Here is a 144,179-nt window from a genome sequence, read left to right as displayed (position 1 = left end):
ATTCTCTTCAGTGGTAAAGTCTCCCTGATTATCTCCTAGGATATAACTCCCACCTTGCTTTCACACGTCCTGAGAGTGCATGATTTTAGTGCAGAAGTGGTTGAAAGGTCATTGTTTGACAAAGATCCACCTCCAGAATAATGATTGCAGGTCAATTACCTTCACACGGTCGTTTCGCTGCTGAATTCTGGCGAAACATGATTGGAAAACTCTCTGGGTCATCATTTGAAACACATTTGGAATTACAATTCAATTCATCCTTAACGATTCCAGTTTGCATTCACACTTCATGAATACTGACTTTGAAACACGATTCTAGTGATGCGTCATTACAATCTGAATCGCGTTTCGAATTAAGCACTCTCTGTATACATGTGAAAGCTAGGCCAGTTAAGTTCAATGAGGGAATCCGAAATTAGAACTTCACCTGTTGCAGCACCATTTCAATGCCGATAAATTTGCATGTGCTGTTTGTGCTTTTCACATGAGTGATCTTTATCATGCTTCATTAACTTCTGGTTTGAAAGGTACATTGAGAAATTTATCAGAGATTCCAATCGGAATTTTCCTGGGTGAATAACCAAGAGTTCAACAGGTAGAACTGGTCCAAAAGGGGTGTCATCTGTCTCGTTTCATTTGCCAACATCAAGAACACCACTACCGCCGAATGCACTACTGAAAGACCCGGTAGCTGGGATTTACCACACGATGGAATGGTTGGCGCGACTCACGATATATTCTGGAATCCCCGTAACGAACTATGTACAGCTTTATCACTGCTCTGTGCAAGTACACATACAGCCACAGAATCTTGACTGGGGTCGAATGTTACCAATTAGCAAACACTTCGATGGACATATTTGCTGACAGGCGATTCTATTCTAGCAGGCCTATGCTTGTCATGGTTTTCTAATGTACCTCGTTGATCCAATTTATTCAAATGGATCAACCTTCTTTCCCCACACTACCGGGATTCAAAATCAGGTTCAAACATTGGAATCTTATTAAACCCTTTTATGTTTCGTCCAGGTCTAAAACAATACATAAATTACTTTGGTAGCTGTAACATTCACTGAACAAATTGTGCTCCCTGTTGTTGTTAAATGCATGATTATATCCAGGGCTTGGCATTTACGGTACTAAAGATTCATGTCGAGCCACCAAATTTTCAAAAATTTTGTTTTTGGTGGCCCAATCAGGCAATTAGAATTCAAAACGAATGTTTATATTTCCCCTCAATTCAGGACACGACATTAATTTTTTTCAGACACCAAAATTTCAGATTAAAAAAAACAAAACAATGCTGAGCCCTGGTACAGTATATCATGTGTGGGGGGAAAAAACAAAACTGACTTGAATGTCATACATCTCTGAAGAACCATAATCAAGATAATTAACTGCAGGACTAATTTAGTCAAGTGTAACCTCCTTGGACAACCACAGCAGACTAAAAACAGGATCAAGTCAAGTCAAGTCAAGTAGACCTATCCGTAGCATGAAATTTAAAAATTCGGCAGATCCCAAAATAGATGATATGCACACAATGTCGATGTAGGAAGCCTACATTTAGTGTGATTGGCTCTATTAAAAGCTCAGAGAACATCTGGAAGCCATATCCAAAGTCATGAAGACCATGAACCCTGAGCGTCATGTTTTTTTCTCTCTTTTTATAATGTCTAAATCTTCAATTTCACGGATCATCAAGCCCATGTATCTAAATAACTTGTAACAAAAGTGTATGAAAAATACTAGTTACTTGATGATTGGTTGTGCATGTAGTATTTTCTTCATAACTATTTGTGTGTGTGTGTGTGTGTGTGTGTGTGTGTGGTATATTTAAGAAACAAAAAAAAAACTTGCAAAGAAGGAAAAAATGTATGAAAAAAAAAAGAAGAGAAAAAGTATACATATAATTGTGATTTGCGTCTTGTCTTATTAGTTGCTCTGTCAAACGATGGAGCTATACCCGTGTCATAGCTCCTCCATGCCTCACCTTTGTGGCTTGAAATGATCCCACCCACCCCACCCCCCACACTTTTCAGAGCAGTGTACCCCATAGTGCAGGCAATACTGTTCATTTAAAGGGGTGGTATAGTCTTGGTGGAGATGGGAATTCAGGTTACTACTGTTTGTGAGATCATTAGAAACCACTTTATGAAACATACGATTCTAACAGCAATTACATTTTATTTGATGGATATCAGTTTTGATTTGGCCAAGATATCCAAAAACAAAGTGGCCCTAATAAAAGGTGGACCCACCTTTAAGTAGGACCTCATTGTTTAACTGTGTTTTTTGATATCTCGGCCATTTCATAACTGACTTTTATCATATAAAATCTTAATTGCTGTTAGAATCGTATGCTCTTTAATATTTCATAAAGTGGTTTCTAATGATCTCACAAAAAGTTAAAACCTACATTCCCATATCAGCCAGAACTAGAAGTATACATCCCTTTAATAAACTAGCAGGGGAAAAAAATGGGGGGGGGGGGGGGGGGGGTGTGAGGGCAAACAAAAATGAATGCCCCAGGAAGTGACCTGCTATTCAGGAGCATTTTGCCATCCTGGTATGCAAAAACACTTTTATGGTTGCCATTGTGGGATCAACATAAATAAACATGTCTCTGCGGAGAGGAAATGGTTTTTGGCAAACAGTCCCCAATACTGGAGGCATTCATACCATAACCATAAAGCAACAAACAGATAAAAGAGAAAAAAAGGAAGTTATTGTTCAGTGAAGTGCATGGTTCTAAATTTGTGACAAAAAGTTAGAAGGGGACAAATATTGGTTCTGGCATGATGTTACAGTTGAGTGACATGCATATCTTGGTATGGAAGAGCATAACTTTATACATTCTTCATGTCTGTTGAAAATTATTGGTGCATCCAGACATAGAGGAAGGGCTCTTATCGTCGGGTGCCCGTGCATTGGCCGCTAACGCAATACAAATTGTATTGCGTTAGCGGCCAATGCACGGGCACCCGACGTTATGTCATATTTTTTTAGATTAAATTGCTACCAGTAGTCATCTTGTCAGTCTTTGTGTTCAATAATCACCTCTTGATCTGTTTCATATTGTTGTACAAGTATAATTATGTTGTTGTCCATTATGCTGTATGCTGTTTATCTCTTTCTTTCTCACACATACACACACACACATACACACATTCTCTCTCCTTCTCTGCAAGTTGCCATATTCCTTCAGCAATCTCTTCATAATGTCAAGCATACACAACACACACACACACACCCTCATGCTCACGTATCTGCACGTGTGCATGCTTAAGTTTTATGGCTCTTTCAAGATGAACATGTACTAGCTCTCACCAAGATTACTGAACGGTCTCTTTCAGATGACTGTATATTGAAGAATAAAATTAATGTATGTTGGGCTTTCCTGTCAATGGCAAGGTTTTATCAAGGCTTTCTAATCTATGCAATCTCCCCTTTTATTTTTAAATTGTTTCATGAAGATTTTAAGATTGCAAATTTGCCCATCATATAACCGTGGATATCAGACATAGGCACACACACGCACGCACACACACACACACACACACACACACACGCACACACACACACACACTGTCACAGCATGCACTGAGGGGATTGTACATTATTTCCACACTTCCAGGATTCATGTCATCTCCCAACCATTTTCTCGATATCATTTCACTCTTCACAAAACACCAACATCCCCTGCCTTTTTAACACCATGAGAAAAACAAAGGGTGCATGGAGTTTACCAGTTCTGAATAAAAAGAAATAAACACAAATTCACAGTGCTTTGTCCCTTTCCATGCATGGATTTATTAAATAACAGTATCAGTACAAATACTTGTACACAGATTGTGAGTAAGATGACGTCTTTTTGGTGAAAACAGAATCACAACATGTGTTTTCTCAGCAGTATAACGCTAGATTCTTTAGTTAGGCAGACATTGTGAAGAAAAAAAAAATAATCAAAAAGCTGCTATAATTAACATACATCATAGAAGCTGTAGTTGGATGAAGCATATAGTAGCAGCCCTGATACTCAGTCCTATCTCAGTTCTAGAACAAACAGGTCTGGACACTGCAAGGAATGGTACAGTTAAGAAAGCCTATCATTTGGCAATTTAAAAAAAAGAAAGAAATGCAAACAAATACCAGATAATTTCTGTAATCTGTTACTGTAAAACGAGGAATTTTCGTGTGCATTTTAATTTCGCGAATTTCGCGAGCGCCAAGATTCGCGAAATTAAAATGCGCGCGAAAGTTCTTGTCTACACTATATGCATTGAATGCCAGTAGCAGTTCGCGAAAATTTCATACCGCAAAAAAGGCCGTCGGCTCCAATTCGCGAAAAATTCATGCCGCGAATATATCATGTTTTACAGTATCAAATGCATGGATTTGTTTGTATGAAATATATGTCATAAAATGTTAAAATAGTAAACAATAAAATAACAGAAACAGATTGAACATATACAAAACGTGTATCTTAAAAAACGAATAAACACTATTTCTAGCTCGACTTTTAGGTTGTCGGTAAACTAAGAATAACTTGTTCAGATAGCTAATGGGCGCTCGCTAACATAGTAGGTTGAACGCAAGTCTGTGTGTCATCAGCATAGCCTATGATTGCAAGTGTGTGTAACAGGAGATGCAAACATACTTCACAACAGATGAGTAAGATTTAAGCATCAATATTTCACAGAATTTTTCAATCAGTACCAAATTTATGGAACACTTTGATAACAATCAAATACATCTCAAGTTCACCTCTGACAATGTGAAAAAATGGAACCATAAAAAAAAAAAAAAAGAATCACGATGCTCAGATTCTCATCCATGACGCAATATTTCTAGACTTCAGCAAGGCTCTTAAAGGAGAATTCACCCACAAGAAAGAGTTTCGAACGAACGAGGAGTAACATGAGCAACAGCCAAGTCAAGTTTTGAATAGACTACAATGAGTAGACACAAACATTTGAAAGTCAGTAACTCGTCATAGCATGGCCCTGGTGAAGCACCCAGTGAAACCTATCTCAATCCTCTTTTAAATTGCAGTGCTGCTTCAATTGTCATATTCCAGTTTTTCCTAACAAACAATTTTTTTTTTCCACCAGTGACTGCTAATAACAGACATTGTTTTCTAATGTCTGACACAGGAAGTCCCATTTTTTTTTCTCCCCCCCCCCTTTTTTTTAAATTTGTGGTAGCCCCAGTAAAAAGGGAACAATGAATACTTTTCAACAGCAACAATAGTTATTTTGCAAATGTGATTAAAATCTGGTATCTGATGGTATGAAATTACTGTAGATATATTGGCATTCAACTGGTCATTGCTATCACGCAACTGTCACTTTGTGCGTTCAATTCTCTCAGTCTTTTTTTTTTTTGGGGGGGGGGGATTCTCCTTTAAGAGTGAACTTTCGAATACAAGAAAAGGAGCAGCCTAGCTACAAAAAGATATATCGCTCTCATACTCCACTCCGTACAAAGCTCTGGTTCACAGTCCTTCACACACATACACTCGACTTGACATACAATATATAGCATGGCTTGCAAATGATCAGCCAAGTAAAGCTGAACAAAAAAGGAAAATAGATTTTCTTTTCCAACGGGCAATGCTAACAGCTAGAAATGACATTTGTTTGTTGTCCCAATAATTTGTTGGTTTTTTTTTTGTTGCATACATAAACATTTTTTTCACAAACTATTCTCATGTCAATTTAAATGTTTGCTCTGTTGATTACACTACAGACCATAAAAAATATCTTCATATATTTCAATAAAAGCATAACATTTTTTGTTGCATCTATATTACTGTTTACTAATCATATGCTAAATGATTACAGTTATACACACTGGATGGTGTTACATAATATATATTTACAGTGCATGTACCTTGGCCACCAAGGGCTGCTATATAGATGTCAACATCTCTTGCTGCATACCACATCGAGCAAGACAAATTGTCAATCCAAACTCACCGTCTCGCTCAGAGCAAGACGAGGAAGTCGACAACAAGTGAGAACAATGTCAACTGTTGAGATTTTCAACCTCAACCAAAAAACAAGTGTTCTGAATGAAACTCGCTGTATAAGATATAGTAAAAAATAAATATCACATATTCATACGGGCCCTGATAACTGTACAGGAACATTTTGTACACGTACCATCAATCTCCCTATAAGACTTGGTATGGCAAATGAGGGATAACCAAATTTATAGTTACTAAAAAAGGCACATCTACGAGTACACAAAACTCTGTGAGAATCTCTCATACTAACTACCATGTGAAATGATGGTTTTTGACTAGGTATCCTTCTCGGATGACTACAAACTTCATCTGAGTTCCTCTCCATCTAAGTCTACTTGGGCCTTTCAGTCAAATCAGCAATTGGTTCTTTTCCAATCATTACCTGGAAGCTTTGTAACAACTCTATATTCAGATTTTCTAGTTTCCCACCATACACAACAATGAAGGTATGGTGCAGGAGTTTACATTCAGCATGGAGCATAGTAATTTATCATCATATGCAAGAAATAAAACATAACAAAACACAGAGAAATATCTTTATAAATGAGTAACATTGTGAATGCATACACCTTGTCACTGGTCCATTCCCATGGTACTACAAAATGTAAATGGAACATTATCTCATAGACAGAATATGAAATACACAAAGTATCTTTCATTTGTTCATACTTTGTCTTCAGCTCCATGAAAAGAATAAAAACAAAACAGAAAAAACAAAATGAAACTAAATTAATACATTATGTGATTACATGTTGTGTTAAGTTGCAAGGCTCAGTAATTATACGCATTGGCATTTTATATGTACCCCGTACTGATACAAGTCAAAAGCACCATCACCCATTGGGGTTAGCAAGCAGCATTACAAACCATCCTGCCCTTCGTACAGGTTTGCCATCTTGGCCTTTTTTAATTCAATTTACAACTAGAGAAAGAGAGAGAGAGAGAGAGAGAGGCTGCATTTTTCACGAGTTGTATGCTAAATACTTTGCACTAGACCTCTGCAACTTGCCCTCCGCATTAACCACGCGTCGTTTCACCTGTTATGTAATCTCCTGCACCGGTATTAATATATGGAGGCTCATGAAGGAAGTATTCACACCGAGGCACTGTGCATAACTAATTAACTGACCAATAACTGACCAAACAGAAAAGAAAGAAAAACATGAAAACGACCCTCTTCTTCAAAGACGCAGAAGAATTGTCATCTGCAAATCACACCACTGACTGTTGCCCTTTTGAGATTTTCGCATCCTAAGTGAAGGTGCTATTTGGATAAAGCGAGCTGCTTGCGAGTTTGGCATTTGACGAACCTTCACTCACCATACTTGTACTACATGACTGTGTATGCCAAAATGCTGAGTTTGTCCCTCTCTATTTTCAATCAGTGATATTCCCCCCCCCCCCCCCAATAATTGACAAAATTTTTTCTCAAAGTACTATCTGCGTCCTTGCAATTTGCTGTGCTGACGTGAAGCGATATCAATGTTTTCTCTAACGGATGCCTCTAAACCTTGGCTGCATCTCCATCAACAAGTGAGTTTATCAGCTCAGAGTTATACTTCACGATAAATGCATAAAGAATGCAATGATGTAAGCGGGCAACGAAAAGCAAAATGATAACAAAAACAAAACGGAGCAAAGAATGATCCAGCATGATCATTTTTGTCATATTATCTTAATGTATTACAGAGTAAATTATTTCTCACCCCCTTTGCAACATGCATGGGTGAGGACAGTATTTTATAGATTGAAGAAACATATCACGAGGTACTGGATAGAAACATGCATGCACAGAAACCTGGTTGAAATACGACTCCTTTCCTCCGGACATTGACTAGAGGATCTACAGAACCATGTGATACAAATACAATGTCATCAGCTTACAACAACTTCTCTAAACCTGTTTTGTGTCACACAATAGCAGAAGGGGTTGACTCCATAAGAACTGTATTCTGGCAATAATGTCCTTCTGGTTTTTAACTGGTAGCTCACAGCACCAGCTGTTTGTTATTATGAGTGATGTACCAGAGTTGTCTTAATTTTACAAATCTAATCCATGTAACAGATGATGATCTTTGAAACCAAACTGGGCACACATAACTTTACAAGTGACACTACGTGTTAACTACAGTTTGCATTTAAAAGGTGTATAAGGTACAATCTTGCAGAGTTAAGTCAGTTTAAATGTTATGGTAGGGCACCTTTACATGTAAGCACAATTCACTCATGAAACCTTTCCATCCTGTTTATGGACGGCCAATATAACCCCTTACAGGAACCTTGAGAAAGTGCTCCACTCAAAGACCTTATAACACATCTTTACGATCTACATTACCAAGTCAAGTCTCCCTTTAGTTATGAATAAATCAAGCTTTCTTTTCGTGTTAAATCACATTGACAAGTTCAGCTAGCAAAGTCTCAAGTCTGCATACAACCATATCCCAAGACACCATTTGTGCATCATCAAAGAAGGGGCAGTTGAAGTCCAACATTCATCAGTATCTGCTTCTTGTTTTTAGTATAAAGTGTGTTCCCTTTCATGGACTGTTAGTACAATGCAACCTTGTTACCTGCTCCCAAGCACTGTGTAAGCATGCCATGCCTAGTGCATGGAGTCCAAACCAAAAGAAAAATTTCACTGTCACATTCAAATGCACATATGTCAAGCTACCAGTTGCAAATGATTATTTAAGAAAAGGGGGGGGGGGGACATCATCAATTCACAGAAAACGACTGGATTGTAATGGAAATAAGAGAGCAGGATGTGAGGGTAACAGGAAGGAAAAATAGGTTTCTACATTATTCTACTCTAAATCACACAGGGACTCCAGACATGACCTAATTTTTATTTCATTAAGGAAGTCGGCCACATTTGCAAAAACACCATGGGGGGTCTCAAACAAGGAAAATTGGTTCTGTCATTGTTGCTCGTGAATGATGACATCATATGAGATAATGCTGCCATAACTTCCAATTTATGGTCAAAAGTGTCAATTTCTTTACTTTCTTAGTGTTTGAACAATACCCTATGTAGTCAAAAGCAAGTCACAGAAAATTTCAATTGTAACAGCTATGTACATCCACTGACAATCTCAGCTTTACACTGGACACATACACTGTAATGTTGTGGGGCTGAGTGCTATTTTTTGATAGAACCTCAAGGTATAGGGAAGGTTTTCCAATAACAATAAGGCTTTCATTCTTAATTTTCTTTTGCAATGACTTGGCAGAGTTCTTGCCAACATTCTCAGTCACAGTGTTGTATTGTTGCTACAGAAAACAGATCTATACAAAATCTGCATCGGTCAAAATTCATCACTCTTTAGCACGTAATCTCTTGACTCAGATACTGCAGTACCATTGCAAACTTGGGATCATCCATTGAGAAACAAAGTGGTTATAACTTCAATCACTTCACAGATGACACACACTCTGCTGCTTCTAAAATGGTGATACCAGTATTTGCACGCAAACTGCTGGAAGAAACAAATAATTCCTTGCAATAGCTCAGAACACGTAAGTATCCTTTTCTTCTGAGGCACATTATTTGTTCACTTACAACAGAGTTAACTTTCTTCTTTTTTTTTCATGAAGCCGGGGGTATCATGTAAACTGTTATGGAATGTGAAACAACGGAAATAAAAAGAAAATTGACACTCATGGAGGAAGTTAAATGTTAGTAATGTTACCCATTCTTTGATGATCAATGATTGATGAGTACAAATATCATCCTATCCCCCTCCCCCGCCCTGCTAAAAAGTTCATTCGGCCTTGTTGGAAACTTATGCTTGAGCGTCCCTTTCAGCTACATGCACCCATAAATCTCAACTCATAGAGCACTGAGCTTACCAAAAAGGGTGCCAAGCTTTTAGTCTATTGTCGAGTATATGTTGTTAGCTAACACGTTCTGACCAGTAAACTACCATACATTTGCCTTGGTGGATGTCATAATCAATAGCAGCATCTACTGCAATGTCTACTTTCATAGGTTTTGAAAGTGATTTTCTAGGAGAGAGTACAGGGAAAAGAAGAGATTGCTTTAAACTAACAAGAAAATGTAAACCATTATTCAAATGGTCAACATGAAGTACTGTTATAGCAGTGAGGAATGCCAATCACACAATATCCATTGGCAAGGCTGACACCACTGTGATTTTTTTCTTCTTTTCTTTTCTTACGAACTTCTCTCAATTCAATGCGATTTGCATAAACATTTTAAATGAACGGAGCATAGTGAGATCATCATTATAGTACAGTCTGTCACAGGAAAAAAACAAAACAAAACACATACTCTCATGTCCCTGCAGTCATGCTAACACACAAACATGCACACACACACGCCGGCACAAACACCCCCAAAAACACACCACACACAATATCATATAACAGGCTTTCTTTCCCTTCTGCAGACCCTCTTCCTGCATGTGCACATACCAGGATTGTTCCCCTTCCAGGCGTGACCCTCACGGGCCAACACCACGCAAAGAGATCATCTCGGTATGATCATTTCTTCATGATACCTGAAAACAATTTTCTGTCTGGGTATTACTTGCCCTCAACCAGCCGTAAGTCAGCTGTGAAAGACACTCGTATCTATGGCCTACGAGGAAGGTTAAAAGCATACACTGAAAGATACCCTTCTTCCACTTAGACTCACCAACATTCAAAAAAATAAAATCACAAGTTACATAATAATTTGGATAAAAATATAAAAATATGGATATTTTCATGTTTACAATTAAAAGTATATCATTTAGATGAAATATATATAATGTCAATGGTTACATTGATATCCGTAGCTTTACAGATTGTCTTTCACAGCTGATGATGTGTTCCACAAAGTACAAACACAGCATCTCCCTGCTTGGTTGGCATGCACATTCCAACATATCTTGGCATGTGCACGCATTCCTGGTCCTCAATGCAGATCCAGATGACAGAGTAAAACATATGGCAGCATTATGGCAAAACAAGTTTTCATCCTCTCCACACGTTCTCGCTCTCTCTCGCTCTCATTCTCTGGCGTTCCATAAGTCACTTCGCTTTGTGCCTACCGCCACAGCAGCCGCACTTTGTGCCGAGCCAGTGGCAGCACTTGAGAGGAGGGTAGCACCACAGGCAGGGCACCAAGAAGGAGAGGGCCCCAAGCCCCAACCATCGCTGGCAGAAGATGCCGTCGCTGGTGTCACAAGAACATGGGGAAGGGAAGTCCCCATCAGAGTTTGACATACAGTGATATAACATACACTGCGCCACACAGAGACAAGTGCAGCGGTTAATACAGTACGAGACATCGTCGGGCGCCTCCGGACAGTCCCCTCTCCGGTTTGATTCCACATCAAAGTATTGACTACAGTGCAGACACTGCGCCTGCTCCCGGTATTTGTTCATTTTCTGCGCCAGCTTCTTGGGGGGCGAGGGGGGTGGCTGCTGGGTCACCACCTTGGCTAAGGCGTGTGGCTTCTTCAAGTCGTCCCCATCGCGGCTGGGTGGTATGGTAGGGTAGCTGTAATCATGAATACTTTGTGGCTTTTTGACAATCTTTACATAAGAGTCTTTGAATTGGTCCTGCGATAAGTCCTTCTTGATCGGATGCCACTCCGTGGCCGTTTTCACCCATGAACCTTCATGTGGGTATTTCACGCTGTGCATGGGTCTTCGATCGTCCCTTTTCCGCGAGACATAATGGACCATGTGCAAATGGCCCTGATTGTTATGGGGATATGTATAGGTGTTTCCGGTATACAGTAGTCTCTATTCGCTGGTTGAGTTAGAATGTCTTTGAGAAGTTTGCCTCCTCCATCTTTGGGTCCAACACAAGTGCTCGGTGTGTTCTGGTAGTCATGGTGAACACAATCCCCTGACAAGAGAGGGTCCACACAACGCTGAAGAAATAAGATGAGAAAAAATGATAAAGTTTTAACTCAGTACATCAAAGTATTCAATCTTGAAACATTAGTGAAAAGGCAAGGCTATTACTCAAGTATGTTAAAATATTCAATCTCACAGGCTCATTTTGAAGTAATTTTGCATTCAAAGAATTGGTAGTTTACATACCACCTGTAATAAAGATAATCCTCGCAGCAATGTAGCCTTGTGATGAGAGCTCTACAGGTGGATGGCTATCACTCCAACATTCACAAACACTGTATATCACTCCAATATACATTTACATAGTGGAAATGACATAATAGCTTTATCATTGATGGGAAAACTGTTCATCTGCTCAAAATATGTTCTTTAAACACAATATTTGTGATGCATGTACGCAACTGTTTTAACTCATGCATATCCTCAGTGAATGTTTTCTTATTGCTTATATCATGTATTTTTTTCTGCATCATTTCACTCAATGTGAATTAGAGTTAAATGTGCAGATTGGGTCAACCTGGACCGACTTTTGTCTGCTGAGTGAAAGTGCACCATACTCTTTCTCACCACAACTTGGAGAGTGACTCATTTTGAGCGCAACATACGTGCAGAAATGTCTACGTGGGCAATCTTGAGATACTTACAAAACCGTCTTCGTCGAGCTCGCTGTCATCAGGCCCATAGGATGATTCACTGGAAGAACCTGGAGTAGATGGTAGAGAGAGAGAGAAATGTGCAGAGATGTTTACTGAGGCTGACCCTAGAGGATAGGCTTGTCAGGGCCAGGTGATGTGCCACAAGGCAGACTTGATGAGGTGCAACAGTGCACAAACATGAATTGCAACCTTTCCTCCTCATTACAGTCAGCAAAATCTCGACATTGAACCACAAGTCGGAAGGAAAGGAAGCATTGCATTACGAACACGGTGTACGTCACTGTCTTCTGGCATGGATTTACACTTCAAATGCATAACGACTATCCCCATAGTACAATATACAATAGCGTATGATAACAAAGTACATTCATTCTTTTTCACCGGCCATGGGGGAGTGGTTAGAAGAGTTCTCTTAGTGCAGTTCAATCATCATCTTTCTTTCTTTTTTCTATTCTATTCTAACTGATAGGCTGACATCCTTCTCCAAATTTCAGAACAGAATAGAAGTACTAATTTTAAAAGTGGGATAAATTCAGAACAATGATGAATATGAACCAAGTGACTATGATGACACTTTACTTGCCATAATTATTCACTGAACAAGACAACAACAACCAAAAAAAAAAATCTGAATACAAACTTTACACAAAGTGCCTGCATCATGTACGTACTGTACAGGCCATTCACAAACACAGGGGTGTTTCACCCTGAAGGACCTGTTGCAATGCGAATGCATGTTGACTTGTCATGTTTCCATGTCACTGATAAGATTAACGAAAGGCATTGCCAGTTATGCTCAGTTTAGGGGAAGGTGCATTCCAATCACTTTTGTTAGTCATATTGGTACTTAAGCAGTGATTGACAGATGATGTCATCAACAGAATCATGGTTTGGAAGATTAGGGTTTGGTATTTATTTTTGTTTTTGTTTTTTGTGGGCATATCCAAGTCACCTGAAGAAAAATCGAAAAACCATCTCCAAACATTTTACGGACCATAAATGGCAGTAAGTCAAATCAATGCACAAGACTGGTATTTCTACTGAGTGTATTTGTTTGAATGTGCCTGTGTGCACATGTGAATCAGGGAAACAGAGCAAAAGTGCAGTCACTACAAAAAGTGGATGAAATATTTGATGCGTGTGTATTATGGCAAAGGAGGTATTAATCAATGATAGGCTTATCATTCTAAACCCATCAAATGTTTTGTTTGCTATCATGCATCACAGTTTAGCAATGCCACACACCACAACCACACACTCAACCAATGATGTAAGTTCTAATGGTTGCCTCGCCCAAAGTTACATATTGACTATTTGTATGCAACTGGCATTCAGAGTGAATTATAAAGCATGCATTACACGTTTGAATAATTCACACATCAACATGAAAAGGATAATCATGATATAATTAGGCCTACATGTGTAGTGTGTGTACACAGGGGAGACAAATACTGTATAAAATAAAAATAATCTATTTGCTAAACTTGCTCTTGAAAGCAAAGAGAGGCCAGAAAATAATCAAGCTGCTTGACTAAGTAACTATGTAATTACAGACTAACATGACATATCTATAGTGCTCAGTTTTCTTTGAGTCAAACCTGAACTGCATGTGCAAGGATACAGACATTTACCTGGTAAAGAGATTACAAGAAGGGGGGGGGGGGGGGGAGGTACTGCATTCAGTGTAGGTGATGCACAGTGAGGAATGTTGACACCATTCTCATATGTAGTCTAATAAAGACTCAGAGCTCATGTTGACAAGCAGGATGATTTATAGCACCTACTGGAAGAAGATAAAACAGCATCACCTTTGTTGGCCCCCTACTATTCATAACTTCCTGCATTGATTCCCCCCCCCCCCCCAAAAAAAAAAAATATATATATATATATATAATAAATATATATATATACACATATGCATATATACGTACATACATATGTGTGTGTGTGTGTGTGTGTGACTGTTCTCTGCAGAATACTATCAAATGCATGGATAAGAATAGTACATTTTACCTTACTTGACCTTGAACCTCTATGTGCAAATATTGCAAGCTATAGGGCCTAATTCAATGATGTAAATTTTAGAACCCATGCCATTTCTGAAAGCCACAAAGTATAATCAATACATTAATTCTATGTATATGCTTACACACTGTACCTCACAATTCATGTATGTATTGGGAAATACCACCCCCCCCCCCCACCCCCAATATCCTCTCTCACCCATACATATGTGACACACATAAAATACACACATTTTTTACACTTTAAATCACACTGTCTGATATGTGAACTATATACATCACAATGTCTTTGTTTCTGTAAGTACATGAGTTTAAGTTCTTTATTCCAAATAAACTTGTATTTAAGGGGCTATGAATAAGGAGTACCTTTTCAAAATCTTTTTTTCCCTACAAAGCACAACATATGTACAGTGTATGTGTCATGCAAACAAGTCACAGAGACATTTCCATAACCTTCATAATATGTTATATACCGCCAAACTCACATTAAATCAACTTTGTTTTTGCCAAGTGTATCAGCCTAAAAACATGAAGGTATATAAATGTAGAGTATAAGAAACTGGAATTACAGACAATAACTCATCCTGTGCACAGTATTTTTGTTAAATCAGCTGAAATGGGAAATATCAAAATGGAACAAAAAGAAAATAGTCAACACTTAAACACGAGGAAGAACCTTCAATGCTTTTTGGCATAGTGACCATTAACAGTACATTGCACTTCAGGGCATTAAAAAAATGGCAGCTGCAGTTCATACCTATCATACTCTAGAGAGCGGCTACAAATATCACACTGAACAAGAACACTAGCTTTTCTTCTTCAAGACTGTATAGCTGATGCAAGGTACAATGTACACCCACATTAAATTAAATACAAGATTCTGTCTCACTGCATGACTAATGCGGTGATGGGAGATATATGAAAGCTTCCGTGGAATAAAGTATTTTGATTCCAGTAGCCATTTTGTTAGCTTTGGCTAATATCCAGTGATCTACCAGCGCTCCGGGGGAAAAACTTCCGAACCACTGCAGCCACTACAATTAACTTATGGGGAGATTAACAGAATTAGTACAGGCAGGCTTGGCCTGAAATCCTGCCATCCAGTCACTGCAGGACCCCGCAGCTCGTGAATTACTCGTCACTTCGCATGCAGTTTGCTCGCCACATTACTGCCGTAATTTTACGAGCAGTCTAATGAGACTTTGCATGGCATGCACAATCCCCCTCTCCCTCCGTGTGCCCGTCATTTCTGGATTATGAATTCTCACAGAGCACACAGTGCAGTCACAGCTTAATGCAAGCATATCCACCCTCATTGTTGTAACATCATGCATGTAAAAGTGACTCTGATTCCGATTCACATAAGAGAATTTCACTTCACTCCATAGACCACTGAACTGAAAATGGCAGAAGAATCTGCCAGAGCTTTATTTCTCATATGTTGATAGGTAAAAAGAGGGGGAAAAAAAAACAACAACAACTTCAAAATACCTTTCATTTGTTACGTACATTGTATGTAGATAGGCTATGCTGTAATATGGATGTTGAGCTTTATGTGGTTCTAGCTGATGAATGGGAGTGGTCATGAATGGCTGGCTCACTGCAAGCCTCAATAACAACACAAAATTTCCACAGATCTCTCGATTCCCAAATATCATGCATTTGGTAGCACACAAAATGGAGAGCTCTGGTCTGAATATTGTACGACTGCACAAAGGAAACGGGGCCATTCATGACACAGAGGATTTCACTGTGCATTATCACGCAGTGAGGTTACAGTTCTTCTCAACCTGGAGACAAAACATTTTTCCCCTCGGGGTGGGAGGAAGAGTGGGATTGGTTTAAATACAAAAAAAAAAGGAAAAAAAGGATATAGGCAAAAAGCAGGGAAGGGTCCCTGCAAATGACTGCATTACATCAAGCACATTTATATAATGGAGTGACAGAAAACAGTTAATATCATGCCCTTTTACATCTGCAACCTACAATTATATCCCCCCCCCCCACAAACCATATGAATTTGAAAACTTTTCTGCACATATTTCCAAGCAAACTTGTATTTTAGACCAAGATGTCAGTCAAATATAAAACCTTTGTTGGTCTGGTTTTTGTTTTTGTTTTTTTGTTTTGTTTTGTTTTGTTTTTTTTTTGTGTTTTTTTTTTGGGGGGGGGGGGCCCACATGGCAGGACACAGCACAAAATAAATATGCAAGCAACATTTAAGAAGAGAATTTGTGTGAAGACCAAATAGGAAGTACTTATGACTTTCCAAAACCATGAAATGGTAATATTCACTACACTTAAACCTCTTTCCATTTGTGAATATTCCAGAAGAGTTTTCATCAGTTCATGATTTTTTCCATTCAGCACACGAATCATATAACTCTGAATGCTTGTAAAATAACTTCCAAGCCATGAATCAAAAAATTTGTCTTTCCCAGAAATAAGAATACAATACTGAATGACATTGAAATTTTCTGTAAGTATCATGTTTGTTTCTTATCATCACATCAGGAGGGATTTAGTCATATTTGTCAAGAGATGTGATTCTGGTGTCAACAGCAACCAAAGACTAGACAGTGTAGATTAAAAAGAACTACTCCCTGAAAGTACCGCATTACTTCCAAGCTAATCATGAAAAAGCACAATAATATACGAAGACAAACCACAAAAAAAAAAAAAGGTAAAAGCCCGGTGTGTACTTTATCAATTGACAGGAAATAAGATGCTATTCAGAAGTAGCAATCCCAGTCACAACTGCTGAGGCATTTGTATCCTAGAATTCTTGTACGGTCTGTCAAAGTGACACTGTCAGGCAGTGAAACTTTTTAGTGAACCAGACTACAGGTTACACAGACGGGATACAAATAAATGTAATCGTTCAAGACTGAATTGCATACTTGTATGTGAACCGAACCAAATCAAACTGTATCTTGTGGTTATAAAGTGTTAGTTGTCTCACACACCCTACAGTCTTTGAATGAGACTAATCAGTCAGCAGGCATGTACAAACTACATCGTAGGCCTGTACTTTAGTACAGTCTGTACACGTACAAGAAGTGAACACAGGTCTGCAGTGTAACACGGGTGTACTCTGCATGTGCCCCTTGCACTCTTGTTGCCGGCTGGCTGAGCGGGCAGGCACGTTTTATCAGCCTCAGTGCATCACCATTACCCAATAACCGATGATCACATTTCCGCTGCGGACTCCTGCGTGATGAAGCAGTGGTGTGACTAAGCTTTGTTACTGTGGTGAGACATGTGGTTGTGTGCGTTACGATACATGGTGCCCATTTTTCCACTGGTGAACTACAAGACAATTCTGACTAACTAAACTCTACCACTCCATGCAGACCCCTGTACAAATTTAAAGGGGATTTAGAACACGCACACGAGTCATACAGGCTATACAACATGCCAAATCTGTCTTTACATACCGTAGTGTGTGCTCCTAAAATCAATTTACTCAATAATGGTCATCTCACAATAGCACAACACAGTCTTGTTTTAACATTAAGTTAGAATAATTCAGTTACACAGAACTTTGAAAGCATAATTTCTGAGAGAAATTGTCACTTTATCTGTAGGCATATATTACCCTCAAGAACAAAAATTACAAAAAATGAAGGAGGAAAACTGCTCATTCTGGAAATGCAACTGAGGAGTAAGTAACCTTGTTGAACTAAACACTGCACAAATTGACTGAAAGAGAGGAATATTTACCGGTGAGACTTACTTTTATGGTTTATTTCTTAGTAAACCATAAAGTGAACTGTTCTATTAAATTCACTTTCTAGTCTGCTAGACATGGTGTTCAGTGGTTTTAATCTTCCACAAGCATGTAAATTCCAACTATACATTATCTTCATACTGAGCTCTGGTAATGGCCAATTTAAATTTTACATTGCAAATGCCCATAAAACATGACACAAATTCAATGCCACTAAATGCTACTTATGTAGGAGTATACATGTTAATCAGTACATAGGCCCTATATACTGCATCTCGCAACATGTTCTAAAGCATAAAAGTACAGTAACAGGCTAAGAGCGCTTTTGCACCATAGTCATTGCTCTATTCTCATGTTTGCTTTGTTTTGAGGTAATCTCTCTAATCTTTCAGATGAATTTACGTTGGTATAGTTCAAATACATCTCCTGCCAGGAAAACATCTTTAACATTTCACTTGTCCAACAAAGAATTCAGTCACCTTGGGCAAGTCAGCATGTGGCTTTGTAGCAGTCTGAGAAATAGAAGGGGAAAAAGACGAAAAAAGACAGAACGGAAGAAAGAGAAGAGAGAGAGAGAGAAAAAAAAAAGGGAAAGAAATGAGGAAACTGCAAGTCAACTTCCCATGCCAACAAAGCAACTCTGGCCCCACTGGCAAACTTTGGAGCGAAAATCAGAGATGTGGAAGCCGTCGACGACCTCTCTCCTGACCTGTAACCTCACTTGGCCACATGCATCCTGTTTCAGAGCTTTATTGGACTTGTTTTCTCATCGGATTGGGGAAAATGCAGACAGAAGTCGCTGAGAGAGAATGCAGGCAGCCAGAGTTCTGACATCTGAGGTATGCACCTGAGCAAAAGCACACAGGGGGCTGGTAGTTTATTTGCCCTAACTGGAAGGAGATTTCCATTCACTGGTATGCGTTCTAGCTAATGTGTCAAACGCACACTGGAATACTCTCAAATGCCCGTATGGACTGCAATGCATTTGGTTTCTCAAAAAAACAGACACCAAAACAAAGAAATGTATCGGCAGGACTACACTGAAAACATGCCTCACATACCATTAATGTTGCTCAGTAAAGCACATGTGCACAGGCATTTATCCAACACCACCTACAGAATTTCACTGAACTCCAGAAAGTACGCATCGATATAACTCTGTGAATAAGTGAACTTCAGAAAGACATTCAATGTCACAATGAAATCATAATTCATGTGATTAAAAATTTATGACTCCTGCCCATAATTTTTGCAAGACTACAGTAGAACTGTGTGCCTTTATATGCTGTCTTAGTTTATTCAGACTGGGGATTATGCCATGATGCCGTCTAATGCTTCCTCTCTTTTCAAAGCAGGCCTAAATGAAACAGCCCTGACTAAAGCTGGACAGCTCAGTAAACATAGCCTTGTATACAATGTGCACATCTCTTCTACACTGTAGCTCTTTCTCTCTCTCAGTAATTCCTGTTCAAGATTCAACACTTCTGTGCCAAAAGTACCAGTGGCCACAGTATGATAGTCAGCTCAGAGCATTAATACAATGAGATGAGACACTCCTAGGCAGTGCGATTAAGGAGGTACTGCTAGTTCAGTACCTCTTTTTGGTACGACCCTTAGTTTCACCCTCCTACTGCCAACATGCCACCTTGACCTGTATGACTGAGGAAAGTACTGGCCACATCAGCAGCCCGAGAAAAGCTTGCACAAACCTCTAACTTCTGCAAAATAATGATATATTATCCATGCGCTACTATTCATTCCCCCCCCCCCAAAAAAAGGGGGGATTTCTTCAGGAAATACATTGTAAGAGGGCTAATTGGGTATCGCAGTAATTCCATCTCTGGAGAACATATTTTTTGGTGGCTTTGGTATGGAGGACAGATTGTCAATTGTAAAAGTCAAAAATTGATGCAGAGGTCAAAGGGTTTGATGGCAGAGACAAGTCTGCAGCAAACACTTACAGATGAACCTTTTTTAACATCATGATTTATGCAAAATGTATCATCTTTTGGGAGAGAATGTACCATGACAAAAATACTTTTGTCATATTTGGACTACCCAAGAATTATTTGATCATTGAATCATGCATGAGCATTGAGAACTGATGACACCTGAAATTGATACAAAAAACATAGTTCTCTTTTTTTTTAAATGTTCAATAGATAATGGCAATTTGTATATATACACACACATACACACACAAAAAAAAAGATTATGAACTTATTAAATAAAACAGAACAAAAACAAATAGCTGCAGTCACAGAAAAAAAATATATATATGAGTAGTACACATGTATGTACTGACCAGAGGGTATTTGGGTATTGCAGTAATTCCACTGAACTACAATGTATTTGGGTCTCGCTAAGGGATGACCCACAATTATACAGAGCATCTACGTGTACAAGTTGTAGCCCTATAAGTCTGCAAAGTTCAATAATTCTAAAACTGAGCCACCACACAGGAAACACAGTGTCTTTTACATACAGTCAAAGACAGTGCTGTAAATTTAAAACTTAGTATTTATAGACATCAATAAATGGAAAAGAGTCACACAAGTAAACAAACAAATAAAAAGCAATGATGCCCATCATTACACAGGCATGCATTCTCACGTGCACATTAATATACAACATTAAATCATAATGACATTGATCCCTTGAGACTGTATGAACAAGTTTTTATGTCACACATGTTGACCTGGAGTAAACTGATCAAAAAAGAAATTCCATTCTTTTTGTCTCCCTCTTGATACAGTCGTGTTCATGATCACAGCAGTGTTGTAGCTCCACAATTTTCCATCGCGCATCATAAAAATTGAAATTGTCTCAAGTCCACTGAGTAGTTCATGTTACCTGCACCAAAATGCCAAGATATAGGACCTAGATACATTGTCTGTAGGATTCACCAAAAAAATCTGCTACACCACAGATAGTAATCATTTTCCACTATTATCAACTGCTTATGAACTATAAAACACATCAAACAAACTGTGAGGCTGCGACATAGTCATTGTACGGTGTGTAAATATTGGATACAATGTGATACTGTATGTCATGATACAGATATTGCCATATTTGCCATTTCCCCACTTATAAAATCCAAGAATAGACACATGTAGGCCCTAAAGATAAGAAAGAAAGATATTCCCTTACATGTACATACACTGCATACAGGTCATATTTTCTTTGATTTAATGACTTTTTTACTAACTAAAATGTGGTTGAGTAAAACCTGAAGTGAGAAACATAAAATGGTTTCCAAAACTTGTATTTTTTATTGCCTATTTTCGTACATAGCATAAAAAGTAATATGATTAAGCATACATGGCTGCTTAAGCACATATTTCTGAAATTTTTTTCGGAACTTGTTTGATAATGTGTGCAGCCCAAAAGAAAAATGGTTTTTACCGGTATGTGAAAAGACGGTCAGATGTTTTCAAGGAGCTTTGGAAGAAGAAAAAATAAAGGGCATTGAACGCTGTATGTGTCTCGCGATACGTACAGAGTGCTATTCAGTTTTTTCTTATTTGAGGGCTTCTATGCCTCAGTGTGTGTGTATCCGCAGCTTGCATTCTGTATACACTGCATTGGAGGCTGGAAGTACAATTTGTATGCACACTCTGTATGTACATGCGTGTGTGTGTGTGTGTGTGTGTGTGTGTGTATGCTAATGGCATACAATATGAAGGCCCTGCTGATATGCCCCCTCTGTGATTGCTGCATCTCCAGCAAAAAGTATTCGGCATGCACACGTGTAATATGAATGGAACTTATGAAGTAGGGGAAGTGCAGTGCTGAGCTGCGGCAGTAGAGAATAACAATGCTGCCTATACTTCGCACTCTGTTTTTCCTATTCTGTCATGGAATGACCTTCTGTACTTCCTATCAGTTCTGCACTCTTTCACTCTGAATCTACATTGCTAATCACAGGTATATGATATCTGTGTACAAGTGAGCACATATTTATTTCAGCACAAAATTGATTTCAGAGACATTGTGTTTTCAAACACAATGAATCAAAAAAACATCATAGTTTTTAAATACGATGTTCTGTGCAGAGTACCACATATAAATGTATGTACTAATCATGCTTTTTAGTAAACAGAAACTGCACAGTTTGTATGATTGAAAACAGAAGAGATTGACAGGTTGATATGACTTACTATAGGTCCTACTTGTTTAGTGACATTTACAAACAAGTGAGTGAGTACAGTGTCACTCCTTGAAAATTTCAGCGTAAATTGCTATGTACTGGATCTTCCAGTTATTCAATGTAATCCATATTTGAACACCAATGTTATACTATGAATTATGATGATACATTTCTGAGCTGCCAAATGGGTATTAGTATTCTACATTCAATCTGTAGGCCCTATCAAGTGAGGAATACATTTACTGCATCCCAGCTTTTGATAACAGTTAAACACAAATGATACAGGTTTCAATGAAGCTGCTAAGAAACTGAAATGCAGGCCCTGCATCTGCATACCACTTTGACAGATAATAGGCAAGTTTCAGTTGTGAAGAATACCCCCTCCCCACACCCATGTTTCTACAAAAAAGAAAAAAAAAAGACACACTGATACAAGTTGTAACAATATGCTCCACTTCAAGAACAGCCTCTGAACTATGAAGCAATGTAAACTGTCATGCAAGATACACAGGAATGCATGTTAATTGCATTGATGTGCTGTTACTAGTCTTTGTTTTACATTACTACATTTAAATGATAAACTCTCTGAATCATACAGAGCACAAAAAAGTTTTGCTATTCAGTGTTCAGTTGTATGAAACACTCCTGCATGACATTTTAAATTTCTCCAGAAACTGCTGACCTGGTGTTCCTATTTTGGCTCTGTGCTGTGGGAAGATATTATTAGCAGATGCCTGTTTGTATCAAAAGACTTCAGGGAGCTTGTATCTAACGAGATCCAATCATCTACACAAGACCTTTAAACAGTTAACAGGCTTCAGCTACCAAACAAAAAGAGCAGACAGACAACTCTTAAAAGCTAAACCCTCACAATAAAACCTTTCATGGCTGCTCATAAAGCTTCCTCCATTGGGGAGTGAGCATTGTTTGGGGGGATCCACTGACAAAAGCTATAGCTTCCATTTTTTTTCCCACTGCTCCATAGAAGAATGTCTCTCAGGTTCACTGGAGCCGAACGCCTAATCATGGTTTTCCTGAGTTTACAAAAGGCTGTCGGAACAAAAACACTGACCACAAGAGTTGGAGGCAGAGGGGGATTTTCTGCTGTAGAAAGGGAGCCAGCCAAATTTCTATTGTTCACAGTGAACCTGCAGTGAGCTGGTCTGCCTGGATTCGCTGGTGGTTGCCTATTTCATAATGTACAAAGCCTTGCTTTACTGCTCAACCCACACCACTTCCTGTTCTTTGTTTTGCTTGAAGTGTGATAGACTTCTGTTGTTGTTTTCTATAAGCCCAGTACACTTGGCAGGGATAGCAAAGAAAGAAAACAAGTTTTAAGAATGGAAATATTGCAAAGCTTCGTATTTCTTTCATGATAATGTGAAAGAAATAATTGGTAAAAAAAAGTTTACAGGGAAACATTTCTGAAAAAAAAAAATAGATGAAATAAGTACAAAAACAACCAGCATCAAGACAATATTTTGTACAACTATCATTGAGAGAATAATTTTGAGATAAAAAAACACATGGAAGCCATCACAGCATTCCATATGATACTAATAAAGATTTCCCAATGATTGAAATGTAAAAATTTATTAGTCATCATAAGTTTCAATTTGCCACTCTATCTCACCTGAATAAATCAAGTCGAAATAAGCATTTATGAGACCATGGAATTGCTTGGAAGATGTCATTGTCTGTAAAAGTATGAATGACTTGGAACACCCCTTACTTGAAACTGTTATTTGAGGGATAAGAATGGGGTGCTTTCCACCCATACCCATACCCAGAACAGGGCGGGGCATGTTCACAAGGTGTACATATACAAAAATGGTATATTTCCAGTGTACGGATACAATTGTACACCAAGGGTTTTCGTATTATAACGAGGTACAGTATATTTTGTTGGAAACTGATGACCTTGATATACAATTTTGTATAACAGGATTCCCCTGAAGATTGAAGAACAAATCCTGACTAAATCTGCATGAAGGAGTATACTATTTTGAATTTCAACTTCACAGTTGTACTTGTAGTTGGGTTTTTTTTTTTTCAGATTAACTGATGCCAAACCATTAACTCTCAGTTTCCATTAAATCTCAGTTTTTCTTTCTTCTGAAGATCACAGAGACAACAACAAACGACAAGAACAAAGAACATACCTTGAAATAACACATGCAAGACGATATCATACTCCCAAGTTAAGGCATACACTGTAGGCCTACATCCTTTCAATCTTATTTTTTCACTAAAGAAGGCAAAGTCAAAAGTATTGTATTCATTAAAAAACCATTGTTTTTTGAAGGTAGGCTGTTTAAAATCATTTTAGTTTGTACACAAATGACTTACAAACTGGATGAAAAAAATGTAATATGCAGTTTTTGTCAAGATGCAGTTTCTAAAGTTAAGATAAAAGTGACCTGATTCTTTGCAAGCGTACAATATTTTTAATCCAATAAATTGAACATTTCTTCATTTTTTCATGGGGCCATGCATTTATCCCTCAGGAAGTGCAACTATTCATTGATCTAAACAGTTTGAACAACTTCAAAAAAAAAAAATAAACATAATCCATTTCAGGACACAAATTCTTCTCTTTGATGGTTATGAAGGCAGTAGGTTTTTTATGAAAAGGGCAGGGCAGTGTCAGTGGTACGACATTGCCATTGCAGGCTTGGCTATGCAGCTTAATGACATGATCTATTGGTCAGGACGGTGCAGAGAAACACAGGAAATGCTTTGGGAAGAGGACGACGGTACGCCTCAGCCTGGCCTCACAGTAGGAAGTGACAATTGGCAGGGGGAAAGTTAATCCCCAAATGACTAGCTGACATCATTGAACAGTGCCCCATACGAAACAACACTACATGTAATACGTACATTAGTTCCCTTCAGCTGCACATATTCTGTTTGCCTCAATGAAGAGTATTTCTTGACATTAGCCCATTTCACTATCAGCTTTTATATTAAAACAGCATGAACCCCCCCCCCCAAAAAAAAAAAAAAAAAATGGCATAAAAACATTGACCGCACAGAAAAAGCATTTAGAAAAAAAAACACAATATTTTCCAGAAAAAAATGCCTTATTTTTTTTTTAATGCAGTATTTTTAAAAAAATCAGACTTTGCCATCAAACCAAGTCAAGCATTTCACCAAGAGTCTCAAGAAAACTGTGATCGAGTGGCATCATATAAATGCGTACTCCAAAAATTAAATGAACACAAGAAATAAATCACAGTTTGGTTGATATCTGTTTGCTTGTACTGCATACAATGTATATACACTCCCTCTTCCATCATTCAAAACAATTAATGCATACCGGTAGCTACACTGCTGCTCAGGACACTACACTGTAACCATAATCGCTTACCATGGTATTGGTAATGAAGATTGAAAGTGAACATATTTTTCTGGTATCATAATTAAATGAACACAGACATGCATTGGATTCTTTGAGTTGCTGTAATGAAAATGTCCATCTTATTCTTTGAAAAACCACCCAGACAAATGTACAGGAAAATTTTGCATTGAAAATATTCTGCCAGGTCTCCATTGTGGTGTATTATCAAAAAGTCCTCTGGGCAAAAAGAAGACATTGATCTGGGCTATTGTACACGTACGTAACTGTACAAATCAACTTGTATCATAAAACACACATTCTACGAATAATACTTGTTCATTTAAGTTTGAAACGTCAATAACACAGATATATATTCTGCATCATTTATGGCATATTTTTTACATTACGACTACGGCATTCAAGTTTGTACCTATATTACGCCCATCTTTTCAATACCATGTGTTTGGCACCCTATCAATTGTAAGATACAATGTAAGTGGGTCTCCAAATTGATATGGCCTTATTGATCCTTGGTACAGTGATGCTATAAACAAATTCAAGAATGGAAAATCACCATTTTTGCCAAAGGTGCCATGACGTTCTGCTTGTACAATTTCAGTAGAAGCTACGCTTAGCATTGCATAACTCTTGGCAAGCAGGGCATACAGTGTACATTCGTAGATGAGCCCACGCTAATTTGATTAACATCATCGCTATTTTCATTTCTAGCCACATGACATGTTCATTTTACTGTCTAGTCATATACTGTCTGATTAGCCAGTCATATTTCCACTACCTTTATCAGCCATTGGTTAGTAGGCTGTATACTATAGAATTCAATCCCTGCACCGACACACCCACTCCAAAAAATTCTTTGAGAATAGACTGGTTCCATAACAAATTTGAATAATTGGACTTCTCTGGCCTCAATGCCCTTTCAAAGTTATGTCAAGTATTTGTTTTCACAAACAACTACATTCCTATAGAGCAGGCAAAAAACACAGATTGCATGCATAAACTATTGCTATGGAAGACATGTAGGGGCACTTAAATGATATTACAGTTGTCTGGGGTTCCTCTATCAGAGGGGAAAAAAAAAAAAGAGAAAATGCATCTCAGAACCATTAACATTGCGAAAAACTGACCACTGTACATGTTGGTGCAAATTTGCATTTGGAAACTTTGCAATTGAGAGGGAATACATGTATGTGGCAATACACTGTGACTTCTGCTATTCTTCATCACAGGTACAAGTAAATGTAACTATCTATATTCATGGAGCTTCTCTATCATAGACATTCCCTGATGTTTGTCTCACAGACAAGCTTCCTGTGTTATTTTGCAAGTGTCTGACCTCAGTTCAATGGCAGGACGGACTTGCGCTAATCACTGACTACACTATGGCTTTTTCCTGGGACAATTGAGTAATTTGGTGCACACAGAAGAATTAGCATGATTAATGCCATTCTGCGGACTGTACGGAGCTGCAAAATGAGTAGCATCCTTCTCTGCGATAGAAGGCATTAATTGACACTTCCTTCCAGGCAGATTAGGTCAGAGGATGTGTAAGAGCTTGACATGTTTGCTGCACAGACAATCCCCACCAGAAGCTCCTTGAAACATTAAAATCCCCATTTTTACACAGGTCCCTTTAGTGCACAGAAGTCAGAGAGTATACATGTACTATAGGCCAAAATATAACTCTGAAAACTGCCACTGGTTTGACTAGTCTATAGAATACAGCACAAAAAGGTATTAGGGAGATGCAAAATGGCATTATTCAAGCAACACTTACAAATGTAGGCAGTGCACAAAGTGCACAACTCAGACTTGCAAATATCATCTTTATCATGTGATCAAATGGGCTATTTGCAGATGCCTACATGTACACACACAAACACATGACTGACATGCAATGGTAACGATATCACTTTTCTTTTAATTTTACAAAGTTCTTGCTTCTTACCTTCTTGTAATTCTGAAACTGCTCTTGAAAATCCTTTTTCGAAAGCCCTTGCATCTGCAGGGCCGTAGAAGGTCAGACCACACTTTTTCTCATCTGGGGTTCTCCAATGATGGAAGAGATGACTACCTTTATAATATTGGACACCTTTCCTAAGATTGAATTCTAGCACCCTCTGTATGCCACAAAACAAAACAAAGAAAGAATCACAAATTAATCATGTATGCATGATAAGCATAGTACATGTACAAGATACCAAGAGTACATGTAAAGGGGGGGGGGGGGAGGAACGATTACACATTGTCTTAAAACCACCTTATATCACTGCATAATATGTTTAAAGAGATGATAATCACAGTTATACATGTATTAGACACTTTACAGAGCATAGCAGGAGTAAAAAACAAAGTACATAAGTTTGTATACTTAACCGACAATGTACATCAAGTGTATAGCCTAGTGCTAGACAGTAAATGTTCTACGGTATCACTTTTGCTGATAAAATGCCCATTTGTATTTTCTTCATTCTAATATCCTCCTTTTTCAGTACCGTACTTAGTATTTTTGTGTACAAAATGCAGAGAAGCAAGCAACACAAAAAATAAACTTATACAACAACAACAATAACATTTTGCACAGCTTTTGAAATAACACATATTTGTTAGTCACAAAAGTAAACTGTCAAATGCTAAAAAGTATGTTAATTGTGTAGCCATTTTTGTATGTTATTCACAAAAGTACAAATGAAATATCCAGCAACACACTTAATTCAATGACACTGAAAATGAAATATAATGTATGGCAAGAGGCTTGAGTTTTCAAAGAAAATCAAATCATGATTCTGTAAATGCAATGTACATGTACAGTGTACATACAGTAAGTGTACAATGTAACTCTTGTAGAAAGGACTACATGCAAAAAGATTACACTTGCATATACTTTTTTTAAGGGCAATGTACAAGTATACCCTGACATATGATAATTTTGTGATTACAACCCATTATGCAGAGTTCCAAGCATTCGTTTCCAATTCATAAAGCAAACAGACACCTACATGTACATTGTACTCACATCCCAATGATCACCCACATACGATGTAGTCTCTATAAGCCAGTTCACGGTTAGCAATGGTCTGAAATGACCTCTAAACTACACTTTTCAAAACATGGATTTTAATCTCTCGGTTTGAAGAGCTGTTGAAAAACACCAAGCAGACAGTGGTTATTTACATGTACTGTACAGCTGTCCAGTGTAAATGCTGCATGAACGGCTTTTTAAATTTGATTGAAAAGAATACACATTCACCTGTACTATGCTCCTACATTGTATCTCATACAGTTTTCATGAAGACATGTACATGCACTGTGTCCCATTTTTCAAATACATTGTACTTCAGTAACAAGTCAATTTCAACAGGTCTTCAGTGCCTAATATGCACATGCTCAGACTGTAGCTGGGAATGTAGCTCCTCACCACTGTCCCCAGAGCACTATGCACTTTCCAGTACATTCTATCATAAATGGACTTACAGAAACACAAACTTTACCACTCATCTGGATTAAGCACTTTCAGTAATGAAGATATCAGTTGAAAATCAGGAAATGCACACAACTACTGTAAAACGAGAAATTTTCGTGTGCATTTTAATTTCGCGAATTTCGCGAGCGCCAAAATTCGCGAAATTAAAATGCACGCGAAAGTTTTTGTCTACACTACATGCATTGAACGCCAGTGGCAATTCGCGAAAATTTCATGCCGCGAAAAAGGCTGTCAGCTCCAATTCGCGAAAATTTCATGCCGCGAATATTTCATGTTTTACAGTACTTTGCTTTAATAGTACTGGGGTACAATAACATATAAATGAAAAAAAATAATAATAATAAACAAGATACAGTGTATGTCATATCTCCTGAGATCCCCAGACTATGACTCAATTGCTGCAGGATAATCACTTAAAATCAAACAGATACGAATACTGTTGGATCAACAGAAGATAAAATTGTTACAATCATTATACAGTCACCGTCAAATCAAACTATACACACAAACATGTATAAAAGTGCACATTTGTTCACATGCATGCGTGCACGCACAGAGATTCATTATCGTATTACTCCTCCTGAGACCTACACTACACTCTCCTCCCCAAGCAACAACAGAGGACAACTTGGTTTTACAAATTAATATACAGGGTCTAGTACTCAGTATTCATACAGTTTGTAGCATCTCCTAAAGAACCATTATTCCTGTAAGCATTTATGTGTGTTTATAGGTGTGTGTGTGTACATACATGTTGGTGTGCATGTGCGCATGATGGTAGAGCTAATGAGCTATGTACTCCATACATGCTATGCACAAACATACACGCTGTGCACACAAAAACACATCACTAAAACTACTTCCTACTTTCTTTCAAGTACAATGATACAATGATACAATGATACAACAGTCTCCTACTCATCATTCTTCAAAAGAAAAAAGAAATGTACACACAAATATCGTACAGTGTATCAACAATGCATAGAAAACTTAAATCATACACATAAACTGTAGGCCTGTATACACATACAATGTACATGTAAATGATAATATAGTGAAGTCATGCGAGAAGACAGCTCCTGTAGCCCCTCCCCATGATTCATGTGGGGAGAGGGGGGGGGGGGACAAAAAACAAGTCTGCAATCTTTTTTTTTGTTGTTGCAGAATCCAGAATTATAAAAATTGCAAATAATGACTAAAAATTTGTAAAATGAACATTGCAAAAAGAAACAGGCATTTGTATACAGTGTGTATTAGTATAATTCAAAAGTGTGTTGACAAATAAGTGCCAAGACTTACTGCACCACTAGGAAATACTCTAAAAATCTCTCTTGGGAAAACTTGATAAATCAAAAATTGAAACAATACTTGAAATGTCTACAATGACCTCTGAAGCAGTCTTTCAAAGCATGAATTAATCTTTTTATTAGAAGAGCAATTAAAAACAGCTACAAGTACAGTTGTAGGCAGAAACTGGGTGAAAAGAATGCACATTCACCTGCACATTTTGTACATGTACAGTATAAACTACATACACATATATACATGTATGAATATTATAATTAACCTAGTTGCTGTGAAGAATTATCCAATTTTCAAAATATCTCAGTTACAAGTCAATTTCAAGAGGTCTGCAGTGAACTTTACCTGCATACAGTAATGCTCAGATTGTGCATGTACCCATGAAATTAATCACTTCATTCTCACTTCCAACCCCTGTAGTGATTGCATTATTTGAAAACCCTGCCAATTGAACTTGTCCATGGTCTTGAAAATCAAACATCTGTAAACATGCTATTGATAAACATTTACATGTATGCAGAGTGCATTTAAGAATAATTTACAAGTTTTCGAGTCTTCCACATTTTGCAACTGAAGAAAAACAATAATTTTCCTGAGTGGTTTCAATGTTTGAGAACTCCTCAAACCAATATTGCCTGTCTATCCAGTGTATATTTCTTCATTCCCGCCTAAAATTAAGTAATAAGTATTTGGGAGTACAGTACGATATAAACGACTTTGAAATGTCTCTGTTTGAAAAATTAGGGGAAATGCAACATTATCCCTACGGATGTAGCAATATCATACTCTACATAACTGAAAAGGTTTTCATTGAAACACTGATTCAAGGGTTTTAGACTCAGAGATTCAATCCATGAACATTGTACATGTACTTATCATTGTAGCTCTCACTCACTCACACATACCATACAAACTGTACGTCTCTGCTTTATACATGCGTGTGAGCTGCGATCTGCTCTTCATAAATAACCTCCTTGCTTGGCTGTGAATAAACATCTTACACTGTAGTCAAGACTTCTACTTTGCTACTGCCATAACTTGGTCAAGGCTGGCAATATCACTGGCTGTACAGTATTACCACAAGTAACACCAAGCATGCCCATTATGTGTCGAAGCCTGTGAGCCACTGCAAGCACTGATTACCCACAAGGCTGTGCACTTAATCAGATATATCCCTAAGGCTTATTATGTGGTAATGGCCAATTCAATTACGACTACACTAGAATAGTTCCGTTGAATGCTAAGCATTTAAAGGTACAGTAGAGTTTTGTTGCACATGTGCCTTGATATAGATTCACAATCTCTAGAACCTCTAACCCTTTTCCTGCTGCATTGGCAACTGTGTGAAATATGTTATTTCAGGCAGTTTTGGCCAAAAGCCATTAGTAGAAATGTTACTATTTCTCTAAGCTACACATCATGCATCTCCTGCCACCTTCTAGGTCATGTCAACTAAATATTTTTTTGTTCTACAAAACAGATGAACATTCTCATTTTGGTGAGAGACATACACATGTACATGTAGATGTACCGTACAAAGATTCAAACCCATTATTTTGATCTTCCCACATCAGAATGTCCAACTTTCTTTACCAAGCCCAAAACTGTTAGAATTACACCATTGTAGTGGGCCAGAAAAATTCTTGCTTTGAAGGCATCAGCAGCATGCTTCAACCAAAACTGTTGTAGTTTGTGAGGTAAATGTCTTGGTCTTGATAGTCATTATGTGTTTAAAAGTGACCACACAATAAAAGTACTGCTGATGATTGGATGCCATTCATCAAATTTCCATATAGATATTCTACAAGCTTTCTATGTGATGTTGTTTGAACTATGATAATCAGACTTAAAAATGCTGATCCCTATTGATTCCATACTAGCTTGGTACATAATTAGCAGTAACTTAACCATGGCTGATATCACTTGAAAATTACAGGCAAGTCCCTTGCACAGTGCATGGTTCACATCATTCATGAAGAGTTTGCACAGCACTAAGACATTTGAAAGAGAGAAAGACACACACACACACACACACACACACACACACACATCCACATCCTGTAAATTTGATTAACTCCCTTAGATCAAAGTGCATTTCCTGCCTACAGCCATTAATAACCTACAAATAAACACAACTGGATGTACTTTATTTGTTCTTGCACTCAATGATAGACCTTTGATCCCTGTTTGTACACTGCATTTCTGTGCGGAAATGTAAACTGCTTGTGTAATTGACTGCTAAGTGATTTTGAGAGCATGTAGTGCAAGCAAATATCAGGGCAGTCTTAAAAACGACAATGACCCACATTGTGCTCATGTTCTAGAAATATAACATGTACATCCTCAACAGGAAGTTTTTGTCTGGGGAGAGAGAGAAATGTCATGAATCTACTTTCATTGCACAACTTTAACAATACAGAAGAGAATGTGGCAAAAAAAGAAGAGAGATGACAAGAAATACATTAAATGTCTTATCTTAAGGCAACAAGCAATGTTTTTATTATTAAAAATATATAAACATTCTCAATCACTAATTTTAAGAATATATGCCAATCCCCCCCCCCCCCCCCCCCCCCCCCCCCCCCCCCACCGAATGTTTCTTTCCTACACTTACAAATACGTGTAAATGTCTCTTTGGATCTTCACAAGAATAAAACTTCATTTTTATTTCAAAGCTTGAAGTACTGTACTTCAAAACTAACACTCAATGTTAACTGCATGATCTGTCCGCAAGAACTCACCGTCTTGTCTTCCATTGTTGTCCCCACAACAACATGTTCCACTCTTCCATCCTCCTTTGTAAGTTTGTATATTCCCACAATGGAGACCCCTCCACCGCCAACTGGCACCCACCCGCCATCTTCCCGCGTCATCACCTGAGCGCGGACTTTCGTCAGGCAGGAGTTTCTGCATGAACAAAACATTTGAAAAGTGTCACAACATGTCACATAGGAAAATGATTTCAGTTTTTAAAAACTGAATTTATTTTCTTTGGTTAATCAATACACACTGCATTTTTAGTAGCGTAGTCTGTTTCAATTACTTTTTTCAAACATTTGATGAAAAAAAAAAGTTCAAAGTATGACTGTCCTCTAAAGTGAGGAAGTATACCAGGTACATTTTGCCATTATAGTTGTCTGGGATGCATTCCCAACTTGATACAGTTGTAGAATGTACATTTCAACCTAATGTCCTACATGATATGCACACAAGTACACACTAGCATAATGCCAAAATCTAACTACAGAACATTGTTATTACACAACCTGTACTTTTGTATTGGTTCAATTACAAGAACACTAATATTACATCGTCTGTATTGTACAACGTATTTGTCATTACTGACAATTAAAACAAACAAGAGCTGCTTGAATTCATTGTAGACAATTCATTTCTGGGCAAATGGTTTTCAGGCCAGCCAACTAATGTCATTGCATTCATGCACTTGACTAGTAATTACATTTACATCATCAGAGTTATGATTGCTGCTACATTGTAATATAAATCATATCAATTATTATCATTGCCCATATCAATACTGTGAAATAAGCACAAATATCAGCACGCCAACAAAATTAGGAATTGTTAAAGGACAAGTTCACCTTCATAAACATAAGGATTGAGAGAATGTAGCAATATTAGTAGAACACATCATTGAAAGTTTGAGGAAAATCGGACAATCCGTTCAAAAGTTATGAATTTTTGAAGTTTTTGTGCAGTAACCGCTGGATGAGAAGACTACTGCAGTGTGTGAATAACTTAGATGTCACATGCGTACAACAATATAAGGAAAATATAAAGAGAATTTCACAAAATTTCATCTTATGAAAAAAGTTCACATTCCCCCGACTCGTTACCGACAAATGTTATGGGTAATATTATTCCCCCTGCCTTTAGAAAGAGCCAAGTCAAGTGCTCTTTTATTATGTGAAAAAAGTGAAAATATGTTGAATTTTCTTTATATTTTCTTTATACATTTTACTGTTGTACGCATATGACTCACAAGCTGTATAGTAGTCTCCTCATCCAGCGGTTCCAACACAAAAATTTTAAAAATTCATAACTTTTGCATCGATTGTCCAATTTTCCTCAAACTTTCACTGATGTGTTCTACTAACATATGTTGCATTCTCTCAATCCTTATGTTTATGAAGGTGAACTTGTCCTTTAATGATATTACCCACAGAGAAAGCTGAACCATGATACAATGTACATATTGTATATGATGCAATTACACTATTAATTAGAATGGGTACACCTTGGAGCTTGACCTATACTACTACTGTCTGTAAAAGAATACTATCCTGACAGTTCCCCAGTTGATTTCTATGGTCATCTCTTTAACTGTTAGCATACTGGGTAAGAACAACGCATTCTGAGCTCCATTTACTGGTGCGTTAGGTATTTTCCCCCTGTACTGTGCTTGCCAGAGGTAACAAGAGTTTCCTGTCAGGCAAATGTCACAATAATTGCAAACTTATTTCTAGTTTCAAAGTTTCAGCTGTGACTATACATACGCTGTGTATACTACTACTACTACTACTAATAATAATAATAATAATAATAATAATGATAATAATAATTAATAATAATAATAATAATATGCAACACTACATTTACGAGACTGTCCAAATGAAGCAGACACATGTATACTAAACAGATTATACATGTACAGCTGTTGTAGGCAATAGTATACAAATAATGACTGCTATGAGGGGCACAGTTAAAATTATGGGCCCAAGGTGATGTCAAAACCATAACTATGCCCGAAGCGAAGCTGAGGGCATAGTTATGGTTTTCACATCACCGAGGGCCTACATAATTTTAATTGTGCCCCGAATGTGAAGCTGTCATTATTTGTTTTATATACCGAAAATATAGATTCTTCTTATCTGATAAGCACTCGTAATCAACGCTGATCGACAGCGCAGTGGTCGTATCGTTGGTGCATACACGTGTACATATGAGCGTTCTATGTGTATGGGGTTGCGACTGTCTCCAAACCTATTTACAGGGCACAGTTGATTCTATGCCCCGGGCACAGTAAATCATGACGTCATTTTGATCAAAAATGGGGCACAGCTATTTTCATGACTCCACTTTTAACCAATCAGATGAGAGGAATCTATATATGAGGTACCGGTATATAACATTTAATAGGCTATTAAATGTACATCAGTCATTAATAAATCAATGTTACACACTGGCACTGGTCCGACTGTCCCTGACCAGTAAAAATCATTGTCGGACCAGTAACTTCTTCAGAAATGGACCAGTAAAAAATGGAAAAACTGGGTACTAGTTACTGGTCCAACAGACAGGTACAGCTATAGGACAAGTAGACAAATGGATTAGTGTGCAGCCCTAAATAAGTAATAATAACAATAATAATAATAATTCTAAGACATTACCTGAATTACTGTAGTATGCAGGCATGCAACTGTTCAATTTGCTTAAACATTAATTTGCTTTACATATTACACACATGTTTTACATGTGTGAAATTGTACAACTATATGCTAATGTACATGTAGTAGATCAGGCATGCATGAATAGCAAATTTTGGAGATGAAAAATCTATGCACCTGTACACATTCTTTTTTGTTGTTGTTGTTGTTGCAAAGATTCCACTCAGAAAATATTTCATGATTCGTGCCCTGTCTCATAGTACATAACACAGATTCACATGGTCATCCCATTGGATTATCATGTTGACACACATGAAAATAAAGCACAACCATGAAATTAATTTAATTAATTGGATTGTCATCACAGCGAGTATCTTCTTCTCCTTTTTCTTCTTCATAACCTGCTTGCTGGTAGGCTGTATACTCGTGCAGTTCATTAAGTGTGTGTCACTTCACTACAGTGGCATCTGCTTCACCAAAACCAGCAGGAAAACTTCTATGACACTACACACTCTGACCTGCTTATCAAATATCAATGTTCTGTCTCATTACCCAGCAAGCGCAAGGGTAGCAAGCACAATCAGTGAAGCAGTGCATCACTGAATCAGATGCTGATCAGATGCACATGTAGACATTTGAAGATGCTTCCATGTCATGCACACTGCTGTATAGGGAGTAATCACTTACCAGGAGTTCCACTATTATCACTCAAAATACACTCTCATATCATTCCACAAATGCCCCACAGTCGCAAACACTCTCATCCAATCCCTACAAATAAAAATTGCATACTTTAATACACACAAACACACATACACACACATTTTCAATTCCTCTGCATGAGCTGAAATATAATATCAGTATTAATCCTTTGCTTGAATACGGTGTAAGTAGTTACACTTGCAGAAGTTGAAAACAGGTCTCTGCAAAACAGACATCAATTCTTAAATACAAGAATTATGTTAACCATACAGGTGTTATACAAAGATGTCTCAAAAACTTCAGTTCAGTATTTCAACAATCCAAGCACTGCTAATGGAGGTGTTCAAAGTCACAGCATCAAACCTTCACATACACACAACAAAAAATATGTATACCTGTAGCTTGCACCACATCTAGTATGTACAGTTCTACACGCAAAAGGTGATCATAATTGTTAGTAGTGATATCTAAAATACCTTTGATCTACAAGCATGATACCAAGAGTATCTACACAGTATGTAAACAGAGAGATACTGTACCCAAAGCCTCAATGTACAAAACTATACATCTTTTAGTGATTTTATTTATGCTGTTATGTTTAGCAATATTTTCTTTACCAATGCTCAAATTATGCATCTAAATCAAACAAAAAGTTAAAATATATTTGATTTACAAAAAGTAAACTATATCATTAATTGTTATTAGTGATTTAAAATCCGAAGACTCCACTGATGTGCACACAACTGTCTGCAACATTCAGTTCTAAACAATATTCACAGGTACCAAAACATTTTGTAAGACCATTGCAGCTTACACTAAGATAACCCAAACAAAACAGGTGATATTTCTGGTACATTACAACGCGTTTTAGCAGAAATATACACACATGTACGTACATTTATAAAATAACACACACTCATGAACATATCTATCAATCTAAAACAGTAAGCAGCATATGATGTAAATCATGGTGTACATTTTGCATATAAACAGAAATTTTTTCCATGACTATTTCAGAATCAGTTCCATTTGCTCTCAGATTCGTCATTATGACAGACTTGAATCTGGCTAAGTGTGACTGACATTTAATAATACAGATACCCTGCCCTCGATTTCCTTCACAAATTCACAGCATATGAACATGCAACCTGCAGTATAATCATGCATTACAGAGCTTACTCAACACCTACAATTCAACTTGTTTGTACAAATGTATGTACTGAAAATTTTAAAGTAAGAGTCATTTAGGACATTGCAAAGAGAGTAATCAAATGTTAGACAGAAGATAGAAACTTCTTTTTTTTGTCCATGACAGAAAAAATCACAGTACAATTGAAATGCAAATGTACAGTCAGTTCATACAGTGTATTTATCAACAACAAAACTTTACGGGCCAATTACTGCCATGATATTATACATGCCCTATCACAAGAATGGTAGGATGAAGCAAAATATTCAGAGGCTTCAGATTAAAAAAAAAAAAAAAAATCACACACAACAAAACAAAACTTTACAATATGTAGGCCTACAATTGTGTACAGTTTGTACATTGTATGGTCCAATGTGATCTGAAACTTCAGAGGTAAATTTCCGTTTGTTTGTTTGTTTTTTATATAACTACACCTGTTACTGGTATAGATTCTATTTGTAGTAAGGCATATTTGGTATGTTTTAATTCAAACAAAAAATCTGAAATTCAAAGAGTTACCACCTAGAAAAGTTTATTCAATAACTTCAAACAAAAGCATAAGATTCAGTTCACAGAAACGAGTAAATGCAGAATTAGAGGTCTATATGAGAATATCACCATTTCTCAGGAATTTTTGTTTGTATTTCATTCATGTACAATGTACATTGCATGCATTATTTCCTATTAATGTATCAATTTGTCAGTTTATTGGATTATTGTGATGATTATTTTTGCAACTACTCAAACTAACAAGAAACTAAAATAAACAACTAAAAATGACAGAATAAGAAAGTTGATTGTAGTCACTATCATGGAAAAGAGAATGCAATATGAAAAAATCAACAGCCTATAAATTATTACATTCAAAACGAGGTTAGGCCCACCAGCTGTTAAATACAGACATATACATGTACATATACAATGTAGAGGCCTACATGTACCATGTACAACTTGTGTATGTACAAGTACACACTGCAAGAAGAAAACAATATACTGAAATAGCCACAGGATAAAATGTAACGAACAATATTCCGTCTTAAATTTGGATCTAGACTGCATTATTGCTTCCTAGAAAATGTTAGCATAGTGTTGTAAAGGAATTGGGACAATTTCAATATCAAGGTCAACATTGTAATGGTATTTGTATGGCTATTCAAATGGTAATTCCACAGATTTGTCCATATGCTATTTTTCCCTTTACACAATATAATAATTTTTAAGGAAAGAAATACAATCTAGATATGGGGTGCAAATCAATATCAAGCAAAAAAAAAAAATATATATATATATATATATATATCTTTTGTTTTTAAGTGAATGGTTGACTCTGTTACAGACACAGGCACTATAGATGCTCCAGCTTCTTTCCAGGCCAGATATGCACTGTACCTTCAAACATTTATCATAAGCATTGTAATACCATGATGGTCTATAAAATTTTTATATTTCTTCTAGGCCTACAAAGTTTTATTTTTCACTAGGGCTCTAGCATCAAATAATTTTATTTTGATTGCATGAGCTGTTGATAAACAAAGTTTCAGGCCTGAATTTCATAAGCAAGGCATCCATAAGAATAATAAGAATGGGATAGGGATGTCAAGTTACTCAACTAGATCTAGAAATAGGCCTAACCGTTCAAGAAATTAGAACTAAAGAAATTTACAGTCTAAATTATAAATTGAGTCTTAGGATGAAAAGATCTAATTCAATTCTGGTTCTAACGTTAGACGGGAAGCCGGAGCGGAGGAGGTGTATACATCATGTAGATTTTAGGCCAATCATCTTCGTGATTACAGTAGCTCTTGATAGCTCTCCCAGAGTCCTAAACCAGGGCATCTCGACTAACGTTAGAGCTATAGAGGTACAAACGACTGACACAAGATCGAGGAGCTCTCCGAGAACGCACGTTGTGGTCGTTGATTAGACTGTGTTAAGAGTGATCCTGAGATATTCTATCTCATATCACTGGTCAGTATGACTATGTGCCACGGTAAGCCGGGCAGTGTTAAACGACTTCCGAAACTCGCGAAGCACATAGCAAAGACAAACAAAAGTCAGTACAGCTATTGGCATGCATCTGAACCCTATGCAAAATGACATATATGACAGTACTAATGTCAGATTAATTAGACAAGAGTAACATAATTGGTTTCAATCGATAATGGGGAAGATTTAGCGAAAAAGGCACTGACTGTGTCAACTGTCGTGTTATGGTCAGGCTGATCAAGTTTCACCCCACGCAGGGCCCCGAGTACAAGTAGGACCCTAAGCTAACCTACCAATACCTTCCACACGACATGACTTCGTTTGGGTCATTCTTTTATACAATTTCACAAAAATTCTATATAATACTTACTCGTCCAGTTGCGTCTCTCTCTCCTCCATCTTCCAATATTCCAGACACTTCGTTACCTCCTTGTAATATCCATTATTCATCCCATTTGAGGAGAAAAATTATAGAATGTGTACCCTCTTCGTGAACGACATAGCACCGACATATTCATTTATGAACGAGTGATTCAGAGGAAATGACTAGCTCTATCACCTCTACGATTACTCCGCGTAAAGCAAGAAGTGCGGGATCGGGAAAAGCTGTCTCTGATTTGAAACATTATATTATGGAAAAAAGATGTACACCATGATAAGTATTCATAGAGCAGCTTTTTATAAATGAAATCTCTCTGTCCTAAATGCTGTTCACGAAGCTATTTCCGACTGTTTTCTCGGTTTTCGCGGATTAATCTTTTTGTGTGTTACACTTCAATGTCAGCAGCGATTTCATATGCAAATTTTACTTCCTCTCTCTGGCCTTGTAGGTATCAGCTTTCCGATGTCAGCGGACACCTATATCCCCAACACATAGCGCTGTCACTTGCATTCATTCATTCATGAAAATGGTAGACAGACGGATGGCTGTAAGATTGTCGTGATCTCGCGATCTCGTTTGCGATTAATATTTGCATTATTGATTATCTCCGGAAGCGCGGTCGGAGTGAACTAAGTGAACAACGCAATGAGACTTCAAGTACTTGTTTTCTTTCGCATTTTTACTCACTGTACACAATTCAAAGAATATGAATATTATGTATCTGTCTATATCATGTATATATATATATCATACGTAAATTTATATACTTTATATAATGTATATATATATATAATATATATATATATACATATGTATATATATATATATATATATATATATATATATATATATATATGTTACATAGAGAGAGAGGAAAAAGATAAATGAATTAATTGATTAATTTATTCATTCATCCTTTTTTTGATTCACTGATTGATCGCCTCTCGGGGCTGGCGGATATATGTATGATATTTTTAGAAATCATAATTCTATGAATAATTAGCGATAATGATGTGCATATGTGATATAACCCAACATATGAACGTACATATTTTTACAAATACTTGCCCATATAGGCCTATATCGTGTGTGCATATGAAATGGACGCCTCATTCATGTATCATAGATTCATATCTCTGCCATTTGATACACATTCATTCCACAGAAACGTGATTTCCACCTATGTTTATTGACAGCCATGTGTAGCAGTGAATAGGTACTCCTATATTGATTTATGATACATATAAATACATGAATATATGTATCAAGTGTGTGAGTGTGTATGTGTGTGTGTGTGTGTGCTGTGCTACGTATGTATGTAAAATATATACGCATATTATATCATATGTGCAGACATAATTGTTGTTAGTGCAGAGACCATCGTCGCTCTCGAGCAGTTTTTGACTTAGTCTTTGAACTTGACACTTCGTTCGTTGTGCGCATGAAATGTTCAATTTCTGATTTGTTTCCAGTGTTTATATAGTATTCATTTTATGTACGAGGCCCTATAATCGTTATAAGGGATAAAGTAAAGATCGATACTCGGAGACAGAAACCATAGGGATATATACTAAGTAATTCTTTAGCATATATCTGTGTGATAGAAACTCACACTCTAACACATACACAAACACACACACGCACACACACATACACACACAGAAGGTACTAGTATGTCTCGAGACGCTACATTTTAGCGGCGTATGTCAAGTGTCACTAAATGCGCGAAGTGACTAGGCTGATAATGGTTTCGTCAGCGCTCCTTCTGAGCAGCTAGTTCCGTGATAAATGTTATTCGGGTCATGAATCGCATTCAATTGCCGCGAGCTTCGCGGGGCCATACCCAGCAGCGATGGACTGTGATTTGCCGGTAAGACGGGCACGCGTGCCCGACGGCGGAGAGGATGTAATGCATTAATTTGAGCAGGAATCTATACATCATATTATGCATGCACGCATGCAAGCATGTATGCAGGTCGGGAAGCGGCGCAATTTTATGAATGATTTTTGCGGCGTGACGTCACTGCGTGTTGCTAGGGCACGAAATTACAAGTGACGATAACCGGATGAGGCGGAGTCTACAAAATTTCACGCTACTGTGGTGTTTATAGCAAGGAGAGAGAAAAAAAGTTAGGCTTTATGATTACTTTTAACCAAACGTCTTAACAACGCAAGGCATAATCTCATATAAACATAAATTACTGGACCTCCGCAATTTATGCAAATGACATGTATATCCATGGCTCTTAAAGTTGACAATATAGGCTACTAGTAGGCTACCTGACCGGCTAGTAAGTTTTACTTACACTTGATAGGGCCTAATTAAGGAAAATCTGAAAGTAAAAAAAAAAGTAATGAAGCAATGAAACATGCAATAATCATTGATAAGAGCACACACACACACACACACATAAATATACATATATATACATATATATATATATATATATATATATATATATATATATATATATATATATATAAGGACCACTATACTTTTTTGAAAGTAAAAGTAGCTCAACTCAGCGATATGGCGAAGTGAGTGAGCTCACGCCTCACGACCCGTCACATCACGAAATAGCAGAACTACTTTCACCGGAATCTTGCAAAATATTATTGCTCAAGGTCTAAAGCAGTTCCATAATGATTCCTAATAATCATTACTGAGAAAGAAGAAAATGAAAAAACAAACAAAACCAAAACAAACCAAAACAAAAATAGGTGGAAGTTGCTCATATTTAATAGGTACCTACTCATTCAACAAAATAACTGTTATGAAATTTTGATGAGGCATTTATGGCTAAAACAGGCGATCTTTGACAATAACTCTTTGCGAGCGAGCCGAAATTTCTTAGAAGACTGAACGAGCATTATTTTTGTACATAAACCTTTTTACTGTACATGCAATTATATTATCAACGACTTATAGTATATAACCTTCTGATTACAGTGATTTTTTTTTCAGTCTCATTGTATAGTGCATGTATATTTATGACGTGGACTGAGACAGGGAGCGATGCGAAGAGGCATAGGAATAAAAGAAAAAAAGGGAATATAAAGCTTAGTTATCAGAAGGAATGTTCTATCATATCAAGCATTTGGCGACTTCCCCATACAAGATATTGTGTTTATTGTAACTCCTTTGATTCAGGAAGAAATCAAACCAACACATGGAACTTTATTTTATCAATACCATTCACGGATGATCCAGAGGCGGCTTATATGGCAGAGGTGGATTTGTTAAATGCAAACAAATAAACACACTCACATACATACACACACACACACACACACACACACACACACACACAAAATGTGACTGACTCTTCGAATGACTTGCGATATAAGCGGAGAAAACAATGCACCAGTGATGAAGGTATGAGATCGACATCTGCAACGGACTCCAAATGTGAAACTGCGTTGCAGTAAGATCAAGTTAATGGTGTACACTGTCACTATATGTTATTATTCAGAGAGGTGGGATCCACCTCCCTGCGATATGTTCATTGTTTATTGTCTGGAGCGGGGCACAACGAGATTACCGTCCCACCTCCCTGGCGTGGTCTTTCTCGATGTTCCTTCTTGAACACTTTCTTTGCGTTTTGTCTATTTTCCATTTGTTTGGTTTTTTAATCGCTGACCTTGAATTGAAATCTGTAGCAGTTCGCTTTTTTTTTAACAACACAGTCCTGAAGCTCATCGATTACTTGTGTGAAAAGGGAAATTGTCACATAGGACAGGCACGCGCAATGTTGATACAAACTATAAAAAGAAAAAAAAAACTGTAATAATTTTCCTGAAATTCGGGATCATACTTCGTGAAAGTTGTGTATGAGAAAAATCGCAAAAACACACCCAAATTAGACGAGGTGCAATAATAGGACATGCATACAATAATCTTCTCTCATTATTAAATTGGGTTGTTGTTTTTTTTTCTCAATTTCTCGAGTCGACTCGTTTGCTGTTTTTTAGTAATCGCAGTGTCGTTAAAACTTCAACATCATGCATGCGCACCCTAATTTTGACATGCGTGACATGCACCTCTCTAAAAAAAAAAATCGAGTGAAAATTTTCACTCTTGAAGGAGTGAATACAAAAAAGAGTGAATTTAGAGTGAAATTGGAGTGAATTTCGAGTGAAAATGTTCATTTTCACTCGTTTTAGAGTGACGTCAGGGATCACTCCAAAATCTTCGAGTGATCCCTGAGGTCACTCCCAAATGAGTGAAAATGAACATTTTCACTCGAAATTCACTCCAATTTCACTCTAAATTCACTCTTTTTTGTATTCACTCCTTCAAGAGTGAAAATTTCTACTCGATTTTTTTTAGAGAGTGAAGACCCCTATAGCTGCTGTTTTGTGCATGGTGAGAAGTGAAACTTAAGAATCTTTACTATAAACCAGTGTTCGATTCTCCGAAAATTCTATTTGTCTGTTCCCTCAATCTAAGTCAACTCGAATAAGAAATTGAATTGTGCTTTATGCCTCTTTGAGATCATCATGATTTTGTACTATAGAAGAGGCTGGTATAGTGAGTAGAAGCACATTACAAAAATAAAAGATAATGACATCATAAATATAAAAGAGACAGGCCACAGATGAAGGTATGGTCTGCGGGTCACCATCATTGGATACAACACACTCTGCTGGAATATTACCGGAGATAATTGCATTTCTTCGTAAAATTTCAGTGAGACTAAAATCTTTTTATGTAATAGACATAGCCACAAAATTTTGAAAAGGGTATACTCATTTTGCGTATAGTTAGAAGGTTTAAAATGATTTTCGTGAACGACAGGGTCAAATGGGAAACACTGAATGAGACTGATCCTATCCATGCTGCACTTTCGCATTTTCTTTTTCCTCTTGCAGTGACCCCATGCATAATTCTCAAATGAGTTTTGTTTACAGAAAAGATGTTCAAACCAGCAATAATCACGTTAGTATGCTGAGGATCAGTCTCAAAGTAAGGGCTATATAGTTGTGCAAATACCTGAATGAGGATCAGTATTCCTTTATTTCTTATCTTTTCTTTTCTTTTTCTTTTTTGTATGATGACGTGTGTTCGGTGTCTCCTGGAAAGCTAATGCGGATGATATAATTATATTTATTATTGAAATAATATAGACACACGTCCTCAATATCATTCTTTTTTCTTTTCTTTTTTAAATCATCACGCCCAGTGCACAAAGGTTCCTAATGTTTATCATTAAAAAGAAATGATAACAATGAGACTTACAAGCAATTTGGGTGTCCGGCGTCCTCACCAATCGTAAGTCTCCTCCGAATGTGGCGTGTGTGTGTGTGTGTGTGTGTGTGTGTGTGTGTGTGTGTGTGAGCGCTTCTGTGTACAAGTGTGTGTATACCCGGCCGGGATTCTGTTCTTTAGTAGGCCATTGTCATCTAATCATCTAAAGTCTTCCTAAGTTTAGAAAGAAAAGATCCACATGATTCATCAATAAAGATGTTACAGTATAGACTAATTTGTCTAAAACGTAGGATGTAAAACAAAGTGATGTATTTGTAATTGACTCATTGATTTGAGTTCCCAATGACTCAATAAAACATGGAATTTGAATTTAAATGCGTGTATTGATGGGCGTTATAAAATGCGCGTCATAGTTACGTTGCATTCAGTTTTAAGCCTGTTGACCATTTTAGTCCATAAAGTACTTTGTTTTCTTTCCTCGAATTTAACAGATTTATACTTTAATAGTGTTTTCTGGTACTGCTCCTCACAAGAATGCGTGTACAAATCAATACTTTACGCACATACCACAGGAACAATACACGACTATGTATCAGGCATTATCTTTGAAATTGACAAATCAGTAATTGTATACTCGCTGCTAATCTGTAACGTAACTAATAAACATGGTGAGAAATAACGCAGAAGCACCACCGGTAGGAGGTAATGCAGAGCTGCTGTCATAGCAAATTCCACTGTTTTAACAACGCAACCTAGAATGGTGCTCTACTATATGGGGAAATGACGTTAAAACCTTGTAGGTGTCACGCATGGTATGTACAAAGCTTTAAGTTTTGACGGCCTATACTATGTGATTAATCCATGTGTCCTTCCGACTTTCGACGAAGTGGAGAATACAACGAAATTATCAAGTTAAGGGCCTATACTCATGACGTCCAAAACGCGGTTAAAGCTTGAAAGAACATCAACGTACTCCCACGCCAGCACGTTTTCGTCGTTACAAACTTTTGAGAGATATTACATAAAACTGGAAGCAGGGAAGGTAAAACGGCCAAAAATGACTGAGAGCGTTTAAATTAGCAAAAATTAGTAGATTTATGTATGGGTCCCTTCATCTGAATGAAAATAAAGCTTATATTTCGACAATTTGACTGTGAATGATTTTGATTCACGCATAGTCCCACGACCTAAGAGGGCGCTTTAGTGAAAAATCGTGTATCCCGCAGGGCACTGGCGACCAAGCCTTTCACAACTGCACGGGCATTTTGGACAAGTCGGTATATATAATATATACATAGCAATAATAATGTCACAATAGAGGAATGCATTAAATGCCAATAGCCTTGATTTTAATTCAAAATCCGTATTTTCGGGGGCCTCCCCCTTCGTCAGGGATGACAGCGCGTCAGGGATGACAGCACACAATGCGCAGAGCAACTACTATATATATATATATATATATATATATATATATATATATATATATATATATTATATATATATATTATATATATATATATATATATATATATAATATTATATATATATATATATATATACATATATATATATTATATATACATATTTTCTTTATTCATTAATTGTCTTTTTATCTATCGTATTTCTCCATGGAAATAGGAATACATCTATTTTCATGCCAATTTCGGTATGAGAACAATGATGAACATAAATCTTGCATTGTAGCACTTTACAACTTTTGTAATCATAAAAAATCACAAAGTATAAATACATAGTAGCCACCATTGCTTTCTATAATTTTGCTTAAGAACTAAACTTGCGTCTGAACTAGTTGTGTTTAATAGTCATAATGCATGGTGTCAATAGTCCAACCATTTAATTACCAAGAAAATCATGTGACTGTCAGTTTTCCATGTATTCCAATCATCACTAATGTGGTAAATCCATCCAATACCTAACCAAATTATGGTTTAATCTTTGGAAACAGCTAGCGATGCCATGATGTACTTCCTATTGAGTAGTTTCAAACTAACAATGGCTCCATCATCAGTGATTAGTGATGCACTTTGCTCACACTTTCCTCCCATTGTTATCATCATAATTATCTCTTTCCCCTACCTTTCATTCTCCCTTCTCCTCCTCTTTCTTTTGCTCCATGGAACATTATATTATTTTGTTCTTCTGCAGGCACCAAAATAGCTCCTCTGCGTGCTGTTCAAAGAATACCAGCATACCACATCCGGGTGGCAGCAATGACAAACTACTTTAATAATCTATTAAGGTCATAATTTATGTCTAATGATTTCAGATGGGCGTCATTCTCTCCCTATCTTTCCTACTTCCCCCGTTTTTTCTCTCCTATTTATCTCTATCAATCTCTTCCTTTCTCTCTCTTATCTCTATCATTCTGCCTCCCCCTCTCTCCAGTGTTTATCTGTATCAATCTCTTTCTATATATATCTCTCCTATCTCTTTCAAGCCATCTCTCCCTCTATTTTTCTCTCCTATCTATCTCCATTTCTCTCTCTTTCTCCTATCTATCTCTCTCCTATCTATCTTTTTCAATCCATCTCTCCATCTATTTCTCTCACGTATCCATCTCTCTCTGCTCTCTATCTCTATCAATCTCATTCTGTCTATCATTCTCTCCTGTTTCTCTTTGTCAATCTCTTTCAATATATCTCCCCTTCTTTTCTCTCTCCTATCTCTCTCTCTCTTTCTCTCTCTATATCAATCTCATTCTGTATATCCCTCTTTCATGTTTATCTGTATCATTATATCTTAATATATATATATCCTATCTCTTTCAATCAATCTCTACCTCTATTTCTCTCACGTATCCATCTCTCTCTGCTATCTCTATCAATCTTATTGTGTCTATCCCTCTCTCCTGTTTATCTGTATCAATCTCTTTCAATATATATATATATATATATATATATATATATATATACATACACATATACATATCCTATATCTTTCAATCCATCTCTCCCTCTATTTCTCTCTATCTCTATTTCTCTTTCTCTCTCTATCAATCTCATTCTGTCTATCCCTCTCGCCTGTTTATCTGTATCAATCTCTTTCAATATATATATATATATATACATACATATATATATACATATATATATATATATATATATATATATATATATATATATATATCCTATCTCTTTCTAGCCATCTCTCCCTCTATTTCTCTCTCCTATCTATCTCAATCAATCTCATTCTGTCTATCCCTCTCTCCTGTTTATCTGTATCAATCTCTTTATCTCTTTCAATCCATCTCTCCCTCTATTTCTCTCTCATATTTATCTCTTTATCTCTCTCCTATCTATCTCTCTCTCTCTCTTCCCCCTCTCTCCTATCTATCTCTATTTCTATCTCTATCAATCTCATTCTGTCTATATACCTCTCTCCTGTGTATCTGTACCAATACAGTGTGCATCTCTCCTATCTTTCATTCTACTTCTCTTTCTTCCTCTCCTTTTTCTATCAATCTCATTCTGTCTCTCCCTCTCTCCTATTTCTCTATCAACAATTCCTCTATCTCTCTCCCATTAATGTCTATCATCTATCTTATCTATCAACCACTATATATCTCTATCTCTCCTATGTTTATCAATCTCTCTCTCTTATCTCTTACAGACTCTATTGATCTTTATGCCTGTCTCTCTTTTTCCATCATTCTGTCCCAACAAATATGATCATTGTGGATTGTTGTGGAAAAGGGAGAGGGAGAACCCCAATATTTAACTGGAAACACCACGTGCATCTACATGATTAATCATGTTTATTAGTGTAATTGTAGTAGTTGCATCAACTCATGCTTTGTGTCAATTAATCATAAGATTTGTATACATTGATGTTTTTGTTTTGTTTTTCTATTTCTTGCCATTTCATATGTATTAATGGGAATGTTTTAAAAGCCCAGAACAATCATTTAATTCACTGAATACTTTTTGTATCTATTTCTTCCATAGTAGAAAATAATGGTAAAAGTTTGAGGATTATTGACATGTTCAATATATATATATATATATATATATATATACATATATATGCAATGTATGTAAAGTGCAATTGAATCTACAGTGTATATGAAACTTGTCCAAATAAGGAGAAAAACATCTTGCAATGTCCTGCTATATAGGTAATTATTGTGTCCATAAGTAATATATCAGTTTACAAATACAGCATATACTAAAATTATATATATTATCATTTATATTTATATATTATCAAATATTCATATCAAAGGCTGCTCCCTCCTACAATATATTTCAATACTTTAAACTACAGCATTCTGCATGTACCTAGTGCTGCTTCATCAGGCAAGTCTCATGCAGTATTTTACTTGTCTGGAACAACTTTTGTCAGAAAGGAACACATAAGACTTTATGCTACAGCAAACAACTCAAAGTCTATCCTATAAAGGACAAGAATATAAGTGACAATTTGAGCTTGGGATGGCTCAGTGTTAGTTTGCTTAGTATTATTGTAGGCAAGGGTGGAGTTAAAGGGACTGTACAGTACTGGTTGAGGTGGAGATTCAGGTCTATAACATTCCTAAGTGAGATAATGAGAAACCTCTTATGAAATATGAAAGAGCATGTAATTTTAAGGATTCAATGTTTGATGAAAATTGGTTTTCAAATGGCTGAGATATCCAAAAAAAATAATATAATAATAGGCGACAGGTTACATTTTTTTTTTTATTAGGATCTCTTTGTTTCACCTTGTTTTTGGATATCTCAGCCATTTCAAAACCGATTTTCAACAAATAAACTTTTGATACCCCTTAGAATGGCATGCTTTCCGACATCTCATAGAGCGGTTTCTGAATACATGTATCTTGCAAAACGTTAAAAGCCAAATCCTCACCTCAGCTTTTATAATGGAATTGACAGGCCACGTTTTTTATTAAGATCTCTTTGTTTCACCTGTTTTTGGATATCTCAGCGATTTCAAAACTGATTTTCAACAAATAAACTTTTGATACCCCTTAGAATAGCATGCTCTTCAAAATCTCATAGAGTGGTTTCTGAATATCTTGCAAAACGTTAAAAGCTAAATCCTCACCTCAGCTGTTATAATGGAATTGAAATTCTAACTAAACCCTTATCATCACACGAGACACAGGAAGTGAATACAGTGTACTATATTCTGATTGAATTGTCTTTTTTTTTCTTTAATCACAATCATACTAGTTAATTTTGTTTCATGGAATAGCATGAAAATATTTGCATGCACACTTTCTTGAATTACAAATCATATCATTTCATTTCAGAACATGTCACATGACCAACAACACTTTGCACGGATACGGCTTTCCAAGTCAAGCTTTAAAACAACAACAACAAAAAATGACTGATCTGCAGTGGCAGAACAACCCCAAATACATTAAACGGGGATGTAACTCCTATTCTGTTCATTTGATCTTGCTCTAATCATTAAGGTCAACTCGGATGTTGATTGGAATTGCATACAGAGCCACATGACTCCAGAATCATCCATAAGTTCTCATATGTAAATATTTCATTGCATCACAACTGTTCTAAAGGGCTACATTTCATTATTTGCACTGTTCATTAATCCAAAAATGAAATAAGGTTCATCATTCCGGAGGTTTGTTAAGCTGAAAATGAAATGAGGTTTATAACTCTGAAGGTACCTTTGTATGCACCATCTTTTCATTTTTGGATTAACAAACCATATTTCATTTTCAGATTAACGAACCTTCGGAATAAAAAATCTGATTTCATTTTTGGAATTATGAACGTTTGGAATAATACCACAGATGTTCAGATTCACAAGATTTTTTTTTTTTCATTTACAGAGTAACAAACCTCTAGATATATGGAATTTGTGTGTTTTGGAATAATGAATCTTCAAAATAACAAACATACCCCAATTTATTTAAAAGCATACTTTTTCCGTGTGAAGATACTATTTTCAATTTACTAGAAATCTGCCATCATTGTCACATAAATAAATGCATCCAACAGTGTAACTAACTCCTCTTTTTCTTTCTCCTCCCTACTCTTTTTCTCGTCCTCACTATCTTAATTTTTTTTTTATTGTCTGCTTCTTTTTCTTTGCGATAAATCTTCTCTCACGACACCACAACACTTTCTTCCCTATACAATCAACAAACTACACATGAAAATCCAGTTTACTAGGGAAAAACCCCACTGGCACAGGGTCACAGAGAGGTTTGAAATCAATTCTATTATAACATTCATGCTTTTATTGTAATTTAAATTGCACTTTAAACATGTTTTAGTACATAAGACACATGCTTCATCAAGAGTATCTACTACATATATTAAAAATTTGCTATATTGACAAATCTGCCTCCTTCTATGTGTATAAACTAGTTTTTGAATCCTGAGCTGTTGAGAGTGTTTGCCTCTCACAATCTGGATCATGACCTCTGCCCTCTTGTGGAGTTGGCTAGGTTCCTTACGCCCCCCCCCCCCCCCCCCAATCATTGATGGGGTCAATTACCGGTATGTGCATGCCCCCACCCCTATAATGGGGAACACTCTGCATGCTCTACCATTCATATCAGACACTGATTGTTGTTTACTCCAGTCATAAGTCAGAAGACCGGCACTCGAGTCCATCTACATTAAATTCATACACGTCACTCAACTCTGGACAGGGAAACGATACATCCATACATCAAGAATATAATTGAGTTCATGTGAAACTTTTTTGAAATGTAGTCATGTCCTCGCGTGCCTGTGTATTCAAACTTTCATGGACAAACTGTACTGAAAGCACTATTTCTGATTAAGTGGAGTAAAATAAGTGAACTTTATAAAATTCGGGAGAGATCACGACCAACATTTCACTCCCCGCTCAAAATCTGGATGCAAACTGGAAAACATCTTGAAGTTCACACATGCTTGGATCTATAAATACACATAGCACCGGGTTTGGCAGACACTAATGCAAAGTTTGGTAATGATACACTTATATTCCAAAAATTTTACTTTGTATTCTTGGAATGTTGACAGCCTTTACTCAAAAGCAGATCAAAGCAGACATGTTAAATTTAAAATGCTGGGGCTTAATAACGGCATGAATCAGAGGTTATGATATGTTTATTATTCATGTTATTACTTCCTATAAAGCAATGATTGATTTGTGAGACCTCAAAAAAAATTTGCAGTTGATTGCTGCTTCTTTCACTGACAAGAAAACTGGGTGCCAATACGAGTAAGTACAGCGCACTCCTGTAATAATGTACATGATTATAACTAAATTTCCAGTTACAACAACGTTACAATTCAGGCCCCAACATTATCAGCTCTGTATTTTTTTATCGTTCATCTGCTTGGTTATAACAAAATTTTGATATAAGGAAAGAAAACTGCCAGTCCTAAGGACTTTGTTATGATAGGAGTTGACTGTAGCATTCTGTGTGATGTAGCTTCTGAGAGATGGACTGCCCCTGAGTACAATGGTTTGCCACATACTGTGTACGCCATATATTTAGTGAGTCTAATTTTTTGGGGGAATTGAAACCGCCCTACAAATTTCACGACAGGTTAAATTTGCGATCGTCAAGTACAGTGCACTCCTGTTATAACGAAATGCTCGGGACCGGCAGTTTTCTTTTGTTATAACGAAATTTCGTTATAACCGAACAAATACAATATATAACGAAAACAAGGAAACCACGTATATATATCATATTCTGTTTGCTGAATACTCATCATACACTGGAAAGCTATGTGAAATGTGATGGGATAACTGTATTACAATAATAAACACAAGTTCCCCTCAGAAACTGTGCGTGACACAAGGAGCGAACACACAGTGGTGAGAAGCGTTCACCCATGCAGAGACGCTATGCTTGTTCCGCTACGTATTTTCGAATGCAATTCGCATTTCGTTATAACGGAGCACATTTCTTTTGTTTTTCTTTGTCTGTGGCGCTCGGAAAAGACTTCGTTATAACGGAAATTTCGCTATAACCGTGTTCGTTATAAGCGAATTTTGTACCATAGACTTTAATGGTGATAATTTTGGGACCAGAAGATTTACTTCGTTATAACGAAATTTCGTTATAACTGTGTTCGTTGTAACGGGAGTGCACTGTACAGCAGTTAATGTAGAAATGAACGTCATGTGAACATCACAATCATGTCCGATTTAGAATTAACATTTTTGGGGGGTCATTAAATTTGCAAATAGTACCAGACTCACAAAATTTGAGAAAAAAAATCCTGAGAAATACAATATAGGGCACATACAGTAAATAAGATTCTCCAATGCCATCATCTTGAAGAAGGTAATGGGGGCATAATAGCAAGATGAATTTTATTTCAATGCCACGATTAATTTTTGACAATCACACAAAGGTCATTCCCCTCCACACCATGATAAAAACCCAAATGAGTTTTATTTCCTGTTAGATATTATGGTGAGAAACACCCATGGGTTACTAGCATTTGTGACCACTTTCACATTGAAGGGGTGTTCATTCACTTTCCCCTCAAGAGCCCAGGTAATTTGTGTCATGTGTGAAATTGTGTCCTAACACCAGACATCATTTCAAGTATATATAGTGTAGTTTCACTACAATTTACAACTAAATTTGTGACCCGCCACGACAAAAGGATCCAGAAGTCGCTGAAGGCTGAGCCGAGGAAATCGAGTTTGAAGTCGGATGATCAAAATCCGTCAAAACCATCAAATTTCTGCATTTGGCATAAATTTTTAGGCTTATGTTTTGTCTATCATTTGTCGAAATTTGAACCTAAATGACCAAAGGAAAAGCAAAAAAAAAAAAAAACCCAGCATTTTTCTGGGCCATGATTTACAGACTTTCAATGGAACAGAAACGTGTCCAAAGATTTGGATTTAGCGCCGCAGATAGACTCCGCCCCTAGCAACGAGGGAGCACTCTTGTTGGTCAGTGTGTGGCATCCTGGTTACTGACTGGTCGAGTGTAGACCGCTGGCGCTAAGCTTGAATGAACATCGTGAATGTTGCTGGGAGCATAACTTCTATTGTCAAGAGGTGAAAACTATCTTACCTCCCATTGATCATGATTGCGTCGGAAGGAAAACTTTGAAAGCGGTTTTCTTAAAACGCTGATTTCTTGGACCCCTCAACATAATCACATAAAATCATTGATATCTCTGCAACCGATTACTGTTATCCATGGAATTAAAGCGGAAGAGTAAGGGAATAATGTCATGTCATTTTTAGAAAATCGACTTCCCCTGACTTTCGGATCCTTTTATTGTACCGGGTCACATTTCTACAACAGCAGCCATCTGGTTTATCCAAATGATGCACAAGGAACGGCCGGCACAACTCCTTCACATGTCATCCTGGCAGTCTGGTACAATCAGCACTCGTCTCTGTGAACAAGTGGTCCCTTTAAAACTTTAGTTTGAGTCTGTGTGCCTGACACGTGGTCCCGTGCGAAATGGCCTGCGTCAATGATCTCCCTGAGCGGCCATTTTGTCAAACATTCCTCTGTATCTTGTTCTCTCCTCCTTGGCCTGTTTGTTCATGGCTGTCTCACAGAGCTGCAGGTATCTCTTCACGTTGGCATCTGCATTGGGAACAAAAACAACAAAAAATTGCTGAACTGAAACATTACAAGTGCCGATTAGATAGGGTGATTATGACATTGCATCACTACATGTTGTCTCCCTTCAACCTGCACACAAACCTTCACTAAACTTCTTTTATGAAATGAAATCAAAACTAAATGGTATACCCATCATCAAATAACTACGAGTTGCAATAACTTCCCCACAGTGGACGTGGAAGGAGGTGATTGCTAAATCAGGGACCAAGAACATGAAAACTGAGGTGTCTTGTCCATACAAATCAATGGAATAATTGTGTGATGATGACACCATTAACTCCATTAAGATCTTTTCTGTAATGTATACAAATTCTATGCATGCTTTGTTCACGAAAGATTTCCCTACTGTTTCTCTACTATATAACTTGAACAGGGAATGGTGCTTCACTTTAGAGAGACGGACCAGTTGGATTTTTTTTTTTCACTTGAGGCAGTCCATCAGACAAAGTAAAGAACACAGGTTGTCTAAATTGAGTGCATGTCTGTAGTTGCATGAGTACATGCACTTGCAATCCAGGCTACGATATAGTGCTATATATTCACTGATGCTCTCACCACCCATCTATATTCAGGTAGAAACACAAATTTCTAGTTTCAAGAAGGGTTCCTATAAAGCATTTGATATGCAAATAGATGGTAATGTTTGTGTTTGCTAAAGAAGTGACAAACATTTTGGTAGTTTCTGTGTGTCAAACTACCTCATGATGACGGAGACAAGAGGTACTCTCTAGTGCAAAACAGAAAGATTAATATGTCATCCTTAACCATTGCTCAGGCATCCTTCATTTGTTGAATATCAAAACACTGCAGTGACCCATATATGTCACTTCATCATACACATAAACAATATTGGAATGTTTATGGTATCAAGTTTCCGGGCATGGAATCCAATATCCCACATCCTAGGCAGATATGCTGGTTCTGAAAGCATATTACTGGCTAGGTTGGTCCTCAAAACGACCTTCTACCCACAGTGCAGTAACTGGGACATCAAACTACCATGGCCGTCTCAAATGTCTTTCGAAATGAAAGCAAATGTAAACACAATAAAGATTGAAGGTCTGGGCACAAAGACTCAATAGGAGATAGTCAATTACATAAATCATCAGGAAATTAATGGCCAAAGATAAAGGAATGCCCTGAGTGATACATTTTAGAACTGTGCTGCTACATTTATCATACAAAATTGGTATATACACACAACACAAATACCATGCCAAGCAATTCATATATATATGCATGTAGTAATACATATGTGTATTACATATATAAATGTGCCAGGACAAAAGCTCTCTGCAGAAATTCTGCTCCAAATTTAATACAAATTTGGCTAGCAGGAACCTCCCCCCACTCTGTCTGGTATGCGGCTGGAAGAGCCATACACAATTTGCCGGTCAGTGACACAAAGCGGTGGCTTATATTCCACAATTTCGTGAATAACTGCTAAAGCACTTAAATCCCAATTTGCGATGATTTTCACAGGAGGAGGCTGCAACTGACTTAATATTTCTCATGCTGGCTCACTAGGGCGACTTGCTGGAGAAATGCATGGAATTTTGATCACATTTTCTGAAAGAAACGCTTTGTTAATCAGCCACAAAGACAGACTGAAATGCACCAAATTTAACCAAGAATTACACATTTAATCCAGTAAGATAACAAACAACTCCTAATAAGGTATCGATATTGCCTCATGGTAAATACTCATACTGTAAGCCTACCCACTATCATTATCATACTTCAAGTCAATAAGTTTGCTTCGTACCATGTGACATGTAATAAGCAACAGAAAAAAGTTATTGTCCATTAATTCTGTCTATTTTAGATCTATATATCAAAATCTATAATTTAGTGGCAATATCCATCATGATTGCAATTGAAACTTCATTTCCTTTCAACCTACCTCCTTCCCTCTTTGCTACTTTGAATGCTCTGCGTACTTTTAAGATAATTTATCATCACCCGATATATCACTCAATTTTTATTTGGAATCAAAGTTGGTGACTGCACTTGTATTTACTGCCATCTAAAGCATAACCAGCCAGTCTACATGATACAAATATATGCACATGCAAAGGAATGGATACAAGTATATGAAATATAAAATGATAATGGTTAGATTGCGAGAATTGTCAATCATAAGAAAATCTATGCTGTCAGAGGGGTCAAGTACAATCAGATAATGTCTTGAATGAAGATTCAACAAGACAATAATACAGACATATAATAGCAAAGGTAATAAGTGCACTACAAACTGTAGCAAAGACCACATGAGCTGTAAGATATGAACAGGTTACAACATAAAATGTTGCGTGAATCATCTAGAGTGTCCTCCTAATGAGAAGATAACCAGTGTGAAACCAGCTCTACCCACTCTCCCCATCCCTAACTTAACAGACTAGTTTTCCCGCATATTTGTGTGGATTGAGCGAATGCAGCAATATCAGACGAAGATATCAGTGAAAGTTCGAGGAAAATTGAACAATCCGTTCAAAGTTAGGAAATTTTACAATTTTAGTGCTGCCATTGCTGGATGAGAAGACCGCAACATTTTGTTTCATCACATATGAAGGATGATATAAAGAAAACATAAACATAACTAAACATATTCTAATATTTCTAGCAAAATGAAAGAGCACTTGACATACCTCCTCCATAAAACAGGGGGAACAATATTACCCTGAACATGGGTAAGAAGACAAGGCAATAAGTATTTTTCATTAAAATTGAAATTTTGTTGAATTTTCATTATATTTTCTCTAAAGGGTTGTCCTGCAGTGATGTCACAAACTGCAGTAGTCTTCTCATCCAGCAATGGTGGCACTGGAACTACAAAAATTCATAACTTTTTGAATGGGTTGTCTGATTTTCCTCAAACTTCATTGATGTGTTCCACTAATATTGCTGCATTCACTCAATATCCACACATATATTTGGGTGAACTTATCCTTTAAAGGCATGATTTACCATTTGCAGATGAAAAAACAACAACCCAGCATAAGTGCTTCAAAATAGTTCTAAAATGTGAGTCAGGGATAGAAACAACCAATGTAAACATTTAGGTGGTAAAATCAATGTTAAGTATTGTTAAATGTGCACACTAGTTATAATAACAATGTTTCCAGACTAAACTTTCTAAAGTGACGGTTTATTGAGAAAAATATCATTCAGGCTTTATCATAAAAATTCTATGTGGTCCCTTACAACAAACCTACACATGCGTTAAATGTCATATCTTGAAATTTTTTAAATCACTGTTCCCCAAGGTAAACAGGGCCTTTAATAAGCAGAGACAGGCATGCTTCAAATGGGAATATAGAGTAAAATCATAAATGTGCAGAATTGGAGATCAGTCTATCAATAAAAATATTTGGAGGCAGCAATAAAATACATGGTGCCTTTGAATCATCTGCAGCTGTATATCAGGAAGAGACTGTTATCTTCCAAGAAAACACTCATGGCCTTGATGAATTTTGGCAACATTTCATGTCTTCTTGTGATGATGTGAACCTGTTTTACTCAGATATATAACAAAAGATGTCCTTCAGAGATGATTCTACAGGATGTCTAAAGAGATGATTTATTGGTATTCAGCAGGTTAAACCATGCATGGAATTTGTCTTTCATTTTTTTTTCTTCATGTATCTATTCCTGTCATTGACTGCATTCAATTACAAAAAAAAAACCACCTCAACAAAAAGAAAAAAAAAATGAGGGTAATTTCTCACTTTCAGCCCGAAGTGGTCACAAGGGAAGGATTTCATCACATGGGCTAAAAGTGTGGATATGGACATCTGCTGTGTACAATGTACATCATCCAGCAAAGCACATATAGATCTGCCATGACCACAAGAATCTCATGTTGGCAGGATCAGATAGCAGGCTCTCACTTTTCCTTTAAAAAAACAACAACATTATAAATGGAATTACCATACTTTCACTTTATGCAATTGCTGCCACGTTTATCATTACAGCTGTTGCTAGAGACGTTTCACTATCGAAAATCCTGGAGTACCATAACACCATAACAACAATAAAACCAACAAATTACAGAGAGGACCACAGCTTTATATAAAAAACAACAACAACACAAAGAACTCTTGCTGGTTCTCTCATGGGACATACACCTCACACTGGCAAAGCATTCTTCACCCACCACCTAAATTTCTTTACCTCAGAGGGGTGAAAGCTGGGTACATTTCTTGAGGTAGGAAGGATGTTGGTATGACATTTTTTTTTTCTCTCCCTCTCTCACTTCCTCTCTCTCTCTCCCTGGCAACCTTTTTTTTTGTTAAAACTTGGGACAAAAAAAGGAGAAATCATGCCGTGGCAAAAGGCACACCATAAGAACAAGCTGAACTCCGACTGAACTTGGGAAGCTAACCAACCCCCTCTGTGCGGCGGTAAAGAGTGAGGGGATTGTTCCTGGACGACCTTTAAAGGGCTACTTACAGGTTCTGCACATTCAAAAATTCAGGACCCCACTACCATACGTGTCTTACCACTTCTGTTCCTGCTAAGAACAATATAAACAATTGAATTGAATACTGTATCTGGAATTAACGTGATAATCATGCTAAAAATATTGATTATAATCTCGAGAATGTTACAATTACTAGTATGCCAATATAAACTGTAATAGTAGTAACAATAACACTCTTTATCTTAGAACTTGAGTGAGAAAAGATGGGTGATTCCACAGAGGAAAGGATATAGGAGTGACCAGTTTCACAAAGATTCCTCTTAAATGAGAGCAGCGGACCTAGGAGAGACCTATTTATAAATGATGGTAATGATGACAACATCGAGAGTAATATTGATAACAATAACAAATACATGTAATAAGCTCGGTTATGCATATGAAATTTGATAAAAGTGAAAGTGAAAGTGACACTAACACATCAACTATCATGATATAGTGACATTCCCAGGCAGATTTGTGACTGATAAAGTCAATTTCAAAACTTGTACGATGAAGAGTAATTACTGAAGATATAGAAACCATTATGCTCCTATCTGTACCTTGGACACTGCCTAATTTTGAACTATAGATGGCGCTATATCAATGTACCAAGTACTCCTGGCTTTGAACATGATTTCACCCAGTCTGCCTTATAAACATCGAAGGCACAACCTCTACCGTATGTCCCCCAAAAAATTACAACAGTACCCTCTGCTACGATAACTTTACAAATGGTGAATCAATCCAAATACGATTTTAGGGTATGAAACTATGACTCTTTGCCCACATCTTACAGAAAACCTCATTCAATTTGCTTCAGTGGATGGCTTCATGTCAGGAATCTCTTCCCTCCAAGTTCTATCTATTGCGTTCACACATTAATATGCAGTTCCAAGAGCATCCAAGTGCTAAACTTGGAAGAATCAGACTCAAGACATGCTTTACAATAATCCACATTTCTCTGTGACCGCTTAACCAAATTGAATGGGGTTTTCTGCAAAACAGAGCTAAGATGTTATATTTCAAGATCCTGAAGTAGCATTTAGATGGTCTAATCATATTGGGTGTTACCAATGCCAAAATCCGTTTTAATTTTTTTACGGACATACTGTATATTAATGGGGTATGAACACAAATGAGCACTTTCACTCATTAAAGAGGTCCTCCAAGCCAAGGAAGACTATGTCTTTGCATCAAAAAAATAAAAAATACCGGTACATACCAAGTAGGTCTACAGCATGGTTTTGTATACAAATGATGCACAGGACTGAGTGGATCGGTGAGAATTGGATGCGTGAGTTTAACTTTGGAACTGTTTAAACCCACGAGCGCAGCAAGCGGGTTTTAGACTGTTCCAAAGTTGAGAGAATAGGCCTGTGCATCATTTGTGTAACAAAATGGGCCCGTAAATTCATGAAATGCAACCATTTTCCCCATCATGCGTCTGGTACACCTACAACACTATAGAAGACTTGAGCCATGCGTTCGGATTTTACTGGACGGATGGCTCAGCATGGATCAGTTAAAATCAATGCGTGACAATTGACCAATCAGATTACAGAGATTCTAAGGCCCATTTTATAATTTTGTACGAAGAGTAATCAAAGAAATAATTGATGGTGGTTATGGAATTCATCAAGTATACAAACTGAAGTCAAAGTACAAACTACAAATTTTATGAAGCACCAGCATGTTTTGTAAGAATTATTGGCATCACATTTTCTTGGGGGAAAATTCTGCAAGGCTCTAGTCTAAATATATCGATGACATGATGTGTTCATAAACATTCTCCATGGAAACAAAAAGTTTATTTCTTTGATACATATTAAAGACTTATCATATTCTTTTTTTTTTTGGGGGGGGGGGGTCAAATCATCAAAGCAGAATTACAACTCTCTAAGACTTTAGAAACCATGCCTATTGGGGTGACACCATTTTTTGTCAAAAGCCTTTCACATACATTTATCTAACTCAGGACCACTTAAAACTGAACTGAATATCATTCTTCCAGATAAAGGTTTTTTTTTTTCTTCTTTTTTAATTCTTCACAAAATTGTCCAGTTACTATCTAAACAGATAAATCTCTATCAGCGAGAATCATTCATTGTATCATGCTTCTCAAACTCCTACATGCAATTTAATGATGCATGGGTGTTTAATCAAGAGTACGTAATCTTAAAGATTGTAACCACGCCATTATCAAACATACTGATATAAACAGATATATATCTCAGGATGGACCTAAAATGCTTCATAGTCTTGATGGATTATATGCATTGACTTAAAAAAAAAAACATCAAAGAAGTAAAATAATGGAGTATCAAGACAAAAAAAAAAATAAAATAGAACATCAGAGAAACTTGCATTGGATGTCCCTCATTGACTTAACAATAACACACATGACATCATTGAAAGGGTCACCCTTAATATATGGGTAAGAGCAGCATTTTCTGATTTTCTTTTTTCTGCAGGGGGAGAAATAAAGTTGGTGAACGATGTGGACTAAGAAACACAAAAAATCAAAATGGCAAATAGGGGAATAATTGGGATGGAAAGAGGTGAGTCAAGAAGAGATGAGACTAGGGTAAGAGAAAAGACTCTCACCCTTCCTTGACTTACATCTTTCCTTCCCAATTTCTCCTCCATTTGCCGTTCTGATTTCGCGTTTCATAGTTCACATCGCTAACTGATTTAATTTCTCCTCCTTGATTTCATGAATCTTCACTTCCCTCTCCCATCTCCATGATTTTCCAACCTTCAACTTCTCCCTCTCCCCCCTCTCTTTTATTTCATCTTTGTCCTTCCAATGATGTCCAAACCTTTCATCTGATTTTAACTCTTCCATTTTCACTCGTTTTCACTCTGTTCATTATCTCTGTTCCCTTTTCTCCTGTCTCCACTAGTGCAACTTTAACTTCCTGCTCACTTCTGCCACTCAATTGTCACTGTTTTCCTTCCTTACAACTCTCCTCTTTCTACCCTCTGCTTTTGTCAAGCCATGACCCGTACAAGGACTAAATGCACATGGCGTTATCGCAAACCTTTCTCCCACTATGCATGTTACACAAACATGGGATAAAAACATTCAAAGTTAACAAAGTGCATTTACACCTTATTCAATAATATTCTCAGAAAACCAACATCACTCCCAACAACTACACACACACACACACACAGACACAGACACACACATACATGTACACACACTATTCTTGTAAGAAGCTTTGAGAGGGATATGATTGTTTGCTCAAGAGAACAGTGCATATTCCATTATTTGTTTCTGGAAAAAAAAAATCTATATATGTTTATTCCAACGAATTGACTCATTGAAATTGAGAACCACACACACACACACACACACACAAAACAACAACAACAACAACAACAACTTAAATTCAGTTTAGTGGGTAATAATCAGGTTTCATGTAGTGTGCAGGTGCATACAAATCAATTGAGGATATGTGTAAAAATGTTCAAATTTCACAATTTGAATAGTGTGAAAACTATTCGCGCACATACAGATCAGATACTAAACACGCAGAATGGGCAAGTGCATTTTATACACACCTAAGGTACCCCTCGGGTCTTAACAGGGCACTTTTTGATTTATTTTAAATACCGGTACTCTGAATAGGCATATTCCTGGTGTGAAATGTATCCTCGGTTGCCAGGAGTGAAATATTACAATATCCCCGATTGAAGCCGTTTAAGAGAACACACACAAACACACACACACACATCAAACAAATAACAAGGCCACAGTGCACATAAAAATGTATTCTTCTATAAACAAGTTGCGCAATAGATGTCAACATGGGCCATCTTCATCTAATACGTAAATATAGTGATGAAAGCTAACCTGTTGATGATAGTTTCTGTGCCAAAGATAGGCTTTGAAATGCCCCCTCATAGTCCCGCATGTGATAGAGGGCGACACCTTTCCTGTACAAGGCTTTCTCGTTGCTGGGGCTGTTTGCAAGTACTCTGCAGCAGTAATGTTCTACTTTGGCATAATTTGGCTCTGGTTGTTGCAGTAGGCAGGCTGGAGGGATAAGGATACAGATATTATCACACAGGCAGCAGCCAATTTTAACCCTTCATATGTCCACATCACTCTCGTCTGACCATAACTGACCAAAGTACTTTGATACGTATCTCACTATTCAACATTAGAAAATTAACTGAAAAGCCTCCTTCATGTCACACCATACTCAATTTACATATATGTTCTGACGGAGCTGGTACTGTGCCTCAACTTACCTGCTCTTCTAAGGGAGCAGTTTTTGTGCGAGAAAAAACAAAAACAAAAACAACTCCAACTCATACCCTTGGAACTAGGATACAATAATTCTACCATACCAAACATATTAAAACAGGATGTGCAATGAAAGTTATTTTGAATGGATGCTATTTCTTCCTCAAATGTACTTCTTGATCATAGCAGCATGATCATAAAATTCACTCTGACTCCTTGTCCAAACTTATCAAATGCAAAAGCAACATTGATTGACAATAACGCGACATGATGTTACCATTTTGTTATTCATTTCACAAGAGAATCACAGTCATGGTGAATCCTACCTGCAAGATTATTTAGGCAACTTGTCTCAAGGGCTGCTGCCTGGTCAAGCAACTCCTTGGGTACTGGGGGTGTGGTCTGCTCCTCTGCAGATGAACCCTGAACTCCAAACACTGACCTCATCTCCTTCCTCTTTGCAGAGAGGTCCAAGTCCTTCAGCTGGAGCAGCGCTCTGTGATACTTGCCGATGGCAGCTTTGTAGTTCTTACCCTTATAGAGCTCATTGCCCATTGATTTGTATCCTTCTGCTTTGGATATCCTTTCCAGTGGGGAAGGGAAATCTGTTGCCACGATAGCACTGGATGACCCTCCTTCCGCCATTTTTACTAATCTAGTTTTCTCTGTCTGGGTTTATCTCTGTATTTTCCAGTTCCAGATTTGTGTTTTCAGTCTCTGATGAACACCCGTCAAATTACATAAACCTATGGACAAGAAAAAGTTTAGTCAACTCAGTTGTGTATGCATATTAGCTAGGAAATGTTGAATATTTGACAGTATTGGTTATAAATAGTACCAGTAAAATTTTCTAGTCAGTTTTATTCTTGTACCACATGTAACTGTTTTCAACTTATATCAAAGAATACAACAGCAAAAGAAATACAAATTATCTTCATTATAATTATAGTATGTCTCTGCTCTTGTCTTAAGGACTGTTATGCCATTGAACAAAGCCAGAAACGATACAGAATAGATTATGATCTTCATGAGTTCATTATCAATCATTTGTCAGTACCGGTGTCATGACAATGACACTACATGTATTACTAATTCTTATTCTACCAAGGCCAATGACATTGATGAAATTGTGAACGCTAACACCTGTAATGATAATGACAATCTTCACAGTTACTGAGTTACCAATTACTACTAGTATAAATCCATTACATGCTTTTCATCCCCTTTGACCACATTCAAATGAGGAACATATTCTGAATCTGAATATCATGATCTTATTTGACTTATTATAGGCATTATGCTAGACATTATATCAATGACATCGATTAATGAGAACAACGAACCCTTTGCTATCATGCCAGACGAGATGATGAGTATTGTTAATTAGTACCGGTACCAAGTGTTGTTGCTCGAGTGTCTGACAGCACACAAACCAAAAGGGGAACAATACACATCTTCTCATCGAAATACAGTAAAGCAAGCCGCCTGTAATTCAACCATACTAAATGCCGTCCAAAATTTGACAGCCGGCAACGCAACATGTAAAACCTATGCTATGCTTTCGCGTGCAGTCAAATTTCACCACGGGAGGTCGAACCAAGGTGTGGGTTTTTTACATTGGAACTTTGTTCATGTTAAAACCTGAATTAATTGAGCTGAGCTATCTAATCTAAATCTATATTTGCTGGTAAATTTACTTATACCGTACTAGTAGTACAGTTAGTGGCAACACAGCTGCACAGTTCTGGTCTATGACTACGTGTAAATCTGTATGTTTACACGGTATATACATTCACAAAACACACGAGTGCCTGCAGCCAATCCTGGCCCAGCCCAGCCCAGTCTGATCTGAAAGAAACTAGTTAGCAACATGCAGACTACTAGACTACCGGTACCAAATACAATCTTCTTCGGCTTCTTCTTCAAGGTATATTTTACTGTTGACCGAAAGATCGGTCTGTATCTGGTCGTCGGGGAATGTTCCGCGGAGACTGCGCGTCTGGCTTCACGGATCCCCTCCTTATCCAGAGGAGAGCGATAACGTCAAAAATATAACAGACTCCTCCGAACAGACGGATCTTTCTGTCTAATTTTACTGGTACTCCATCCTATCCAGACAGTCTGGAACCAATCAAGCATTCACGTGTTCCCATGACTGCGCATGTCGCACCTCACTGCACTCAGTACGACTATACTCTAGTACGTAAGAGGGATGTACTTTAATGGAAGAAGAAGAAGAAGCATTCAGGTGACAAGCACGATGAAAATGCTTAATTTATCATATGCTTACGCATATCAACTGAACACTATTTTATTCACTTGAAATTGAATGATATTGATACCGTACCGGTACTAGATGGTACTAATGACATGGATAGATAGCAAACCGGTTGGCATGGCAATTACTAAACATGTTCATGACCATGTCCCAAGGTAATTTTCCAATTGCAGTTATTACTTAGTATGATAGGAGGAGGTTGTACTGGGTTGTAATCTGAATAGTAAAGGGGGCCAAGGCCAAGGGATACACTGCTTCATGCTACACGTGCACGGCATGCACGTTGCCAGTTGCGGAGTTGGGAGGTTGGGGAATACATGTATATGCACGAATTGACTAACACCGATGATAACGTTTGGGACTATTCATCAGGACTGAGACTGACATTGGCAGAAAGCGGCAGCTGACCAATGGTCAAACAACCTGAAAACCATACTATTTAACTTCCATCTATCTTAAGATTTGAGAATTCGGAGCTTCCGTGTGGTATGAAATTTATGATATTAATTCAAATCACTAACCTCGCCTTTCGCTGAACTCGAGGACGTAAAGATCGCTCCACTTGAGCCGTTCACAAGAAAGCACATTGATTCAGTCCCACGTATATGAAATTATGTGTTGTAAGCTAAGTATGGTTGGGGCACCACCTATCGACAGGGCACCTTCCCATCGACACCCTGCGTATCATGGCTGTTTGCGTATAGAACAAAAAAGTACGCGCGGGATTAAGTGTCATTAGCTATAAAAACAATAAAAACGAAGAAACGAAAATCAAACTCAAACAAACCAAGCTAAAAATTACACATCCGATCAGTAACGACGCATGGCTGTGAAATTCACGTGTATTACCTATGGCCTGTGAAATTCACGTGTATACCTATGCTGTGAAATTCACGTGTATACCTATGGAGGAGAGGGGGTGTCGATCGCAAGGTTCCCTTTTTAGCTGCGCGAAGAAAACGGAACGCACGCACTAAAATTGCGCTATTTTAAAACGGAGATTCATAATCAACGAGACGGTCACGACATTCAAAACTGCAGTATTTATGGCATATTTGAGGTAAGAATTAGGCGGATTTGTATTATATTTTTAGAATAAACAAGCTACAGATCCTTAGGGTGTCGATACGTGGTACCCCCAACCCTACATGCAATTGAAGGGTCGTTCGTTCTGTTCGTATGCATGTAAATTTAACCTGCTGAATTACCTGAATGTGAGTACTGTGAGACGACGCCCAGTAAGTCAGACTTGAAGAGGGGCATTGCCATTGAACAGATATTAGATCCAATCATGATTCATGAGCCTAAAGATTAAGAGTTCAGTGAGGTGGTCAATTTAATATTTATGCAATCTCGATTAAATTTTACGTGGATATTATGGATTTATTTTATACTTAAAGGCGTTGATATCACCATTTATTAAAGACGCGGACCGTCCATTCGCAAGGATTTTTTTTTTTTTTCATTTAAATCACTGTTAAAAAAAATTTGGTCTGTTTCAAGTGTAAGTAAATCTACATCAAACAAAATTATACTACACCTGTATTTGGACTTTGTGCTTCATCACTAGACAGAAAGATCCGTCTGTCCGGAGGAGCCTTTTATTTTTCTGAAGTTATCGCTCTCCTCTGGTAAACTTATAGGAGGAGGGGATCTGTGAAGCCAGATGCAGACCGATCTTTCAGTCAACTTCATCACTTGACCGAAAGATCGGTCTGTATCTGTCCGTCAGGGAATGTTCCGCGGAGACTACGTCTGGCTTCACGGATCCCCTTGTCTACGGAGGAAAGCGTTAATGGCAAAATATAAAAGAGTCCTCCGGACAGACGGATCTTTCTGTCTACTTCATCACCTGCAGAGAAACTTTTTTTTTCTTCATTTAGTGCCTGTTTGTGCTGCTGCTGATAAATCCTAACAATATTACATCATTAAATCTAACGTTACCGGTAGGTTTTTGTTTTTGTTTTTTAATGAAACCCCTTCAATTATTTCTGTGTTAAATCTATAGGTGGAAGATTAAGCAGTATTTCTTACATTAATCTATGAAGTTTACACTGTATTTCTAAAATATTTTTATTCCATGCAGAATTGATCATGTAGTCCTGGTTGGTAGCAATGTTTGTGGTTGAGTTTCGCTTGAGTTACTGCAGTCAATTTAATACAGCTTGAAGGTTGTACTAATCACTGGGTTTTTGTAGAGACAGCACTTAATGTATTTTTGTATGCCATATTTAACTCAACAATGCACATGTGTAGACAAAAATAACAATAATGTATGGGTTATTTGTTAATGACATCTATTCCTAAGTGGGCACAGCCAGTGGAGCTAGAAAAAGTTTCAGACAAACAAAGGGGACAGGTAGTGACAACAGAAAGTAGAACTAGACCACATCACCATGTACTTGTGGTAAATTTTCTTGGTAATTATGATGTATCTGTCATTTGGATGTGAAGTTTATACATTTATGATTTCGATCCATTACTTTCCACAAACAGATTTGTTGTTAATTTCATCATGCCATCATCCAAGAAAACCTCAAAGGAAACACAGATGATGCTGAAGAAAAAGAAAAAATCAGGAAAAAGAGTCACAACAGACAAAAACACAACTCTGAGGATAAAGCATGAGGATCGCAAAGTAAAGAGAAGTTCAAAAAGGAGATCCAAGGATATTGAAGGTGTGACAACCTGGAAACCTGAAATATACAGTGCTTTGAAAAGTGAGTCAATTTGTGACATTAGATTTTAACATATTCAGTATATTTACCCCATATTTTGTTGTCCTTTGCTGCATTTTTTTTTTTTTTTTTTTTTTTTTTGCTGAGTGCAACAGCTGAAATAAATGAGTATCAATATACCTTGGAAATAAGTTAAATGAAAGCAGAACAATTATCTGTGTAAAATTGTAATGTTTTGCAATGTTGTGTTCTTTCAGTTGGGGGGGGGGACTACATGGCAATGGTTATATTTGGTAAACGTTACATAAATTTATATTGATATTATATTTTGTAATGCTGGTACATACTTCTCATAGTCAAAACAAACCACAAAATTCTGCTTGGGTACTTTCCACCCTCCAGTACCTGCAGTGGCTTAAAGCTTTGCAATGTGGCAAAGATTAGATTTATGAGATAAATTGATTTTTATAGAATGATTTGGAATTTTCTTAAAAATGAATGGTATAATTTCTCTCTCTCTCTCCTCATGCCCAGTGCATCACCAGCCTCTCTATTTCTACTTCTACGTGGATACTCAGCAACGTCCAAAACTGGATATATTATGCCGAGGTGTAACTTGAGTGCATGTGAAGCCGGTGGTGCATAATATGTACAAGTGCAATTCCCTCCTTTATCTTTCTAACCCTTGTTGCAGATGATTTGTTCCAGGAATCACAGGAGAGCTCCAGCATGGAGGCAATGTTGGCCCTGCTGAAAGAGTGCATGCTGGCGCAAAAATGGGAGGAGGCAAGTAGAATCTTACAGACCATTTGTCTCTATCAGCACCCAGACACAGTCTACCACTGGAAGGTAAGTGGTCACCAGTTGTGCCATATCAGTATTCCTTAATTCATTCTCTCTCTGTCTTTCATCACAGGACAAAAGACCATTATCTGAAATAGTTGTACATGTATTATCCTTTTCTCGAATATCACTGTAAGTTTCCTCCATCTAGTGCCATCACAACAGTACTTTCATTATTACCTCCGCCAAGGGAGGAGGTTATGTTTTCATTACCGTTGGTTTGTTGGTTTGTTTGTTTGTTAGTTTGTTTGTTTGTTTGTCCATGTGCAAAATAACTCAAAAAGTAGTGAATGGATTTGGATGAAACTTACAGGAAAGGTTGAGAATGACACAAGTAACAAATGATAAAATTTTGGTGGTGATCCAAGAATTTTTGGGGAATTTATGAAGGATTTTTAATATTTTAACAGGTAGGGTCAATGAACTTGGGGGTTCAAGCTGCGCATTTTTGAGGTTTTCAAACACGCACTAAAGTGCGTGCCAAGGTGCGTGCTCTAGTTTCTGCTAGCGCGAGGCGCGCCGCGCAGCTGAAGGTTTATGATGTAACAAAGGCTTCTATATTGGGAAATCGGGCGATTTTTCAGCATGTATACCTATGGGTGGAAATCACTGATCTCTATGGAAGAGCCCAAAGAGCTTTTCCCCAGTGGTGTACGTGGAGAGGAGAAAAATATCTTTTGGAAGAGCAAGATCATAGGTGGAAAGTAGCTGCTTGATGGAGGTCTGCGCTCTTAGAGTGCTTTTCTAATTATTTTTTTTTTATAGACATAAGTTCATACATAAACTTCATTTAAGTTCCCCGAAGTGGCAGTAAAAATGTCTTGTCCATTTTCATATTTTACACTTTCAATTAAGTTCCAAATCAAGTTTTGCCTTCATATCCCAGTAAAGCCAAATTCTAGGTCCAATAATATGTATCAATATTTTCTCCTCATTAGTTATTGGCATGCTAAAATGGTGCCAGGATTTTATGTGCTGCAGTCATATTGGAGATAACCAAAAAATGACGGGCTAAAACCTCTTTTTCATTTTTTTTTCTTGAATTTTCCTTGTGTTCTTAGTGTGGCACACATGTCCTCCAGAATCACCCTCAAGGAAGTCAGGAACTTGTGGAACAGTTATTACAGTAAGTAATGTTTTTATATGTAGGTTGTTATCTTAAAAAAGAAAGAATGTTATGAATTTAACCAATTTCTCAATCCAAGTGATACTGATTAGTTTAAATACCTCTGTAACTTAGATTGTCTGAGGCAGTTACATTTAGTTGCAAATATGTCGTTCTTGTTTAAATGTTGGGGGAATTGATCTCTAATGTAGTTTCATTAAACATTTTACTGGGTTTAAGAGACGGGACACTGAAATGGGTATTACATACTCAAGGAAGGTCAGATGCAGAGTGATAGTCTTTTGTAGATTAAAGTATGAATGTTTTGTAAACTTATTTTGTCACCTTGTACCCTAAAATGTTTCTGTTATTATCTAAAATATTTGACTCACTCCCCTTGTCACATGAAAACACCTGCTTATCTGAGACTGGTTTTGCAGCCATATTTAGATTTTTGTTGTTCCCCCTTGTTCCTGTTTTTTTTCCCCCTTTCATTTACTTCTGTAGGAGAATGACCAAGATCAATAACAGAAACCGGCAGAAGAAGCGGCTGGAGCACGCCCTCTACCATCTGAGCCAGGGAGAGCTGAAGAGGGCTCACGACACCATCTCTCAGAGGCTGCCGTTTATGGCGGGCAGTACTGACGCTGCACAAGAGGACTTTTGGGAACACATGGCCTCACTGTACAAAGGTCTCATTGAGTACATCCTCTGGTGTGAAGAGAAACGGAAAGTGGCAGGTATGCTTATATGGTGGCACATTTCTATTCTACATACATAAATATAATTGTATGTATATACAACTGTATATATATATATATATATATATATATATATATATATGTATATATATATATATATGTGTGTATATATATGAAGAGTTTGTTTGCAAAAACTGATGAGTCCATATTTGCGAAATTGAGATATTTGCGATTAAAGGTCAAGAAAAATAAAGAGAATAATAAGAAAATTTTTGCTTCTTTTGACCATAACTTCAAAAATGTACCTTTATATGTAGTGACCAATATATCATTTAAAAGGTATTATTTTGCACTTTATGACAGAGACCGTAACTCAAAATCTTCAAAAATGGACTTATCGGTTTTTGCAAACAAACTCTTCATATATATATATATATATATATATATGTATGTATATATATATATATATATATATATATATATGTATATATATGTTGATAAGGTAGTCCACGTGTTGGCAAGATAAAAAGATAAGTAACAAAGCTGCAACAAAGTTCATGCTGTATTCACCAACGGTTTATTTCTTCACACCGTTGGTGAATACAGCTTGAACTTTGTTGCAGCTTTGTTACTTATATATATATATATATATATATATATGTATGTATATATTTATATATGTATACTTTTTTTTTGTACAGAAGATTTTTAGCAGCCGTCAAAATGGTTTGTCATTTCCTCAGAGACCTATTGTGTTTTCCACTTGATCCAGTGTGCTCCTTTTTCATTTATATGAATTCAGCTCTTTACAAAAGAAATCAAAGAGTGACAAAACTTCTAATCTAGGATATCAAATTCAATGTTTAGAACAGGATTGTTAATCTCTTCTCTGTATATTTCCTTTACCCTTACAATCAAATATTCCTTTTTTTGCATTAAACTTGTTTGAATATCAGTGTTCAGCAGTACCGTGACAGTCTGATTACTCCCATATAATTGTTATTTGTTTTCTAAAGGAGAGGAGACTTTGGATTCTGCAGATACTCATGCCAAAAATGCCCTAAAAGAGTGGAACCTCAAATTTGACGAACCTGGCGTCTGGGATGTGTTTGTGACCAAAGCAGTGGAGGTTAGAAAAAATAGAATGAGCATAATGTAATCTTTGTACTTCTCCAGGGTAACTTTCTAGTCTGTTTGGGTCTGTGGGTCTGTTTACTTAAATCTCCAGAGAGTTTTATTTTTTTTTTCCTCCAATGAATCATTTGACATTAATTCAAAATCAATGGAAGTGCATCCCTTTTTAGACTATTTCATTTATGAATGAAGTTATGATGATCAATGATGCACGATATAACTGACAGTTCTGTATGAGCAGCTAGAAGTAATGTGAATCTCAAATAATCAAATAACGGTTTATAATCTTCACAACGACTTACAAGTTCTGTTCACGTTTACTGATCAACCTTGTCGCGAAAAATACAAGATTGTCAGTAGTGTGTTCATACTGTTGGTTATTGGTGTGAATGTACTACTATAGATAAATGTGAGTCTCAAAGATTCCAAATAATGATTTCTTTTGTTATCATTCTTTTCACGTTATTGCTACACAAAAACATGTTTCTCAGACCGTTTCATCTCAGGCATTGTAGCTGCAGTGTTCTTAATTGCATGATTTGGTCAACATTCTGTGTAGTTCTGCTTGCAGCAAGCCACAGTTGAGTAGGTGTTTTTATTTTCTTTTTTCTTTTTTTTCTTTACCAATATACTTTTTAAATTAGATAGCAATCAGATCCTGCTTACCGGTAGAATGCAAAATATCAAGCACCTTCTTTGCATGTTGTACCTTACTGTAGCATGCATCCATGACAAATACCAGACTATAGCCCTGTTGTATGTTTTGATTTTCTACGGAAAGAAATAAGTTGGTGCTTGTCAACTTGAGTGAACTTGCTAATACTCAAGGGATTTTTTTTCTTGAGTAAGAGGGGAGTTTTCCATGTTATTGTTTGTTTTTTATGTTCTTTTTCTGACAGATCCATGAAAGTCTTGGTGATATCAATGTGGGTTTAGAGCTACTGGAGTCTTACTGCCGAACCCACCCAGGAAACCCAAATGCTCATGTCTATCTGTACAACTACTGCAAGGAGCACCAACCTGACAATAAGGCTAAACTACTCCAAATACTAAAGGTGTCTTCTCACTCTGTGTTTGAATATATTTGTGTGGATAGTGACATATTGTATTTGACTTTTTGTACGATCCGCAATGTAATAGATATCATTGCTTGAATAGCAAGACTTAAAAATTTAGTCTGTCGTTTGCAGTGAGCACAAGTAGTGTTGAAGAATCATGTGCAAATATTTGCAGTTGAAGTAATCAAGCCATGGATGCAACATGTTAGGTTACGTACGAGTTAATGGGGGAGGGAAAAGCATTCTCCATTTTTTTGTGAGGTAGGAAAAGATAAGGAGGGATACCTTTTAACATGTCCTCTGATGAAACAGCAGATTTCAAGGATTTGATATTAACCCTGCATATTTATAGGGTATACATCAATGCTTTCTAAACTCTTTGCAATCATGTATATAAATATATGGGCCGTGGCGCGAGAAAAGGGCCCTTAGCACCGCATGCGCGCAAATGCCAGAAAACGGCGCGGAAGTTTAACAAAGCAATACGCGCAAAAAAGATCAACTAGCTAACTACGCGGAAATGCATAGACGCATCAAAAAGCGACAGGATTTTGGACAAAACATGCTGATTTGAATGTCGTAATTGGAGCATTTAGGAGTGGAATTTCAGACAAAGGTTTGCATATCCAGATACGTCAGAGTTTCTTCTACAATATGGAGGTGAAAACTCATTTTCGGTATATAATGCCCTAAGGACCCTTTTCTCACGTCACGGCCCATATCGTAAAATGTTGATTGTACTTGAAAATGTATTGATCATTTCACAAAGACAACCAAGGCAAATGTTCCTCATCATTGCCACAACCCACTACCAATTAACATACTCGACAGAATATACAACAATGACATCTTGTATTCATACTGCACCGTCTCTGCTAATTTCGTATACTAATTTGTAAAATGCAACATAAGATATGCATCATCATTGTCATTTGGTCACTACAATAACTAAAATACAGTAAAATTGATTCAAGAATTACCTTGGTAGTGGTACTGAATTTCAAACCATCATCCAGTTTTCAGTTGTATGCTGCTGGTAGATGTTTGTTGTCACCAATGTATATGATAATCTCTTAACCCGCTGAAGACCGAGTCCCGAGTAAACTTGGGCAGGTGTCTATGGGAAATACATGTTATAGGAAAATCAGCTTGTCCTCAGTGGGTTAATTCTGTTTGTCATTTTGTCCTTGATCAGAAGCTGACATCTCTGTTACCAGCAGAGAAGTACACCTTGGAGTACGCCGAGCTGGTAGACAGTCCCTCAGAGGTTCTCCCTGTCCTTTTTAACATGCTGGACTACACTACCTGCTCCAGTGACACTGCAGCATGGAGAGCACTTGGGAAGTGTGTACTCGATGTTTTGAAGAGGTATGAAGATGTTGCCATGATAGTGCATGTCTTGCATTGACATGAATTGTGTGTGTAATTTTCTTTTTAAGAATTAGGGAAACAGACTGAGCAGGTTGTACTTGCAAAAGCAATAGATTAAACACGTCGCAATGCACGCACCGAGGAGCCGAGGAGCTATTTTACCAGCTAATTTACCAGCTACAGGGGACACATTTCTTCGAAATTCTCGTGCACCTTGCGGAACTGCTACGATACACTAGAATATTAATAGTGCTTTTGGCTGCGGATTCTGAATTCAGAAGAATGGACACATTTGAATTTCACATTCAGCCTCAGCAGCATGACCCCGCTCTTCGTGTGTAGTCCCGTCCATTTGTCTTTGTGCGCTGTGCCCTGGAATAGTGACATACAGTCAGTGCACCGTGTCTCAGCTTGGCACTGTGCTGTGGAACCAGAACTTCACGTTGGAGACGAGCAGTCTACCCCATCATGCCCCAGCCTGTTCCGTCACAGTCCCCTCCCTCAACGAGGAAATCAACTGCGCTTGTTTGTCAAGTAATCAAGGAGCTGTTGAACAATGAAGACTACATCAATATGCTCAACAGTGTAGTCAGCAATGCAGTCGACAAGGCCTTCACTAAACTCAACAGCCGTGTTGAAGTGCTTGAAGGTCAAGTCCATGATCTCCAAAATGAATGCGACAACAAGTCACACCAGATCACAGTTCTCAAGAAGGAGATAAGTCAGCAGTCAGACCGAATCCAAAATCTTGTCCAGGGTCAACTCGACCTCGAGCAGTACTCCAGACGTAACTGCATCCGGATCTTCGGTGTCAGAGAAGCAGCAGGGGAATGCACCGACAACATACTGTGCGACATTGCTCAGAGCAAGCTAGGAATCACCATAAACCCAGCAACAGACATAGACCGGAGCCACCGCACAGGAAGGAAGAAACCTGAATCGGCCTCTCATTCTCCCAGACCAATCATCGTCAAAATGACCTCGTACAAAAAGAAGCATCAAATCCTCACAGCAAGAAGAAAACTGAAAGGAAGCGGTATCTCCATTCATGAAGATCTCACGAAGCACAACGTCGATCTCCTACGCAAAGCAACACACCACCAGAAAGTGAAGAATGCCTGGTCATCAGACGGTCGTATCATAGTCGAAATACCTGCCTCACATGGGAAAACGATCAACAAAGTAATCAGAAGTGAAAGTGATCTGGCCAGATTATGACTTCAACTTCTCAAAGTCCCCCACCTCCATGTATGTATCCTGTAAGTTTTTGTAGTTTTTGTAAGAGACAACGGGCTCAAGATAATATCTGTTATTTTTGTGCAACCTCTAGTTCCAGTCGCCTGAGGGCATTAGAAGAAGATGAAGATGGTGTATCTGTACTTAGTACTGAAACAGAATATTTCATTCCAAGTGAATTTGCCTCTATGATGAATGGTACGTTTTCAGAAATGTTTACGTGTCTGCATTTCAACTGTCGAAGTTTGAAGGGTAACAGTGATAACTTTATATCGTGCATTAATTCCTTGAATACTGAAATATCTATTATTGCTGTATCTGAAACATGGGCACAGGGAAATGAATCCCCTCAGTTTACGTTGCCCCAATATAAATTCCTCGGAAGGGGAAGAACAGATAAGAGAGGTGGAGGTGTTGGTATGTTCATTAATAAAAAATATAATGTTAAACAGAGATGTGATTTAGAGGTTTTTGATCAATGTATTGAGTCAACATTTGCTGAAATTATCAATTTGAAGGATAAAATTGTTATTGGCGTGGTATACAGACCCCCCAATCAATCTCTTCAATCATTTCTTACTGGTCTACAGCCAACATTACAGAATATATCTCGAGAAGGTAAACATTGTATCCTACTTGGTGATTTTAATGTTGATTTATTGAGTTCCGACAGTTCCACTCACCAATTCTTGGACTTAATTCTTACCTCCTCATACACTCCTACTATTTTTAAACCAACACGTGTAACAAACCACTCTGCAACCTTACTTGATAATGTATTCATTAATCGTCCTGAAAATGTAGTTAAGTCTGGTATATTGATTTCAGATGTGAGTGATCATTTATCACCCTTTGTCATCTATCACCTTGGCCGTCAGCAGGTGAGCACCGAAAAGGAATCATCCACTTATATTTACAAAAGAATGATACATGAAGAGGGTATGACAAATTTTTTTTCATTGCTCCAGTCTTATGAGTGGAGCCACCTGGAAAATATTCCAGACATCAATGAGAAATACTCTGTTTTTATATCTCATTTTATGACCCTGTACGATGAGTGCTTTCCTATAAAGAAACTTGATAAAAAAAAATATGAGAAAAAACAAACTTGGTTTAACAGCCATCTGAAGAAGTTGTGTAAAAAGAAATACATTTTGTACCGTAAATACATCAAGAATCCTACAATGTACAGAAAAGAGATTTACGTCAAATATAGAAATTTTGTGAATAATGAAATACGACGTGTTAAGCGGGAATATTATCATGGTATTTTTGATAGAGTAAAAAATGACCAAAAAGGTACATGGAAGGCGATTAACGAAGTCTTGAATACATCGAAGTCTAAAACTACATGTGCAAGTATTATGAAAGAAGGTGTTCTGATTGAGGATAAAGAAAACATTGTGAATTTATTCAATGATTATTTTAGTAATATTGGTTCTGAGTTGGTTAGAAATATGCCCCCGTGTTCTATGAATAATGATTTTTCAGAGTATTTAAGACCGAGAGTATTACATACTATGTTTTTTAACCCCATTTCTGAATCTGATTTGATTACAGCTGTATTAAGTATAAAGGATAATAAGAGTTCAGGGCATGATGGCATAGAAGCATTTATTGTCAAAAAATGCATTCATTTGATTGCATCCCCATTATGCCATATTTTCAATACTTCAATTGAAAAAGGTGTTTTCCCAAGTGATATGAAAATCGCAAAAGTTATCCCAATCTTTAAATCTGGGGATAAGCGTCTTTGTTCTAATTATAGACCAATTTCTATTTTGTCCATTTTTTCAAAGGTTTTCGAAAAGTTGGTACACAAACGATTGATCTCATTCTTGGAAAAAAATGCAATCCTGTATCAAGGGCAATTTGGTTTCAGACAAGGATATAGCACACTTATGGCCCTTTTAGAATTTGTCAATAATGCTACTTTGGCTTTTGAAGAAAAAAACATTGTTATTGGATTATTCTTAGACTTATCAAAAGCCTTTGATACTATTGATCACAAAATTCTGATAAGTAAAATGTATCATTATGGAATTAGAGGCAATGTGTTAAACTGGTTTGAAAGTTATTTGTTAAACAGAAAACAATATGTGTTTATTGATAATCATACTTCACAATTTCAACATATCAATGTTGGTGTCCCACAAGGATCAGTGTTAGGTCCATTACTCTTTTTGCTTTATGTAAATGACCTGGCTTTTGTAAGTGATGTTTTAAAGCCCATTATATTTGCTGATGACACAAACATCTTTCTGTCAGGCAAGGATATCCATGATATGAATGTTGTATTCAATGCAGAACTTGAAAAGGTGTATTCCTGGTTTTTATCCAACAAACTCACTATTAATTTTGAAAAAACAAATTTTATGATATTTAGACCTCAGCAATTACAGCTAGATACAGCTTTGTTTGATTTATCCATTAATGACCAAAAAATAAGTAATGTTAAAAAAATAAAGTTTCTTGGTGTCATTATTGACGAACATCTCACATGGAAAGAACAAGTGCAAAATATTTCAGGTAAAATAGCAAAAGCAGTGGGTATTTTAAACAGATTGAAGAGTTTGCTTCCTCTTCGAATTATGTTAAATATTTATAATACCTTGGTTTTGCCACATCTTTCATATTGTACTGTTGTATGGGGAAACTGCTCTAAATATCTTTTGGACAGATTGCTTGTTTTGCAGAAACGTGCAGTCCGTTGTGTCTCAAACTCTCATTTTTTAGCTCCAACAAACCCTTTGTTTGAGAAATTGAAGGTTTTAAAGGTCTTAGATTTGTATACATTGCAGGCAGCATGCTTCATGTACAAATTTTCTAGGGATTTACTGCCTGATGTTTTTAAAGAGTATTTTATTTGTAATAACAAAGTTAATTTGTATAGAACTAGAAACTCTGATAAATTGTATGTACCATTTTACCGTCTTAGCCTGTCAAGAAAGTCAATAAGGTATACAGGCCCAAAAATATGGAACTCAATTACCCCCAGTTTGAAATCATGCCCCACCATTTCATCATTCAAAAGACAGTTTAAGTTACAGTTGATTAATGCATACCGGTATTGTTCATAGAACTGTACTGTGTCTATACAGTGCACTGGCTGATTCTCGGCATGTGTTGTTCTGTGTTCTCTGTTCGGGCGCCTGCTCGGTGACCTTCACCCCGGCGCGCTGGCGGGGTGCGCGCGCCGGGGTGGGGGTCGCCGGGCGGCCGCCTCGGGTGGAGGATGTAGGGTGGTACAGGTTGGGAATCGTGCGCGTGCCTGTGGTGATTATGATCGGAGCCTTCTACATTCATTGTACAATGTATTACAATTATTCTTTTACACTGTACTCAGTACATGTATCGTAATGGAGAGCTCTGATCATGTTGGAAGTGGTGCGCCCTCAGTGGCGGGGCGCGGCTCACGATATTGCTTGGCATAAATGTACACACTGAAGAATCACGATTATACAGCTGCACACCATATTCAATGATACTCGGTATTATGATGATATGTATTTTTTTTTTTTTTTTGTCTTTGTCGATTCTTATAGAATATTATATGCTCAAACCATATATATATATTTCTTAAATTGCATTCAATGATAATTCTTGCCCATTTTTGTCCCACCCTTTTTATGGTTGTTTTTGGTATGTCGTGGTTCCTTCCTTTTGGATGTGCTTTTTTTTTTTTCTTCTTCTTCTTCTTCTTCTTGCCCCTATTTATTGCAAATCCAGTTCTTTTTTATGCGACTCATGATTTATGTAACAGTGTATAACGACATACAGTTTTAATATTGTATATTTGCTCAGGGGATCAGCCTCGAAAGGCCAATGGCCTACTGCTGATCTCCTCCACCATTTATTTTAATTGTTATGTCAATCTGGAACACACACTTTTTAACTTTTAACTGTGATTATGTATTTATCCAAAATAATTTTTGGTTTGTATGTATATGTTAGAACTGATTGATTGTGTATTTATATGTTTTTACCTGAACTGTGGAAATAAACTGAATTGAATTGAATTGAATTGAATATAGGAGGAGTGCAGTGGAAGGGACAATCGTCATCATCTTTGTAGTGACAAAGATGACAGCAACTACATCATCACTATCTTCTTCTTTTTTCAGTAATGGTGTCATCATTTCCTGTTATTGATGTTTTATACTTTATCATCACTATCATTTTTGTATCATCAAATGTTATTTTGAGAATCAAGATGTTGTGACATCAAATGGGCACTGCCTATTAGTTTTGCTTGTACAGTAACAACTTTTTTTTTGTAACAATTAAGGACTAAAAAAAGAAAAGAAAAAAAGAATGGCATTGGATGATCATGAATACAAGATAAATAATGTGTGATACATAAGGATTTTAAAAATGATGTTATTTAAAAGGAAACTAATAGAACATGTGCACGTAACAGATGTTTAGTAATGGTTTGCTGTCAATGGGATGGGTAACAGGACAATTTCAGAAAGACTTCTGTAAAGTAGCTCGGAAATCAAAAGTATGAGTGATTACTGTATTTAGCCAGTCAGTACTAGTAAATTATCTCACAAAGAAACATTAGAAGACAGGACTGTGAGAGGATGGCTCACACGGTAACAGCGTAGGTCTACCGTCGAGTAAACGTGGATACATGTGTGACCTCAATGTCTAATATTCTTCTTGTGTGTGTATGTATGCATTTACATTTCCTAGGCAAGACGAGAAAGAATTGGAGACCCTTCAGCGGTGTTGGCTTTGCCGTAGATCCTGGTGGCCAAGATGTCACTTCAGAAATCACAAGGCTCTTCCAGATCTGGTGAAGAGCAGTCCTCAGCTTGCTCTTGAAAAGGCCATAGTAGCATCTCTCCTACTAGGATCAGGTGAACTTGCACTCTTGTTTTTTTTCTTACACTTTTCCTGTTAGATATAAAAAAATCACATTTGGGCTAGCATTGCTATAACGTTTGTGCAAGGTATAATTAGGTGATCTAATGCTACTGACAGATGTGTTTTAACCTGCTGCCTTTGCAAAATGTTGTCCTTGACACACCCAGGTAATGTGAGGAGTTGGTTGAGATGAGGATGTTATTGTTTTCATCCATCAAGCTTTCCATTAAATATCCATGCGGGGGGGGGGGGGGGGGGGGGGGGGGGGGGGCTGGGGGAGCTACGGGGTCTTTTTTATGCCTCCGCCATGAAGTGTCGCTGGAGGCATTATGTTTTCGGGTTGTCCGTCCGTCCGTCCGTCCTTCTGTCAGTCCGTAATCAGTTTTGTGGACAGCGTAACTTAAAAACCGTTTGAGGTATCCTAATGAAACTTGGCATGTATATGTATGAGTGGGCGAAGTTGTGCCTATCAACTTTTGGGGACACATGCTCAAGGTCAAAGGTCAAAAGGTCAAGGTCAAATGCACAAAATTTCACTATTTCCCCCATATCTATGAAATGCCTAAAGGTATTTTCTTGAAACTTAGTGTATACATGAACTATCAAATACAGATTCTCCAGAGAGAGTTTCGGGTCGTGAAGTCAAAGGTCAAGTGAAAATGTTAAAATTTTTCTTTTTTCTCCATATCTCACAAATGGTTCAAGGTATCTTCATGGAACTTAGTACATATGCATGCACTGACTGGCAGTGATTATCTAGGGAATGTAGGGGTCATGGGTTAAAGGACAGGGGGTCAAAGGTCAAGGTCAACTCCTCAAAATTTCACGACTTCCCTCTTATCTATGCAATGCCTGCAGGATTTTTATTGAAACTTAGTGTATGCATGTATTGCCCAATAGAGATTCTCTTGGAAGTTTTTTCTGCCTTAAGGTCAAAGGTCAAAAGGTCAAAGGTCAAGTGAAAGTGCTAAACTTCATTACTTCCTTAAATTTATGAAAGGGTAAAAAGTCAAGTAAAAATCCTCAAATCCCAAAATACCTGCACTCGTGACAATATAGCCATTCATCCAATTAAACCTAGTTCAAGGAAAGTGAACATTCAACACATCTATGACAAACCTGTCATTTTAATATTTTGCCAATTATGTGAAACTGTCATCACACGTTGTTAAGACATTGTACTACAGACCTATTAGGAGAACCATGCATTATGGTGGAGGCATACCAGTCGCCATAGCAACATTTCTAGTTGTTGTTTTTGTTGGTTTTAAATTTTCAATGAGACTGCAGAACTATTCTGAAAATATGATACAGTCACGAAGTGTGTCATTCCCCACATGCCTTGTACTAAAGCTCATCTCAAGAGATAGTTCCCCGTGCAGGTTTCAAAATCTGCATCAATTTCATTTTAGGTTATTCAGCCTTGCTGCAAGTAATATCAATCAATTCTTTACAAGGAAAGATGTTAGATTTTGATAAATAAAAGGCATCCTTGTTATGTGCATATGTGGATGTGTGTGTGTGTGTGTGTGTTTTCCCTTTTTGATGCATATTAAACAAATTTAGACTGCAGGTAATTAATTATAGGCCAGACAAGTGCCACCACCTTAATGCAGCCAGTCGCAACATTTGAAAGCTGAGTTTGTACATTTTTAAGCATTTTGTTTGCTAATAACATGCACAATGTCAGATGCCATACTACTGAAATCTACTGCAGTTATCATTTTCCACTAGACTGCACATTGACCCATTTTGACATTTGCTTGTTTCTTGTTCATCCATTATCCTAGATTGCTCCTTTGTGAAAGTGGTGGACAGCAAGCTTCCCAAGAAAGTCACCAGTAAGTTGGACAGACAGCGTCTTAAGAAGGCTATGACCATTCCCGTCGTTGAGCTTGACCCAGAATGAACTCTGTCTTCCAGATCCTGGGATAGGATTCACTTTCTTGCCACTTGCGAGGAAACAAATTTATTTGCAAGACAGTCAGAGCGGATAAAAATGGCTCACATTGGAAGTGGAAACTGAGCATTACAACATGCAGCTGCACTCCCGATGCCCAGCATGGCATGAGATGAAACCTTGATCATTTTCACAGTTACCATAAAAAGTATTGGGAAATTTCATTAAAATTGTGCAGTTGCATCAGTACAGGTGACTCGCTATAATGAAGTCCACAGGACCGATAGTCTTCTTTCATTACATGGAAATATCATTAGAGCTAAACAAGCCATAGCTATAACATAGTTGTACATTATCAAGATAATATGTACCGGTAAATAATCATTTGGGTTCCTGAATTTTTATTTCTTTGAAATGAAATTTGTTTTAATCATGTTCGTTATAATAGGAGTGCACTGGAGTCCATCAATTTTTCTGCCCATTTTGATGCAAAATATGAGTGTTCTCAGTAGTTGTTTTTTCCCACTGTGCAGTAGTAATGCCTCTGAATCAGAGAGTGCCCCAGGCATTATATTTTAAGTTATCCATCCATTTGTCTGTCTGTCAGCCCATATGCTCCAGTTCTTGCCAGCACATTTTTGTGCTTTATGTGCTTGCTATTTCATGGTACAAGTCGACTAAGATTGATGAAATTATAAACAAGCCAAAAATTGCCTCCTTTGATACAAATGCAATGTGTTTTGAATACACCATGGGAAATTTCTAATTTTGCATCTTTAAAAGAGATTATACTCTGTCTCATTCAGTCACTTTTTTCTTGATAAAAATTTAACCACACAACAGAGTGAAATCAGCCTTGCATCAAAAGGGCACTTTTGAGGGGTCAGTCTAGCTCAATGTTACACTGTATATAATTATGCTAATTATATATTTTTTCTTTTTTTTATGAGTGTAATATGATTCAGATTTGTAAGTCAATTTTGCAAGTGGTTAAATTTACTATGCAGAACTACATCAATGTAATGAGAAAGAAATAGTATTCATTTTCAGGGAAAACATTAGTGATTGTCCGCCTTAAATATAATTATGCACTTGTATTTCGGGAAGCAGAATTTGTAAATTGAAAACACCTTGTCAAAAAGACTAGGTAAGGCAAAATAATTGTTGAGAATACAGCGTGAAATAAGGCATTGCTAGAAGGATGGAAATGCCTGTCAAAAGTAGCTGCTTGAAGTATTTACGTAGCGCAAGTTAATATGAAGAAATAGCCTAACATAGTCCTATTGTAATAGTCAGGTTTGGAGAAGAATCAAGTCTCTTTACAAAAATATGGTATTGAAGTCTTGAGCCTTTACAGTCAAAATGAATGTTAAGCCAAGAGGGCTTTGATGTGAAAGACAGCTCATCGATAATCGGTGAGAATGGTGTGCGGAGGGACTTGGTTAGCCAATAGTTCTTTAGTTTGGTAGATGTATGTATGACATGTTTATCTGGCTATTAGCTCTTTATGTGCCATGGTGGAAACCTCCAATGTGTCACATTATTCTGAGACACCAACGTATTCATGCATTGAGAAAACATTCGGTTTTTCAAACCTATATTACTTTTACAGGTTTCTGTTAAATTGTAGACGAAGTGAGCAAAGTTGAAGAGAGAAAATGCCAAGCTTTGCATTAATGTAAATTTTATGTCAAATCTATACACTGTAATTGCTTTTCTTTTGGAAGCCCAGTGGCTACATTACTGTCAATGTATGACTTGTGCACACAAAGCAGTGACATCAACTTAGAATTTGTTCGCAAGTCCACTGGGAAACACTGCCTGTTAGTCAATCACCACATAAAATGCAAGCTATAGACGAGAGGAACGGAATCATGAGGAACGCTTTCATTGCACTGTGGCATTCGCCGATTTATTGATCGGTTTGGGCAGGTTTGTGCGTTTGAGCAGAATATGCGAAGTTGGCACGCTGTCGACTGAGTTGGTCGTGCGAACGTGGCACGTAAAGAGTTAAGGATGTTACTCTTTGACATTAAATTGTCAAACATGACATCAGGGTGACTATGAAGATTGCTTGTGTTGGTATGTGTCTGCGTAGGTGCAGAATATATGGATGGAATATTTATTTTTGTGTGATTTCCATAGTATTATAATGAAATTTTGATAGAAAGTTTACAAAATAAGAAGTGTGCGTGTGTATCTTTAAGATGGAATTTCAACATGAAATGTTCCTTGGGACTGGAAATAATAGCAATGTGAAACAGGTACTCAATATGGTATGCCATTTATGTAGAAAAATTTGTTTTTTTATGTTTATACATATACATATTTATCTTCTGTATAAATATGTTTAACAGGGCGTGACACTAGTGCTTGCCCTTTTGCCAGGGGTGGGTAAGATTTTATGTGTAACAAGTGAAAAAAAAATGGAAAAATTTACCAGTAGCTATTGGGCAATTAAAGTAGAATTCTGATTGAAAAATAGGGGAAAATAACACTCACACACACACACACACACACATTCTTGCATATTGACAGTTCTTTATTACTGAGGCGAAGCTTGTGTGATTGCTACCAAATCTAGGAAGCAACAGACACGCAGTGCTACTGTACATGAGTACATGAGTAAGGAGTGGGAACATTTCATAAAAGATGCTAGGATGGCAACTCTTGCTAGAACGACAACTCCCAATAGCAACAGCCAATCAGGAAGCTGGATTCTTGTCATTACCATGACAATTGCCATTCCAGTAAGAGTTGTATCATATCAACTTTTTTTATGAAATGGGGCCCTGGGCTTTTGATGGACTGCAGCAGCATCGGGTAGGCCTACTATAACTGGTCATCTCAATACTAAAGCCAGTGCAAGAGCAGTGAGCCGAGAGAACATGAATTGCCCACTTGAGATTGAGATACAAACATATCAGGGTGGTGCCATTCAAGTGCACAGGAACCTGTGTATAATGTGTGTGCAATGCAATCGCATGGTGACTTGTCAAATATTGCCCACACAACGATTGGTAAACTGTTTTTTTTTCTTCAAATGTTACTGACAGGAAAACATGAAATTGATCATAATGGATGTTGATTTTGACATCTAATAAATGGTAATCAAATGCTATTTCATGCGTCAACTTACATTTTTGTCATCTTCCCCTTCTTCTCTGCCTCCTCCCCTTCCTCGTTGCACTGATGGTTGAATCACATTTCTTTTAGATAATTGCAGTATGATCAATTGACAAAAAAAAAACAAAACCTTGCACCAGGATTATCAAATGACTTCGTAATCAAAATAAAATCAGGGCTCCTTCCTCTTCAGCCTTTCCCTTTAATCCTTTCTATGCCAATGACTCAATAAAATACACAGAGACATTTAAAAAAAAATCATGTTGATGCCCACCCATCTGCTCAACTCCATTTTGTCGCAAAAATATTTAAATTCACAATGAGTCATAACTCTTACTACCCCCAGATTCAAGATAACAAATTTTAAATGCTATGTGAGTAATAATAAACAATAATTTGTATTGTTGAAAGGACTGGCCTCGACTAGCCTGCACACTATTGTCTGTTCTTTTTTACTTACCAACAGTGTTCTTTAACTATTGACTAGAGTATTTGACTATATGGACAATGTTTATTATGTTATTGCTTGGTGCATAGATTTCATTTCTTTTCATTTCATAAAGGCCTTAGTGGTTGAATTATATAGTTGATATTTTTAGTTATGAGTATGATAAATTACAGTGTATAAAAAAAACCAACAATATACACACACACACACACATACATACCTGAGGGAGACACAAAGAAGTGGCTAATCATAATTGATTGTAGAAATTGAAATTGCACGATTTGGACATGCTCATTATACGTGACATGCAGCTAGTGCCAAGATAAAAGCACATGAAAATTTTTGCTTCCTATTGACCCCATGTAAAACTGAATAATATTTTGTTTTTGTTTCACATGAGATTCACTTCCCCTCCCCCCCCAAAAAAAAACCAACGACAGCAACAAACAAACAAACAAAAAGATGAAAACAAATTAATCGTAACTTGTCAAGATTCACAGAGAGGGCGCTCTTGCAATTGTTTACAACTGCTCGGGCGCGTCGTTGATGCTTCGTTTTTTACCAAGCCATTACCAGTGTACTAAGTGTTATGTGCGCGTATGTGTTCTAACAGGCAATAAGAATGATACGCTTGCTCGCTCGCTCGCGGCGGTCGTAAAATGTAGCTGCGTGTCGTATATTTTTGATACCGCCGAGCCTACGCTCCGCACTGCGCCGCATGTCGTATAATGTGTGTTATGCAGACTTTCTCGAGACCAAATTATTACACAACAAAACTTCACACTGCACTGTGTACGGACGTCTGGCCGTGCAGCTAGCTACCACCAGCAGACAGGTAACAGAGAGGGAAGGACTGCCCCAAATTAACCGTGAGTGTTAGCTGACAGAGTAGGAGAAGTTTAATTCTTATGGCTTTAATGCCCTGTTAGAGTTTGTGTTTCCACAAACAGGATGTAAATTTCCAACATAGGCAACAGTGGTCATTCTATGTTCAGCAACATAGATCTATAAACAGTCTAATCTTGCGTGCTGTCTGATCTGTGAGTGTGAGTGTGACTTGATGTAAATGTACACTACAGTAACTGGTGGCTGGTGCTGTGGTAGTAAGCTGCTCTTTCCAGCAGTCATGTGAACGTGAATCGTGTATGAGCCACAGTTCGTCGGTATCAAGAACGAAATGTGCCAAGGGCAAGGCCAGGGGGAACGAAAGCCGCGATAGATAGCTTAGCTAGTTATGCGGTATGATGAAGGTCCAACATAACCCAGTGCAGTAGAGTGGGCAGTGCATCATGATGTCTTGGGTTGAGCTGAGTTGTGCAAAAACTGATAGACACGGTATGGTAGGTGTTCAACCCACCGACCGGGTCCATAACGACCGACCGCGCATTATAATGGCATTGCGCGTACAGAAAGAAAATGTACGCATGGGACTACGCGCAACGGTGTTCGATTCTTCACTGGCTACGCTACCGAGTAAAATGTGGCGAAAACTAAGTTTATTCCCTCTAAATTACCGAAATTTAGCAAAATCGAATAAGATTTATCGTGTAACTACATATAACTAGGCCTACCTTTGCTGACTCGTTGTTAGACGTAGAGTAGACTACTTCCGTAATAAATTTGACGATTTTGACCGCAAAATTGTCACCGCCGCTTGTACGATCGTGCACACACGTTACACATACACATGACATTTAACATTTTGTCGCCCGCTACGACCGTACGAGTTGATGCAGAAACGAGAAATGAATGTGAAAAAACAAACCGACTCATCTAATTTATTTCAATTACGATGAAAAGTTTCCTAATGAAAATCAAGTCAAATTCATCAAACAGTCCTTCAAAAGTAATATCGAAGGATTCAAAATATATTCAAATATTATTGGGGAAAAAATGACGGCTAGAAAAAAAACATCGGCCTGTCGAAAAAAACGCATTTAAGTGCCCTTTATACGTATTGTCAGGGTGGTCGGTTGAAATGAGCAGGGCAACTGAGTGCGGAAAAAATGACACCCCACGCGTTCGAAGCCGCCATCTAAGAGCGCGTACCTCAGATCGCATTTTCAGTGCGCGCTTGTGAATCCGGAGTATTTTCTCCACATGTGAGTAAAATTTCAGGCAAATTGTGAGATTTTTCATGTTTCTATTGATAGCAAAACGTTAGGTGTCCGGTATTATGAACACCCAACCATACTTTTAGTGTAGGCTGATACAGAAACGAGAGTAATTGCGAATGTCATTGTCAGTAAAATATTTTATCAATATCATGTTTAACGTTAGTTATGTTGGGTTACTTCTTCGATCATGATCATGTCCATCATGCTCGGGAATTCTGTTTCTATGTCCTGCCGGCCTACCTAATGGACTACGGTAGACATCTAGAGCGAGGTCTACATGCTTTGCTTTAAATAAAATCCAACATTTATGCATTAGAAACCAACACAAACTAATGATTTCGTTTCCCTTACACGAAATTTAACTGCCCCTATCACAAATAGGTATCCTGCAGCAAACAGGAATAATTACCGTAAAGTTCCGTGTATAAGACGCACTATTTTTTCGTCGGAAAACGTTGAAAATCGGGGGTGCGTCGTATACACGGGTACAGTCGAATCACGGAAAAAAATCCATCATGTACACCCAATTTTATAAGGCCAACTTGGGGCTATGTATGCCCATTGACATTTGGAAGGTAAGCAATCACTAAAACTTAGGAATAAATGCAAGTCCACTAGGAAACACTGCTTGTTAGTCAATCACCGCGTAAAATGCCAGCTATAGACGAGAGGAACGGAATTGTGAGGAACGCTTTCATTGTACTGTGGCATTTGCCGATTTATTGATCGGTTTGGGCAGGTTTGTGCGTTTGAGCAGAATATGTGAAGTTGGCACGCTGTCGACTGAGTCGGTCGTGCGAACGTGGCACATAAAGAGTTAAGGATGTTACTCTTTGACATTAAATTGTCAAACATGACATCAGGGTGACTATTAAGATTGCTTGTTTTGGTATGTGTCTACGTAGGTACAGAATATATGGATGGAATATTTATTTTTGTATGATTTCCATAGTATTGTAATGAAATTTTGATAGAAAGTTTACAAAATAAGAAGTGTGTGTGTGTATCTTTAAGGTGGAATTTCAACATGAAATACTCCTTGGGACTGGAAATAATAGCAATGTGAAACAGGTACTCAATATGGTATGTCATTTATATAGAAATATTTGTTTTGTATATTTATACATATACATATTTATCTTCTGTATAGATATGTTTAACAGGGCGTGACACTAGTGCTTGCCATTTTGCCAGGGGTGGGTAAGATTTGACGCTATGTCACCGTAAATATAAACGATGTGTGAAGCATGCATGCATATCCATGTCGTTCGTTTGCTCTTCATTTCACGAGGCCAGCTAGGTTAGCATAGCTACACTCTATACAGTAGCTAGCTAGCTAGCTAGCAAGCCTTTGGCAAAGGCAGCAGCTGCAGAGAGGCTTTTGCAATGGACTCGCGTGCACACAGCGATCGGATCGAAGCGCGCTTGCCCATTGCGCGCTGTGTGTGCAAGTCCATTGCTCTCTGTGTGCGTGTGCTGAAATTATCGCGAGCTGCCTTTTGCAAAAGGCTTAGCACTGTGCATAAAAGCATGGTACAATGTACAAGAGACACACATGTTACTGGTAATCCCTCCGGGCGAAACAACAGTGAGTGTAATTACCGTACGCACCGTACATCTTGCCATATGATCCCTCTGCTACACTTGTTGATGTTTTTCTTATTTTTCGTAATGAACCTTCCAGTCTGACATGCGTCAATATGCGAGACACCCTCTGCTATGTATGACAGCAAAGATCGTACTGTACACTCATGAGTACGATATGCATGACACATGTACCACGATTGAAAGGCGAAACAATACTGTAGCAAGTGAGTACCAAGACAAGTCTCACATTTTGCGTCTTCCATATTTTGCCAATGTCCGATGAATACCGTTAAAAGAAAGTATAAAAGGAAACGAAGAATAGAGCTGCATTCTAGGGAATTTTGAAATAATATGTATTACACACGCAATATCTGCGTGGAAATTTTCGTGTTTGTTTGTTTTTTTATGCCTCCGCCACGAAGTGGTGCCGGAGGCATTATGTTTTCGGGTTGTCCGTCCGTCCGTCCGTCCTTCCGTCCGTCCGTCCGTCCGTCCTTCCGTCCGTCCGTCCGTCCGTCCTTCCGTCCGTCCGTCCGTCTTTCCGTCCGTCCGTAATGAATTTTGTGGACAAGGTAACTATCAAAACCTGTTGAGGTATCCTAATGAAACTTGGCATGTATGTGTATTAGGGGGTGAAGTTGTGCCTATCAACTTTTGGGTGCACATGCTCAAGGTCAAAGGTCAAAAGGTCAAGGTCAAATATAAAAAATTTCACTATTTCCACCATATCTATGCAATGCCAGAAGATATCTTCTTGAAACTTAGTGTATACATGTATTACCCAATTTCAATTCTCTGGTGAAAGTTTGGGTCATGAGGTCAAAGGTCAAAGGTCAAAAGGTCGAGTAAAAGTATTACAACTTCTTTTTTTTCTCTGTAAATTGGAAAATTGTTCAAGGTATCTTCATGGAACATAGTATATACATGTACTGACTGGCAGTGATTATCTAGCGAATATAGGGTTCATGGGGTCAAAGGTCAGGGGTCAAAGGTCAGGGGTCAAAGGTCAAGTGCAACACTTCAAAAGTTTACTATTTCCCTCATGTTCATGCAATGCCAGCAGGATTATTATTTTTTTTTTTACACTTGGTGTATGCATGTGTAACCTAATAGAAATTCTCTGGAGGGTTTTTTTTTTCTTTTTCTTTTTTCTTGCCTCAAAGGTCAAAAGGTCAAAGATCAAGTGAAAGTGCTGAACTAACTTTTCCTCCATATCTCAGAAGTGGCTCAATTTATCGTGAAACTTGACTGCATATTTATGCATGTTCTACCTGAAAGTTATTACTATCTTATGAATTTTAGGGTCAAAGGCCAGATGAACATGGTAACAATTTACTATTCAGTACAGAAATTGCACTTTTTCTCCATACCGGTACCATGAAAATTACTCAATGCATAAATGTATGAATGGGTCAAAGTCAAGTTAAAGTCCTTAAATCCCCAAATACGTGTACATGCTCTCCTATTCTTCCAATTAAACCAAGGTCGAGGAAGGTGAACATTCAACACATTTGTGACAAGCTTGTCATTTCAATATTTTGCCAGTTTTGTGAAAATGTAATCACACATTGTCCACATGTACTATCTAGACCTATAAGGAAAATCATGCATTATGTCGGAGGCATACCAGTCGCCATAGCGACATTTCTAGTTTTTATTTTAGGTCCGAAAGTAGGGGTGCGTCTTATACACGGGTGCGTCTTATACATGGAACTTTACGGTACCCTGTTTTTTTATTTTTTTTACCAAGCATGTTTTGACTGGCAAGATTATGTAATTTGATGCAGGAGAAAACGAATGATATTATAAACTATATGTGAGTTTGGAGATAATCTAGTGTCTATTTAGATTATTATACGATATGGGCTTTGTTATGTAGTAGTGGTAGAGTATTCAGTTTTGGTTTACAAGCTCTTTCAGTGTTGTAGCAATCTACATTGTGTTTTTATTACTTATCGGGTTTCAGGCTGAGTAGAGTACCATGCAGAGACTGATGGATGCAGCTATAATAAATGCACTAATGTATGATAAACATAACATTCATTTCCATTGTGCTATCTGAGTAGCATTTGCAAATTCTGCTTGTTTCCATACCCTGTATATCTCTAATCCAAGGAAATGACGTCTTCATGTTAATTGATAAAGGAGCCAATTGCAAACAAGTTTTCCAGTTCAACTTAATAAAACGTCGAAGCAAAGTTACAACAATGTAAATTCTTGCCTTCATGTCACAATTGCCTACAAAATGTAGTTTGAGGATGGCAAGCATAGAATTATAAAAATACCTCTTCAACTTAGCAAATATCAATAAAGCCTATTCAACTTCTGCATTTCTTTAGTAATTTTTCTCAATTACATTATTAGCAAAAACAAACAAACAAACAAACAAAACAATCAAAATGGATTGTTTGTTATGAATTTGACTGCTTATTAAAGACATTTATGTTCATGTGGTAGATGTCCCACACACAGACCATCTGTTGACAACTTTCCTTTTTGTCTATCATTTAAAAACTAGCCATGAATGTTGCCTTTGTACTGGTGACATCAGTGCTTATTATAGCAGTAACTTCCTATGGGAAACATGTTTCCTCACAATGCATTAAGTTCCCATGAAAGGACATGGCACCCATGAATTCTAATAAAATTCAGTTTCTGTGTAACATGTACCATTTTACGTGTACATTGTACATTTGCACGTATCTCATCAATCAGGATTTGATCTTCAATTATTAAGATTTGTGAAATTGTAGTTTAACAGGTATTTCATTTAAAAGTTACCTTTTAAGCGACTGAGCTGATGTCAAAATGATCTTTTGGATCATATGTGTGATGCAATACTGTAGGTAGCAGATTAAAGTCTAATGTGTAGTTAATCTGATTTAAACCAAAGTAAATATAGAATTGTTTGCTCAGACCCATTGTTTGAAAACGTTGAGGAATTACGTACTCCATGGAGATCATGGAGATTGCTGAAAACAGCAGCCAGCAAATGTTGGATCAGTCATGTCGTCATATGGGCAAATGAAATCTTGGTTGTGTATATCTCATGTGTAATGTTCAAACCTGTGCACATGCTGTGAGGTTAAGCTTGATGACAAACTGCTACAACTGTACGCTATCTCCCTGCGCTGTGTGGCCTTACTCTGTGAGTGACAAATGTTTACTCATTCCTTGCCGGTGGTCATCTGGCAGGAAGTCTAGAGACACTGAGGGGCAACGGGGATAGTGCAGTGCACCCTTTCTCATACCAGCCCACCCCCTTCCCCACTACCCTTCCACCACCCTACAGGAAAAATATCAGAAGAGTCTACAAAGTGTGACATTTTACTGTTATGTAAACATTAGAATTGAAAGAAAGAGAATTTGCAGTTTAGATGTACATCCGCCCGTAAATTACTAAAACAGTTTCAAGTATATGGATTTCAAGTTTTACCTGTCATGAAATAATGATATTGATCACAGTTTGTGAATAACAACAGGTGATGATGTCATGGCTTCACAAAACTTTTGTTTGCGTGCATTAAAGGCAGCCGATCGCCATCCCTAATGGTACGCAAACTCCGAACGACCGAAGTTTGTGCATGCAATTGCGCAATGCTACCACTGAGACAAGTGTGTGTGTGCGTGTGTGTACGCATCATACACAAACATTGTCACTGCGAGCTGCGGTGATTGGAGGAGAGAGGCCAGAAGACGCTGCGGCGTGTGTGTGTGTGTGTGTGTGTGTGTGTGTGTGTACGTGTGTGTGTACGCATCATACACAAATATTGTCACCGCGAGCTGCGGTGATTGGAGGAGAGAGGCCAGAAGACGCGTGGCTCTTTCGGCCTCTCTTCATGTGCAATGCGCACTGAGAGTGTGCGTCCATTCGGAAGCTTTCGTGGCTCGCTGGGACAGCCATTTTGGGTTAGGAGATAAGCACAGGGAGCTCTCTTGTAGCCTACCGTATTTTCGCTGACCCATTGAGCCAGCGCTATTTTCATTCGGGGGTCACTACATTTGATACAGAATGGGGGAGGCAGCGTGTTGCGTTCGTCTCCGTGCCGCACAAACCACTCGCCACGACTGAGTGTCTTTAATATCATCTAAAGATTTTTTTTTTTTTTACATCTCTATCGCATATCTAAAAAATGAGCATGAAGTGTATGTAACATGTATTTTGCATTACAGGCTGGATATTGCTCTTGAGTTTTAATGATTCAACAATGATGAAATAACTGTAAGAAGAGATCATTGTTGCTGGATTGTAGACAAAAAAAAAAAAAAGACGAAAAGTTGAGAATTTGATGCAGGAATATTTATAAATATATACCGTCAACCTCGCTTACCTCGACGTCGGATTAGCCGAATATCACTTATGTACCTCGGGGGCAAAACGAAAGTCCCGATTGTTCCTATGGAGTTTCCATGTATTAAAACTTGCGTAGCTCGAAAAAACTAACTCGAAGTTCGGTTACCTCGAAGGGAAATCTAATGTCCCAATCTTAATTATCTTATTGTTTTTCCCAGCATGTTGCTCGAATCGAAATTGCAAACATCACTCAGCATTTCCGATTCAGCGCGCGTGGACAGCGTAGACATGTCACAAATCTTTTCACACTCGATTGTAAATATTCTGAGACCAGAACAATCATGCGCCCAAAGAAATACCTGGTACACAGCTGACAAGGAAAATCCCCAACACCTAGTACCTACACACGTACACGGTATGCACACGTCCTGTGCCAATGGAGTGCTTATGATAGCACTACGCTCTGTCCCGTCATCTTCTTTTCTTTAACCACTGTGTTCTGATTTGCGATCGTGATAGGTATACCGTGCGCGTAGATTTCTTAACCGTTGTGGCGCACGTGCTGAGGTGTTGACAGTTATATCTTTGGCATTAATCATGGTCCACTGTCCAAACATCAATCTCCTGCATAGTGCGTTTGTAAACTTTTTTCCTTTCACGAAGTTTGTTTCATTAATTCTCCCCCGAGAACGCAAGCACTGAATACTTTTTTTTTTTTCTGCAATGTGATTGTGAAAATAGTGTGTATGATCTGGAAGTATAGGCCCAGCATGATAAAGAATAGAATAGACAGGGCTCCACACTAACTTTTATTTTAGGTGGCCCGATTGGGCCACCAATATCATTGATTTTCATTTTTTGGTGATCGAAAGTAAAATCTGGTGGCACGAAAAAAAAAATCAAGAAAAACATAAAAACTAAATCGGTCCCACTAAACATACAAAAATAAATATTAAGCATTATTGAAGTGATCCAAATACCCATGTCTAAAACAAATGAATAGAAAATTCAATCATCTTACCATTATTCTGAGTTCTAAGATTTAGCAAATATAGGCTTAGAGATTATTATAAAAGTTCATGCCTATTTAGGTGGTCAAAACTTAAGTTTGAAATGAGAAAGTTGAAGCATTTGCAGACATTTGTAAACATCCGACATTTGTTTTAGCATTGCAAAGAGCCAAAAGTTACCGTTATTCATTTCTTATTGTAAAAGCAATCATCCAACATTTACTAGTATTTTAGCACCTCGAGGAGACGAATATTACTGTTAATCATTTTCAAATGTAAAAGCAAACAACCGATATTCATTTTAGCATCTTATGGAGCTGAATGTTATCCTTATTCATTTCCGAATGTGAAAGCAAACATCCGCTATTTATTTTAGCATTTAACCATTTTCTTCAGTCCCGACTAATTCGAGGTATGCGAGGTTGACTGTATATCTGAGGAATTGTGAGACAGATGGCCATCTCTCATTTGCCTGTGAATGTGATTCTGACAGATATTAGTGGTGGTGGTGGTGGTAGGGGGGAGATTAAACTTTTAAGAGTGTATTGAACTTTTTAAATCTTTGTTCCATTGTAATAGAATAAGTTTACACCATTTTGTCATTTCACTTCATTTGGATTATAGGCAAAGTCAACCACAGCATGGAGTGTAATGGCCCTCGTAAGTGTGCCTCTGTGTACTAATGTGCCACATTGATATCTTTTTTTCTCACAGATTGCTAGACTGTCAAAATCATGTACAAAGTAGGATTGAGGTCAATACTGGCTATCTGAAACTACTGAGACTATGTTAACAGCTAGATTAAAGACATTCAAGGACAATTCACATGGCAGCCTGTATATACTGGTAATGTAAATGTAACTTTTGTTTCACTGATGAGGAATGTATGAAACTTCTGATAATGCATTTGTGACCAATAGCTGCCAATAATACTATACTGTATATTATCTGAGGATAAAATTGGATGATGTTCAGGACTCCCCCCTCCCTTCCCCCCCCCCCCCTTCTCCCCCCCCCCCCAAAAAAAAAGGACCTTTTGCTGTGGGTTATTAACATATCTGTTTTCCAGAAAATGTTTTGAAACACTACATGTTTTCTTTCTGAATCTATATGCAATTAGATACCTTTCCAACAATATCAGGGGTTAGAAACCAGCAAGAAGAAAACATCTTTGCCCCCTTTCCAACAAACCTGTACTTTGATACTGAAAGCCCTGAAGATGATGGCTGTGTTTGCCTGTGACTTATGAGTAGAATTTCTTATGCATTAATAAAAGAAAAAAGAGAGAAGATAATTGAGTTTAGTATTTTATCAGGAAGATGAATAAATGGCATAGTGAATATGTAAGACTCATATTGACAACAGCAAAATTTTATCATGGAACCTTAGTTAAAGATGTTGCACTTATGTGGTAGGCTCGTTTCTGAATAAAAATAGAAACAGATTAATGTTTGCCAGCTGTAGGCTGGTTTTAGCTGTTTGCATAATGAACATTTTGTGTTGATTATTGAAGGTTAAGATAAACAGTTAGGAGGGCAATGGTGTCCAGGACTGCACACTAACCCATTTTTCTACTGGCCGGACCTTTCTGTTGGACCAGTTGGTGCCCAGTTTTTCCAGCTTTTACCGGTCCTTTCCTGAAAAAGTTATTGGTCCGACAGTGATCTTTACTGGTCAGGGACCGTCGGACCAGAACCAGTGTGCAGCGTTGCCAAAACCCAAATATAAATGTGGATTGAGTTAAAGCTGCAATATTAGTCAAACACATTGAGTGAAAGTTTGAGGAAAATGGGACAATCTGTTATAAAGTTAGGAATTTTAAAGTTTGGGTACATCCTTTACTGTATAAGGAGCTTACTACACTGTATGATGTAATTATGGACAAACAATATAAAGACAATATTTAGGGGATGTCCCACAAAGTTTAATTTTTAATGAAAAGTACACATTCCATTGACTTGTTACTAACATAATATGTAACTTTGATGGGAAATCAAGATCACTTTGACAGGTCCAAAAAGTCTTGGAGCTTAGTAGTAATAATAATAATTGGAATGGGATGGGAACACATTTATACTCCTGGGAAAGAGGGGACATGGTGGGTAAAACAGATCTTGTCCAAGGACGTAAGCACTGGGCGGGAATTGAACTTGGGTCCTCCAGTTGAGAGTGGGGAGTCTTTTCCATTATGCCACAGAGCCAGTAGTACCTACCGTTAGTCATTCAGAAAGTTTTGAGTAATGTGGCTTGAATCAAGAACTTGAGCACAGATTTTATTTGCATACAATCCACACAGTCCAAAAGGGCACCAGGGTTGACATGTTGGTTTACCTTCGTTACTGCCATTGTAGCTACCCGACTAATCTAAGTACAGCAGTGTTCTAGCCTCCTTCGTGTGTGAACATGAAGGTACAGGACGTGTTGATGTGATCCCTGGCCTTAACGCACATGGTCTAAATTTCTGGAGTGCAAGGACCCCAGGTTGTGCTGAGCGGACTACATTGTGAGTTTGGTTTCCTCCTTTCAAGATTGATTTTTAGTAAAAGATTTACATGACCAATAAAGAAGCATGCAAACACTAACTGCCTACACTGTATATTACTAATGAGACTGAACTCATGTGCTGCATCAAACAAAATTCAAAGTTAACCAAAAAAAGAGAGAAAAGAATAAAAAAAGATAGTAACTTGGACCTGATGTGATATTGGCTAGGAATAAGGGTTTGTCGATGGAAGTAAATACAAACTCTGATGAGACTTCTGTCAATTTAAGTGGATATAATTAGATGATCTATTTGTAATTCTAGCCCAAGTGAAAGTACATAATGTGCAGGAAAGGTAAAGATTTTCTGAAATTGAATAGAATAGGAGAGGAGAGGATGTGATGAGATGGTAGCTTCGAGTCCACTCCATAGCTGTAACGAGGGGACCATTTCATAAAGCCGATTGTCATTATTGCCAGCGACCCCAACCCGTACCGAGTCGGGGTCGCATGGCAGCCCTATGGCTATCGAAGAAACGCCTGATATGGCTTAGCATTTTGGTGACCAGAGACCAAAATACAGGGTTTTACACTGAAAATCATATGGCAGCCGTACTGTTAGATAAGATACTTACAATCAGAGCCGCCGAAATCAATTTACAATACGATCTGTTTTAAGAGCCCAGTGAAAGATTTTATCCGAGGTTTATAGTCTTTTCGCCCTTCATATCGTAGTACAACTTACACAGCGCATGCGCCAACAGCCTTGCTGTCGATCGGGTATGGATAAAACGTAGCACATATTATAATACACAATGTATGCGTGTGGAAAAAAAAACCAGGATGGCTTGCTGAGAACTGAAATGAATATTCATTTGCGCATGCGCAGATCATTTTATTTACGTGACATGTTCAAAATGGCGATTCGCATCTCGCGGAGATGGTCTCAAAGATGATGACGATTAATCTTGTTTTCGGAGGTAATGGTGAGTGATACATAGTTGCCTATAATATTTGTCACAAATGTACACACTAGTAGTTACGTTCATGTATGATGTACTGTATGCATGGTTGTTTTAATGTGTATGTACACAGGTTGACCAGATTAATGGAGAACATTCTATGTGATATAGATATAGTACATACAGGCTGACCAGATCAGTGGAGAATTTTCTAGGTGGTATACAATGTAACTATACAGTACATGCATGTAACAGGAAATATATCATAGCTCACTCAATCTAGAATGATTTCACCCTTTCCAGAAAGTTCTGGGATGTGCTTACATATTTGGCTGAGTGAGGCACTGTCCCTGTAGCCCAATGTGATTGGTAGTTATTCTTGGTAATGATGTTTTGTACATAGTTAGGCAGTGAGTCATCCAGGTTTCCTGGAACTTGGACTGGCTAGTAGGTTGGAGAGAGTTATAGAATGTGCTAGAAGGGGGTGAATGGATAGTATATAAGCCAGAGAAATTCTGCAGTAGGCAGAGTACCCAACACCTCTGCTCTGAGAGTTACGTCACTTCTGGCTCTGAAGCGACTTGTTATAGTCAGTCCTGTGTTACCTGCTGACCTGTTATGTTTGTGGAGATAAGGCCTGGGAGACATTTTGCCTGCAGATAATTAATTTGCCTACATTGGAGAGAGACTCCATTTTTATGTCAATGGACATTGCTACGGCAAAGCTGTGGTGGGCTGGATTCTTAGCTGGACATTATTATGTGAATCATCATTCAACGCCTCAACTGGACGTGGTCGTCACAACGTTTGGATTCTGCACGTTTCCCCGTGGACATATATCGTGGATTTTACCCCGGATCTATACCGTGGACTATCGTAACCTGCGCCTCTGGAGTTACGTCGGAGGAATCATTCATCGGTGCGTCAAGGATCATTCGTCTGTGCATCGAACATCGTATTTGGACACTTTCAAAGGATTATTTAATACGTGTAAGTGATTCCACTACCGATTTATAACCGCTTCTATTGATCATTGTTGTATTGATGTGACGCCGATTACCAGTCTGTACCCACAATATCACTGTTAATAAACCGACTGAACATCAGTTGATTGTTTCTTTTGTGCGATCATTCTCAGAGTGATTTTGGTCGTAACAAAATTGGGGGCTTGTGTCCGAGAAGTGAATTTAAAGCCAAAACTTAGAATTTGGAACGTTCCGGAATCCAGAATATTGGTACAGACAAAATACCAGTTGAGTTGATTGTTCAATTGTATACATGTATTGTGTGTAATACATTGTGACAATGTCAATCAGTACAATGGATGTTCAGGCATTTGTTCAGAGGACAGATTTGTCCCTCAAAGATTTGCAAAGGTTACGCAAATGTGATTTGACCGCTGTTGCACAGCATTTAAATGTGGATGTTCCACAAGGTGCTAGAAAGGCAGAGATTCTTGACTTAGTAGCTGGTCACATGGAGCTCAAAGAAGAAATTGACACTTCAGATCAAGCTCACATTTCAGATCAAACACGGCTTGAGCTAGCTAGATTGGAAATAGAGAAAGAGAAGATGAGATCGGAAAGAGAGCAAAAGGCTAGGGAAATGGAAATGCTGGAAAGGGAAAAACAAAGAGAAATGGAAATGAAGAAATTCGAAATGGAGCAGCAAATGAAATTGCGTGAGATGGAATTGACTCATGCACACGCTGTTGGAAATCGTGAAAGGGCTCCTTCTGATTTTGATTTGGCAAAGAACATTCGATTGGTGCCCAAGTTTGAAGAAAACAGAGTTGATGCATATTTTGTGTCATTTGAGAAGGTGGCTAACAGTTTGAACTGGCCACAGGAATTTTGGCCCTTGCTCCTTCAAAGTGTGTTTGTCGGCAAAGCAGCCGATGTGTACTCATCTCTCTCTGAAGAGCAATCACGTGACTATGCTACAGTCAAGAAAGCAGTGTTGAATGCCTATGAGTTGGTGCCAGAGGCATATAGACACAAGTTCAGAAATTCGTACCGCAAACCAGGCCAGACACATGTTGAGTTTGCTCGTGAAAAAGAAATGATGTTTGATAGGTGGTACAGATCCCTGAAAGTGGATCAGGACTTTGATAACCTACGTGAGGTTGTTCTCTTGGAAGAATTCAAAAAGAGTGTTGCTTTCAGTGTGAGGTCACATTTGGATGATCACAAAGTGACAAGTTTGCATAAAGCAGCCTTGATGGCTGATGAGTATGAGCTGACCCACAGAAATGACAACAGACCACCTTTCAGGAATTTCTCTGGAAATAAGAGAGACAAAAATCAGTCGAGCAATCCAAAGAATGCTGGTTCTGAAAAAGGCACGAGTTCTGAAACTTCATCGGCACCAAAGCCTCAATCTGACAAAGGGTCCAGTACAAGTGCAAATGTCATCAAATGTTTTCATTGTAATAAGACAGGGCATGTAAAGTCACAGTGTTGGAAGTTGCAAAACAAAACAAAGAAGGACTTGGGATTTGTTATGTCAAAAAGTGTCCTACCCGAAAACAGTGTCCCGTTCAGTGAAACACAGGCCATTGAAAGTCAATCTCCCAAATTCAAAGATAGGATGAAGCAGGTGGATGAGAGCTATCATAGCTTTTTGTTTGATGGTGAGGTGACCCCATGTACTTCTGGTGAGGCAGGTAAGCCAGTGGTCATCCTGCGGGATACGGGGGCCTCTCAGTCATTGATGGTGGATGGTGGTATGACTTTTCCACCAGATAGTGCAGTGAATGCAAAAGTCTTGATTCAGACTGTTGATGGCAGTTATATGTCAGTGCCACTGTATAGAGTGGATTTGAAGTGTGACCTAGTTTCTGGTCCTGTTACTGTTGGAGTTGTTCCTGAGTTGCCCATGGCAGGCATTGACTTCTTGTTGGGGAATGACTTGGCTGGGGACAAGGTGGTTGCGTCTCCAGTTGTTTCGGAGAAACCAGTGGTGGTTGCTGAAACTGAGCAGTTGCAGGAGGAATTTCCTGGGATTTTCCCAGATTGTGTTGTGACTAGGTCTCAGGCTCGTAGAGCTGTTCAAGATGATGCGGATTCTGTTGATGTGGAGGAGAATTCCGGTGTTTGGTTGGCAGAAACCTTTTTCAAGGATTTGAATGATGGGGTTGCTGTATTAGGCTCCGAGGCTAACAGCGATGGGCTGTTTAGCAAGTCTTCCTTGGTTGAAGCACAGCAGGCAGACTCTGAGTTGAAAGGCTTGTCTCAGACGGCGTGTTCTGAGGCTGAGGCTGAAAAGGTCCCTGAGTGCTATTATGTCAAAGATGGCATTTTGATGAGGAAGTGGAGACCTCCCCATAGGCCAGCTGATGAGGATTGGACGGTGGTCCGTCAAGTTGTTGTCCCTCCCTGTTACCGCGGTGAGATCTTGAGGATTGCTCACGAGTTACCTGTTGGCGGCCATTTAGGCGTCAGAAAGACAAAGGATCGGATCATGAGGCATTTCTATTGGCCGGGGTTGAATGTGGATGTGGCTGAGTTTTGCAAGACTTGTCACACATGTCAGGTGGCTGGTAAACCACAGCATTCGGTGAAGCCAGCGCCATTGATTCCGATACCTGCGTTTGAAGAACCATTCAGTCGGGTTCTAGTTGACTGTGTTGGACCTTTGCCTAGGACTAGGTCGGGTCACAAGTACCTCTTGACAATTATGGATATGTCTACACGGTTTCCAGAGGCTATCCCCTTGAGAAATATCACTGCTAAGACTGTGGTAGATGCTCTAGTGCAGTTTTTCACTAGGTATGGGTTGCCCAAGGAAGTGCAGTCTGACCAAGGGTCAAATTTCATGTCAGGCATATTTCAAGAGGTGATGTATCGTTTGGGTGTGAAGCAGCTGAAGTCATCAGCTTATCATCCCCAGTCCCAAGGTGCGTTGGAGCGCTACCACCAGACCCTAAAGACAATGATTAGGGCGTTCTGTGAGGAGTATCCCGAGGATTGGGATAAGGGCATCCCTTTCCTGCTGTTTGCAACGAGGGACTCCCCAAATGAGTCGACGGGTTTCAGCCCATTTGAATTGGTGTACGGTCATGAAGTCAGGGGCCCACTGAAGCTCATCAAAGAGAAATTCATGACAGAGGATGATGAGGTCCACCTACTTGACTACGTGTCAAAGTTTCGTGAAAGGCTTTCAAAGGCTTGTGAGGTAGCTAGGGAACACTTGAAAGTGTCACAAGACTCTATGAAGAGAAAGGCAGATAAAAATGCCAAAGCACGAACTTTCAACCCAGGTGAGAAAGTTCTTGTACTGCTGCCCATACAAGGTGAACCACTGAAAGCCAAGTTCAGTGGCCCATACTGTGTCAAAAAGAAACTCAGTGATGTGAACTATGTGATCAGTACGCCAGACAGAGGCATTGATCAAAGAATGTGTCATGTCAATGTGCTGAAAGAGTGCTATGACAGAAAGTCAGTTGGTGTGACATAGATAGTGGATAGCACAGTAGAAGTTAAGGGTGAAAAGTTTTCACCGGCATATCACTTACAGTGTATGTGTTTAGCATATCCATTAATGTATGCAAAACAGTTTGACATGATTGTATAAGCTCTGAGAATACAAGCAATATCATTGTACATGGTATCCATGAAAAGAGAACATGGAATTAATACAGCTATCCAAAAGGCATGTGATAGTATGTGATTATTGTAGCTTAACTTGGATTTTACCTCACATTCATTGTAAATAATAATGAGAAATTGTGAAGGTAAAAGAAACCCTTGCTACAGCAAGGCTTTCTTTTTCCCATGGGGGATGGTGTCACAAATGTACACACTAGTAGTTACGTTCATGTATGATGTACTGTATGCATGGTTGTTTTAATGTGTATGTACACAGGTTGACCAGATTAATGGAGAACATTCTATGTGATATAGATATAGTACATACAGGCTGACCAGATCAGTGGAGAATTTTCTAGGTGGTATACAATGTAACTATACAGTACATGCATGTAACAGGAAATATATCATAGCTCACTCAATCTAGAATGATTTCACCCTTTCCAGAAAGTTCTGGGATGTGCTTACATATTTGGCTGAGTGAGGCACTGTCCCTGTAGCCCAATGTGATTGGTAGTTATTCTTGGTAATGATGTTTTGTACATAGTTAGGCAGTGAGTCATCCAGGTTTCCTGGAACTTGGACTGGCTAGTAGGTTGGAGAGAGTTATAGAATGTGCTAGAAGGGGGTGAATGGATAGTATATAAGCCAGAGAAATTCTGCAGTAGGCAGAGTACCCAACACCTCTGCTCTGAGAGTTACGTCACTTCTGGCTCTGAAGCGACTTGTTATAGTCAGTCCTGTGTTACCTGCTGACCTGTTATGTTTGTGGAGATAAGGCCTGGGAGACATTTTGCCTGCAGATAATTAATTTGCCTACATTGGAGAGAGACTCCATTTTTATGTCAATGGACATTGCTACGGCAAAGCTGTGGTGGGCTGGATTCTTAGCTGGACATTATTATGTGAATCATCATTCAACGCCTCAACTGGACGTGGTCGTCACAACGTTTGGATTCTGCACGTTTCCCCGTGGACATATATCGTGGATTTTACCCCGGATCTATACCGTGGACTATCGTAACCTGCGCCTCTGGAGTTACGTCGGAGGAATCATTCATCGGTGCGTCAAGGATCATTCGTCTGTGCATCGAACATCGTATTTGGACACTTTCAAAGGATTATTTAATACGTGTAAGTGATTCCACTACCGATTTATAACCGCTTCTATTGATCATTGTTGTATTGATGTGACGCCGATTACCAGTCTGTACCCACAATATCACTGTTAATAAACCGACTGAACATCAGTTGATTGTTTCTTTTGTGCGATCATTCTCAGAGTGATTTTGGTCGTAACATATTCAACAATATGGCATTACAACATGTGGCTTTTCGTTGTGAATCCAAGTGTCGTTTTGAACGATGAGTTGTTTACTGAATTGCAAGCATTGCAGTGCACTTGATTACTTCACTAAATTGCATACAAGTCTTCGGGGCGCTGTTACTGGTTACAGCGCCCGCGCTGGGGTTACCAAAGTTGCAACTTAAAGTACATTTCCACACCATTTTTAAGTCTTGAAAGTAAAGTTGACCTTATTGGAGTAGAAGCTCGAGCATCAAATTCCAAAACGAGATCCACAAGTTGAAAGCTGCGTGAAATGTGAAACATTCTTTAATTTGTGTCACGCATAGCAAATGAAGCTCAGATGAAAATGAAGTTAATTAAAGAGGACCTGTGCTTCTAATAGCTGTGCCTCTGCTGGTATACCAGTATCTACCAGCATATCCTACCCATCTGGAGGATTTCTGTTTGAGAACATGATACACCCCTCCTCATCTGTGTAGTGTGTTGAACCGCAACTCGAAGACATAGAAGATGTTTGGGTTTTGTGGAAGAAGGTAATCCTGGTGAGTCTTTATGACAAGATTAATATCTTTCACACATTCCATTTTTTTTTTTTTTTTGCGAGAAGGGAATTATACAACTGAGCACCATTGCGACAAGTGTTGCTATCATAGCAATTCTCTATAAAATGGAGCCTAGATTTGTTGAAATGTTACAAATCCTTCTTGGTTTGTGGTTACTTTTAGTGAGGATGTTTTTATCCTTTTGGCTAAACGTACAGTCAAGTAAAAGCTGTTCAGCTACCCTAAAAGCGGCAATTTTTGCACAAGTAATTTTTCGGACGTGGAAGGGAAAGATGAGTTTTGTGCATTTTTTATTTGATTGAATCAAAATATGAAATACACTGTAGCATTACTTGTAAAAGGAACACAATTTGTGCTTTCATTTTCGCGCTTGTTTCATGTCTCACAAATTGAGCGAAAATATCCACTTTTACAGTATGTTACACTGTAAATGACAGAACTTTGTCAAAACTAAAGGATTAGATCTTTCATTTTCTGTTACAAGTATGAATACAATTGTATGTACGTTGTATGTGGCCTCCTTACCCCCTCCTACCAGCACGACTGCCACCATTCTTGAATTCTCATTTTTTTTTTTTTTGTGGTACATACATGTAGCTCCTACGCAGTCTCGCCCCCCCCCCCAACTACCATCATTCTTGAATTCTCATTTTATGTGTTGTACTGGGGTTCATACATGTTAATGTATGCACTCCACCCCCCCCCTCCCCCCACCACAACTACCACCATTCTTGAATTTTAATTTTATGTTGTATAAGTTGGTCCTACATGTATGTGGTCTCTCCCCCCCCCCCCCCCCCAGCCACCTAGTACCACCATTCATGAATTCTCATTTTATGTTGTACCTCCATACATGTATGCGATCTCCCCCCCCCCCCTCCCACCATGACTACCACCATTCTTGAATTCTCAGAACTTTGTTCAATGAGCAAGTGATTCTTAATGCTTTGCACTCTCAAGATTGTAATGTAAGTTTGTGCCTGAAAAGAATGTGCACTCATGAGGTGTCATCACTATCAGTCCCAGAGGTCATACAAACTTTCACCAAGGAGGTACCACCTCCTTGTTTTCACTAGCTATCCTTTTCCATTGTACTGGCAGTGAACGCAGTAGCCTAACAGAGTTTACGTATGGGTACTGCACATTACTGTTTCTTGACACATTGGATGTAATGATATAGTATTCCTCTGTTTTCTATCCATTGTAATTGTAGAATGTAAGAGCATTTGATACACAGTTATTACAGCAGCTTCCTTGCTTTAGGAGACCTTTTATGTTTTCCAAGTCGTTCAGCTGTAGGCAAACATAGGCCCTACATTCTAAGTGAATGGGCTGCCAACTTGTAGCCTTGGTGTGCAGTGGAGGAAGGAGTGAAATGAGGATTTAGCGGTATCTAGAAGACAAAAACTGAGTTTCAAAGGGTCTCAGTCCTGATGGGCGTTATGCAGCATTGGGGGAATGTGCATGCATTCTTATATCACATATCCAAGGTACACAGTACTGAGGTGTGTAGTGTACATGTGTCACACTCTAGAACTGTTAGTATGAGTATTTAATTTTGGTGCAATAGGCCTACAAAGTATTGTGTCATTAGCAAGAATTTGTATGAGTTCTTCTTGGAGAATATGCATTTTGTGCCTTCGCAATGCTTGCTATGATTTTTTTCCCCCTGCAACAATGTGTAATGAAGTTTAGCAGTTAATGACTTTTAACCTTGTTAAAGGGACACAGTCCTCACGAAATTTAAAAAAATATGTTGTTGTTGGTACCTCCAATGAACTACTCTCACCAAAAACAAACTTTAAAATCACCAAATAAGCTCGTACATTTTGGTTGAAAAAGTGTGACTCTGCATGGTGAATATGCTAATGAGCAAGTCTTGGCGGAGAGTCATACGTCGTCGATGCACAACTCTTCCCAGCCGTGTTCTGCTCGTTATCCGTACGCTCCCTAGTTTACCCGGATGCATGAAGACGTCGGTGGCTACTCCGACTCGTATTTGACATTGTTTCAACGTTGTGTGTTTGTGTGTGTGTGTATGTATTGTGTATTATATTCGCACGTGTGGACGGTACAACTAGATGATAGATCTACGGTAGATACGCGTACGCACCCCGTACGCGGTTTGCCCTTCGCACTTTTCCAGTCTCAAGCGCAGCTGCAGCCCTACCTGTCGCCGCTCATGCATGTTCTATAGTACGTACAGAGTGTACATATTTGAAGGTAGAAACGATTCTACACAGGCCTGCTAGTACACTACAGGGGCGACCGCATTCAGCGTCGTCTGGTCAGGCTATCTTACATCAGTAGTTTTGCTCGAATCGTGCAGAAAATTTCCCAGGAAAATCCTTTTTTTCCGTCCCAGACCAACAAAAGTATCGTGAAAGGTGAGCTGTATGGCTGGGAAATATCGGTACAACGATGCCGAACATAAGAAACTTAGGGCCTACAAAATCTCGAAATCGTGTTGTGACCTACCTGTGCGTGGACAATTTGTGAAGCGATGTTTTTACGTGGACCGGCAGGCTGTGGCCCTCGGTTATAAACCGAGAAAACTCCTGAAACCAGATGCAATCCTGACCATTTGCTCACATGAGTTATAAAACAGAAATACCTCGAGCATCGAATTCGAAGAGAACCGAGGGAAAAAAAAGCGTAGAGAGGTAAGGAAAGTGGCTAGCTATGTTTAATTTACCGTGGGCCTGCAGCCGGGGTTGGACTGTGCACAGTACAGTGCCACTGAGCTAGCTGCTGCCAGTGCCGACTGGACATGCACGGCAAAGTGGAGCGAAATCATATCCCTACGACCCCCTGTGTTTACCCTTCCCGGCTCACGTCATATTTTTTTTTTCGAGGAAAGGCGATTATCTGACTACTTACAGAAATATTGAGATACAAACAATATTTTCTTTGAAGAATTCGACTCTCTCATGCACAGGTTATCTTCGGTTTGAATGCCAAAATCGACTGGACGGAGTCGAGTGTACTGTGTATGTATACACTGGTATGGTAAGGATTTGCGCGCGAGAGTGGTTTCTACGCTAAGAAGTATGCAACACGGACGGAAGCTAGAAAACGACCGTGCCTATTTGATGTCAAGTTCATGGTATATTTGGTTTGAAAATACATATAAATTTATGTTTACAATATTAATTTTTCGTAAATTATATATATCTAAGCTTGAAATATTTTGTTTGAAATTATAAAACCACAAACTTTCACATTATATGATAAAATTGCAACTAATCATTTGAACACTTAAATTGGTTTTTAGAGGCACGGCTGTCAACTTGGTGAGTAGGGCATGCACTACGTAGCATCTTTTTGCCGGCTCTTTCACGATCGCTTGCAGGAATTATTTTTCAAAAATCGCGTACGGAGACAATTTTTGATGTCCAAGCGTATAAATTGGTGAAAGTGTATATTTTTTACTCTTCTTAATTATCAGTACAGGGAAAATCTCAGGACTGCTTCCCTTTAAAGAGGGGCCATGTTGACTTGTGTTAAAACCATATTGTTTAAATCAACTCGATTGCAGTCCATTATACAGTATAGGAAATAAGACAACAGAGACTCCAACTCTCCCGTTTTCGATGGGAGATCTCCCGCCGAAAGTCCATTCTTGCAAAATCTCCCGTTCTCCCGCTTGAGATTTGATTTCTCCCGCCCTGGCTCTGTGTCTCCCGGTGGAAAGGAGTTCTTACTTATATTGCTATGGTATGTTGAAAAAATAAGCCTTAGATAGCACCAGAGAACATCTAGAACCCTAGGAATTTTGCGCTTCACACACATCAACTTGGAGTCTCCAGTTTGCTAGGGGTTTTGGGCGGGAGAATCTCCAGATCAGAAGGTGATTGGGGTTGGAGTCTCTGAGACAACACTTTTCACGTATCCGAACTGTGTACCTTTGTGTTATCTCCCTGCCCCTACTTCTGTGTTCTTACACAATGTCAGAAAGCGTGTACTCCCATTCACTCTCAAAATAACTGCTCAATTTCATGATTTCATTCAGAATCAGCAAATGGTATCTAATCCAGGGTGATGTGAAAATAAATAAAAACTCCAAACGTGACTTTGTCATCTAGGAGATTGTCAGGTGTTGCATTTTCATAAATTTATTTCTTGTTCAAATGTGGGGCATGAAACCTTATTGACTCTGCATCTTGATACATGTTAAATTTCTACAGTTTACAGAGAGAAGTATTGGTTTCTTCCAGTTTATCTGCCAGGGATGATAGTTTGATGTACACTGTGTAGTTGAGGTCAAAGTACACAAATCACTAACCCAGGAAGTGTGGGTGGAGTTAGAAAAAACACTACCATAGATGCTCCTGTTAGAATTTTTCATCATGCATTGGGCCTGTGAGATTACCAACAGTGTGGTATCTGGTATGCATGTTTTTGTTTTAATTTTGTTTTTGTTTTTTTAATGCCAGTTTCATTCTATTGTGATTTTTATTGCTTGAATTAGATTTTCATCTTTTTGTTGTCATCTTGATCACATAAATTTGTATTTGGACATGTTTTATGTCAAAAATTTGTAAGACATACCTAGGGGGCATTTCATGAAGCGTTTTGTCAGATATTTCGTCTGACAAAATGTTAAAAGCTACTGAAATCCTTGCATCTGATTGGTTGAGAGCAAATTTGTCCGACAAGTTGTCGGACAAAAATGCTTCATGAAATGCCCCCCTAATCTGAAGAAAGACAAATAGATACACACATTTAGTGAAGTAGATAGAATGACAGAAATGTGAAGGTCTGAGCAAATTGGATTAAAGATAGGAAAAATGATGACTGAACTAAAACATGTCTGGCAGAAAGAAATGATACATTATAGAAAAGGATTTGTTCATCTCTTTGGATATCAAAAAATGCAGTTCTAAATAAGCATCTTCCAGTCATCTTGCAGTGATATTGTATGAAGCCTGTTCCATGTGGACCACCTCTTTCTCTTTCTGTCTGTATGTTTGTCTGTCTGTTGTCTGTGTGTAATCTCTCTCTCTCTCTCTCTCTCTCTCTGTCTCTCTGTTAATGCTTTGAAATGTTGCAATGCTGTGCTCAAGAGGGCTATGACCATGAAGGTGCCATTTATAAAAGATAAAATGTTAAACACTTTCACATGATTGAAAGGGAATTTTGCAAAATGAAGGTGCATGGGCCCAAAGGAACATATCCATAGGCCAAAATTTCAGGGAATTTCAGTGAGGAATTCCCTGACTGAATGTGATTTCATGAAAGGGATAGTACAGTATTGGGGGAGATGAGGATTGGGCTTTTAACCTTTTGCGAGATACCAAGAAAACACTTAAGAAATAGTACAGAGCATACCATTCTAAGAGGAATTCAAAGTTTATGTGATAAAAATCGGGTTTGGAATGACTGAAACATCCAAAAACAAAGTAAAACAAAGCGATCGTAAAAAAGTGTGGGTCCCACACTTTATTACAATCGCTCCGTTTTGGATATCTCAGCCATTTCTGAACCAATTTTCATCAAAGAAACGTTGAATTCCTCATGGAATTACATGCTCTTCCATATTTCATAAGAGGTTTCTCATTATCTCTCCAAAAAAATGTTAGAAACCTGAAATTAGGTCTCAACCAAAACTATACGATCCCTTTAAGCTCAGGTGGGATAAAATTTGACAGTTTTGTGTAACATTTTGCAAATAACAGGATTTGTAAGAATGCGGCTAATTTTGTTGCTGCTTTCACTAGATCCACATTTCTCTTTGGGTTTTGGTTTTCTTTAACCAATGCTCAGTTCTCAGACAAGTGGATCATTTTTCTACTATCCTATCGATATCTATACTACCATACAGAGAAAGTTTTTATGAATGACAAGGCAATGTAATTATAGAGTGCAAGTTACCTGTGTGTGATGCATCACACTAGAACCATGCACACATGACCTGCTGTACATACTGGTAGCTGAAGAAAAAGGAAAGCCAATACATGGATGGCCATGAAAACATGAGTGTCATAGACCGATGATTTATGCTGTACATTGGCAGTCATCCAGTACAACTATGTTTGCATAATACACATCCAATTTAATCATCCGATTGCACTTCTTTATAGTACAGGGTATGTTGTCATGTTTTGTTTCATTTATTTCTTGGGGGATGGGGCAAGGGAGAGAAGGTATTGATGGGGTTAAAGGACACTTGGGAAGCTGTAAAAACACTCTTGGTTTTTTTTTTTTTCAGAAATACAGATACAGATGCTTGGATCTCTTACAAAACATGTAATGATTACGATCTGCAATGTATCACTGCTTAATTTAAAGGTGTAATTATGCTCATGCTCAGACTTGTGTATTCATGTATATTTCTTGCTATTCATTTTTTCTTTGTTGTAGTTGTTTTTTGTGACCTTGGTACTGTATTTGCTAAGTATTATCTGGTGAAGTAGGAACAGGAAGTACTCTCATTAAGAAAAAATGGGCGAGAGGAGAGGGTTTAAAGAGCAGATTTTTTTGAATTATTATTATTTTTTAACAGTCAGGGTATCCGACTGTACTTGTGTGTATGGGTAACTTTTTGTAAACTGACCCATGCTTTTCCACAGTGTTTACTCATAGAGCGTTCTCTGCCCTCTGACTTGCAGTCATGATAGTGTGCTAGAGTATTTATATGATCTGAAGTCATGGATCATAAATCTGTCTAGAAAAATATTATGACACCACAAAGGATGATTGTTTAGGAAAAAATGGAAAGAATTCTAAAAACATGGTACTTGTACGTGTATTGTTGTTATAACTTCATATTGAGTACACCGTAACTAGAGCATGGCAACAGTGAGCATGTTTATGCAAACTTGTACTTGTATGTTTTCTCTTTTAAGTTTATTTCACTTACATTACATACAATGTACGGTAGTACTGTGACCCAATAGCTGGGATAGATATGCTGTGCCTATGGTTTCATATACACATAAATGTACTGGAAACAGTTGGCATTGATCAATCTTTGTATACTTTGATGACTACCAGTAATGTGCTGGTACATGTACACTCAGACCCAGAAGTCAGTAGTGTGTAGTGGAATGTACCAAGTCTCATCAGTCATGAGCCTAGCAGGCAGATGGACAGTTCTGGCAGTGCAGTGTTGCCTTCTGTTAGTGCAAATCATGGTAACTGATCTATTTGTAGACCCAGTGATCTGATGGGAACATAGGAATGACTTTCTTTTCTCTTCCCCCTTTTTTTTATACTAGATCATTCAGGCTTTGTTATGTTATGATGTAGAATATGAAAAATGCATTTTTGCAAGAATGTTTTGAGAGCACATCTGTTCTCCAGACATTTTCATTTGTATTTTTAGATGATTATTTGACCAGTGTTGGTCTTTTATCTTGTTCTTTATTGAAGCATACCACACCTGTATTCTCAACAATTATACAGTAATCTAATTGAAAGGATTAGATAGGAAAACATTCAGTGTTGGTGATTTGAATTAGAAATGTTTGTGCCAAGATTGAACTTCAAGCATACATTAGGGGATACAAATACATACCATGCAAAAACATTGTTGGATATCTTTTCTCTGAGATTTTGTCTATTTTCAATAGAATGTCTTGAAGTATGGTTGAAATGCATGCTTTGAACAGCTCATTGTTACACAATCTCACATTGACACATTTATGATGTTTTTTAAAGGATCATAAATCGTAGTATTGGTACTGTAATATGCACGTAAGAAAAATATTACGTAGATCCACTTCGCTAACTGTGCATATTGTATGTATTATCAGTTTGTTCAGGAATTGACGAACTTCACAAGCGATTCAATTGCTGCACAGTACCGTGTTGTCGTAAAATGCCACTTTTAATCAATGAAGATTGAATGTAGTATACTGTGGAATCTGATGTAACAATGTATGTAAGCTATTTTCGGGAGAAAATGGAAGAAATCAAATCATTGGAAAACTTTTTCCATTTGTTTGGAAAAATGCCTCACACAAAGTGTTCTATGCTGAGATGCAAATCGGGCAGTCTTCAATAGATGTTGTGCCTTAAGATGGGAAACAAAACTTACAGTAAAGCATAGCTGTAGCATGTTTGCAGGCATGAACATTGAAGTTCAGATTGTCTAATTGTTCCTAAGATAATGCCAAGTTCTATTTGAGCCGTGACTTTGTTCCATGATGCATTTGGGTAATTGAACTGAACATGGTGTAAAGCAATGGTTCTGTCATTAATTCTGATTGTGAAAGTAAGAAGTTCAAAAAGAAATCAAAGTGATTGAAGGATAGTTAAGACATGATATAAAGTTTCATGCAAAGTTTTGCTCATGTGGATTTTTGTTTCAGGATGCCAAGATAACTGCTAGTGTGACAGCATTATTGACCCTTGACCTTTCTCCCTTGGGATGTCACTAATGGGACCATGTAGGCATGGCTTCTTCCTCTGACGAAGGAGAGTCTTCAACACCATCCTCCCCAAACTACACCCAGCTCTCTGGATACCAGGTATGTGTGCTGGTGGCTTAGTTTCCACTTTAGCTGATGTGGCAAATTTCTATTTCTTTCTTGGTGTGTTACATTTTTTTTTTGACAATGTCATCATCTCAAATCACATATTAACCAATGAAACCAAACCTGACAAATGTAGACATTTCCACATGTTGGCTTAAGAAATGAGAAAGAAATAGAAATGAGAGAGAGAGAGAGAGAGAAATACGGTCACATGGTCTTCATTGCATCCAGTTAATTAGAATTTTGTAGTTCATGTCATTGTTTTTGTAACATTAATGCTGTCTGCATTCTTTTTAGAAAGTGGACCTTATTGAATGAATTGATCCAGGCATTTTAAATGTGGTATGGTGATTAAATCATATACTGTATACGCTGAATATTTCGCAAGGTTTTTATTTTCGCGAATTTCGAGAGTCGAGTACTATTCATGAAATTAAAGACACGCGAAAATAATGACTCTGATCCCGATATGAATGTGACGCACATGTACATTTCTCCATTCAGTACAGTACTCCATGATCGCGAATTTAACCACTCGCGAAATTGTCGGGAAGTTCCAATTCGCGAAAATTTAGACTCGCTAAATATATGGCATATACAGTAGTCCAAGAGTAGTTCTGATCTAAATCCATGGCAGGGATTGCACTGTATGCTTTCTGGGGAAGAGGAGTGATTTAGAATAATTTTCCTGGAATTTGTGTTATTTTGAAAAGAGGTTGCCACTGCATGTGTGCCCTCTTCAGCTTTGCATTCATGAATCACTTTGGCTTTACTGCCTCCTGGACAGCTGTGTGGACTTGCATGTGCTTTTGTATGTAATACGCAGGCAGACTTTGCCCTCTTTCTCCTTTCAAGGAACTCTAAAGATACGGGGCAAACTGAAGGGACCCTTATTTGGCTCTTTCCTCATCCTCATGAATGTCACCTCTATCTCCTCTGTCATCAAACTTTGACCCAGTACCAAGGGCTGAAACAGCCAAGTTGTGCACACATTTTCTTTGGAGCACATTTTTATTTTTTGCCAAATGCAATTTGAGGTGCTCACTAGATTGGATCTTAGGTCCTGCCCTGATCTATCAATGTCGGTGTGTGACCCATGCAGTGTGGAGTATCTGCCTGGTTAATCATGTACCTGGTACGCTGAATGCTGCTGAAGCAGTTTCAGACATGTTGAGGGATTACATCGCACTTCATGGCTATTTCAAAGCCCGAGAGTTGTGATGGAAACCAGTAGTGTGTTTTGAATACCTGGTTGGCGTGGAACTAAAGCATGAAGCACCTGGTGGTGAGCGTTTGTTTCATAATATCCTATTTTCATCTTGTGACAGCGTCATGTATTGCTTGTTGACTCAATCATTTCTCAGTTTAGAACACCAATAAAAATATGTCTTCTAGTTTTCTTCTAGTTCATTACCAGAACAGAAATGCTGCCTCTTTTGAGTGGGCAAACATATAAAATAAATATCATACTTTGACTAAGTTTTGCCTCATGCGACAGGCAAGGGTTGACATGCGTTAGTGTGGACGCACTCTGTGATAGACTCCATCCAATCTTAATTAATGCTAATAAATTGCAACTGCAAATAACCTAAATTGAAGTGACGATAAGGCTTGGAGATTCAAAAAGGCAACTTTTGTTCTTCATAGATTCAATTAAATGAACACGAAAAGAAAACTCAGCATGCACTGTGTTGCACATAAAGCTTCGGGTATTACCAGGAGCACCATGAGGAATTTAGTCATGTGTTGGTCTGTTGGTCTCAGCTGACCTGTCTTTACATGCTTTAATGTTGTCTATTGGAACTTGGACTTAAAGAGGATATCCACCCCCAAAATAGATAAATTCCAAAAGAAAGAGAAAAAATCCCTACAACGTTCCAAAAATGACAAAAATCGGATGAGAAAAGGAAAGATATGGCATTTTGAAATTTCACATTTTTTGGAAAACATTTCTCGACCAGTCCTTATGAATATTCAAATGAGCGAGTTGATGATGTCATGCCCTCACCATTTTTCATGTATGTCATGCATGAAATTCAGAAAAAAAAATATTTTTAGCTAATACAGATAAAGCATATTCCCATACCAAAATAAAGCAGCTTTAACATTTGTCCTTTTTTATTTTGGGTGGTTTAAGGCAAGTTTTATATTTATACAGCTGAAATATAAGATTTTTGTCATTTCTGTATATGAAATGAATAAGAAATTGTGAGAGCATGACATCATTAACTTGCTGATCTGAATATTCACAACAACAGGTTAAGAAGTGTTTTCAGAAAAAAAAAGAGATTTCAAAATGTAATACTTTATTTTTTATGCAGTTTTAATCATTTTTTTTCCCACTGTTCTGCAGGAAGTTTTTTTTTTGTTTCTCTCTTTTCTATGAAATTGATACAGTTTTGGAGTGGATTTCTTCTTTAAGACACTAGTGTGACTCAACTTCTCAGAATGGCGCAAAACCAATAAAGATATGGTATCCATGCTTGTTTAGATGTGCCATAGGCTTTTATGCTCAAACCCCAAGGACATCCTGTAGGATGAAACACACCAGCATGCATCACTGTTATGACTACACTGTATGGTGTGCACTGAATGATGCAGGGACTGACATTGTATGGTTTCTTTTATTGTTGTAAATATTATTTGTGGATCTTTATTTATTTATCCAAAAACGCTTACTGATTTTCATGCTTTTACATGAATAGTATGACAGTTTTGCATTGATTTGATTGCTTGGCATGACAACTTAATCACCTTTCCTGTTAATCTTTATTTTTGAGCAGACTGGGTCTCCCACCCATGCTTTGGTGAAGGCAGAGTATGAGGGCAGCCCTGGCTGCAGCAGTGACAGCGTCTGCTCCCCGGACGCCAATGGCTCCGCTGGCGCAGCCGCCCTGCAGAATGGCTTCAACACCAACATGCTGGATGACATGGCAAAGGTAGCCCTCGGCGAAGGAGCGGAGCAGAGCGGGAATCCTCGCCTCTGCGCCGTGTGCTCAGACCTGGCGTCCGGCTACCACTATGGTATCGCCTCATGCGAAGCCTGCAAAGCGTTCTTCAAGAGGACAGTTCAAGGTGGGTGCCTTCCAGATATTGTATGTAGTAAGTCAGTACTCATCCCTTGGATCTCCCCCTTTCCAACTTTCTTATGGTCTCTAGTGCGTGCATGGAAATCAACTTGTCTTCATGGACATCTATTCATAGGAACAGTATTGCATCTTTTTGGTGATCATCTTTCGAGGAATATTTGTTCGCAGGATGAGCAGTTAAGGTTGAATCAGTTGCAATTCTCCAAGACATTTATGGAGATATGAACACGGAGGATAGTGAATTTAATTCAGAATCATGCAAATGGCCGAGATCTTCACTTTAAAATCGATGGGAGAGGAGGAGCCATTGTGGCTCTGAGGATAATGCTTCAAACTCTTAATCATGAGGTCCCTGGTTCAAGTCTGCTTAGAGCAGTGATAGTGCCCTTGGTTGAGGCACTTTATTCTCATTGCCTAGTCCTTTCAATGGACTTAAATCTGTCGGTCCCAGGTAGCTTGCTAATAAGCATTTAAGAGGATTCTTAATGGTCATGTTAAGGCCACCTCACTGACTGACTTTGGATCTGAAATAAACAAGCATATTTATTCTGAGGCAATTATGATTTATTTCGGATCCAAAGTCGGTCAGTCGTGCGACTGAAAGTCTTATAATTTGCGGTGGCCTGTAGAAAAGCCAACTTAACAAGTAATGAGTTCTGAGTGAGATACAATCCTACGGGAGAGATGTGTGCTTTCATTTTTGAGAATGGCATGTTAAAAGTAAAGTATATGTACTGGTGTGATGTATGAGTCCTATGCACTTTTTAACGGCGTGCCCAGTGTCACCTCATGAACAACATCCTGTCGCCCAAACTGAACAAAGATAAAACAGCTCCTATCAGTATTGTCTGAAGTGATAGAGTCTCTGTTTTAAAGGTGCTGTGTAGCTTCTAGAATAGGCAAGGTGCTATTTCTTTATAGCTTTAACAGTACTTTTTAAGCCAAAATGTCCAAATACACATAGGGATTGTATAAAGATGAAAAAAGGAGAACTGAGAAAAACAAAATGCAAGGCAGTGAGATCATATAGTGTTATCTAGAGCTACCAACAGTAATTTTGGAATCATGGAATGGCTGAATGCAAATAAGGGGTACACAGTATTTTACATAGAGGTTACCCGTTATAATGGTTTGGTTGTGGTTTTGGTTTTGGTTGTGCTCCCTACAAGGTATTGAGGTAATTGCAGCTGCATTTTGAACTCTTCTCCAAGAGGCAAAGACAAATTTGATTGAAATCATCTGGGCTTGCCAGAGAGGGCTCCTGCCTTTAAGACACATGCTATGCTTACTGATATAGAGAAACAGGGTAATTTCCAGTTTGCTGGGACTATTACATGTTCAAAGGTCAGGTGAAATCTGTGCAAATTGAGTTTGGGTAACAAAAAACATGCAGTACAATGGCAAAGCTTAGGTAAATGTTTAGGGTTAGATAACAAACGTTTGGCTTTCATTTTCAGTCAAACACTTTCACATCTCTGTTTGTGTCAACGGACTGACATGATTGCTGGTCAACACAAACAACCTCAACCAGTGGGGTTGTTATCACAATAGCAAATCAGAAAGTATCCAAGAAGAAATGATACAGTACTAAGACTCTCTGCAGATGTATGTGCTGTAACAGGTGCATAGATACAGAGGCAAGAGAGACTTACCACATGTAGACTGCATCACAAAGCGATAGCCTTAGTCATATAATTTGTGCCTCTTGTTTAACTTTGAGTAATGGTTGTTCATCATTCAGTACATGATTGTTTGCTTATTTCTGCTTCCCTCGATGGTATGTAAGTATTTGTGCGTGTGTTTGTGCATATGTGTGCGTGTGTATGTATGGCAGAAGACAAGGTCTTTCACTGCAGCTAATTGAAACACATTTCGTAATTCCTTGCGAAAGATAAAAGTGTTTGTTATCAATTTTGTTTGTGTTTACATTGTTTTCTTTCATCTGAAGATTACTGTAAAACACAGTATTTTCACGCTCGAAATTTTTTGTGAATGGGAGCCGACAGCCTCATTCGCAGCATGAAATTTTTTGCGAGTTGCCTCTAACATTCAATGCATATAGTGTAGACAAGATCATTAGCGTGCATTTTAATTTCGCAAAACTCGGCTCTCACGAAATTTGCAAAATCAAAATGGACGTGAACATTCTTTGTTTTACAGTATAACTTGTATATTTCTAGACCCAAATTACAAAGTGTTCAAATAATCTCTTCTTTTTTTTTTATGTTTTGGAAAATAACTTTGAGAGCACATAATCCCTCTCTCATGTGTCTGAATCCATTACAGGAAAATCTATAATCTTCAGAAATAAGTCTAGGTACCGTGAGGGGGGGGGGGGGGAGAAATGTGAGAACAAATCTGTTTCATGGATCTGTGCATGTGTTTTAGAACATTCTTGCTGGTTTCACATTGATCCATAACAGTTGACAGTGATGTACATAGGAACAAGACAATGTTCATCAGCTACAATGTACATAATTGTATGTGTTGAGTGTGTACATGTGTGTATACTAGTGTGTGTGTATATGAGTTTTATGTTTTATACTGACATTGATTAATTTAGCTGAATGGTGAAAATGTTTGCATGTGTGTAATGCCAGTGTGTGTGTGTGTATGACTGTTCCGTTACTGACATTGACTAATTTAGCTGAATATGTTGCCCTTTCATGTTTACAACGAATGTCACCCTGATGTAATGTGTGGCCTCATGCTCTGTCCCTGCTACAGGTAACCTGCGGTACCAGTGCCACTCCAAGAACAAGTGCGAGGTGAACAAGAAGAGGCGCAAGGCTTGCCCCGCTTGCCGCTTCCAAAAGTGCATTGACATGGGCATGATGATTGATGGTGAGTACATTTTCAACAGCATAGCAGCCAACCCCAAAAGGTCATAGAAACCTTTTTTCCTTTTTTTTTTATAAAAACATTTTTATTGCCTTTCAGGGAATGTTCTTTTGGTTGTGCCTGCATTAGGAAGTGCTGATGCTGGTACTACTATCCTTTGATTGTCTGTTCATCTGTCCGTCTGTCTGCGTGTTGTAATCATTAGCCCATGCTTTAGAATGACTCAAGGTCAGCAGGTGGAAAATAGATTAATGCATGTACAATGTACAAGACAAACCGATGAATAAGAGTTGGAGTCTTGAATACTTTGGGTAGGGCAAAGATTGGATTTCAAGGCCAAAGGCTCTACTGTCTCAAGACACTCAATAATCAAAAATGCATACATACTCGATGAAACTTGACTGAACCTGGTACAAATGTGTATCACGTAATGAAGGTTTTTTTTTTTTTTTATTGAACTTGGGAGTTTATGACATAGAAAGTCAAAAAACATATGATGAACTATAGTCAACTTAATGACCATTTTAAGCTACAGTAGCAACTCATTGATATATTGGGGCGAGATGTGAGTAAGTAGAGGTCAACTTTGTAGATGTCATTTGAAGAAAAAAGTATAGATAAATATGTGTACGTGTATCTTTGAGTGTGTGAGATTATATGCCCAAAGGAGCATCTGATAAATTTAAACAGTAGCAGTTAAAGTCACAATGCTAGAAGTCACGACAGGTTAGACTGTAAAGACCCCCTGACATCCCATTGCAGTCCTGTGAAATCTCACTTTGTGATGATATCTGCTGATGTGAATACAATTTAGGTCTACATACCAACTGGTATCACAAATTTAGGAGTTGGTGTTTGCTTATATTGTTACTCTGCACCTACTAAAGGGATTGTATAAGTTTGACTGAGACCTACACTTGTAACTTCAGGTTTCTAACAGTTTTTGGTGAGATAATGAGAAACTGATTATGAAATGTAAGAGAGCATGCAATACCAAGAGAAATTCAACCTTTATTTGATGAAATTGGTTTTGAAATGGCTGAGATGTCTAAAACAGAGCGATCCTAATAAGAAGTGGGTCATAAAAGGTGGGACCCACCTTTTACTAAGATTTCTTTGTTTTACTTTGTTTTTGGATGTCTCAGCCATTCCAAAACTGATTTTCATCAAATAAACTTTGAATTCCTCTTAGAATAGTATGCTCTGTACTATTTTAAAAGTGGTTTCTTGGTATCTTGTAAAGAGTTAAAAGCCCAATCCTCCTCTCTGCCAATAATATACCATCCCTTTAAGCTCCACCCTAGGAAAAAAAAAAAAAAAAAATTCTTTCCTGTCGTGATGTCATCAACAGTAAAGCCATCTGAAGTTACACATCAAAGTACCTAATGGTATGCACCTTGCTACAACCAGGTGCACCAGCTCACAATAGCCACAGTCCACTGGCAAAAGATTGAGAACTTTAAGATTGCAAAGTATTCACGGTCTTTGGTCGTCCATTCGCACTGGCAGCCAAACTTCTCGATCCTTGGATCGAGAAGTTTTGGTCACTAGTGCTCGTGTGCAAATAATAATAAGGAGTACGTCGTCTGACGGCTGGTGATTGTAACGAAACAGTACACTTCTGTTCATCACAATGGCTGCACGCTTCGGAGGCACAGCCCTCAAAAACATGGTGGACTGGCCACATGACAAACTTCGCTAAGTTTCAGTTTCTAGCATTCACACTAGCAAAAGATTGAGAAGTTTGACAAGGGTGGGTGAATCTCCCTATATATCCCTAGTTTGAGTGGGAAGTTTCGCAAGAAGTTTCGCGAGAAGTTTGCAATTACACTGGCAAAAGCTCAAGATCTTAAAGAATCGCGATCTTAAATTTCGTGATCTTTTGCCAGTGTGACAGCAGCTACTGACTCACAATAAGACAGGCTTTTTACAATACATTTCACATTTTTTCGTGACAAAAGACTCTATCCTGGAACATATCCCGCAGGGCATTGACTATCATACATGAAAGGTTTTGAGGCATAAATTCCTAAAGGTCTGTCACGCTCTTGTGAGTTCGTGCAAAAGTCAAGGTATTTGTGTAGGTGTGTAATGTAGCTCTTGATGACATCACAGAAAACAAGAAAGGGGAGGAGTCTAGCTTAGTGGGTGCAGAAAAAACAGAAAAGAAGACAAGTTACACATATTTTGATCAAACTGTTTCAGAATTTGTGACTTGTTTACCTGTACATATCAGCAGAAGTCAACATGCAATGATTGTGAGAGGAACTGTCAGAATTGCTGTTGCTATGAAAAGTCATGGATCAAAGGTCAAGAAATGTCTGTGACATTTCATTGTCTTTTTTTGCTGGTTTGCCAACATTGATTTGTACAATATGAAATAGTGGCAAAAAAAAGCTGCTGAAAAGACAAAAAAAAAAATATAAAAGAAAAAATAAAATAAAATAGTAATTGAGAAGTTCAATATCCACATTGTATGGTGATGCAGGTAATTCCAGAAGAAGGTGTGCTGATGGTTGGGAAAAAAATAGCTCAAAACTGAGTATTGGATGATTCTACAGACTTTTGCCATCCAGATTGTCCAAATGAGTTGGCTGTTGCTAATTGACTTTACACAGTAGTACTAAAATGTTAAAAAGAACAAAGTGAATGGTAGCCATGAGCAGGTTTTAGGGAAATTTTAAAATGAATTATTGTAATGATACATCATTGACTTTAAGTTATGATTTTTTTTTGATTTTTTTTTTATTTCTTAACTCATTTTCAATTGTGTATTGATTTGGCAGTTTACTTAATACTCTTGAATAGTATGTTGTAGACATTGCTTTTCATCTTTACAGTACTGTCTAATTTTTCCTCAGTTGGGACTTTTGTGAATGGTTAAAGTCGTTATCGTGGAGTACAGTAATAAACGGGGAAATGTATGTGTGTAGGTTGAAATCATGTTCAGATCAGAGTTAATAATTGCATGTGTAGTTAAATTTGTGAATAGCACCTGACTTGCAAAATTCTTGAAAATAAAAACCTCCCAAATTATATGGTTTATTGCCGAGCACCAATGTGATATATATCATGTAGTCATTATGGTTTGTGTGAATTGGGTGTATTCATGAAAAATTCAGGAATGGTCAAATTCATGACCGAGAACCAAAGTGACTGAGTGACAGAATGAGGAGTAAGCATTTTTCCTACCTGGAAAGACAATGCACAGTACATTTGTGTTATAGGAGGCATTTCTTTTTTATTTTTTTTTTTGGCACTAATCGTAGGTTCTTTATTTCATGAATGCCACCCAACTTTGAACTAGACAAGAATAGATACACATACCACATACTGCGTATTCAGTATCCCAAGACAGTTTGGCAGTGGACTGTAAATATTCTGGATTTAGCTTCTGTCAGCATACATTTTTGTATCCTAGTCCACTTGTGCCTCAGATGGTTTGTGTGTCATGAACTCTGCAGTGGTCTGACTGTTAGTGATGATGATGATGACTTTGGATGTCATAGTGATTACTGATTGTTATTATGACCATGGATATTGCCTTAAGGAGTAATATGACAAAAATGATAGCAGTTGACTTCAATTATGGTGAATAAGATAATCATCCACTTGCCTCTAGCAGTGATAACATACTTATCCTTATCAGATGACGTTCTCAACAACTGTCAGTACAGCAACCGCTCTTATGGACTTGTCTTTCTTCAAGACCCTAGTATTGTTATATTGTTTGTCTATATGACTATCAAGTACAATCTATTACCGTATGAGCTGAAATTTCAGTGTACAGAGATTTTTGCGTTCTGCTACTTGTCGGACATTTTTGCGAGTTGTTAATTTCACAGATGTGAGGGGCTAGTAATCGTTACTTCACCAAAAAAATAAGAATGAGTAGCAAGCGACAAAACTCGTACAGAATGTTTTTAATCGGTTTTGCCCTTTACCTACACAAGTACAGTGGACTTCCGTTTTAACGAAGTCCTCAGGACCGGCAGTTTTCTTTCGTTATATCAAAATTTCGTTATAACCGAACAAATAGACAATAAAATACATAGAATGTATAACACTGTATCCCGAATTTTTACTTCATTATAACCGGAATTTCGTTATAAGTGTGCTCGTTATAACGGGAGTGCACTGTAATGTGTTCTGCATTTGAAATGTGATATCATGCCCCAGATACTTATGTCATGGCTCATGCAATGTGCTAGACCTACAGTAGTTGCTTGTTGCTTGTGATCCAGTGCAGAAGTGATCATGAAAATATAGCCACTTTAAAAATCTCAACCTCGTACAGTATCATGATTTTAAATGGAGAGCCCTTATTTCAGATTTGTGGTTGTCTAATTTCATGAGTGTGACAAGGGCCCTCCCCCTTCCTGTTTCAATGATACTGCGCTGAACACGTAATCTTGTTTGGTTTCTGGGGTGACAGTAAAAAATGAAAGTGGAAGTAAATTATGTTTTGCAGAGGAGCTTGTTATTGTGACTTCAGAGTGTTTGAGTCACAGTCCATAAATATGGCTTTATATCAATACTGTCTGAAAGTTTCCTTAAATGGGAAGGAGGGCCATCAGTAGTTGTTTGGAATTTATGTCAAGTAGATGCACATTTCTTTCAAGATGATTGTATGTTGGCTGCATGTATGTGACTATATATACGGTAAATGAGTGCTGCATTGTACCAGTCTGTTACTATCTGTCAGCAAATGTCCAGTGAAACATGTGCAGTTCATGTTATGAAATAGATATGGCAGAAAACAGAAAGTGGTCTCTCTTGTAAGAGGAAAGTACAGAGATATTGGCTGTCTTCTCAAACTATTCCCGATCACACATTTTCTTGGAAGAAGTGGTGGCATGCCTAAAACAGTAGACAGGACAGTATTCTTTGTGCCCCATTTAGAAAAACCAAACAATGTACCTGATTTAATCTGTTTTCAGACACACAGACACACACACACACACACACACACACACACACACACACACACACACAAAAGATGAGGATATGTCTGACTGATGTCATGCAGATAACTTTCAAGGTAGTAACTTTAGTTTTCAGAATGCTGTTCTTGATGAGGTGCCTTCTACCCCCTGTGGGACACTCATGATTATGTGTGTGATATTGCAAGGATGGATGTGCGGTGTACATGTCAGTGGGCTTATGTTCTGTGCAGCCTGTTAATACATTGTACCTTCAGGAAAATTCTCATTAAACGTGTAGCTTTAGATACAATGGTAACTTGGATCTTAATTGCCTGGACTGTCAAAATGGTATAACCCAGTGATTAGCATGAAATGAAATGGAGTAACCTTACCCACAATTTTTACTTCAGTGAGAGTCCGTAGCGTATGTAATTTCTGTTCATTAAATATTCCCAAAGAAGAGCTCAGACTAACTGAGGCGGACAATGGCAGGAAACTGAAGTTCATTCCCCTTACCTGTTTCACAGTGAAATTAAAAAGCACAGAGAAAAAAAAAATCAACGAAATTAAAAGCCAAACTGACAACCTTGAAGTGTGTGTGAGAGTTGACTGTTTTCTTTTCCCCTGTAATGTCTGCAATATGCATAGATTACTGTCAAATGTTGAGCCATGCTGAACTCAACCGTATGTACAAGAAATGCCATGGTTGCATTCTTGATTTGTCGTGGATCTTATAATTTTGCTTTTTAGTAATCCAAATAAAGTTTGACACTCACCCTATTTCAAGTCAAAACTTATGGGTTTCATGGTGTGATGACCGAAGAGAAGAAGCTATGAACATAATGAATTTTAGTGATATCCTTTGATCCTAAATTTTTCTTTTTTACTGAAAAATGGCATCAGTTTCAAAGACATGCCACAAAACTATCAATGAAATGCCAAATGGGGTGATTCAACTCATGATAACAAGTGCTATAAAAGGGTAAAGATGTAGAGTGCATTTTGCATAATGTAGAAATCAACATTTGTTTGTGTTGAAAGAATGTATCTTTTAGAGTTAACAGCCCTAACTGACCTACCAGTTTATTGTGTGTATTGTGTATACATGTGAAGGTGGAAGTCAGCCATAATGCTCTAATAGAATTAAATTGTGACACTGTTGAACACGAGAGCCATTGTCATTATGTGTACGTTCATCCCAGTTTGTTCTTATCAGATAGGGATAGATAATCTCCATGTTGCAAATGATTATGCCTCATCTCTTCTCTACCACTCACTGGTGTGCCTATACCCTTCCTGTTCATTCTCCTTGAATAACATGTTTGTTTTTATCCAAGAGAGTGAAAGCTTATCGTGTTGTTTCTCTTATATAAGGAATCTGTACACAGTTCCATCCACTTTCAGTAGCCAAAGACCAACATAGTAAATTACTCAGCAAGATTGCAGTGATCTATTAGTGTGCCGAAATTATAAAAGGGCTCGTATAGTTTTGGTTGAGACCTAATTTCAGGTTTCTAACATTTTTTGGTGAGATAATGAGAAACCTCTTATGAAATATGAAAGAGCATGTAATTCTATGAGGAATTTAACGTTTATTTGATGAAAATTGGTTTTGAAATGGCTGAGATGTCCAAAAAAGAGCGATTGTAATAAAGTGTAGGACGATCGCTTTGTTTTACTGTGTTTTTGGATGTTTCAGTCATTCCAAACCCGATTTTCATCAAATAAACTTTGAATTCCTCTTAAAATGGTATGCTCTGTACTATATCATAAGTGTTTTCTTGGTATCTCGCAAAAAGTTCAAAGCCCAATTCTCATCTCCACCAATACTGTACCATCCCTTTAACCTGTGATGTTCATTGGAAAAAAAAATACTTAAAAACAAGAAATGTTAGTGTGCATTTCAATTTCGCAAGAGCCAAGATTCGCGAAATTAAGATGCATGCGAAAGTTCTTCTACACTTCACATGCATTAAATGCCAGGTGCAATTCATGAAAATTTCTTGCCACGAAAATATCTTGCTTTACAGTAGTATGGCATGCAAGGGACCCAGATTGTGAGGAGATAGATGAAGAGAGAAAAAAGAGGTGGGGAATTTGCGAAATGATCCTCTTTCATACTGATTTAAAATGGGATCACAATATCATGCCCATTTGTGAAATGTGCTAGCCATGAGCCCTCCAATGAATTGTCCTACCTTAACACCTAAGTATCCAAATATCTGCTGATTCACAGGAAGTTTATGAACTTCAAACTAAGATAATTTTGTTATTATTTTCCTCTCTGATGTGAGGAGAGCATAACTCTTTGGCCCGAATTCACGAAGGTGGTACAAATGAAACCATTGTTTAAACCATTGACAAAAACCATGGAGCGCCAAGTGTCGCATGAAATATTTTGTTATGAAATTGTTAACGAAATTATCATTTCGTGGATGAATTGTTCGTTTAGTTACAAAATGTTGTCATTTCATTACAAAATAATCATTTCATCGACGAAAGACTTATTTCGTAACGAAATATTCTGTGCGACACTTGGTGCTCCATGGTTTTTGTCCATGGTTTAAATCTTGGTTTCTTTTGTACCACCTTCGTGAATTCGGGCCTTTGAGTCTTGATTTGTGACAAGAATTCAAAAGCTTTGTATCACTCTACTTCATGATGACTACATTTTGCTCACAAACTGTCCATGTCACTCACTGCCTGTATTGCATTGCTTGTCCAGCAGAAGGGCTGTAGCAAGTTTACATTGTGCAAGCCTTATAGCCCTTCATCCAGGCAGGAAGTGAATTTGGGGCATATAATCTTGATCATCCTTTTCACTCCTCTTTAAGATTTCAGTACAAATGTATTTGTGTATTTCTGGGGTTTTTTTGCCCAGGTGTGCGACCTGACAGGGTTCGGGGTGGAAGGCAAAAGTACAGGAGAAGGCCTGAGGAGACTGACTTTGCTCCCTCCTCATCAGCCAGAAGAGCCAAGTACAGGAAAGGTATGTATGATGCCCCATTTCTTTCTCCTTTTCTCTCTTCATCTCTTACACAGAACAGCTCCGTAAACTTTGTTTTTGCTTTACTACAGAAATCATACTGATCATACTACACAAGCCAAAGGGATGTACTTTTTTTTAAAGCTGAATAATCTGTAGTGTCTTAAGTCATTTTTGCTTTCATTATGTGTATGTGTGCCTAAGCATGTTAATTGCTATGTGGTGTCTTACTCTCACATGGTCCAATACAACAGGAAAGAATCATTCAAAGTGGCAGGTTTCTTTTGAAAACTCCCATAATTTCAACAAAGTTCAAGCACATTTCATTTCAGTTAAGTTCATTTGTAGATTTGGAAGTAAACATCATGAAGCCATTGTTGCAGTTTTCCATGAAACTGACCTCCTAGTTTGGCAGCGATAATTGAAAATGTCCTTCAAATTTCCTGTTTTCCTTTGGCAGGCTAGGGTACCTTCCAATCGCAAGAGATCTAAATCTGGTTTTTGTGTTGAGAGTTGCTCCACGATCACGAATAGGTTCTATGACTGCAAGGGAGAGATAATTGAGTCATTATTTGAAGCTGCATCGACCCGTGTCCTTGTTAGACTGCCTGAATTCTCGCCGAGTAAGAGAAGGCTGTGTTATAGACTTCATTTAGCAGTCTTGTGTTCGCACAGTCTGAAATACCATGAAACTGAGTTCAGAGCATCTTGGTGTTCACAGAAAGTCCTGTACATCTTGACAAATCAAACATAATCCTGTGTGCAAATCAAGGTTACATTGCTTCTGTGTCCTGCAGTTTTGTTTTGTTTTGTTTTGTCTTGTTTTTTGCTGTGCTGTGGATATCTTTTTCATATTTACAGCATGGCTGGTGTTCCAACCCTCACCCCTGTTCCAATCGCTCACTTTATTTGAAGTCCATAGTCTTCAAAAATATGAAAATTGAACTTTACCTCTCTTCTACCTGCACTCCGAGAGATATGTGTGTGCATAATGTGCATGCTGGGTGTATATATGTGAGTGTGTTTTTGTGTTCACAGGTATTAAAGGAAAAGAATGAATCTCTGTGCGTGCAGTAAGATAAAAATCTCTCAGTCAAGAGAGTATCCCATATATGACTAAAGAAAAACAACAAGAAACAAAACTAACCTGGGGAAACTCTACTTCAAAATCTTGTATGCCGTGTAAACAGAATAGGCCAGTGGCACCGTTGCCTAAATCAATATATTTACTCAGAGACCTGGCCCTTCGTGGGACAGCTGTAGTTGTACATGCACTGCGGCACAACTTAGCTCTGCTTTGATATTCTAGTGGCTGTTGAACTTTGATATACAATCTGTAATATTCCATGAGCATTGCTGGGTACGCCTAGGTACGAATGGGAGATTGATTTGAAGGAATAGTATTGTAATCAGGGCTCAGAGATTGTTGTTTTTCTGTACTATGAAGGACACCATATTTTGCATGTGGTATTTGTATGCTAATTTTGCTGTTGAGGTCACTGTGTTATTGCGCAGTGTTCTGTAATTTACTGAAAGATGGTATTTGAAGAGCTGCGGGGATGCTGTATTGCCGATCCTGTGGTGGGCTCATTTTATACTCACCGTGTCTTTCTTGAAAAAGCTGAACAAATTATAATTATCATGCCTCTGGCCCAGAGATTGCTAGAGGTATTTCGTTAATGGGGGTGTCCATCTTTGTCTAAGTGTCCTTCCATCTGTCTGTCCATCCTGCCCAAATCTCATTTTCAGATTGGTGTGATGCAGTTGAGGTAAATTCACACTGAGTTTTCAAATCAGTGTTGTCTTCGATGAAAAGGAAGGAGTGTGAAAGGAAACTGGTAGAACCAGAATGTCTGTCACAAGTAGAAACTGAACTTTCAGTGATGAAGTTTCAGTCAGCAGTAAATCATCAGAAGAGGGTCTTATTGACACTACAGAGTGACAATGCAGCTCTGTTTTGTAAACTGCAAGACTATGCAGTGGGTAATCGCACTAAGCCTATTTTCTGTTTAAAGAGTCTAATTGATGCTAAATGAATGTTATGCCAATCAAAGATTGGCACAATGTTAATGACTCTATGATAAGGAAGACGTTGATAAATGCTGTGATGTTGTAGGACTTAACGTAGAATACAATAAGGTATAAGTTTTTGATGGCACCAGTGATATTCAGCTTCTAGCATATGCTAAACAAAATGTTGAAAAATTGCTGCGCTTAGTAACTAAATTCCAGTTGTGATTGGCCAGTGATTTTTTACTGCATTCTGGCATTTAATAATAGGGATCGTTGCCTTTAATACCAGCTGGTTTTTATCCCCAAATCCTTGTCACTTTGCCCCTTTCTCTCTTAGCTGCCGAGCTGACCAAACACCTGCTGAAGATAGAGCCACCGGTCAGCACCCTTGGACCCATTGATCCCAGTCTGAAGGACAAAGATCCCGCCTTCCAGGCTATGAAGATCATCACAGACCTGGGGGACCGTGCCCTGGTCAATGTGGTCCAGTGGGCCAAGCAGGTACCAGGTGAGTCGGCCCAGAACATGGATGTTGGTTGTAATTGACTCCCATTTTGTGAACTGCAAGACTGTAGAAAAGGTCTTGCACAGAAGCATGTTCTGTGTATGGTAGTCAACTTTTCGCTCATCTTTAAGACTGGGAGGTAGATATCTAACACAACTAACCCTCTGACCCCCCCCCCCCCCAAAAAAAAACCCAAACAAACAAACAAACAAAAAACAAACAAAGACAAAAACACACACACGCACACACGCACACACACACACACCAAAAAACAAAAAGCAAAAGCTACACCAAAACAACAGTGATTTACAGAAAATGCTCCTATCTTATTTTAAAAAGCTAAAGCTAAGTTATCCAAGCAGACTTATTCAAAAACATTTGAAATATGTGATCCCCAGAACTGTATACACATGCTTCCTCCTCCCCAAGTCTAATTGATTGTGACTTGTAGTCGCTTTATGTCTTTGCATGGACAAACTCACCATTGGAGCATCAATCCGCCATGATTAAAATTGAACCAGGTGAAGTGGTAATGGCATTGGCATGAACTACAAAGGCAATCTAGGACAGACACTCAGCAGCTCATTAAGACTTGATTGATGATTCAAAAACGAGTGGCTGGCAGGCTCCTGTCAAGTGCCATGCAAGATAAGAGATTTGAGATTTTTCGAGCAGAGTTCCATTATACTCACTGGTGTCAAAGATCACTCCACAGAAAGTCAAGTATGTGAGCGGGTTAACGTGTGCCAGAGATGACTCAGATGTAGACCTATTTGGTTTTAAAACACTGTAACTTAGCCAGGCATAATGGGGGGTGCTTTCAGAAATAAGAAGAAAAGTCGATTCAATGTATCTGTATCTGTATCTGTATGGTTTAGTCAGCAAAATGTCCAAGAAGACACATCCACGCTAACTTGTTGAGGAGCACTACGTGTGGACAGAGCGCGACTATTGAAATTGCTTTAAATTTTGCTTGAACAGGGACAATGATGGACATTGAACCACTGCGTTAGGGAGTTGGTTCCAGTCTTTAACAGTCGTTATGAAGAAGGAATCCCGGAAAACTGTAGCTCTGTGCCGTTGTTGGATGAAATTTTGATTGTTACCTTTGGTGTCACGTGTGTTGGGTTGAAAGTAATCGTACGGGGGGACATTGACTAGGCCGTTTTTCATTTTGTACAACATGTGTTACGCAATGAATCAGGTGCATTGGTATAATTGTGCATAAATCAACTATTGTTAGGCATACTGAAGCCTCATATGGCCTCATATGGAAGAGAATTTTTACTTCCCTTATGGAACACTAACAAGGGATTGTAAAATCTATGAAAAAAGAATGTGCAGCACCATAGTTGATGGAATAATGGCGACTTGTACAGGCACCTAAATTTACCTGCACCTGAAAATCTGTATGGGCTTCTCTTTTCCAATAACAATGATTTTGTTCAAATAGTTTAATATTGGTTGTGCATTTGCATATTTTGTTTTTTCGCTTTCAAGTGTATGTCCATATAATACATTGATTGATTGATTGATTGATTGATTGATTTTTTTTTTTTTTTTTTTTTGGGGGGGGGGTAATTATTGTATTTGAAAGAATCTATGTGATATTAGAGATAAAATTGGATTTGATTGATTGATTGAAATGAGATATATATAGGGTCTATTATAAAGGCATGTGGTCCTCCCCAGGTTTCACGGAGCTGTCGCTTAGCGACCGCCGCATCCTGCTCCAGGATGGATGGATGGAGATCCTCCTGTGGCAGGTCATCTTCCGGTCCATTCCCCTCACCGACCCAGACAGAATAGCCTTCACCAAGGTATGCACCTATTTACTCTCAACCAAAGACCAGTATCATCACATTCATACAAAGTGTGATGATTCACAATCAGTGGTCACTGCCTTTAGTAACATTTTGTGATCTACTCAGTTACCAAGGCATCTGATGACGTGTTGTTGAATTGCATCACTGTAATGTCATGGTGAAATGCACAAAATGGTATGAGAAGAACTTTAACTAATCATACCCTAGCTATTAGTTAGACAGTCAAGGCCAAGTCAAGTTCTTGTATTTTCCCCTTGTATCCACTAAAAATTGTGTGTCCTTGACCAGAGGAGGAAAATCAGACATTTTCATTCATTATTTCCACTGTCACCCCTCAGAACTCCCCTAATTATGTATACCAACCTTTCCTGTTCTTTATCTTTTGCCCATATTCCTTTTATCTATGTATCTAATATACATGTATGTGGTATAGTCACTAAATCCAAGTTCTCAGAACCATGACCCTGCAGTGCGCCAGACTGCCTGGTATTATTTCAACTTTCTTCCCTCTCTCTCCTACACCAGGGTCTCAGCATGGATGAGGAGCAGGCAGCCAGGAGTGGTCTGGGTTTCCTGGTCGCCAAGGCACTCCATCTTGTCAGAAAGCTCAGGGATATCGGCATCGACAAGGAGGAGTATGCTCTGCTCAAAGCCATCATACTGTGCAACGTTGGTGAGTCCCTTACTAAGGAGAGGCCATGTATCAGTACTGACTGTCCCACCTATACCACTACTGTTTAACTACTGTAAAAATGGATATTTTCGCCCAACTAATTTTTCGCGCTCAGCCAGGTTAGAAGAGTTTCGCATGTTTTTAATTCCGCAGAATCAAGACATCAACTACTAGAGCATATGCATGGCAAGCAAAAGTATTCGCTTGCTTTTATTATCGTGCTAGTTTCTGATTGCGCAAAATGCTTGAAAATTTCCACTTTTACAGTATTTAACTTAACAACTTAACTATTCAATGTTAAAAATAGCAACTGCTTATTACAGCTATGGTATTCAAAGCAGCAAAGATGCATGAAGTGATATTCAATATGAAAATTCAAACCATGCAGACATTTCATGCTAGTTTCCTATTTCTTTCCAGCACTGCCTCCCCTTACCCCAATCAAATATCAAAAAGCCCTAAAGAGTGCTTTGTAGTAGGGCTGTGCTATCAGGTTTTTATGATTATCAGCATGCTGAGTTGGCCTCGGCGGAGGTCATTTGAATTTGACTGCAAACTGACCCAGACAGCATCGTCATTATTCCCATCATGCCACACCGACAGGAAATTCCTCGTGACATGCTCTTTACACGTGAAGTGGGGGTCGCTCATCTGACGCATTGAAGGGGGAAGTCCCCCGTTCCTCTTTGTGGTCAAAGATCAGCTCAAATCTTGTCAGAGAGTCTGCCCAAACTTCGGTCTTTCTCTTTTGACTGCCTTGATGGGCATATGATTCTGACACAGGTTAACCCTAACTTACCTTGGGGGGGGGGGGGGGCCATAATGGCCCCCCCCTCGACGAATTCCACGACCATTCCGCCACGCAAAATTTTTTTGACCGCGCCGCTCGCTGACTTTTTACTTTCAAGTCTCGCGCAACTTTTGAGACCAAATTTGTCGCACCCGGGCATACTGTTCCGAAGCCACGCCCCTTCAAAAAATTTTCGTCAACCCCAAAATTGCTCAAAAACGTGATTTTGTGTACAAAGTCAATACAAATTGTGTTTTTTCAATTAATTCATATAAAGATTCATATTCTTAATTTTAATGGCTGAAATCAATTTATTTTAGTATAATTATGCTTCTAAAGATGTGTATGACAAATTCTGCTGAAAAAAACAACAAAACGAAAGTTTGAAAAAACAAGGAAATACATAAAGAAATGATAAAACAATAAAAAACATAAGAAATTAATCTTGATACTGAATTTTTTTTTACGCACAAATGTTCGGAATGTCATTAGGAATATTTACACCAAAAATCAACATTCCATAAGCTTTTATAAGCCAATTACAGATGAAAATGAAGTTTTTTTGCATATATTTGCATAATTAATTAATTTAAAATAAAAAATGCAAATTTTTTGAAAATTTATCTTAACAGTCTTGTAGATTACATCCAGCTTTATGTAAATGCAAAATTTTGCGGCGATCGCGCGATCAACAGCCGAGATCTGAAGGGGGGGCCATAATGCCCCCCCCCCCCCCCCCCCCCCCCCCCCCCCCCCCCCAGGAATTCAAGCTTGCTAAATAGCCCAGGTAAGTTAGGGTTAAGGGAAAGCTGAGAAAGCTATTACACTCACTGGCACATGATGCTTTTCATTACTGCCAAGGCCTTTGTGTGTGTGTGTGGGAGGAGGGGGGGGGGGTAGTCACTTAATAATAATAATAATAATAACAAATTCTTATATAGCGCATTTCAGACTTGAAAAGAATTTCAATGCGCTTTACATTAAACAGAAGAGTAAATGGTAGATGAGTATCCAGGGGATATTGGTAATTTTCCTGTGAGAACATTTAATGAGAGGATTTAGTGGGGCTGACAGCGGTGGCGTTTCGTGTTCTCACCTTCTGATATTTCTCTCTCTCTTGTGTCTCTCCATGACTGTGTTCTCACCATGCTGTTTGCCACCTACACAGAGCTGTCAAGAGTTGAGGAGAACACCCACCTCGGCCAGATGCAGAACAATCTGTACGACGCCCTCCACCACCACATCATGAAGGACTACCCGGGCGACTCTCGGCGTGTCTGCCACCTGCTCTCGGCCCTCCCCACTCTGCGGCAGCTATCCTCCGAGTCGGTGGACCACGTCTCCAAGAACTCTGCCGAGAAGAGCATCCCCATCCAGCAGCTCTTCCGCGAGATGCTGGAGTCCAACACCCAGTGTGACTAGCTGGTGGAGGACTACCCTGAGGAGTTGCAGGGAATTTGCAACATCCCTGTGGCAGTCAGGCAAACTGTATGTCAGATAGTCCCGCTTGAGGGCAAAACTTTGCAAACAAATTATTTTTTTGTGCGATAACGACATCATGTGAATCATGACACTGGCATAGTGAATCCTTCCTTTTCCATGATGATGTCGGAAGAGCCAAGTGAAGATGGACGAGTGGAAAAGCAGCATGAAAGCCAGAGAGGAATGTTGCCAACAAATGAAGCAGAATACCATGGTGATCAGGATCCATGACTACAAACCATGATTGGTGTCCAGGTATCCTAGGCAGCATATTCCTGTAGAATTGACAGTTGTATCAAATATGGACAGAAGTGCACTTCATCTAAGGCAACCTCAAATTAAAGAGGTCTTTGATGAACAAGTACCGGAAGTAAATGTTGATTATGTTAGGTACTTACCATAACTGATTCTCAAGATGGGGGTGGGGGATAGGGATACATGCTCTATTTTTGCTGGTGCTGAGGATCATGGCATTTGTTGTATCAATGTGTTATTCCACCTGGCCACAAACAATCTAAACAGACTGGCAGCACAATGGGTAATACTTCATGAAACCTTCTAATGAAGTATTGACAGAAGCTCAGTAGTTCTGTTAAGTGTGTGTAATTGCGCACAGAAATTGCTTTCATGGAAGTTTGCATTTGTCACACAAGGAAACGGCTAAATAAGATTATCAAAGGAAATATGGAGTAGTTGTGAAAACTTTGTGCTGTACACCAGTCGCAACAACAACCACAAAAGACAGTAATGAGCTTGAACTTAGGGCTCTGGGAAATAAATGAAGCAGTTTCAATGATTGAAAATCAACAAAAATCAACAAAGATTAAATTTTTATATGATTCTTGATGCTTGTGTATGTGTGTGTGTGATGTAAAATTTTAAAGACAATTGAGGAAGGATTCTATTAAAGAAAAATTCTATGAAATTGTGTTGAAGTTTTGCTGTAAAGGTTAGATGAAGTATGAAAAATAAAGAGGTTTTCTTAAATTTGTTGATGCAGGAATGGGCACAGGTTGGTGCCCAACTGACTGCATCTCATTGTACACTGCCGTGAGAAAGAGGAAAATAAGTTATATTATGTAAGATTTCAAAATAATGTAGGCTTGAGAAGCGGCCATGTGTTATACTGCAAACTTAATACAGCCAGATGTGGCAAACAATTTTATCACATGGCAATGCAATGCTGATGTGCTTGCATCTGTCGAGAGTCAGAAGTCATGTAATGTTTACCGCACTCATCCACTTAATGAGTGCTTATTACACTTTTCAATCCAGCACAAAACTATGTAGGTAGGTTCGAAAATGATTTCCATGTCTTTGCAGGAGGTTACCAGGAAAGCATGTCTGACACAAGAGAAAGAATTGCGATTTAAACACCATTACTTAATCTTCCATAGTAGCTGCATGCTACTTACAGATAGTGGGGCATCAAATTTTTATTCTTAAGAATTCAGTATTCGCCTGGTGTGTCTGCCCTCTACGGAAAAGATCAAGTAAGATGCATGACATGGCTTTGCTAGAAGTGTCAGTATTTCAGCCTAAGTAACATGTGTATGCTACTTTAAAGTGAACATGTGTAACCATGACATGTGTTTATCTAATGATGAATGATCTTTACTAGTCATTAAGATTGGATCAAGAGCTATCCAGTGGCTCATTGTAGAGACGAATAGGGGAAAGATGACTGCATATTATTACATTATTAATGACAGTACTATGCTTAAAGGGATTAAACCTGATATTACTGTGGAATATATTTGTTGGATGGATATGTCCTTTGTTTCTTGGCCGAAAAAATTTCATCCTTCTAATTTTGGGCCTGCTGCTCAGATTTGTGAACTCTATGATGTGAAAGACCAAGAGGTGGCGCTGTAAATGAAATAATCACTTGAAAGAGAATCAAAGCAGACAAGGAAATACTTACTTTTTGTTACCAGAATGCCTTACGTTTTACACCTGTAACTTTGTCATACTGTCTGTCATATCAATTCATACAAATAATCATCGGAGCTTATCATATTTCTTATGTCTTAATAATCTAGGACATGCAGTAGCATATATGTTGTGAATTCACGATCTGGTTAGCCACTCAGTTATAGTTGATAAACTTGCAGTCACAAAGCCATGATAAAAAGATTTTTTTTTTTTCCCGGCAATAATTTAGAATGAGTGAGTGCTTTTCTATTAAGGAAAATTGTGTGACAACACTACAATTACATTTTTGTTTTAAAATAATTCCCTCTCAGCTTACCCCTTCAGTCCTCAGCAAATTAGGCATGAGACTCTTATTCAGACAATTATTTGTTCAGGAAATCAGTTGAGATAATCTGTGTTTGTGAACCATCAGAATGGAAGCAATGGAAAGAGAGAAGCCCAAGTGTTGCACTGTATCATAGACTCTCAGGCTGTGTAGCCCTCATGTCTATGTACCACAATCATAACTAGAAATGACTCCATTAAAGTGTGCATTTTGTGCCCTTTCTACTTACTTGCCTGTCGAAGATAGTCATGCTGCTAGGTAATGCATCAGTGTGTATCTGCATCACACATTTGTATCTTTCGAAAGAACCTCCTGTAATAACAAATCGGTCATCTGGAACATGTGTCTTTTTCTTTCTTTTTTTGCATTAAGTTTTTTTTTTTCCTGTAAAATAGCAGTTTGTCTTTGAATTACACTACAGTTGATTTTTTGTTTTGTTGGTGTTTTTGCACTGTTTTTTTTTTTTTTTTTGCAAGTTGTCTTTGTTCATGCCTGCTTTTATTGAAAGGAGAACAGATGCTACTTTTTTACCCAGCACAGGGATATGATCAAAACATCAATCTTGCCTTGACTTTCTATCCATGCACCAGAGTAATGTCTACCACTTCATTTGATAAGAAGGCCCTTTTAAAACCGTCTTTGAATAATATAGGATGCATCAGTCAAAGAAAACCTGTTGGCAGGTGAAATCCCTTGCTCACAAAATGTTGATATATCATCAAAATTTCCATAACTGTATGTTTGCTAGAGTGTGATATGAATTTTTCATATGTTTAGCTAGAATTGCATGCAAAAATAGTGATTTTACAAAGACAAGGCTAATGACATGACAATTGCATTTTGGCACTTTAGTGTGTATTTAAAGAGTAAAGCAATGCTACTTCTCAAGTGGTAGCTATATCTGTATCTGCTATTTCTATGTATGTTTGTAACTCTGTGTGTTTGTTTTTGTAAGAAATCTCAGTAGCTTCTCTTGACATGTTCGCATTTTTGGTATGAATTCTGTTCATATTGAGAGTCACCCATATTTCATACGCGTAGAGTCCCTTTCCAGGCATACAGGAATTGGAATTTTTCAGCTTGAATGTCTTTAGCTGCACATATGAATATCCATCCTTTTATTCCCTTGCATACAAATTTCTGTCTTGATTTGTAATGTGCATTAAGATTGAATTGTAGAGGTGTATAAAAATGAAATGCCGTATTTGATTTTAATCGATATGCAAGGCTTTAAACGACAAATAGATATCCATCCTTATGTTCCCTTGCATACAAATTTCTGTCTTGATTTGTAATGTGCATTGAATTTGAATTGTAGAGGTTTGTAAAAATAAAATGTCGTATATGATTTTTTTTCCGATATGCAAGGCTTTAGAATGATATTACATACTGGTACCTGTATTGAACTTTTGATAATGAAGTAGGGTTGATTTCTATTTGTTTCTCTGTTGATGTGAGATCTTGTTGTTTGAATACATTACTTTGAAGATATGTAAATATTCTAGGAAAATCAGTATTTTTACATCACATGATATTTTCAGGTATGAAAAGTGAGACTAAGTTTGGTAGTAAGGCTTGTACATGTTATGTGTTTGTTAGTTTCAAGCAAGATGCTTAAAAAATGCATGCAAGTGTATTTCTTTGTTTTTATTTTCTGTGACTCATTCCAGTAAAGATCTGTGCTGTAGCTTTCATTAGTTAGCTGCCTAAAAATCATCTGTATGTCTTGCATTGCTATTAAGTTTCTCTCCTCTAGTAACACACATATTACAGGGTAGAATACATTTATGTTGCTTGATACAGGTTTTTTGTTTTGTTTTGCTTTTTTTTTTTTGCTGTGCTGTTTTTTTGTTGTTGCTTTTTTGTGTGCATTGTATGTTGCAGAAAGCTTCTGCTTGTAGGCTTTGACTTGTTTATTTTCCATTTAGTAAATGCTGAGTGAACACATGCAGTTGTCCAATGAAGTAAAAAATGATTACCAGTATATAAAACATGGCTGTAAAGATGCTTGTTCAGAGTGTTACTGTGTAGCTTGGTTCAGGAGAATGAATCTTTTTCGTTTGAGATTCAAGGCTTCACATGCGAGAAGACTGATATTTGTTTGATTTTCTCGCCTGGAAAGAACCGTGATTTGATGATTTTTATCAAGCTTTGCATGGAATGAGAGATACTATTACTGGCAGACACATGTCGAATTGGTTTGGTTTGCTGCCTGATGCTGTGTCATTTTTATGTCATGCTCAATGGTGACCCTTGAATTCAACCTACATAAAGGAAGCTGAAAAGTAGCCTAATAGAATTCATCTGTTATTGGTTATGAACACATTTTGTGTGTTGTTTACATGTACATAAAATGATGGACTTTACCAGGAACCAAGCTTCTTCAGTGGTCTGCCAACAGTATTAGGCTGTGATATTTGTGCAGGAAGCTTGATTTCATTTCAAGCTTTAATTTTGACTGGATGAGACCTGAAAATGTGAAGACTGACTTGAATTCTGTAAGATCTCTTTATGTTTATACAGGCATCTTTTGTCTGACAAAGAAGTGGCAGACTTTCATGGTACATTTCCCTCTTCCTTCATGTTTGACAAGTGTAGCTTCAAAGATATCAGAATATTTTGCCCCCATTACAGGTTATTTTATCACCTGTTGATGTTCAAAGATTGCACACTATGAACTCCATTCAAATCCCATTGGTTGCTGTGTGTTGCACATGAAAACTTTTTTGACAGGCATCATGCTTTTTGTATTGCTTGCCATTACATTGTACTAAATTCATCAAGTGCTTACTACTCTTACGTAAAAGTGGGATGGACTGCAGATATGAACATGACATATCAGCTTTTCTCGTTTGATTCATTTCTGAAACTATGTGTAACACAGTGGCATTTTGGATGATAACTAGACGTAATATTCTTTTGACGAGGGAAAGAATAAGCATGGTATGTGTGTCATGTTGTCCACAGTGTGATACCAATGATGACATAATAATGAAGTGCTTTGATTTATGATGGTTTAATTTTCCATTTCGTGATTACACCAGTTTTACTAAATCATTGTTATCAGTGTTTGGGCAGTCTGCAAATCCTAGACACACTTGAAAATCAAAGTAACTTAATGTGAAAAAATAGAGAGGACAAAACCAAATTCATAGAAAATTTCCATTTTTATAATATATGGCAACATGGAATGCACAGGTTCAAGACTGGTAATATCACAGCTGGTGTAAGCTTTATGCCGTCAAGTGCACAATTTGTCCATACTTTCCTTTCTAGCTCGCAAGTGTGAGGCTATATCACTACGCAAACATTGCTTTATACTGGTATGTAGATGTTGTATGGTAGTCTATGTGGATAGAATTCTTTGCTAGAGAGAAGAAAAACAGATAAATGAAAAAAAAAAAAAGTGTGGATTTGATATGTGAGAAAGGGAAAAAATACCCAAGCGGATTTTTGTCCCCACATAAATGTTGAATGCCTCCCTTGCCTCATTCTGCCCTCGATAGATGCCCCTTCGCTAATTTCAACTAGCCAGCTTCTACAGCATGTGAAAGACATAGAAATATAGACATAAATTCAGGGAACAACCTCTGTTGCACATTCTTAGGATCACTGGCTAATAGTTGCATCCCCAAAAGCATAGTTTGATGTTTAAAATAGTTTCATTTATGTTAGAGCTCCTGGATCTGTAGGATATGTACGCAATCAAGGTGTCATTCAGTGCACGATTGTGCTGATTGTGTTATCAAACATTATCAGCGTGTGTGATAGAGAGTTATATTGGAGATAAATTCTGTATTTTTCTTTGTAATGTTTGTGTAATGAGCATATGTACATAATATACAGATTTCCTATTTTCAACTTTGCTCCAATTCATTGTGTGTCTTGGAACTGTCCCGTTTCGTCCTGTGAGGGTTTAACAGTGCAGTTCAGATTTTTGATATGTGTAGTGATCACATATCTCCAAATCTTTGACAATGTCAATGCAAAGTAGAATCAAATAAAAATACTGTAAAATATCTATGGTTGGATGACTAACATGAAGACTGTCAATATTTGTGATATATATGTCCTTGTACATACTTTGATGGTTCTATAATTAAACACAAATATGACAATGACTTTTTTCATGCAACAATCCTTAGTCGGACTCGTGTCATATGTCTGTTAGTGCTGTGTTTCTCATGCATCTTCTACAGGAAGACCAGAGTGATTGTGATCATGAAGTTGATAAAGCCATAGGAACCGAAACATTTCTAAACAAGGCGCCAAGACAAGTCTGAATGCTATCAGTTGTGATGACAGGAAAAGAATGACGCTCCTCAATGAAGAATAGAAGTCAGGACAATACACTCTCAAAACATGGTCGTTTGGGTATCTTTTAAAAAGACCCAAAGAATTCACTATGGCTTGTCAGTTTCGCTGTTTGATTGAATATATCTTGCAAATTCCGAGTTAGTAAAAGATATGAAAGTGAAGAACATGGAAATGTGAGAAAAAAATCCCATGGAGCCTTACTGGGATTGCATTGATTTCCAGTGACATTTCATGCACTTTGGTCAAAGACCACCACCCCCCCCCCCCCACACACACACAGGCACACACAAAACAGCCTCATTGTACACACATACACATGCATGCACACACACACACACACACACACACACACACACAAAACCTGCAGATGTAGTGTTGAAGTGGAACATAAAATTGAAACCATCAGGATTTTTCAAGTGAAGACATTGTATCTTTGGCCACACGTTTCAAGAACAAACCAGACATAGCATCATTGTATTTGATGAAGGTGATCTTCCAAGAATCAATATATGCACTTCACAATGGCAAAATTGCTCTTATATGTATATACTACCTATTTCAGGTACCATATTGTAGGATTGCAAAGTGTGCATTCATAAAAATTAATTCAAATATCCCCATCAAGACTGGATTAGGATTAAAGTATGCTGAAAAGCAACCTACGAGGATAGTACCAAGTATTGACCAATTGAACATAGTGTAACACTCTGACATATACTCTAGAAACTTTCCCAGCAAATACCGACATTGACCAGCAATGGCTGATGCAGTGATAATATAGATATACAATATATCTATGGTAGTGCATTCACCCCTTCCTCACGGCAGGTCTATAAATGACGTAAAGCTAAAACATAATTCTTTGAAGGGCTCAAAATTTTTCTTCCACCATTTGGAATGTGCTTGCAATTCATTGAAAGGGTCTACCAAGACACTTACCTACCTGGCTGGCGTGATTTGCCCGGATGGTGAGTTGTCAGGAGTATTTTGAGATCAAAAGTGTGGAATAATAAAAGTTGGTATACACCATTTTTATTCCAGAACAGCCCATCTTCATTTAGCATTGTGGGTAGGTAGAACTTTACATGATGATCAATGGTACCTAGCAATTATATTTCCAACAAGCTCCATGCAATTCACTCTAGCGTTGAAGATCAGTAGATGCATGTTGTGGCTTGATTTGTTGATTATCAATAATCAATTACAATGAAATATGTAGCAAATACGATCTGGTATGCTCTGAGAGTAGACTGTCATACTTTTGGCGAGCCTTTCTGGCTAAGATTTTGCATTTTTGTCATTACCTAACTGAAATTGTGTTCTTACAGCATTACTGAAAACATTTCTTCTGAATATATGTACATTTTAGGGTAATAATCAACAGTTCTGCAGGCATAGAAGAACTATTTCTTGGCTTTAACATTCCATATGTTAAGGAAACATCTACAGATAATGTGGGATGCAAATACTACAGATTATGTGGTAGAGAGCAGATGTGATACTGTGTGCAGCTAGGAAACGCTGTACTGGTCATGTATTCATCAACCGTATCTGTATTTTTAAAACTGCTTTGTATGGACCTAGCTATGGACAAATGAGTCTCTTTCTAATACATACATCCAAATCAAATTCTGATTAAGACACAACAACATACCCTCTCTCATAATAATTCAACTGTTAGTCATTTCTGTCCTCAAATTATGCCATATATTCCCCCTCCCTACTGGGCCATCCCTCCACAGACATCTCATAAATACAGTGTATGTAAGACATTTGAGAGCCACAGGAAGCGTACCACAAGATGTGCATGTCTTCATGATATGAGTTAAATTAGAATTAGTACCAGCCTTACTATGATGCATACCTTCTTCATCATGCATATTAAACAAAAGAACTCAAGTACATCAAAAGAATTTCTTTCACCTGCTACTTAGCTTTAAAGAGAGGAGCAGAAAAAAAAAAAATCATAGTGATTTTTCTTGACACAAGTGAATATGTGCATCATCTGATCAGGGAAAAATGAAAATTGATGTCATAAGCGACTTTGAAGAAACATGCATTCTGTAACACCCCAGTAATCAGCCTTGGCTGTTCATTAAACCTCAGACATGCCAGCTGAGCTTGCAGTCTGAGCCAATGTGCTGCGATCCTACAGCATCAAATCTATTTTGGAGATTTCAAATAGAAGTACAAGGCTTGAACCATGCAGAAGACTTGTTCACAAGCTAACAAGACAAACTAGAACACTACAGGATTGCCTAGAACACTGGTAGATAACTTGTGTGTATCACACCATCTGCCACGATTAACATACATTGGTAGTCAGTGGATGGATGCTAATTACAAGTTCCCTAGCAGACATTAAATGTGGCACTCTTATGGAGCCTCTTTGACACGACTGTTTGGTACGCTGAGTGCCAACCATCAAACACTGACTGAAAACTACACTGGCAGTGAGCTTCCTTTTGCTCTAGTACTTACAAAATCTAAACACAACAAATCACCACAACATGTATGGCATTTTCCC

At 38.0% G+C, this 144,179-nt stretch overlaps 5 protein-coding genes across 5 annotated transcripts; 3 read left to right on the top strand and 2 right to left on the bottom strand.

Moving 5' to 3' along the window:
- Positions 1 to 7,426: 7,426 nt before the first annotated feature.
- On the bottom strand, positions 7,427 to 40,391 carry LOC139738231 (sprouty-related, EVH1 domain-containing protein 2-like). The gene is given in 6 exon segments (XM_071648887.1): positions 7,427 to 11,770; positions 11,773 to 11,916; positions 12,547 to 12,605; positions 27,772 to 27,943; positions 33,351 to 33,516; positions 40,265 to 40,391. Coding segments are annotated over 6 exon segments (1,326 nt in total). The 5' UTR covers positions 40,345 to 40,391; the 3' UTR covers positions 7,427 to 11,065.
- A 14,537-nt stretch (positions 40,392 to 54,928) lies between these two features.
- On the bottom strand, positions 54,929 to 64,500 carry LOC139738220 (tetratricopeptide repeat protein 9C-like). The gene is made up of 3 exons (XM_071648876.1): positions 64,130 to 64,500; positions 63,408 to 63,590; positions 54,929 to 55,047 (listed from the first exon to the last, which is right to left on the bottom strand). Exons 1-3 carry the CDS (start codon positions 64,446 to 64,448, stop codon positions 54,929 to 54,931), a joined length of 621 nt encoding a protein of 206 aa, XP_071504977.1. The 5' UTR covers positions 64,449 to 64,500.
- A 4,084-nt stretch (positions 64,501 to 68,584) lies between these two features.
- Positions 68,585 to 75,008, top strand: LOC139738219 (TATA box-binding protein-associated factor RNA polymerase I subunit A-like). Its single transcript, XM_071648875.1, has 7 exons — positions 68,585 to 68,801; positions 69,454 to 69,608; positions 70,664 to 70,728; positions 71,215 to 71,447; positions 72,425 to 72,537; positions 73,442 to 73,597; positions 74,796 to 75,008. The coding sequence occupies exons 1-7, from the start codon at positions 68,597 to 68,599 to the stop codon at positions 75,006 to 75,008; spliced, it is 1,140 nt and encodes a 379-aa protein (XP_071504976.1). The 5' UTR covers positions 68,585 to 68,596.
- Positions 75,009 to 75,362: 354 nt separating this feature from the next.
- Positions 75,363 to 76,656, top strand: LOC139738243 (uncharacterized). The gene has a single exon (XM_071648897.1). It carries the CDS (start codon positions 75,440 to 75,442, stop codon positions 76,187 to 76,189), a length of 750 nt encoding a protein of 249 aa, XP_071504998.1. The 5' UTR covers positions 75,363 to 75,439; the 3' UTR covers positions 76,190 to 76,656.
- Positions 76,657 to 87,372: 10,716 nt separating this feature from the next.
- Positions 87,373 to 135,484, top strand: LOC139738242 (steroid hormone receptor ERR1-like). Its single transcript, XM_071648896.1, has 9 exons — positions 87,373 to 87,422; positions 113,781 to 113,939; positions 116,729 to 117,020; positions 119,762 to 119,878; positions 127,682 to 127,789; positions 130,137 to 130,307; positions 131,997 to 132,124; positions 132,656 to 132,803; positions 134,762 to 135,484. The coding sequence occupies exons 2-9, from the start codon at positions 113,865 to 113,867 to the stop codon at positions 135,013 to 135,015; spliced, it is 1,293 nt and encodes a 430-aa protein (XP_071504997.1). The 5' UTR covers positions 87,373 to 87,422; positions 113,781 to 113,864; the 3' UTR covers positions 135,016 to 135,484.
- The last annotated feature ends 8,695 nt before the right edge of the window (positions 135,485 to 144,179 follow it).

This window comes from Diadema antillarum, unplaced genomic scaffold, assembly GCF_040938485.1.
Source record: "Diadema antillarum isolate AM-2024a unplaced genomic scaffold, OU_Dant_1.0 seq00000731_RagTag, whole genome shotgun sequence".
Lineage (NCBI taxonomy): Eukaryota > Metazoa > Echinodermata > Echinoidea > Diadematoida > Diadematidae > Diadema > Diadema antillarum.
Note: the sequence above shows the minus strand (reverse complement) of the source record. Positions and strands in the feature narration are given on the sequence as shown.

Coding starts and splice junctions, on each gene's coding strand:
- LOC139738220 (XM_071648876.1), bottom strand. CDS start 64,448: ATGGCGGAAGGAGGGTCATCCAGTGCTATCGTGGCAACAGATTTCCCT. Junction 63,591..64,129: donor TTGCCTAAATAATCTTGCAG/GTAGGATTCACC, acceptor TTATCCCTCCAG/CCTGCCTACTGCAACAACCA. Junction 55,048..63,407: donor ACAGAAACTATCATCAACAG/GTTAGCTTTCAT, acceptor TTCCCAATGCAG/ATGCCAACGTGAAGAGATAC.
- LOC139738219 (XM_071648875.1), top strand. CDS start 68,597: ATGCCATCATCCAAGAAAACCTCAAAGGAAACACAGATGATGCTGAAG. Junction 70,729..71,214: donor CTTGTGGAACAGTTATTACA/GTAAGTAATGTT, acceptor TTACTTCTGTAG/GAGAATGACCAAGATCAATA. Junction 73,598..74,795: donor AACTACTCCAAATACTAAAG/GTGTCTTCTCAC, acceptor GTCCTTGATCAG/AAGCTGACATCTCTGTTACC.
- LOC139738243 (XM_071648897.1), top strand. CDS start 75,440: ATGCCCCAGCCTGTTCCGTCACAGTCCCCTCCCTCAACGAGGAAATCA.
- LOC139738242 (XM_071648896.1), top strand. CDS start 113,865: ATGGCTTCTTCCTCTGACGAAGGAGAGTCTTCAACACCATCCTCCCCA. Junction 119,879..127,681: donor CATGGGCATGATGATTGATG/GTGAGTACATTT, acceptor TTTTTTGCCCAG/GTGTGCGACCTGACAGGGTT. Junction 130,308..131,996: donor GTGGGCCAAGCAGGTACCAG/GTGAGTCGGCCC, acceptor GGTCCTCCCCAG/GTTTCACGGAGCTGTCGCTT.